The sequence below is a fragment of the Phialemonium atrogriseum genome (genome assembly GCF_030411735.1).
Source record: "Phialemonium atrogriseum strain 8032-3 unplaced genomic scaffold QBC33scaffold_4, whole genome shotgun sequence".
Taxonomy (NCBI): domain Eukaryota; kingdom Fungi; phylum Ascomycota; class Sordariomycetes; order Cephalothecales; family Cephalothecaceae; genus Phialemonium; species Phialemonium atrogriseum.
In genome coordinates, this window is record NW_026848141.1 from 1,222,017 (window position 1) to 1,348,510 (window position 126,494).

Consider the following 126,494-nt stretch of genomic DNA (forward strand, 5'->3'; position numbering starts at 1 on the left):
TGGTAATAAATAAGACGGTTTTTGGGTAAAAGGTCACCCTTGTTTTTATTTTTGAAATTGGGGACGTAAGCTTTTTACTCTTCCCCGGCCCTTTGCCCGCAATCTTTTTTCCTTCGCCCCCCCCCCCCCCCCCCCAACCAACAGAATGCTGACCTTTAATCCGGTTCGCAGACTAGGAAACTCGAGATCTCTCTCGAGGCCCTTCAGACCGGTAGCGATCCGTCATTACCACCGCTGATGAACCCGACCATGCTCGAGGCCAGCGATGATCTAACCAACCTGTCCCACCTCAACGAGCCAGCTGGTAATATTGGCCCTGTCCCATTGCAATCGACATTGCCTTGCTAACCATTCCTCCCCCCGCGGGCAGTCCTGCAAGCTATCCGTCTGAGATATGCCCAGAAGGAGATATACACATACAGCGGCATAGTGCTGATAGCCACGAACCCCTTCGCACGTGTCGATTCGCTCTACGTCCCGGGAATGGTGCAGGTGTACGCCGGGAAGCAGAGGGCAACCCAGGCTCCCCATCTGTTTGCCATCGCTGAAGAGGCTTTCATGTAACGATGCCCGTGGCGGACTTCACAAGCTACCGAGCTAGAGCTAATGGACATCTAGGGACATGCTACGGGACGAAAAGAACCAGACCATCGTCGTGTCGGGCGAATCAGGAGCGGGCAAGACGGTCAGTGCAAAGTACATCATGCGCTACTTCGCGACAAGAGAGACGCCAGGAAACCCGGGGGCTAGGTCAAAGAAGGGGTCCGAGGCGATGAGCGCGACCGAGGAGGCAATCCTTGCCACGAACCCCATCATGGAAGCCTTTGGCAATGCGAAGACGACCAGAAACGACAATTCGTCGCGGTTCGGGAAGTACATCGAGATCATGTTCGACAAGGAGACCAGCATCATCGGCGCCAAGATCAGAACCTACCTGCTGGAGCGGTCGAGGCTGGTCTTCCAGCCGTTGAAGGAACGGAACTACCACATCTTTTACCAGATGGTCGCTGGCATATCGGACAAGGAGCGCCAGGAGCTAAACCTCCTCCCTGTCGACCAATTCGACTATCTCAACCAGGGCAACATGCCGACGATCGACGGAGTGGATGACAAGGCTGAATACCGGGCGACTAGGCAATCACTGAAGACGATCGGGGTGAGCGAGGCACAGCAAACCGACATCTTCAGGCTGCTTGCCGGCTTGTTGCACCTGGGAAACGTCAAGATTGGCGCTTCTCGAAACGACAGTGTGCTTGCCCCGACAGAGCCGTCTTTGCAACGTGCCTGCTCCATCATTGGTATTGACTCGACCGAGTTCGCCAAGTGGATCGTGAAGAAGCAACTTGTCACGCGTGGGGAGAAGATCACGTCCAACTTGACCCAGGCCCAGGCCATTGTCGTCCGGGATTCCGTTGCCAAGTTCATCTACTCGAGCCTGTTCGACTGGCTTGTGGAAATTATCAACCGCAGTCTGGCTACCGAGGATGTGCTGAGCAGGGTCAGCTCTTTCATCGGTGTCCTGGATATCTACGGATTTGAACACTTCGCCAAGAACTCGTTCGAGCAGTTCTGCATCAACTACGCCAACGAGAAGCTTCAGCAGGAGTTCAACCAGCACGTCTTCAAACTCGAGCAGGAGGAATACCTCAGGGAGCAGATCGACTGGACCTTCATCGACTTCTCCGACAACCAGCCGTGCATCGACCTTATCGAGGGGAAGATGGGCATCTTGTCCCTGCTAGACGAAGAGTCGAGGTTGCCCATGGGCGCCGACGAGCAGTTCGTCACCAAGCTACATCACAACTACGCCGCCGACAAGAACAAGTTCTACAAGAAGCCGAGGTTTGGCAAGTCGGCCTTCACCGTCTGCCACTACGCCATCGACGTCACCTACGAGTCCGACGGCTTCATCGAGAAGAACCGTGACACCGTCCCGGACGAGCACATGGCAGTCCTTCGAGCCTCCACGAACAGGTTCCTTGGCTCGGTGCTGCAGGCTGCCTCGGCTGTGCGCGAGAAAGACTTGGCCTCTGCCGCGTCGAATGCAGTGAGGCCCGCCGGTGGTAGGAAGATCGGCGTGGCTGTCAACCGCAAGCCGACCCTAGGTGGAATTTTCAAGTCATCCCTCATCGAGCTGATGAACACCATCAACAACACCGATGTCCACTACATTCGGTGCATCAAGCCAAACGAGGCGAAGGAGGCGTGGATGTTTGAGGGCCCCATGGTCTTGAGCCAGCTTCGAGCTTGTGGTGTCCTGGAAACCGTCCGCATTAGTTGTGCGGGCTATCCTACGAGGTGGACCTATGAAGAGTTCGCCCTGCGGTATTACATGCTCGTGCCGTCCCCGAAGTGGACGGCCGAGATCAGGCAGATGGCGAATGCCATCCTGACCAAGGCCTTCGGCGCGGGTACTGGCAGCGGCGTGGACAAGTATCAGCTGGGTCTCACCAAGATCTTCTTCCGCGCCGGCATGCTGGCCTTCCTTGAGAACCTGCGAACCAACAGGCTGAACGAGTGCGCCATCCTCATCCAGAAGAACCTGAGGGCCAAATATTACCGGAGGAGGTATCTGGCAGCGCGCGACTCCATCATCGCCTTCCAGGCCGCCACAAGGGCTTGGTTGTCGAGGTCAAAGGCCCAGGAGCTTCGGACCATCAAGGCCGCCGTCACCATCCAGCGAGTCTGGCGCGGGCAGAAGGAGCGGAAGCGCTTCCTCCGTATCAGGGGCGATGTCATCCTCGCGCAGTCCGCCATGAAGGGCTTCCTGCGGAGGAAGGAGATCATGGAGACGCGCGTCGGCAACGCCGCCCTCGTCATCCAGCGCTCGTGGCGCTCAAGACAGGCCCTGCGCAGCTGGAGACAATACCGGAAGAAGGTCGTCATCATCCAGAGCCTGTGGCGTGGCAGGAGTGCTCGCCAGGGGTACAAGGTTGTCCGTGCCGAGGCGCGCGATCTCAAGCAGATCTCGTACAAGCTCGAGAACAAGGTCGTCGAGCTGACGCAGTCCCTGGGTACCGTGAAGGCCCAAAACAAGGAGCTCAAGAGCCAGGTAGAGAACTACGAGGGCCAAGTGATGGCCTGGAGGAACCGGCACAATGCGCTCGAGGCTCGGACGAAGGAGCTCCAGACGGAGGCGAACCAGGCCGGCATTACTGCCGCCCGACTGGAGGCGATGGAGGCGGAGATGAAGAAGCTCCAGAGCAACTTCGAGGAGTCGGCGGCCAACGTCAAGAGGATGCAGGAGGAGGAGAGGCGGCTCCGAGACTCCCTCAGGGATACGAGCACGGAGCTCGAGATGGCCCGCCAAGATGGCCAGCGGCAGGAGGCCGAGAAGAACTCGCTTCGCCAGCAACTGGCCGAGCTACAAGACGCCCTCGAAGTGGCGAAGAGGAACATGCCCGTGAACGGAGAGCTCACGAATGGCGCCGGACCGGCTCCCACAATAGCGACTGGCCTCATCAATTTGGTATCGTCCAAGAAGCCCAAGCGACGAAGTGCGGGCGCCGAGCCTCGCGAGACAGACCGCTACAGCATGGCCTACAACCCCCGGCCCGTCTCCATGGCCGTCAGCGGACTCAACCGCCAGAACACCCTCTCCGGGGCGACTTTCATCCCCGGTGTGGACAACATCGAGCTCGAGCTCGAGTCCCTCCTCGCCGACGAGGAAGGCCTCAACGAGGAGGTTACAATGGGCCTCATCCGCAACCTCAAGATCCCATCCCCCAACACGAACCCGCCCCCGTCGGACAAGGAGGTGCTATTCCCCTCTTATCTCATCAACCTCGTTACCTCGGAGATGTGGAACAATGGCTTCGTGAAGGAGTCGGAGCGTTTCCTTGCGAACGTCATGCAGTCCATCCAGCAGGAAGTGATGCAGCACGACGGCGAGGAGGCCATCAACCCCGGCGCCTTCTGGCTCTCCAACGTGCACGAGATGCTCTCCTTCGTCTTCCTGGCCGAGGATTGGTACGAGGCTCAGAAGACGGACAACTACGAGTACGACCGCCTACTGGAGATCGTCAAGCACGACCTCGAGAGCTTGGAGTTCAACATCTACCACACCTGGATGAAGGTTCTCAAGAAGAAGCTGCACAAGATGATCATCCCCGCGATCATCGAATCGCAGTCGCTGCCGGGCTTTGTCACGAATGAGAACAACAGGTTCCTCGGTAAGCTCCTGCCGTCGAATTCGACGCCGGCCTACAGCATGGACAACCTTCTGTCCCTTCTCAACAGCGTCTTCCGCGCCATGAAGGCCTACTACCTCGAGGATTCCATCATCACCCAGACCGTCACCGAGCTGCTCCGTCTGGTTGGTGTCACGGCCTTCAACGATCTGCTGATGCGCCGGAACTTCCTGTCGTGGAAGCGTGGCCTCCAGATCAACTACAACATCACCCGCATTGAGGAGTGGTGCAAGAGTCACGATATGCCAGAGGGCACCCTGCAGCTAGAACATCTCATGGTCAGTTATCCCCTGGCCTCTTCTTCTTTTCTTAGGCGTCCTGAGAGGATTGTGCTAACAACCAAACAGCAAGCTACGAAGCTCCTGCAGCTGAAGAAGGCGACATTGAATGATATCGAGATCATTCAGGACATCTGCTGGATGTAGGTTACCCTGATGCCATAAAATACGCTGCTGGGGGGCAAGCTGACTCTGAAATCTAGGCTCTCGCCAAACCAAATCCAGAAGCTGCTGAACCAGTACCTGGTCGCCGACTACGAGCAGCCCATTAACGGCGAGATCATGAAGGCAGTCGCCTCTCGAGTCACGGAGAAGAGCGATGTCCTGCTCCTCCAGGCTGTCGATATGGACGACAGTGGCCCCTACGAGATTGCTGAGCCCAGGGTGATCACAGCTCTCGAGACCTACACCCCTTCTTGTAAGCAATCATCACTGCTTGGACCCACTCCGTGTTCCCCTTCCATCAAACTAACTCGTCTCCAGGGCTACAAACTCCCCGGCTTAAGAGGCTAGCAGAGATTGTGTCGGCACAGGCCATTGCGCAACAGGAGAAGATGGAGTTCGGTTCGCAAGTCAGCGACTATAACAGCGAGATGAACGACCTGGCCGAAGTCGACGAGACGCCCGAGCCCATCGAAGCCAGTGCCTAGTGGGCACGCCAACCTCGTATTCTGCCGGCCATGCCGAGGCAGAGCCCGACTTCATTTCTCCTCTCAGCGTGGAGGGAAACAGCAGCATTATAGGCGGGTCCGGTGCCTCGCCGTTCTGGCGTTATGGAAGAGATTTAGAAGCGAAAGTGGAGATAATGGAGCGCGGTGGATAGTGGAAGGCAGCGGCACATTTCTGGTTGTCAAAAGGATATCGTTGGTTGAGGGGATTAGAGAGAGAGAACACACACAGAGACACACACACACACACACACAGAGAGAGAGAGAGAGAGAGAGAGAGAGAGAGAGAGAGAGAGACATACCCACCATCACAGGCGCGACGTTCGATACAAAAGGATTTCATTGGACGATACGTTCGACAACCAGACGGCTCCGTATCTTGTGGAGGCCTATAACCCCCTCCCTGATCGAGACAATGATGGCCAAAAGAACCTTCAGACGCGCTGGGATGGGGAACGCTGAAGTTAGCTTCGCGCATTGTATGGATACACTGTACCGCATACCCCATGTAGCATTTTGGCTGTATCATTCTACAACTACACTTTTTGCCTCGAAGGAGGCGTTTCCCCGTCTCTTCCAGCCTGCTGGCCCTTTCTGTTCTTGGTGAGGGTAAAGAGTGAATTATGTAATACAGCTGGTTCAATGATATAACGTGTTTTAAGTAGCTTCACGTGATCGCGATCTGTGAACCCTTGAAAATCACTTTTTCAACTTGAGAACGGGATCTTGCGCCTCGGACCAAAACAACACTTGCAAGAAATCCACCCCCTTACCGCGGGGAAAAACAGAGAGAGGGAGACCTAAATTTACCATCACGCACCATTACCCCCAAAAAGAAGGAGGGCATGGCGCGCACGTCGCCGAATATCATCGTCACAGGGACCCCTGGCGTGGGCAAGACAACCCACTGCGAGGTCCTGGCCGAGCGCACAGGGCTCAGGCACCTGTCCGTCAACCAAATCGTCAAGGACCGGGAATGCCACGAGGGTTGGGACGAGGAGTACCAGTCCTGGATCGTCGATGAGGATAAGGTGACTTTTTCTTCCTCTTCCATTTCTTTTTTTTTTTTTTTTTGGCCTCGTCCCTAGGTCTCAGTTATATCTCACCCGCACCTGACTTACACGGGCCTCTTCAAACAAATAGTTATTAGACTCGATTGAGGAGGAAGTCAAGCAGGGAGGTTGTATAATCGACTGGCACGCCTGCGACCTGTTCCCCAGGAGTTGGATCGACCTCGTCGTCGTCCTCCGGACGGACTCGACCATGCTGTACGACCGGCTTACCGCAAGGTAAGGTGTTGACTTCCAAAACCCGGAACTATGCTTCCCTCATCCCCTACTCTCACCCCACCTTTGCCTCTTCGGGTTCTGGCGCTGAACCCACGAGTTGCTGACTTGTTAACCCCTCGCCAGGAAATACCCCGAGGCGAAGCTGCAGGAGAACCTAGACTCTGAGATCATGGAGGTGCTGCTCCAGGAGGCGCGTGACGCCTATGACGAGGAGATAGTCGTCGAGCTGATGAGCAACTCGTCCGACGAGGTAGATGGCAATGTAGACCGTATCGAGGCGTGGTTGAGGCAGTGGAGGCAGGATAATGCGCCCGCGACTTGAGGGCAGGGTTCTTCAAAAAAGAAGAAATAAATGAACAAATAAATGAATGAATAAAAGCCTGTGATACCCAGATATCTATGAAACACACCTTGGGTCTCACCGAGGTGAGCCTCGTGTACAAACTACGGGGTTGTGAGTCATGTTGGGAGCTGACCCAGGGTTTTGCTGGTTCGATTGAAAGTCTATGAGGAGCATTGTATGTAGATGTAAAATACAGCCATCCAGCCAATCAGGGCCACATCCCTTGAAAAACGTGGAGACTTACACCTCTAACATCCAGCATCACTGCAGCTGCCCGCCCCTCCATCAACCCCACTGTATACCGCCCAATTTCTACAGGCATATCATACGCTACAGTAGCAACAGGACCAAGAGAAACAGAGGGATAACCCCCCTAAAACCGAAACGTGCCCAACATGTCCGCCCCAAGCGCTGTCCGGCACAACGTGAACTTCATCACGGGCAACGCCAACAAGCTGAGGGAGGTGAAGGCCATCCTCGAGCCGGCCATCCAGGTCGGGAGCCAGGAGCTGGACCTCATCGAGATCCAGGGGACGGTGGAGGAGGTGACGCTGGACAAGTGCAGGAGGGCGGCCGACTTGGTAATTTTTCTTCTTCCTTTTGCCCCTCTCGCCAGCCAGGATTTTGTACTTTACTGACACTTCCCCGTCTGGCCTACACTAGATCGAAGGTCCCGTCCTGGTCGAGGACACGTGCCTCTGCTTCAATGCGCTCAATGGCCTGCCGGGCCCCTATATGTGAGCTATATCTCTCTTCTATATGTCTTGGAAAGTTTGACTAGGAAGATCATGTTCATTTACTTCCCCTCCCGCGCGCCCCCCCCCAACCTCTCTCAAGAATAGCTAGTTAACACCCCCCACCCCTAGCAAATGGTTCCTAACCTCACTCGGTCACGAGGGACTGAACAACCTCCTAGCCGCGTACGAGGACAAGTCGGCGCGGGCCGTCTGCACGTTCGCCTACTCTCCCGGCCCCGGCCACGAGCCCTTGCTCTTCCAGGGCGTCACCGAGGGCAGGATCGTGCCGGCCAGGGGGCCTGGCCACTTCGGCTGGGACCCTGTGTTCGAGTATGAGGGGAAAACGTAGGTTTCCTCTTGTCTCCCCCCCCCCCCACCTCCTTACTTCTCTTTTCCATATTTGTTTGATTCGTTGGGAAACAGGGGAAAGGCAAACAAAATACTGTGCACCCCCCGTTGGCTAACTCTGTGTTTCTCTACTCAGCTACGCCGAGATGGACAAGGTGGAGAAGAACAAGATCTCGCACCGCTTCAAGGCCTTGGAGAAGCTGCAGGCGTGGTTCAAAAAGGAGATGACTTCGTGAATGGCTAGGGTATAAGAGGGAAAACATAGATGCTGGTTTTTGCCCGGCTCCCTCATCCTAACCAGATGTCCTCACTCGAATAGACCCTCACACCCCTGAATTAACCCCATGCTCTTGACTCAGTAACCTTTAATGTCATGAGTGCCCGGCATCTTGCGTTGACCGAATTCTGTATCGAGTTGGGTCAGCTTTGCTTGCTTGCATTCAACCCTAGCCTGTCTGAAGTGCAGGCGGGAACAGGGGCTCTCTCACCTCAAGACCTCGAACTCGCGGAACTTCTTGAGGTACTTGCTCCCCCTCCGATACGGCTTGAGGGCCATGTCGGGGAACCTGTGCTCAAACTTCTTGCCGACCAGCTTCACGATGCCCGAGGCGTCGCAGAACATGGGGTCGAAGACGAGGAGGTTCTTGGACCCGTTCTTCTCCTTCTCGAATCCGACGATCGTCATCGAGTGACCTGGTACGGGCGCCGGCCGGTAGTTAGAGGGGACGTGGGCCGGGAACAGAAACAGGGGGAGGGGACGGGTGCATGACACGTACCGGCATGTTGGAAGTAGATCGGGGGCAGGTTTGTGGGTCGTACCCTCTGTCCCGGATCGATCACTCCGGACATGAAATAGTTCTCCACATGCTCGATCAACAGCGCCTCGGATTTGCCCGGTTCCCTGTCCTTGAATCCTTGGGCGTCACAGCTAGGTTAACGGCGGGTTAGTAGGTGGTCCTTGTTAAGAGTGGCTGTGGAGGCGGCGGCGGGGACTGACGGTATTTCCAGGAGCCTGAACATGGCTAGAGCCTGTAGCAGCAACTCGTCAGCCCATTTTCTACACCATTACGGAAACTCGGGGGAGTCACCTCGGGCGTGCCGATGTACTTGCGAGTCCCCCTGATGCCACCGGTCTCAACGCGTCCCTGCGCGTTGATGCCAGCATCCCATGCCGTCTCGATCAAGTCCTGAATCTGGAACACGGACGGCAGTTTCTTCTTGAATTGCTGGTGTCCCTGGAGCCGGACCCCATTGATGTACGAGGCCATCATCTGGATGTTCCGATAGCCGCAAAACCCACCTAGGTTCAGAGTCAGTTTCGGCGTTTGGGCGGCTATTATTCAGAGCAATACTCACCCTCCTTCTTGAGTTTGGAGACGTGGTGGACGCAGCCGTGGCACAAGTACGCGTACTTCGTCGTCGAAGACTGCGCGAGAAGTTGTTCGAGGACCGGGATCACACCTGGATATGTGAGCTGACTCGTTACCCTGTGGATGCCGGCACTGAATTTCCTAACCTGCTTGGTCTACTTGGCCGCCCTTCTGAAGATGGGAGACCAGCCAGTCAGGCATGCGGTCTTCGTGGGCATATTTCCCAAGCTGGGATCTCTATGCAGTGGCGTAGCCGATGTCAGCCGGGATTATATTTCTGGCGGTACCGCAGTCCCGCGGGAAGGGGGGGGGTTCGCCTTCTCACCCCAAGTCTCCTAGCTTGCGCGGCGCTGATAACAGAGTGCTTCTCGCCGTCGCTCGCCCCACGCTTCGAAGATGGCATCGCCAAGAGGTTCCTCCACGCATGGATGGCGGTCTGCTGCCGACTGGAGACCGCCGGCGGAGGAGACCGGCTCCGCGAGGGCCCCGGGGTGGGTCCTTCCGCCTTGAAACTGGCCGGTAGCTCCTGCGGTTCCGAGTACAGCTCGGCCTCTTGTGCGTGCAGTTCCACGTGGAAGTCCATCTCATCCAGCAGGAGGACCTCGCCGCAGCCCTCGATGGGACACTCGATGTATTCGCTTTCCTCGAACTTGCCCGGCGAGGCCTCCCCATTCAAATCCAAGGAAGACTGGCTCTCAGCATGAAAGGTTTCCATATGCTGCAGAGCTGTGTAAGCAAACGACCTGCTGGGGCGACGGGTCCGAGTCCAGCGGCAAGAGAGGGGAGGAGTGGTGACACACAAGTAACATGGCATATTCGCCCTCGGCGGCTTTATAGCCACAGAAAGGGCATTCCATAGTGCCCTCCTCCATGGCCATGATGAAAGAAAGGTCGATGTTATCCAACGTAACTAGCACCGAATAGATGCAGCCGCAAGGCTGTGAATCAGACAACCGCGGAACAAAGGATCAGAGAAGGTAAGTGTGGATAGATTGACCTGCAACCATCGCTGGGGAATGTAAGAAGCCAGACAGGGAACGATTCAGGTAATCATGTGCATCGTCTCATTCACATTCATGAGCAAGGAGTGAGTTGGCAACCGGCAAGAACCGATTCAGTTATGAATAGGTACCTAGGCAGTCGAAATGCCTTGTGACTGGCGCCACAAATGGGGAAGTCAGGTCGGATATTCTTCTAAGAGGGGATTGCAAGTAACTGTCTTAACAGTTCCAGAAACAAGCAGCACCTACACACCAGTAAAGCACCTCACTTGACGGTTTCTCAGCAATGAAACGGGGCGACCGCCGATGCCCGATTGTCTCCCGACTCTACCCTCCCAGCCCGTCAGGCTGCCGAGGCAATTGCTGCCTTCCTCCCAACGCTTGCCGTTCCGGTGATAATGCCTGTAAGCAGCTTGGCAATCTGCTCAGCCTAGAAGCCAACGTCACCTCCCCCCTGCGCTAGACCAAACGCATGCCGTTGGTAGTCTCTAGGTCAAAGTAAGTGGCATGTGCTTTCTGCAAACATGCTCTCATGTAGTACTGTACAGCTCAAGCCTTGTCATGCAAGGTCAACTTTTGCCGGCAACCTCAGTACGCTTTCCATTTGGAGCGTTGGTTGGAGGCGTCCTCATTTTCCGAGCCAGCGGAAATTGCACTTGCCGATACCAAACCCCCTAGGCAGTTCCCATACTTGCCTGGTATTTCTTCTCTTTTTACTCTTCGTGGATGACGGATACCTCATCAACGGAGCCTGAGGGATACACACGTTAAGTGAAAACCGTGGCCTGCCTCTTCTAACGTTATAATGTCGGTTGGATCGGCATGTTTGCAGGTGGTTAGCATGGTGGTGTTGGGAACCCGAGTGTCGCCCACGCCGAATGATCACCATTCGGCCGTGGTCCTCTTTCTCACATCATGCCCTCTATCGGCATCTTTCTGCTACCTGTCCCACAAGTGTCGGCTCGGAAGTGTTCATCCTCTTTCCTGACACTCATGTCGCAAACGGCGATGAGCCTCATGGCCCTGACCTTCTCTGCGCCAATATGGAAGACAAACAATCAGAAACTACGTTTACTGTAATCTTTTCGTCAGCCGGTGAGTTACCGAGATATGCAAATAGATTTTTGATGGTATGGCAACTTAAGTTATCGTGGGGGACACCACTTTTGCCCTGCCTGCTTTGGGGAAAGGAGCTACGGAACTGGAAGTTTTGTGAGGCAGGTCTCATCACGAGACTGAACGAGGTATGCCTCCTCCACACGTAGCTCTGGATATTATATACAAGGGGGGGGTGATCTGGTAAACATTAAAAATCGACTGTGTCGCATATCAATGCTCTCTATCATATGAGGGCTATTACAGGGAATTTCGAGATATTCCTACCGACCTCCCGCGATCATCCAGACTGAATAATAACCTCGAGGAATGACGTTCGTACGTTGCAGCGGTTTCCAATTGCGGAACAAGATGACCGAGGCATAAGGCCGTTATAGGTAGATAGGGGAAAGATGAGTAGTAGTACCTATGGGAAAGGGGTTCCAAGGTTGAGTTTGAGGATGGAGAGGCATCCTGCATCCAAGACTTATGCCGAGGTTGTTTGTTTACATCATTTGATAGGAGCAGTCACGGAGTTGTAAGGCCGGAATGTAGATGTAGGCTCTGATGAATCTATGCCAGTATGCGTGGTATGCGTGGGGAAAGCTCCGTTGTACTAGGTAGGTAGACTTGGAAGTAAGAGCGATCTAGGTTTTTACCCCTGGTGACCCCCTACTTGGTTGGACATGGCTCCGAGGCACGTGCACAGGATAGGGTTTCCGAGGTGTACATATAAGGGCCAGTAATGTCGATGGTTTTCGAGGGGATCACAGCAGGCGGCCGCATGGTCATGTTGGTTCAGGTCAAACTGTGCATCTGGCGGAGGAGTGGGTTCGGGCCGGGGGAGACATTAGGACAGAAGAGATCTTATCTCTTCTGTCCGAAGACTTTTGATATCTGCTCTCTATACTGCTGATTTTCTTTTTTTTCCCGTTCCTTTTTCATTTTATTTTATTACTTTTAATTCCTCTACCTCACCATCCACTCCGTAGCCTATCAGCAAAAAATTCCATCATGGGGAGGACTTCTTCTCTGCTCCGAGGCATGTCATCATCTGGCCGCTTCCATTTTACGTCCTTGACGTCTGCAAACTCCTCCTTGAGAGTCTCAACAGCATCCTCATCAACAGCCTCGCTCGCGCTGCCATGGCAGACGAGTACCGGAGTTCTTGCTTTCTCCCTAGCACTGATAGTAGGGATCATACTGGGTGGCAGCGGACCCCCAATCGAGACGACCCCCTTGAACGTCCTTCCCCTCCCCTGCTCCGCCTCGCTCGCCTCCTCCGTCACCTCCTCAACCCTCTTCCCCATCCTCGCCCTCGACGCAAGGCCCAACGCGAACGACCCGCCCTGCCCAAAGCCGAAGAGCAAAACATCACCCAACTCCCAACCACACCTCTCCACCAGGACCTCCCCCACGAGCCTCTCCATGACCAGCCTCTCCGCACCCTTAAACCCCGGGTCGGGATCCAGCTCGCCCGTCCCGTGTGCCAGGGTCAGGTCGTCGCCCCAGTGGAAGTGCCGCGCGGGGCCGTCGGTGTCGTCGCCGAGCAGAGACGGCGGCAGCGGGGCGGGGCCCCGGACGGAGACGGCCAGGACGCCGGGCAGGGCGATGCTGCGGGCGAAGGAGGCGAAGGAGGCCTCCGAGTCGCCGAGGCCGTGGAAGAGGAGCAGGATGGCGGTGGTGGATTCCGGGGGCGAGGGGAAGACCAGGGAGACGGTGAGGGAGGGCGAGAGGGGGGCGAAGTCTTCGGCTGTGGGGATGCGGGTGGGCGGCATGGTTGCGGTTCACGGGTGGGATGATTGTTTGATATGATATACTGATATATCCCGTGAACGTGAACGTTGAAAACTTGTTTGATGAAGGTGGTAGTAGAGATGTGTTGTGTCTTCGATGAGATGAGGTCTGGCATCGGCGGCAGAACCCCGGAATCGGTCCACCAGCGGTTGTCTATTGGCCACTTCAACCACCACAGCAGTTCTTTCTATTTAAGGATGTTCATGAATCACTCTAACTTCTGATATCCTCTGCTTGTCTACGGTGTCTAGGTTGGCACCTAGCTTGGGTATCCTAACGGCGGCAAGACATTCTACGGTAGATAGCAACCTACTATGCGGATCTATCAGATGCCTGCTCAACGTCTTACACTAGGCAGGTCTCCAGATGAAAGAGGAAATTAGGTATGAAGGAGTGTCTTTTCGTACTATGGCATTCATCTGTTTGAAGGGGTGTTGTACGGCGCAATAAATAAATCAATAAATCATTTTCCTCAAATGTCAGTTCATAAATAGCCTCCCGTCGCCACCCAAGGACCGACGCTTGATCTTGGACGGGCCGCTCTCCATCACCTCCCACTCACCTTCCTCGTTCCACACCCCCGCCTTGGTGTAGTCGTCGCTCCGGCTCCCTTCCATATAGGCAAAGCGAAAGTACTCGTTGATATCCTGGTCGCCTTTCCTTGTCCAGGTGAAGTTGTCGACCGGCCCGGAATCGTCATCAAAGTACCCTCGGAACCGTTCCACGTCGTTAACCAGAACGCTGATGCCGTCGTACCGGGGCCCCGGTGGCGGCCGCCATTTGAATATGATTGTAGACAGATTCGCCCCGATGGTGATTGCAGGTGCAAGGATGCTCGGTAGAGGCGAACCGAGCTGGGCATCGCCTCTCAAGGCGAATGCCGTCTGTAGAACCGGGTCGAAGCCCCAGCGCGCGATGCCGTTGATGAAGAAGCCCATCAGCAGGCCCTGATAAAGCAGCGACGGGCGAGTTTGCATGCTCGTACCCGGCAAGAGGAGGAGCGCAAGGATATAATGGTGTATCCGTAGGCTCAAGTCTGGGAGCACGAGGCAGACTATTAGCCCGCCACCAAACAAGACGTAGAGCTTGAGGTAGCGAACGAGCCGGCCCTCGTGGCGGAAGAACCAAATCTGCGACGCTACGATTCCCAGCAGGAGCAGGATTATGATGGCCAAGGCGGCTCGAGCCCCTGGCTGCTGCTTTAGATCATGCGGGGTGAGGCGTTGGATGGGGATGAAGTCGAAGGTGTAGTTCGTGAGTGCGCCCACCCAGCACGCGCCAAGCCAGAGGACCGTCTTCTCGACCTGGGCAGTTAGACCTCGAAGGGTACGTCTTACCCCCATCTTGTCGTACATGACCCAGGCGATGAACATGGCGGGCAGGAACTTCCCGGCAAGATTCGATATCAGACCGGGGATGGAGGTATGCGACGGTTGATCGGACGCCAGGCCAGTATTCCAAAAGATGCCGACAAATGATCCAAAAAAGAAGAGCGCCGGGGAGGTGGTAAAGAGGGACAAGCCCGTGGTGAAAACCACCGAGACGGCAAGCAAGGCCCATCTCATATCCCGCGAGCTGCAATTGATCCCGCTCTCAAACGTGAAGGATAGCGGGAAGTACGAATCGAAGGCAAGGCTTCGAATGCCGTGTCTCGCAGAGGCGACAAAGTTACTCTGTGTCCCAATGACGCTGACCACACCGCATCCACCTTTGCTGTCTGTGATGACGCCCGCATGGATGGCTGCCCCGCAGATAAGAGAGTCGCCCCGGTAGACCGGGTCTGCATCGCTGCCTTCGGTCCCCGGGCCCCCGACGACCAGCGGCCGGTATATGACCTCCTGCTTTCCAACAGCGCGCGGGTTAAGCACCGAGTAACTCGCACAGTTCGCGGGGCACCTGAACGCGAAGCCGGTGTCATTAAAAGGACGGCAATCAATGCCGTCAATCCCGCACGAATTCCCCGGTACCCAATAGGTGCTGCCGCATCCAATGTCCCCCGCCTTGCCGAAATTCTCAATCTCTGTGTCCACGAGCCCTTGGCGCATCACCAACGCGTAGGTGACTATCCAGACGGCAAAGTAGGCCATGACGAGCCATATCCTGTGCTGCCGGCGCGGCAAGAATCGATCGAGAAGCCAGATCGGGGCATGTTGGACGGCGGGTAGGATGGGTTCGATGGTGTAGTCGCGGGGGCTCGGAGGGCCTTTGGACCATTTTATCATGGCCTTGGTGAAGCGCCGGACGGGGTACGGCACCCATTTCCACCTCTTCCATGGACCTTCCTCCTGTATGAAGCGCGGGGTTGGGGGAGACGAGTCCTCCTCCACCTCCTGCACTGTAACTTCTTCGATAGAAGCCTCCGCCACAGAGCTCGTACTGGCCTCCCACTGGCCATCGGCAGCTTGTTCGCGCCCGGTCGCTCCGGTCCTGCCTTCGCCCATGGTTCGTGACGTTAGATAGCGGTCCGAGGCAGGTCGTCAATGGCGCCTGTCAGACCTGCAGAGGGTGTTCTCCGAAGAGAATTGAGGCTAAGGAAAAGACAGAGATGGGATACAATAATGGGCGGGACCTTATCCGAAAACTGAAGAGAAAGAGAAAGAGAAAGAGGAAGGGAAAAGAGTCCGATGGTTGCCCGAGTCAGGCTCTCGCCGAGATGCCGTGTAAGCCGGACATGGGTTTGAGACCAAGCCTCGTGGATGGGGAGATGCGCATCATTGGTCGGGATAATAAGACAATGCCCCTTGGCTGCTTAGTCGGTGGCCACAAGGCTCGCATCTCCACAGACCTGCTTGGGATGGTCACGCTAAACGAACTAGGGCTGGTGAGTAACCCCAATAACTGTGGCTAGTGTCCTGTGGCTGATCGAAAAATGGATTATACCCGACCGTGAGAAAAGCTTCTGAGAGAGTACAATAGCTGGTTCCCGACAAGATCAAATCTGACCATGATGAGAAGCAGTATTACGGTTGCTCAGAAGAGGATTGCGTAGGCCGACCTGTCAGCTAGTTCTCTCAGCCCTGCCTACCCATGCGCAGCAGCTGTTAAGCATACAGAAACAGAACAGCTCATCTCACCAGGTCCAGGATGCATAAGTCCGAAGAAGGAGCAGACGCGATGAGATTCGAGGTGCTCAAGAGCGTTCTTGGAGATGGAGCATCCGCAAGACTGGGACGTCTCACGATCCCGCACCGTAAAGTGCTGGAGACCCCGGGTTTCTTTCCCATAAGTTCGAGGGGTGCCGTGCCTCACGTCACCCCGGATATCTTTGCAAAACACGTCGAGAGTGCAGGCGTATACATGGGGCTTGAGGACTGTGAGTAGTTCAAATGCCAATATGGATCGCGCCGTTATTTCTTAGCCCTGAGCCTAACTCCAGCAAAGTCATTGAGAAGTCTCAGAAGAACCCCAAGAGGGAACCCCCTATCTATAATGTGCCCTCGTCGCATGCCACGCCCCTCCATGCGTACACGGCGATGCCGCCCTCGACCATCACCGTGTTAGGGGCTCGGCGATTCCCGGCCATTGCAGCCCCGATGGGCAATAGCCAGAATGGCATCTCCATCTTCGCCTCCACTGGCTTCCAGGGCTTATCGACCGAGGAGTACGAGACGGCAACAGAGACGCTCAAGCCGGACATTGTGATACCACTGGCGGATCTTACCCCGTCATCTGCCACTCCAAAGCCCAAGCGAGCGCTACGAATGGCCGAGAGGACAGAGGACTGGCTTAACCATTGGTTCAGACGACTAGACCCGGACTCGGTGCTCAAACCATCCAACATTTCTGTCTTTGCACCGGTGCTCCCCATACCCTACCCCATGCAATGGGAGTACCTCAACCGGCTCTCGGAAGACCACCAGCAGGCCCTATCCGGTCTCGCCATCTACAACACGGACATCCTCCCGGACCTCAAGAACTACAGCTCCCTGCTTCCCCTGCCCCGCCTCTCCCTCGACGAAGCCGCGACACCCCACGACATCCTCAAGCAGATCTCCCTGGGCGTCGACATCTTCCTCCTCCCGTTCATCAACACCGCCTCGGACAACGGCATCGCACTGACATTCACCTTCCCCGCCCCCCAACCAGCAGCGACGCCCCCCACAGACCCAAACCCAGACACGGCCCCCCTCCCCCTAGGCATCGACATGTCCTCCCCGACCCACCAAACTTCCCTCCTCCCCCTCCGCCCGGGCTGCGCCTGCCACGCCTGCACGCACCACCACCGCGCCTACGTGCACCACCTCCTGCGCGCCCGCGAGATGCTGGGCTGGACCCTGCTGCAGATCCACAACCACCGCGTAGCGTCCGACTTCTTCGCCGGCGTCCGCGCCTCCTACGGAGCGGGGCTGGGCGCAACAGACGGCGCCCGCTTCGCCGCCGCCTACGAGCCCGACCTGCCGCCCGCCGGCGCGGACGCGAGGCCCCGCGCGAGGGGGTACCACTTCAGGAGCGAGGGCGGGGACGAGAGGCGGAACAGGCCGGCGTGGGGGAGGTTGGGCGGGGATGGGGAGGCGGGGGCGGGGGAGGTGGTGGTGGTCGGAGGGGTCGATGGGTTGACGGTCGCCGAGGATGGCGTGGCGGTGAGGGACTCGGTGCAGACCCCGCTGGTGCCGGATGGGGATTCGGCAGAGCTGGATAAAAGGGGATTCGCGGAGGTGGAGGGAAAGGAGAGGTGATGGGATGTATCTACTATAGGGAGCAGATGATGGGCTCGCTTGGTCATGACTGTCGCAATGCGCGATGCTGGATCATAGATAGAGACGTTGCCATTCATGGGCTCTCTGCGAGTTGTTGCTATATCTCATCTCATTCACACGAGTTATAGAGACTATATGCTTCATGTGAAATCATTACTGAGGACCTGATCCTGCCTGGTCATCATCCAGTGCGACAAGTTTCTTCGCCGCCTTCTTCTTCCTGGCCGGCTTTACTACCACCTCGGCGGCATCGGCCCCCGCTGTCCCACCATCTCCGCCCTCCTCGGCCACAGCAGCGGGCTTCTTCTTCTTCTTCCTGACCTTCGAGGTACCACCTTCCTCGTCGTCGGCCTTGGGCTTCCTCGGCTTCTTCTTCTTGAGCACGGTGCCCTCGGCCGGGACCCCCTGGGCAATCTGTATGCGCTCGTTGGCGCGTTGCATCTCGAGACGCAGCCTCTCGACCTCCTTCACGGCTCGAGTCATCTCGGCTTCTTCCCGTTGCTGTTGCTCGGGGTCGTATCCGATACTGGTTTGGTTGGAGTCGAGACTGAGACTGCCGATGTGGCTCGAGTCGACCTGCAGAAGAGATTGTGCGAGTTTTCTGTTCCTTGACTTGGGGACGCTGTCCGTGCTGTTCTCCGACTCGTACTGCCGCGGCGTTGAGCGCCCGCTGCCGCTGAGGGTTTCGTCGGCTGCGATCAGTACTCTCTGGCGTGGTTTGGGTCGCAATGCCGGCCTCTCGGTTAACGTTGTATTGCCCAGTCCAGCGTCCAGCTTCTCAAGATCGAGTTGCATGATGGGGATTGAGTCGATATCAAGGTCGGGGCCGTTTTCATGACGTAGAATGTTGTGGATTGGGGTGGAACTCCCGGGCGATCTTCCAGACTCTTGGATATAGAATGGGTCGTCTTTATTCCTTTCCATGCGTTCTGCTTTCCTTCTCGCGACAATGTCGGGATCCAGATAGCTTTCCTCGCCAGCTCGTTGGTACGAGCCAACTATCTCCTCCGGGGCAGCGGCTAGCTTGTCAATCGCAGGCTCGTTTGCGATGGCCGTGGGCGGAGGCCTCTTATAGTAGTAGTCTTCGAACTCATTCTCTTCCTCGGCGGGCAGCATCAAGAAGTCGGCTTGTGCGAGCAGCCCATTCAGATTAGGGTGGATCGGCTGGTCTAGGTCGAGTCCCTCTGGTATGGGAACATGGTCTTGTGCGCCGAGAGCAACTGAATTCAGTTCCCATCCGCCGAACAGGGAGGGCAATGCTTGTGTGAGGAGAAGAGGAGGATCCTGGTGCACTTCGTCGGTGGCCGCCGCTTGCCCGGAGGCAGCTTCGACGGCGAGTTTCAGCAGTTCCGTGAATTCTACAGCCCGCTCTTGGACCTCCAGATAGGGGTGTGAAGCCAAGGGCTCAAGAGTGTGGACAACACGGGCCATGAGAAGCGAGAGTCTAGACTTGCGCTCGGCGGTCCAGATTGCTCGATCATCCCCTACAATAAGGGCCAGAATCTTGATGGCGGACTGTAGTGTTGTTGTTAATAACTCGGGGTTCTTCGTCCTGGGAACTAGTTGAAGCAAACACCCCAAGGTGTCCTCGGGATTCGGTAGCTGTGAGGAATACTCCCCAACCAACCAAGCAGCGGGCTTTAATGCGCCAGAGACGACATGGTGGGTGGATGAGGATTCCGAGTTGAGCTGGGAGATGACGGAATCTGCAGCTCTGACCGCTGCATATCGTACAGCTTTGACTTTCACAGCCACATTCCTGATCTCGTCCCCGATCTTTTCGGAAACATCGGTTGCTGTTGCTTGAGAGACCGGGGATGAGAAGCCCAGCTGCAACTGCCTCTGTCGGGGAACAGGGGCGATTCGAACAAGTTGAGTGAGTACGTCGATATACCAGTCGAAATCCACAAGGCTTCCATAGTTGTTTTGCGAGCACATTTTTAGTATCCTCCCGATCACGTCCACGGTATAATCTTCTGGGAGGGGGGGCGTTTGTTCTTCCGTTCTGGGCGACTGAGGTTTCCTCGTCTCGTCATCGTCATCGGAATAAGCTTCCGGGTCGGGCTGTGATGCGCTGTTTCGCTTACTCGACGACGTCGAGGAAGAAGCCTTGAGCTGCCTCATCAAGCGACTAACAATGGATACCAAGTTGTCGGTGCTAACCATGCCCTGTACCAGGTCGAGTGCTTTGATGCGGATTGTGATATCCTCGCTGTCTATGCACTCCAGAATCACATCCTCCTGCTGTGCGACCAGGAAAGGGTGTGTGGCCACTATCTTGTTGAAGGCAAGAAGGGCCACGTACTTGACTTCAGGGGCTGTTAGTAGGTTGCTTGTGGGAATTGGGGCTTGATAAATGGACAACTTACGATTGGGATCGCTGTTCATCATAATCATGCCACGAAGTTTGGTGACACAGAGAGACGCAATCTCGTCCCCGCCAGAGACGTCATCCGAATCTCCAAGAATACCGCCCTGGATTATACCATTGATGCACTCATACAGCAAGGACATGGCAGGTGTCGTCTGGATGATGCTAGTCAGGGGTGGCAGGAGCTTTCGGACGAGACGTGGCTCCAACGGCGTCAAGGTAGCAAACTGTCGACATGTCAGAATACCGTTCTTTGCGGGGGTGCAGAACCTCGTACCAGCTTAATCAACTTAATTGCCATCCAGTTGTTGCCACTATCTACCAGAAGCTCAAACAGCCTTGGTGCTAGTGGGAGGAAGTCGTTTGGTCTCCGCCATCCAAGTTCACATATAACATTAACAATGGCGGCTGTGACGCTGGGATCTTCATCCTTATCCATGAGGCGGTCCTTTATCTTCGGCCACGCTGCGCGCAGTGTTTCTGGGTACACCAGCGCCAGTCTATACAGAGTTACGATAGTCTTCTTTCTGATGGTTGGATGCGAGTGACTCAGGCGAGGTAGTAAGTCTGCCAGTACGGAGAGGGCCAGCGACGGTGTTATTATGTGAGGGAGGGCGGCGATCGGGAGAGAAATAGTGGTTGGCATGGTGGCATTCAAGTCCTGAGGCAACAACATCAGCACCCCGTTTGATCAGGTTGGGTTAAGGAGCGCTCACTTTTTTCAAGAGATTCGTTGCTAGCATCAGAACTTCTGTATCTGGCCGGAAGCTCTGGACTGCCCCCAGATATCCAACCCTTTTTTGATGGTACTTTGGCGACGACATGACCTCGAGGACATGGAACGAAGCCCACGACATATCGTGCCCGACCATTTCGAGGTATATGAGCTTGAGCAAGGCGGTGGCCTTGACGTCTGAGCACGAGTGTCTTAGCATGTAATAGCATATCACTTCGGAGCCGCGAGTTGAAGACTAACCCATGTCCTGGCTGCGAACCTCGGACCGACATTCTCGCAGACAATCTTGTATATACTCCCTCTCGTTTCCTCTGTGGTTGCGCAAACCTCGGATGAGGTCGTATAACGACTTCTCGAACCTTGGACATCATCAGCGTAGCTCTCGCCGTCTGCCCTAGATATTGACGCACATGCTTGCAACTGTTCGCGATTTCCGTGTCAGGTGTGTATGTTCAGGTACAGGTTCTCAAGGTCGGAGTGGCCTCGGGTGGGAGTGGAGGAGCAAGGGGAAGGAGCACAAGTGCATCTTGCGGGCTTTCACGAGGTTGGGACCCTCGGAGCAGTACAGGTCGAAAGATGCTTTCGCATCGCCGCACTTCTAAATTGGATGATGGACAGGAGTGGTGGAAGTGGGATGTACAGTACCTCACTAGCTCACTACCTAGGATCTCGTAATACAGTGCGTCACATGGGTGAACTGACGCTATATATATACTGTGCAGCAACGTTGATCCGGGTTCGAGTGGGCTACTCTGATTGGCTCATGGAACCTGGGCAAGCTCCCGCTCCTGTCTGGTTGGTAATTGCGACGACGCATTAAGGTGGTATCCCCAAGCCGAAGCTCAAGCTTGGCCGTACTTTCGATTCTTTCAACGTCAACAGCTTCAACGTGTCTGTCGTGTCTCTTACTTGACGAATTCGCCTTCTCAATCGTATACACACCTATTTACTAAGGATCTGGAAGTTGTATCGCAATGGCACCTTCCTTACGTCACCCTCCCAGCTGCCTCTCCCCGGCCGAAGCTCTACAGTTGTCACAACAAGCCCCGGCTGTACTCCGAAGCTCCCCAAGCTCAGGCTCCTTCTCACCGTTCAACCTTCTCTTTGCGACTTCGGAATCAGCGGACGCATGGATGCGATATGAGAACCTCCTTTTATCGTGTCTACGGACGGGAGATGAGCAGGCGGCGCGCAAATGTCTTGAGAGGCTGATGGCGCGGTTTGGCGAGGATAATGAGCGGGTGATGGCGCTGAACGGCCTGGCGAAGGAAGCTGCTGCGGAAAATGATGGAGCTCTGGAGAGGGTACTGAAGGAGTACGATGCCATCCTGGCAGAGAACAACACCAACATAGTATGTGATCCGTCCCACGATAACTTGGTATACAACTGATCATCGGGCAGCCTATCAGCAAACGCCGTATCGCTCTGTTGCGTTCTATGGGTCGGGATTCCGAGGCGGTGTCGTCACTGATCCAGCTTCTCGACTTCTCGCCAACAGATACAGAGGCTTGGGCCGAGTTGGCGGATATCTACGTCTCGCAAGGACTGTACCCACAGGCGATATACGCGCTCGAGGAAGTTCTGGTGAAGGCGCCCAACGCGTGGAATGTCGGTAGTCTCCTCCAGGTCGAAACTGGCTTAGCTTAGTGCTGACGAACCACTCCAGATTCATGCGCAACTAGGCGAGCTGCTGTACATGGCAGCCACAGCCTCGACTGCCGTCGAAGGATCTGTGCAGAAATACCTTGCCGAGTCCGTCAAACGGTTCGCCCGGAGCACTGAGCTGTGCGATGACTACCTGCGTGGGTACTATGGGCTGAAGCTGGTAAGACGCCGCAGCTTGGTTCGGTTGGGTTCGTGGGATATTAACAGAAACGTCAGGTCACATCGAGGCTGCTCAAGGAACCACCCAAACCAACCAAGCAGACCGAGTCAGACGGCTTCGCCCTGCCAGATGCAGCCACGGTCGAACGGCTCAACGAGCTGGCCACTGGGAAGCTCTCTGAAATCGTGCGGCGTTATGGTGCGCAGGAACGCGGATGGGGTGGGTATGATGAAGCCGAGATCGCCGCCGCTCGTGAGCTTCTTTCCAAAGACTCGTCTGAAATTGAGAGATGATATTCGCCAGCAGCGGGTTCCAAGAGTTGGGGTGCGAGGTCCAGTGACTCCTTCGTCATGCTCCCATCAGTGTGAGTCATGAATAGGGAGCGGGAAATTGGCATCCTGCGTCGTGGTCTTGGTGGTCTTGTTGACATTCACGACTGGCAGTGAGGGAAGATGCAGCGCCACTAAACGGACCCATTGGTGCCTGACGCGGATACTGAAGCAGCTGTGGTGGGACGCGGTCCACTCGGTCAGAAAAGGGGTTGGTGGCCATGTCAGCACGTGGCTCCAGTAGCTTCTATAGGAGACGGTCGGCTGCACCACTTCGAAAATGCGGTACGGGCCCTTGAGCCCAACCCAACCGGCTGCTTTTCGTCACGTCACAGCCCGTGTTTGCTGGCAAATCCCGACGGTTCCTGTCCTTGAATCTGGTTTAAAATTTTTGTCAATACCCGGTTAGGCTCGCAGCTGCCCGTGTCAATTGGGTGACGGTGGGCCCGGGATCCAGAGTCAGAGGAAGGTCAGCCCGCTTAATTCCCGGTTCCTGGTTCGTCCCTGATTCGATCCTTTTCCACCACATCTGCATAATACTAGGGGTTTCTACTCTGCAATACACTACATACCACCACCTACCTGACGTCGTTTCCCCCTGTGTCACACCGCAACACCATCTGGCATCTGATGCTGCTGCTGGGCTCTGCGGTCAGGTAACGATGATGGTGAAACTGTCTTGGCGTGCTTTCGGGGGTTCACCTCCTGGGATGTTTGGAGAGTTGACGTGGCCAAGGAGATTTGCAGGTGTCGGGTAGCGAGTCGCTCAAGTAGTATTGGATCTAGAACCTTGAGGCTCATGAGATGTTGGCCGTGGTATATATCTATCCGCAGGCTCGCTGCCCGAGGAGCACCGCCCTGCCCTGTCTCTCAAACACGATTGCTTGCTTGGTTACGAATCAATCCATCCGTCAGTCCATAATTCGCCGTAAGGTGAGCTCAGCCTTATAATCTTATCTGTCTTCTGACCCGATCTCGACCTCGACTGCCTGCCTACAAAAGGTGCCTTTCACCCAATCCTGGTTTCGAGAGAAACCACACTGCAGTCTGCACGTAAAATCATGTGGGAGCTCCGAAAATATCGCAAACTACAGGATCACAAGAAACCATTGGAGAGACAAAGAGCCAGTCAGTTGTCTTACTTGCCGGCCAAGTGAGAGAGCCTTGTGGATTTAGTTCAACCACTGCCCATTGCCATTCGGAAGCTTCCCCAGGTTCCTATCGGACGCACGAGAGCTCTTTGTCCGGATCATCAGGACAAGGCCACAGCTGTGCAATTTGTTTGCCTGTTGTTTTTGTTGGGTGTTGCTTATTAGGCTGTGGGCAGGGCAACGAGCTGCCTGGAGCATTACCCGCCGCCTTGTTCTACCAAGCAGAACCCGACGAACCCACAAGGAAATCGATACTCGCCGATTCCACTTGCAGACCTGTGCATAGTCAAGTTGGAAATCCACAACGCAGGCAGCAAACCCATCGTCCAATACCTGCTCACCTGCTCTGCATACCCATTCAAGGTTCGGATTTGTCGGTATGTAACTTCTCACCCTTGCTTTTTACTAATCTTCGGGCTGTTTCCCCTTACCTTGCGCGGGTACCTGAGTTTCCGTTTTCTGTTCCCCATGTTTTCTTTTGTTTTCTTTCGCCTACCTAGCCTTTAGTTAGGGCTTGATGTCTCGGGGAGATGCGATGGGTACCGATGGACAAGGTGATGAGGGGTTGCCCAGGGTCGGGCCATGGGAGTGGGCTGCCTGCCCTGCCGCCCAGACCTTGTCCGTAACCACATCCGATCCTCTCCAATCACCGTCGTTGTGCCCTTTTCTGTCCTCTCATTGCTGTTGGTCTGGACCACCATGTCAAATCTTCCCGCACATAAAACTGCGAGATGCCCCGCCAAATGATGCCCGCAACCCGTAACTCCCCTCACTAACCGTACTTTTATGTCGCAGGTACCTACCAACCTAGCAAAGAGGCTTTGATAGCTGCTGTTATATTAATTGTTTGACCACTCATTGTCATTGCCGCAACCCGGCATCCCTCGAAACATTCTGGCCACGAGTCTCTCGCCCGGCTTTGATCGTCCGCATTTGCTGCACCTTCCTCTCACTTCTTGGAAAGGTTGCATCGTTCTCTGCTCTGTTGAGCTGCCTTGTTTATTACTTTACTGCTCTTTACCTTTCTGTCTCTTTGTTTTGAGGTCGGAGGTGAGAAACCAGGAGTCTGAGATCTGCTCCTACATTACCATCTACCTACCTACTTGATCTCATACAGACGACGCCTTCAACAAGCGGGTCCCTGGGGACGCCCAATCATTCGAGTATCGCGCCTAACTTTTCGTCCAGAGCCCTGTTCCGCTTTCCCAGAAGCGACCAGCCAGAGAGGCGATCTTCGGATTTTCACAGTCCAAATAGGGTATCCCCAGTGATTGTCCAATTGCCAGCCGTTCCTCGCACCTTTTTTGGCCTGCAACCTCGAAGGCTGGCTGTGATCACCAGACCGCTTTATTCCCTCCGCCCGCATTCAGCTCACGCAGTCCCTCGTGCCGCCAGTCATACACAAAAAGCCACCATCCAACCCCTGTCCACCACCTACCTGCGCCCACACAACCTGCCTGCGCGGTCTTCCGTTTCTGTTGCGCCTCCCACGAGCAACACAGCCGGGTTTCATCCATCCACCAAACAGAGTACTGGCTGAATCAAACCTTTCCATCCTGCTTTTTACGGCACCTTTGCTCCGACTCTCTCGCTGCAGATTGTCGTGAGCAGTAGGTGGTTTGGGCAACTTTTTCCAATGTCGTAAGTATTGCCGCCTCTCTGGATACCAATGCGCATTCTGCTGTGCCGCTCCTCTTTTTTCTCAGCACACTTGATTTGAGACATTCCAGAGCAGACTAACGAAAACTCTACAAAAAGGAGACGACGAACCTCTGTCACCATTAACGACGGCGTTATAAGCTCATCCAGCTCCTTCGAAGAGGGAGAATCCTCCAGACACGGAAGCCACGAGTACAGTTCCTCACAGGCAGACGGTGAAGATCATTGGGACGAACCTTACGACGAAATCGATCCGTCCGACTCCGCCTCGGCCAGTGCTGACTACAAGCCACCACTGCGACCACACAGCGCCCGTCCTCAGCGCTCCGGTTCGCGCCGACACAAGATCCCACACGCCAGACAGTCCTTCACCTACCGCGCTCCTCCTGCACCAATGAGTGAACCCCCCGACGAATATGGTCTTTCGTACGGCCGCGGCTACGGGCCGCCACCGGGACCACCACAGCTGCCCCAAAATCCCAACTACTATGGTGGCAGAGGGCATCAGCCCAGCTACCCGCAGAGTCACGTTGGTGGATTCATGCCGCCGAATCATTACGCGCAGCAGGTCGTGCCTTACAGCAACTACCAACATAATAATCCCTTCGCCCCTATGAACGGCGCGAACGGCTCCAACTACTTTGGGGAGCATCGCGCTCCGTATGATATGATACCATACCAGCAGCAGGGTTACTATGGCGGCGGAGGCCCCGGAGGCCCCGGAGGATATGGTATGCCCCCACCACATCTTCAGCAGTACATGTATGCCAACCCTCCACCCCCGGCACCTACGGAACATCCCGGTGCTCCCCCGACCCCGGCTCCCCCTCCAGAAAAGAAACCGGACCCCGAGGTTGAAGCGATGAAGGCCCAACTCGAGCTTTTCAAGAAAGAGCAGGCCAGGAAGGAAGACGCTGAGAGGCAAAGGGAGCTGGAGGAAAAGATCAGGAGAGACGCAGAAGAGACCTTGCGCAGACGGATGGAGGAGATTCGAAGGGCGCAAGAAGAGGCCAAGAAGGAGATTGAGAAGGCAAAAATCGAGGCGGAGAGGGCGGCGCGGGACAAGATAGAGTCGGAACGCAAGGCCGACGAGGAGAGGAGGCGGCTCCACGAAGAGGCCCTGAAACGGGCCGAACGCGACGCGAGGGAGAAACTCCAGGCCGAGATGAAGGCCCTCGAGGAGCAAAAGATCAAGGACGCACGGGCCGAGGAGGAAAGGAGAAGGCGCCACGAGGAGGCCATGAAGCGTGCCGAGCAGGAGGCGAGAGATAGGCTCGAGGCTGAGATGAGAGCTCTCGACGAGCGGAGACTCAGGGAGGCAGAAGCCGCCGCTGCGGCAGAAGCTGCGGCAAAAAAGAAGATCGAGGCCGCCATGAAGGCCGAAGCCGAAGCCAAAGCAGCTGCCGAGAAAAAGGCCGCGGAAGAGGCGGAATGGCGGAAGAAGCTGGAAGAGGAGGCCAAGCTGAAGGCCGAAATCGACGCGCGCGCCAAACTCGAGGCGGAAAGGAAGGCCGCTGAGGACGCAAAGGCGGCCGAGGAGGCAAAGAAGAAGGACGAGGAGGCCTTCAAGAAGAAGGTGCTAGAAGAGGCCAAGACGAAGGCGGAGGAGGCCGCGAAAAAGAAGGAGAAGCCACCGATCAAGTTCAAGGACGCCGTGGGACGGAAATTCAGCTTCCCGTTCCACCTGTGCCAGACCTGGCCGGTATGTTATGTCACTGAGACCCCCAGCCATTGGTTGGATATGTGATCTTTACTGGATAATTTCTGACTGGATTTCGACAGGGCATGGAAGAGCTCATCAAGCAAGCATTCCTTCATGTCGACGTGATTGGGCCACATGTCCAGGAAGGTCATTATGACCTGGTTGGACCCAACGGCGAGATCATTCTCCCTTCGGTATGGGAGAGGGTCGTTGAACCTGACTGGAGTATCACGATGCATATGTGGCCCATGGACAAGGTCCCCTTGCGCGGACACATGGCGGGCCGGCCCGGAATGCCCTTCCCCCCGGGGGACCCTCGGAACGATCCCCGCCATCCGCACCACAGGGCCGCCGCCGCCGCCGGAATGGCACACATGGCTGGCATGCGGCCCGGCACAGTGAGGCCGGGGGGCATGGGAGGTGCAGTACCGCCGCCGCCGCCTCCTAATTGGGCTGGCATGCGGGGGATGGGTCCTCCCGGTCCTGATCCGCGGAGAGGGAGCCCCGCCGCTGTCGTTGTGGATGCAGCTCCGCCACGCGTCAAGAAGGCCGGAAAGTCCGGCAGCACCGTTCTCGGGTGGATGGCCGGCAGCAAGAAGCCGGTGAAGAACGGCAAGAAGTATGTTGCGCCCACTTTCCCTATTTTCCCCTGAATTCTTGTCCCAAACCATATTCCACACTGTCAAGTCCGCACTCCACGAAATATCTCGTGGTCGATGGCTAACGTTACTGTCAGGAAAAAATGAGTCCTCCTCCGATCGATCTGGTGTCTATATCCCAAGCTTGCTTAGAGCTGGGTGCGACGTAATACATATGCCATTCCAGATGGGATGGTTTAATTGAGTGGATCTCGGGGCGGTGATGATTCGAGATTCTGGTCTGCTCCAACCCCATCCCCCCTTATCTGTCTTACGTCAAAGCATGTTGGCCAATGATACCAGTCTTATTTATTCACGTCTTTGATACCTTGTCGCCTAGTTGTGTGCTACTCTTCTCTCCCCGTTTTTTTGGCTCTTTCTGACTTTATTTGTTTATTTGTGGCTTTTCTGGCTTTCCACTGCGCTCATGCGTGTATGTTACGAAGGACGAGCATGTGCTCCAATGCATCGATGACGGAGTATCAGGATACAAGAGGCTCTTCGTGATCGGTGTGGACTGGCCATAGCCAGTTACTTGGACGGAGGCTCTGGGATTTATATTTTGGTGCGGCGTAACCAGAGACGAATTTGCCCGCTGAGCATGGGTTGTTATTTATCGGTCTAGATGGGTATTTATTCTACGTAACATAACAAGATTTTGGATCTATCCGGGTTGTCTATATGCATATGCATTCCTCGTTCCCATATGATCGATCCTGTTACACGCGAGGGGCTGTCCTATCTCGAACTTGATTCAGACTCCGAGTTGGTTGGAGTACGGGATCCCATCTCGATAGGACTAGCTCGCAAACAGTCGAGCCGCCGATGGACCGCCGTCCAGCCACTCGGCGCCGGCCTATGACGCCCTGCCCGCCTCTTGCCCATCGTACATCTGCTTCGCCCTCTTTTCAAAAGCCTCGATCATCATGCCCACCATATCATCCGCGACTCTCCCAACTGCCAGCCCGTACGCAGGGTTCGCAAACCGGTATCGTATACTGAGAGTCACCTCTGTGGCCTCGCCCGCCCTCCCCACCCCGCCGCCCCGGGCCGCAACAGGGTGCACAGCCCACCTCGTCAGCAGGCTGTCGAACACCCCGGCTGTGGCCTGCTGCCGGCCCCCCGCGGCCCCGACGGCCGCGGCGTGGGCGCCCCACGGCCCCAGCCCGTGCCTGCGCAGCGTCGCCTCGGGGATGGTCGTGTCGGCGGCGCCGCTGACGGCCTCGACGACCTCGCCCGGCACGCAGTAGAGGCGGCTGGTGTAGGACTCGGACACGGGGCCCCAGCCGACGGTCAGGTCGGCCTGGGTGGGCCAGCGGCGGCCCGAGGATGGGTCCGGCGGGGAGAGGCGGGTGACGCGGCTGGAGGTGCAGAAGGGGAGGAAGGTTGCGTAGGAGTCGACATCGGCGATCAGGGCGTAGACTTGAGGGGGCGGGTAGGGGAGCGTCCGCCGGGCTTGGATGGTTTGGGTGGTTGCCGCGGGGAGGCCTGGGATGCTGAAGGTCGGGAGGGAGAAGGCGCGGTGGAGGGGCCCGAGGGGGGGCGAGGGCCGGCGCAGGAGGTGTGGGGGGAGAGGGCCTCGGGGAGGCATCGTGGGTGTTATTGCGGGAGGGGTGATGTTGGGAAGAGGCGGGTGGGGGTAGACTGGTTTCGTGATGTGTAGAGCATCTTAGGTGGCCCGAACAGTCTCCCGAGAATGGGACATTTTGCGCGTGCTCGAAGTCGAAAGTCGAAAGGCATCGACAAAACAAGTCATCGATCCGCTTGAACCCGAAATTCTGGATCCACCTTTAACCTAGCCCTGCAAGGCACCGACCGATGGGACCCACCCATGGCACTAGCGAACTGGTAGAAAAAGAGAAAAATTCTCGGCGTCTTCAAAGTTTCGTTCCTAATAATTCTCATCCTCCAAGATCTACAACTACCTCTGGGCGTTGTGATCCAGCAGCATTCCAAGCCATGCTGCCTTGGAGTCTCATGTCCTCAACTTCAATTCAATAAGCACCTGGTGGAGGTGCTGATCCCATCCATACACTCGTTGACTGCAATGGCATCTTCCAGGGCTGAAGCCGCTCTAATCGCGGCTCCGGCTCCCGTCGAGTCGGAGAAGCTGGCCGCGGAAATCTCGTCCCTTGACATACAGGAAGAAAAGGACCAGAAGATGGCACCGCATCGATCCCATGACCCTCATCACAATCAGAAGAGGAGCGACCCGTTTCAATTCGGTTCCCGCTTCCTGAACCAGGAGGACGACGTCTTCGAGTTCAACGCCTGGGATCATGTGGAGACTGACGATGCCTACAAGGAGTACGCTGAGCAGCAGTTTGCCATGCAACGTCAGTCTCCCGTGTCCGACTTTGACAAGCGTAAGTTGCGACATTTCCTCACATCTTCTTTCGGGTTTCGTTGCGACACCCCGGCGTCTGTGATGATTTACATAAGCATAGTTCATCTGAATTTACTTTGAAGACAACTTGTATACCATCATCGTCTTTCGCTCCCATCTGATGCGCCACTTTCTCCTGTTCTTCATCTTCCAACTCGCAATATCCATTTGCAGCAGGCTAACGCGCTGATAGAAAGATTCAATTCGGATCCTGCAAAATCGTGGGACGCGTTCTACAAAAACAACACAGCAAACTTCTTCAAGAATCGCAAGTGGCTTCAGCAAGAGTTTCCAGTCTTGCACAAAATCACAAGAGAGGACGCCGGTGCTATCACCCTTCTAGAAATCGGAGCGGGTGCTGGCAATACGGCGTTCCCGATCCTGGCCAACAACGAGAATCCGGCGCTGAAGCTCCACGCTTTGGATTACTCCAAGCAGGCAGTGGAGGTCATGCGGTCTCATGCTGACTATGACACCAACTTCATGCAAGCCGACGTGTGGGATGTCGCTGGCGACTCCTTACCGCCGGGCCTCGAAGAGGGCTCTGTGGATGTTGCGATCATGGTGTTTATCTTCTCCGCGCTGTCACCTGCTGAGTGGAAGAAGGCGGTGAATAATGTCCACCGGCTCCTCAAGCCCGGAGGCGAGGTCTGCTTCCGCGACTATGGGAGAGGAGACCTAGCCCAAGTCCGGTTCAGGAAACAGCGGTATCTCGACGAAAATTTCTACCTTCGAGGAGATGGCACTCGTGTGTACTTCTTCGACAAGGACGAGTTGGCGGCCATCTGGAGCGGAAACAACATTGAAGGCTCTAAAGAGAGCAATGAAGAAGATACCCCCAGCTTCGTTGTAGAAGACCTTGGCGTTGATCGTAGACTCTTGATCAACCGAGCACGGCGCCTCAAGATGTACCGTTGCTGGCTGCAAGGTCGATTTAGAAAGAAATGAATAAATAGTACAATATAACGCCTGTGATTTGTAAATTCTCGCCTCTGTTGTGTGTATTGTGCTCTCTCCTCACGTGCATCTCAAATGTGTGTCAACTCCCGGGTTCGCTTTTCTTTGTCGTCGAAAAACGTATATATTTACCGTGACTTCAACTTTTCGATGAGTCTTTAACACAGCTCGCACTGAAATATCAGCACGAAGAGAGCTTCCATCGTAACCGAGCGGACCCCCGCATTTAAATCCCGTCTTCGCAGGGTTCGGTCTGACCGCCTAGCACAAGAGCGGCGAGCGCCGGCAGAAATTCCGCCTGCGATCATCTCCAAAATAGTGGAACGCCGTCTCGCAACACCAATTGACTAGCCAAGCCACGAGACAACGCGAGACCAAGAGCTTCATACCACGTTTCTGAAGCTTTGACGAATTTAATTACGTGCCCACGATCCAAGATCCAGCTTTGCTCCTGGAGTTGGGAGTGGTGCGCGCACTTCGTCCAATCCGCTTCGCCTCAAACTCAACTCAACTTCATCTTCGTCTTCGTCTCCGTCTCCGTCTTTCGCGTCAACTCACGAGCCCAACCCCCGATGCTTGAACTCGATGATCGTGATGGCGCCTGCTAATAACCCCTTTGGGGCGCCGTCAGTGCAGCCCGCAACTAATCCTTTTGCTCCGTCAGTCTTCGGTCAACCTTCTGCGCAGCCTTCTGCCTTCGGAGCACCATCTCTTTCTGCGCCGACCTCTCAAACATCAACCCGTCAGTCATCACCGCTCGCTGTCAACCCCTTCGGCCCGACTCAAGGGCCGTCTCCAGCCTTTGGACAACCTTCGCAGCCTTCCAAACCTCCGAATGGAACGCACCGCCAACCTTCACCCTTTGGCGCGAAACCTTCCGGCCCAGCAACTACCTTCGGCGCTCCCTCACAACCACCGCAAAAGATAAATGCTCCCAACCCAGTCGCGAATCCCTTCGGGCCCCGAGGCGCGCCATCTGCAAATTCAACCACGATGATACCGTCGAGCGTATTTGGCCGGAAGTCACCTGATCCAGCAAACCCATTTACTGGGCCTCCGAAGCAAGCGGAGGTACAAGCGCAAGCCTCACCTTTTGGGGGAGGCCAGAAGCCAACAGCTCCAGTCAATGGCCGCGCAGTTCATCCCACGACCATGCCTAGCGCAGACCGAAAGAGGAACGATGAGCGGTCAGATTTGTCGCAGCCGAAGCCGGGGAAGCTCAGGGAGGGCCTCACTCCTCAGCCGACAGAGGTGACCAAGAAGCTGAGCCCCTTCGCGGCTGGGTTCGTCGGAAAGCTGCACAACCAGCTGCGAAAAGACGGCCTTACCTCTCCGCAATGGCCATCGGAACCCGGCAACCCAAACAAACGGGGGGCTATGGATAAGATGAAAGAAACATTCAAGAAATACCGTACCAAGGTCTACGCGTCGCTGAGGAAAGCCGAGCTGATCGACGATCCGGACAAACGGAGGAGGCTCGAAGATGCCCTTCCGTTCAAGGGCGTATGCGAGGACATGTGTCCCGAGTATGAACAGGTCACCCGCATATGCGAATATGACGTCAAGCATGAAGAGAAGGAGCCAGCGCCGGACGGACTGACCATGTGGCCCGCACCGGCCCGGATGGTGAAGAAGTTTGGGAGATCAGCCGCCGGACAAGATGCCCCCTTACCTATGGATGTTCGTTCGGTCGATGCCTTGAGGCGAACAACAGACTACCTGCTCAGCGACCTGCTCAAGAGCGACGCGGATCTTCCGGCTTTGCACAACTATCTCTGGGACCGCACTCGGGCGGTCCGCAAGGACTTCACCTTCCATTCCACCAAATCGCCCGAGGAGATGAAAGTCTTGGTCTACTGCTTCGAGACCATAACGAGATTCCACGCCACCGCCCTTCACCTGCTCTCCCGAAAGGGATTCGCGGCGGAGGACTTCGAGCAGAAGCAAGAAATCGAACAGCTAGGCCGCTCGCTTCTGTCACTCATCGAGGCCTATGACGACTGCCGTGACAGGGGGGTCAAGTGCGAGAACGAACCCGAGTTCAGAGCTTACCATCTCCTACTTAATACCCACGACCCCTTTATAGTGCAAAGGAGTCTTGAATGGGGAACGGAGCACTGGGACAACTCGGATGATATCCAGCTCGTCTTCTCACTCATCCATGCCATGCAGAGCGTCGAAGAACAGCGAGGCCCTCTTCGACCAATGCTAGGCTCGACTCTCTCCGACAGTTCCTTCACCAACTTCTTCTCCATTGTGGAGAGCCCCCAGGTGTCGTATACCATGGCCTGCTTCGCCGAGATCCACTTCACCCACGTCCGGCAATGCATCCTGAAGAGTCTGGTCAAGGCATATTCTCGGCGGAGAGATTCGCCGAGGGACATTACAGCCTCTGTGCTGAATCGCATGCTCCGATTCGATACCGACGAAGAAGCCGTTCACTTCGCCGAACGGCACGGCTTCCAGTTCTCGTCCGATAATGCTGACCAGCCATATCTGGAGCTGACGTCGAAGCGCAAGCATGTCCCATCCCCCCGAGTCCCACAGTCATACTCGGGGCAACTTGTTGAACGGAAACGCAACAAGCAATCCTTATCCTACATCATTCACAACACTATCCACGAAGAAGGGAAGCCCGAACCTGCGAAAGAGGATCCGGAAAGCCCCGACAGTCTCTTTGTCTCTCAGACTACTGATCTACCCGGCAAGAATATCGAAGTTCAAAAGCAGGGTTCAGCGATATCTGCCCCGCAATCCGCCGCTGCACCTTCGTCTGCTGCCACCAGTATCACGACAAACGGCTTCCCCTCTTCTAACGGTGCTTTTTCCGGTGCCTTCTCTGGGCCCCCGAAACCTTCTTCCGGTCCTCAGCAGGCTGCCTCGGCCTTTTTCCCTGTACCCACCTCGACCTCGGGACCGGCACCAAGCCAGGCGACTACCACAACATCTGCAGGCCCGCCCTCATCTTTCCAACAGCCTAGCCCCTTCGCGCCTCAAAACCAACCTATGCAGGCACCAGCGGCTGCGACCTCATCTCCCCCAAATTCAACCCAGTCTGCCTTTCCGCCGAAGCAGGCTACGCCAGGCGGGTTCTCGTTTCTCAACAAACCGTCTGAGAACTCGCAATCTCAGGCGGCTTCATCGGTCTTGCCGGTCCCAGCCAAGACTGGCCCAGCTTCATCCTTCTTCCCAGGCCTTCCTTCCACCAGTACGAAAGATAAAGTGCCGAGTCTTACATTCTCGCCGCCACCCCCAACAGGACAGCATGACCAGACGAGCCAGGCTCCAGGTGCTCTTCAAGGCGTCAAATTCCCGACTCCACAGGCGTCTGTACTTCCATCTGTTTCCAATAAATCAGATGCACCTGCGACCAGCTTCTTTCCACCCACCGCGACTTCCAAGGAAGCAACAGCTGCTCAAGGCACCCAGGCAGGATTAACCGGCCCAAGTTCCAGCAGTACAACCGGCATTAATGATAGCGCAACCAACGAGATACAACCACCCCTCCCACTTGGTGGCTCTGTCTTAAGCCAGCCTCCTATCAGCCAAACAACCGCAGCTGCAGGGGCGAAGAGCTCACAGCCGCCTAACTTCCCTCCTCAAACACAACAACCTAGTCCTGTCGTGCCCGCGGGCGTTGCCAAGCCCTCGCAGGCCTCACTGTCCTCCACTGCATTGGCGCCAGCACGGCCACAGACCACGCCGAGTGATCCAATGGCTGGCCTGACCAAGTGGTATGTTTCGGGCGATGGTGGCCTCATGGAACAATTCACCGAGACCACCGTCATGGATCTACTCCAGGAAACATTTGTGAAATGGCAGGAAGAAGAAGCGGAGCGCAAGCGGAAGGAGGAAGACGACAAGTCCTGGGAAGCCGCCAGGAAACATCAGATCTACAACCTCCGCGTCAAATATTTCTATCGGTGGCAGAAGAACGCGAGAACACTGGCGCACCGCCGCATCCTAAGAGAGGGCAGGGCCAAGATGAAGGCCTACCGGGAGAAAGAACGGGCTGCCGAGAAGGCCCGAAAAGATCTCGATCTCAAAGCTCAAGAGGATGCGCGAAGGAAGGCCAGAGCCGAAGAAGATATTGCGAGGTTGCTCAACTGGGACGTGGGCAAGGCGTCTCGGCTGAGCACCGAGGAGCAACTGCTTGCCAGCGGCATCTTCGCGGGGCTGAAGGACGAACGAGAGACGGTCCGTCGTGTCATCAAGGAGGTGTCTCTCGCCGATGCCAAGAAGCAGCAGCAGCCTTCGAGGCGATCATCGATCGCTTCAAGCCAGGAGACCGCATCGGCCCCCGTCAAGCGGGAAGGATGGAAGACAAGGTCTCTGCGCGAAAAGTACGGCGCCGAGTCCCGCATGCGGAGATCCGAGAGACGGAGCAATTCGGTCAGCAGCTCCACCAATGCAGCCTCCGATTTCAGCCGGTCCCTCCCAGCAGCCAAGATCACCAATTTCTCGAGGAAGCGCTACGCCGACGAATCCTCGGAAGACGAGCCATCGTCCAAGCGGAAAGCCAATGGCTTCAAATCGAAACACTGGGAGCTCCGCGCCCGCGGTCTCGTCCAGATGCCGGATGGACAGTGGCTTCCGGAGTCGATCGCCCTGCCGATGCAGGAAGGCAAGCGTTTCAAGGGTATTGGCGACTGCGGGCTCGGCCCGGGCAAGGAGGTCATGGATGAGGCCGTGTCTGATGAGGAACGCAACAACAGCCCGGAAGCTGATGCCACGCGGTTGAGACTCGAGCGTCTAGCCGCCCGGTTTGGGTTATCGAAGCCGCGTGCACATACTACAAGTGGCGCCATCGTGAATGGCACAGTCACTCCTGCGGCCAAGCGGAAGCGGCCCGTCGATGACGATTACAATCCTCCGATCAATGGTAGTCTGGCAGATGGGTCATCACCCCCGAGCGCGAAGAAACTGGCTATGGACGAGGGGGGAGACGATACCCAGAGGATGGTGCAGAGCACGCAGCAGATGCTGCAGGAACTGAAGGATACCATGGATAAGATGGACGAGGATCGGCCGTGGTTCCGCCAGCAGATTGAACTCATGGAGAAGCGACAGTCGATGTGGGACTGAGCACGCGCTCTCAGGAGGATAGCCACGGGTATCAATACATGAGAGCAATTGGAGAACAGGAATGCATTCAAGGGGAGCCCCCATGGCAATCGCGGGCAAGGCGAGCAATGTGCCGAGAATGGGGAGGGAGTATGCATGGATTCACTTTGTCGTCGACGGATTGTCGCGAGCATAAACTGCTGGGACGGCCCGTACCCACAACGAAACCGAATGTAGCATCAGGCGTGGCGTTCCGGAAACTTTTAGGGGTTGTAAATAGGTGCGCGAGGAGATGATGCACAGGTTAAGGGGACGGTCTTGTCAGGCGTTGGGTCTTTGATCGCATAATACCCTTCCACATAAATTGTGCCTTATTTCTGGAAAGCGATTTGGCTTCCGACTGGCTTGGGGGGTATAAGAAAGGGGGAGAAGTAGTGGTCCAAGGCTGTATTTCAATTATCCATTGAGAACGCTATTCTGTAGGAGGGAACAAGCTAGTGGACCGAGAATACCCAAGATTCTGTTGTTGGGCAATACTGTCTTATAGTTAATCTCCCTGTCACTCGCCTGAAAACGGTGAGAATGTTGAGGCCGTTCCTAGTAGTGACGAGGGAATTGACGCCCGCCGAAGGTGGGATGCAAGTGCAAGTGAAGGCATCCTGGCTCGTATAATCTCGAAGCTCGTAGAATGAGTATGTTCGTACAGGGTCGTACTCGGAACACTTTCTTCAGGCCATTCTTGGGGCCGATGAAACATACAGGGTTGGAGGAATAACCGAATGTCGACATCGAAATGTTTCGGGTTGCAAGTTGTTGATAGGCGGATCGCCGTCGATCTTAGCGCCAGTCACCCGATAAGATGGTTCGTTTAAGCTTTCCACCCCTGGATGAGGCCCCACTACAGGCCTACCTGACAGCCCAGCATGGATCTCGTCACCCTCTACGCGCCCGCCCTATCCTTGATCACACTTCCAACAATCTTCACTCGAACCGCCGTGACCAAACTCGCATGACTGCTGCTGCGCAAGGCGTCAGGTACGCCTCGATTTGGCTTTTGCGTACACTACATATGCTCCGCTCTGGTCTTGTGCGGATAGGCTGACTCCTCACTGTGATTCGCCCTTGGAATAGGCTCTTGTGGTGATGGGAACGATTGGCCTTTGCACCGATCAGTCGATCATGATCATTGTGTTCGGACCTGGCATGCAAGCCTGACAGGGGATTCCCACGGTGCCAAGCTCGTTAACCCGTCACACTCCAGATGCGGCCGCACAGCGCCCCAGCTCTTTTCCTGACTGGCTGTTGGTCAGATCCACTTGCCTGTTCTGCTATGACCCCCTGGCTTTCACCCGAGAATAATGTTCTGTTCTATTGAGCGGCACCTGAGCAGCACCTGCATCGGGGAATATCCTGCAGGTTAATATGCTCTGGGCGGCAAGATGTTGTTGGTCCCTCGTCCCCTGCAGCGAACATATATATGGTTGAAACATTGTTCTGTTTGCCCCTCTCCCCGAGGTTCATATTCAGCTTCTCCTGCGTTTCTATATCTTCGGTTCATATTGATTCTGCATTCTTTTTTGTGTTATACAGACATTCCTTTCTATAATAACCATTTCGCACCCGAGGCATTGTGGCTCCTCGACTTTACAAGGAAGCGTTGAGAGCTTCTTCCATTCTTCACAAGTTCAAGGCTGGGCCTGGACTCTTAATTGCTTTATATTGAATATCCTATCCATTGGGACGGTCACGATGGCATTACACTCGCTCCTCCTCTCTTTCCTCTTAGCCCCGCTCTATATCCAGGCATTACAAGTGACCCCGAACTCACCTTGTGCCGCTGTCTGCCAGGACTCGGATACTCTGGATGCCTCGGATCCCCGTTCATCAAACACGAAGAATTCCGATATCACTTGCGATGATTCCATCTTTGGAAGCTCAAAGGCAGGAATCAAGTGGATGAACTGCATGAGCTGTCTGCAAAACAGCACGTTTGTCCAAGGGAACGAGAATGACCAGATGTGGTTTTTGTGTAGGTCACGCCGAATGTGGCCAGTGTCCTCCCGGTCCTTTTGCTCATGGCTCTCACAGATAACTCGAGGTACGCGGTGTCATACTGCGTGTTTGGATTTCCAAATGCCACGGATGTTGGCTCATCACCATGCACCACATCTCCTGCTTGCGGGTTGCTGGAGAACTCCCTTGAAACAGGCGTTCTGGATCCGCACTCGTCGTCGCAGTACGGATATTGCTCCGTCGACCGTGATGCAATGACGGGTTCAGGTTATGCTAGCTGCCTAGCATGTATCAGCGCCAGCGGTACTACCCAATACATCGCCAATCGTAAGTTCACGCTCTCTGTCTATATGTTCTGGTGCCCATACTTATCCGTGCATTCCAGATCTTGTCGCCCTAGAGGCCGGGTGTCTTCAGCAGCCAGCGCCAGGCATGATTGTTGGCCTGAATAGCACTCTTTTCTCACCGAAAGTGGTCGGCATCGTTGATCCTTCGGTGCTGGCTAACCCGCCAAAGAGTGAAACCCGAGGTCCAACATCCACCATGGTCGCAGTCATAGTGATCGGCACCCTTGTGTTCCTTGCCGTGGTGGCGGCCTGCGTCTACATCTGTCGCCGTAAGCGGAAGAACAGGCTCACAAGAGCCACTGCGGAGAAGTTCGGCTCCTGGATGCCTCAATCTCCTTTGTCTTTCCAGTGCCAGGCGCACACGGGCCTAAAGTCTCCAGAGTTATTCCAAAACGGGGGCGAACGTTCAGTCGACGAGATGTCATACTCGCCCGAACCTAAAGGCTCCCTCTGGCACGAGCACAGCCCCATCTCACCCTTCCAGAACCCCTTCGGTGTCTCCGAGCAAGGCACGGGGGAGAAGGGCCGGCCCGTGTCCCACCAGGCAAAAGCCGGCATAACCTCCTCCCCCCACCGCCGCCAAAACCAGCACCCCCACGTGGTAGTTCCCCTGCACAGCCTCAACACCAGCGTCCTCCCCTCGCCCCCGTCCGTCACCTACCACTCGCCCTCGAGCGCCGTCGTCCTCCGCGGCTCGCCCTCCGACTCCTACACCACCCCGACCTCGACAACCTCCACCCGCTCCACCACCCAGCTGCTGCCCAGGCACCACGCACCCTACTCTCCCGCCGACTTCGCCGGGGCCGGGCCCGGTCAGGCCTGGCCGTCCCCCTCGGCCGCTCCGCCCGCCCCTCCGCCGAAGAGCCCGCGGATGGCGACCATGTTCTCGGCGGGGAGGCGCGGTGGTGGCCGGAGGGAGTCGGGGAGTCCCGTCGAGACGATGAGGGTTGGGGTTACGTTCCCGCCGCCGCCGACGGGGCGGTGAGCTGGGGGTAGGTGGGTGGGTAGGAAGGTGTGTAGGAAGGTGTGCAACTGATGGTTCTTTTCGTATTTATGTATTTTTTCCAAGCTCTTATTCTCACTTTTCACATTGGCTTTCCATTTCCGAGCTTTGGAAAATTGTTGTGGTTGGAAGGGGTTGGTTTATCTCGTAGGGATCTGGAGTTTTGTGCGTTCACCTGATATCCATCTGCTTTGTCCTTGCATTTTGAGGGAGGGAGTTATGGTCGATGAGGAGGATATCTATTCCTCAGGCATCTCCACAAGTGCCAGCTACTATTCTTGTGGTTGGGCCAGACCGTCACCAACTACACTGTACTAGCTTGCGGCACTCCGGAAGGATTAATCTATATCTCTTTATAATCCTGCCTATTTTTGTTGTTCCTAAGAACACACGTCCTGCTACGTCCCCTCCTGCTAGCAAAAGACAAGCCTCCGACAGGGTAACGAAGTTTCCTTCTCTGGGGCCGGCCTAAGCTGCAAGGAATCAACCGCTGGGGAAACTCCAGTTCAGGATTTGCTCTGGCTCTCAGAGGGCCAAATCGTTATTCTACCTAGGACCAGCTCCCTAAGTGGTGTGACGACGGGGTAAACGGGCACCCCTTGAATCCCCCGAACCAGGGGAGAGAGCTGGGTTCACTGTCAGTAGAAGTGAGTAAGATGGAAACAGTCCAGTTGAGTGCTCAGGCATCCTAGTTTATTTGTACCCCAGCCCAACCATATTCACCAGGTAGGCACACTAGGTCAATGATTACACCCGTCAAGAAGCATTCTCAGGTTTGTGTGTTTGCATGGTGTGTTTGCCTTGGATCAACATGCCCATGCAAGCTGACCATTGCCGCTGAGTGGGAAAAAGGGTGTTGTTGTTATGCACCTGGGCATGCTTGTGCAGTAGGGTAATTCAAGTGGTGGTAATTGATCTTATGAAGCCCAGGAGAGCCGTTGCGGATACTTCAGGAGGGCAATGGGGTCTCACTTTTCCCGTGGCCGAAGATACACAAAAGCAACAGATTCAAATACTAAATAGGAATAAAGAAGGTATCATGCAAAAGCCTCGGAATGATGCGAAGCTTTGAACGGTATTCCCATCCTTGGACCTCTGCACTACTCCAACGAGATAGCAATGAACATGATCTTAAGAGTCCCTGAACGCCACCCTTTCCCGACAATGTATGACATAGGTACAGCAAAACGCCACCGTGGTTTTGAAGTATACGAAGGGAAGAGAATTTCGGCCATTAGTCGCTGTCCTCGTCCTCTCCCTTTCCTGACTTATCGCCCGAGGCCTTCTTGGCCTTCTTCTCCTTCTTCCTCCGTTTCCTCTCGGCCTTCTCCTCCGGAGTCTCTCCCTCATGCTTCTTCCGCTTCTTCTTGTCGTCGTCCTCGGCATCATCAACGGCCATCTCATCCGGGGCGTTCTGGGGTGTTGACTCGGCAGCCGGAGCAGGCGCCGACTCTGCCGCCGCGGTCGCTGTCTGCGGGTTGTAGTCGGTATACCCTTCTGTCCACTTCGCGGGTGTTGCCTCGTTCACTCGGCCAAACTTGTCCAGCTTCCCGCCCGCCTTGAGCTTCTTCTTCTCAAGCGCAACAGGACCAAGGCCCCATCTTCTAGGGTAGAGGTCTCTCTCCATGATGCACCGCTTCACCTTGGCGACGACTCCATGATCACAAGAGGACATCTCCACAGTCGACATTTGGGCAATTCCAAGAGCAATGGCCTCTCCTTTGGTGGTCATGAGAATGACCTCTTCATGATGTTCAATGCCAGACTCTGAGCCCGGGCTGTTAGTATACGATCGAGCTAAGGGAAAAGGGGGTTATGGAAGGGTCCATTAACATACCATATCGTAGCAGGCCTGGAAGCATGAGCTTCGCGCCATAGCAGACAGCGTTGACTGCACTGTCCTTAACCACAAGACGCTTGTATGTAGTCAACAGAGACTCCAGCGGCGCGATGACCTTTCTCAGGTAAGTCTCGTCGTTCTGGTTGTCGTACAACCACTGGGCATCCAGAACGTCGTGCAACGTGACCATGTCCTTAGTTTCGTCCATAGCGCCACTTCGGACACGGCGAAGCTCCTGCATGTGAGCTCCAACCCCCAGGAGGAGACCCAGATGGACACAGAGGGTACGGATATATGTACCCGCCTCACAGCTGACCCAGAAAACGCCGAGGTGGCGGTCGTTGTCAAAGGAGATCAACTTGCTCTCGTGGATGGTTCTGATACGGAGTTGCCTCTTGACGGCCGAGATCAAAGGCGGCCTCTGGAACAACGCGCCCGTCAATGTCTCCAAGGCCTGCGCAAAGGCAGGCTCGCCACCGGGTATGGTATCATGGAACCGAATGACGGCAACGTATTCCTTGCCGGCTCCCTGCTGCGACTTGACAAGACGAGTCGCCCGGTCAATGCAGACGATGAGACAGCCCGTGACCTTGGGATCGAGGGTACCGCTGTGGCCCGTCTTTTCCACACTGCAAGAAAAAGGTATCAGCACATGATTCCGCGTCCGCCAAAGAGCAGTGATGTTCATACCGGAGCATACGCTTAACCCAAGCGACAACTTCATGACTGGATGGGTTGGACGGCTTGTCCAAGTTGATGACGCCGCTTGAGACGTAGGACTTGATGTCTCGCTTCAACGGAGAGGAGCCGTTCGGGATGGGAGTGAAGTGGCCCGTTCGGACAAGGACTAGAAACGAGGTCAGCGGAGACGGTCCTGCTTGATCATGGAACAGTAATCAGAGGAAGCCATCGTACGCTTGTCATAGTTCTTGAGCAGCAAGGGCCAATTGCTGGTGTCGAGGGCTGGAGTAACAGCTTGCGGCTTGATGGAAAACTCATCCGCCTGCTTGGAGGTCCCCTTGACTTCCGTCATCTTCGAAGACGCGTATTTGGAACTGTAGGGAGAAGGGCAATATGAGAGTGCACAATTGTGGAAAGGGCCAAAGCTTGCAACCGAATATTGCAAGAGACGCGTTCCACTTGGACAATCAATCCCAAGCTTGAAGAAGGCGCCAAAAATTTTCCTGCCCGAGAAGCTGGTGATTAAGTTAGTGTTTGGAGGCGAGCACTTGTGGGGGGTATGCAAGAAAAAAAAAGGTTTCTCCAGCCACATGCTGACTGATCTAACGCACGGACGATACAGTACCTTCGTTTGGACTGAAAAGAACATGGCTTCCGAATTGTGGCCATATAAAAGACTTACTGAATGGAACTGGCACCAATGTCTGCCCAATTCGGTTTAATGGTTACATTTGCCCTTTGGCGAGGACGGTGTAGAGTCACCAAACAATTGATGGTGATATATGCGGTCTCATTCTACTATATAGAGCAACGGGTTGAGAGGTAGGGCAATGGCAGGCTGCTAGGAGTCTTTGCGACGACGAAGGGGTGTACTGTCAGTCTCAGGCAGGCAAAGGACAGAGGCAGCTGAACATAGCAAACTCGCCAGACCTGGCAAGATTTGGACACTGTGGCTGGCAATCACACAAGCCGAGTTATCTTGCAGAGATCATTGTCTTTTATCGAGGCCCTCATCGGGAACTGAGCACCACGACAGCCGCGACAAAGACAGCTTGAGCCGGGCACGCTCGTTTCTCAATGCTCTATTGAGTGAATGCATGCATGACCCGATTCCTTTTTCTCGAAATCGCAAGCCAAAACCCTGAAATGCCATGCTCACGTACACCGTTTCCGTAAGAAAGCCAAGCCGTCAACGAATCCTCCCGGTCCCAGCCATCATCAATTTACGAGGAAGTAATAGCCCGTCGCACGCGCACACCGCGCTGTCTGGAGCTGAGGTGAGCCTCGCGCCCGGCAACAGCCTCCGCCTTCTGAACGACCTCCTCGCCCTCGGTCAGGATAAGCTCGATGTGGCACGGGTTGGACATGTAGGGGTTGATCTGTGTGCAGCACGTTAGCTCCGTGTCCCCTTTCCCGAACCATGACGCTAAATGCGCCATATCGGGTCGAGGGGTTGGTTCAAACTTACCCGACCGTGAGCACGGTACGTCCGGCGGCGCTGCTTGGGAGCCTGGTTGACCTGGATGTGCTTGACGACCAGGTTGCCAGTGTCGAGACCCTTGGCATCAGCGTTGGACTCGGCGTTCTTGAGGAGGCCAAGGAGGAACTCGGCCGACTTGACGGGCCACCGGGCACGGGAAACGCCCCACTGCTTGCCTGTTATCCGAATATCCAGGTCAGCACACTGATGATTTCAAGAAGCGACCCTTTTCCCCCCTCAATGATTCATGGTGCCCAGCTCTTGTGTGTGTCCCGTTGCCAAAATCCCGACTGCCACTACCAATGACTGGCGAAACCTCCTCCCCAGTTTTTCAAATCGTAGAAATCGTACCTTGGGCGGCCCGTCCAATGCTGCCATTGTATCGCCGCATGGGGACAGCCTCCTTCTTCTCGGTCACGTTCTCGAGGAACTTCTGGGCACGCTGGAGCTTCCAGCCGTTGATCGCCTGAGCAGTCTCCCGGGTGTTCTTGAAGGAAACGCGGAGGTAGGCACCGCGGGCGCGGGCCGACTTTGAGGGTGCAATCTCAGTCGCAGCGTATCGGACCTGGACGGAGGGCAGAAGTGTCAGTTCCTAGTCCAGCCTTGAATGCGTCTTTGGTGCAGCAACGCCTCGACTTCGACCTCCCCTCACCAGAGGTTTTAGGAGGCAAAATGTCGTGCATTCTGAGGGACAGAAATCAATCCATTTGACTCAAGAGCACTTACCATCTTGACTGATTGTTGTGAAGACGGACTCGATGATTTTGGTGGTTCGGAGCAATGGCAGTGGATTGGAAGTGTTCAACTTTTTTGGCCCCGTCCAAGCACAACCACTAGGTTCGCTTAATTTTCGGAACCTGGATTAGGGCTGACCAACCCTAGCGATTTTGAACCCCCTGTAAACTCAGCAGAACCACGTCTAAATACCGTGAAACTTGGAATTTAGCTTTTTTAAACCGATATGAAAACGAATTTCTAAACTTCTACATCCGTCACTCAACTTTGCCTGCGAAATTGTAGTTCTTTTGTGCTTCACGCTGTGATTGGCTGGATATGGAGGGGATGCCGGATATCGGTAAAACATAAGACCCGGAGGAGAGGGCCCCACTCATGTACTAGGTACCCAGCCTAGTCTAGAAAATTTAGAAGCTTCAAATTTTTTGCCAAACTTGAGCCACTTCAACGACGGCAGATAAACGCTTTGCCCAACCATTGACGCAGGACAACAGCCCTTCTTGCAAAGTGTACACTGCCCTGCCATTTGGTTACCCCGAGCTCATATAAGATGGCATTTGATCGTGGCGGAGGTCGTGGTGGAGGCCGTGGAGCTCCCCGAGGAAGCTTCCGTGGCGGCGATGGTGGCCGTGGAGGAGGCCGTGGAGGAGGCATGCGCGGCGGTGGTGGTTTCGGCGGCGGTGGTTTTGGCGCCGCACGTGGAGGGGGTAAGTCGAATCGGTTCCATCTCACGGTCAATGGCAAATCATGCGCAGTCAAGTGGCTGCTTCCTCCTTGCGCAGGCATTCTGCTTCACCTTCCACGCCTTACCTTCCACCCCACCTTCGCCTTTCCTACACTCTAGTCTACCCATGCTAATCGCTGTAAGCTCGTGGAGGCTTTGGCGGTAGAGGACGTGGCGGCCCTCGAGGTGGTGACCGTGGTGGACGTGGCGGCCGCGGAGGCGGTCGCGGTGGCCGTGGCGGCGCTGGAGGAGCAGGAGCTAAGGGAGGAAGGAAGATGATTGTGGTATGTAATCCTGAGCCATCCCGTCCAAATTTCCCAGGAGGGGGTTACTGATGAGCACCCACTAGGAGCCCCATCGTCATGCCGGTGTCTTCGTTGCCCGGGGTGGTAAGGAAGATCTCCTTGCGACTGCAAACCTTGTTCCCGGCGAATCTGTCTACGGCGAGAAGCGGGTTTCCATCGAGAACAGCGAAGGCAGGAATGAGGATGGCACGGCGGTCACGACAAAGACCGAGTACAGGATCTGGAATCCGTTCCGTAGCAAGCTTGCGGCCGGTATCCTGGGCGGTCTGGACACGATCTACATGAAGCCGGGCTCCAAGGTCCTCTACCTCGGTGCCGCCTCCGGTACCTCCGTCTCCCACGTTGCTGATATCGTTGGACCCACCGGCGCTGTCTACGCCGTTGAGTTCTCTCACCGGTCAGGCCGGGATCTCATCAACATGGCCACCCGGCGGACCAACGTCATCCCCATCGTCGAGGATGCCCGGCACCCGATGAAGTACCGCATGCTCATGCCCATGGTCGATGTCATCTTCGCCGATGTTGCTCAGCCAGATCAAGCCCGTATCGTCGCCCTAAACGCCAAGATGTACCTGAAGCAGGGAGGCGGCCTGCTCATCTCCATCAAGGCCAACTGTATCGACAGCACAGCCCCGGCCGAGGTCGTCTTCGCCAGCGAGATCAAGAAGCTCAAGGAGGAGGACTTCTACCCGAAGGAACAGCTTACGCTAGGTAAGAGATCTTGTCCTTTTCATGTTACAGACCACAAGAACCGTATTCTAACAGCAATCACAGAGCCGTACGAGCGAGACCACGCCATCGTCTCAGCAGTCTACCAGCAAAAAGAGTTTCTGGGTTGACCGGTGACGCTAACGAGGCTCTCCCCCCTCGATCTAGCCGTTCATTGAAAGGCCCGCGGTTCTGCTTGTTTCTTCGCGGCTCTGGTGTTTAGTGGTCGGATGGTCTAGTCTTTTATTCCCTGTCGTGCTTTCCGGGCTGGCGAACTACGGCGTTTTTGAGTCGGGCTTGTTTGGTACTCGCATCCAACGTGTGTTCCATGGTGCATCATCCATCCACCCAAAACGACCGGGCTATCCATACTGGATGGTAGTTAAAATGATTTCCTGGTGGGAAAGCACGGCACGGCCGCACAAGGCATTGCTTGGCCCCTTGCTGATGATCTATTTCTACGGTTTCGTGAGCTGGATGCGCATGTGTATTAGACTCTTAATGGACAAACATGATCACATACATCACTTGAAGCTTGTATCCACTGTTCGATGTGAACTTCATAATGAGAGAAAAAAGGACCGCGTGCTGGATGTACCCAACGAAGAAGCTATCATCACAGGTGTAGCTCCCAGCCACCGCCCAACGCCTTTTATGATGCAAAACATGTCAAGACCCTGGCCCCGTCCTGGACTCTCCATGGAGGGAGTGCACCGGGCTATGGTATCTCATCTCAATCTCACCCATCCACTTTGTCCTTTCCTCTCGTCTCCTTTTCTCTTGCCCTTCCCTCGACCAATCACTCATGGCCCTCATTATCACTCCCCTCCTCCACAGTCACAGCTCTAGCCTTCCCCTTCCCGACCGCCGCCCCATCCGCCTCCGCCAGGCCATTACTGCCCTCTCCCCCACCGTCCTGGACGGCGGACGATGGCTGCGCGATCTGCTTCCCATCCCCACCGCCGCCGCTCTCGCTCGTCTCCTCCACGTTCGACGGCGTGAGCGGCGCGGACCTGGGCTGTTGGTTGCGCTGGTAGCCGAACGGCGGGCCACCGGGGCCGGGGCCACTCCCGAAGAGCTGCGCCGAGCCGCCCCAGCTGGGCATCACCGGGGTCGGTGCTGTCACGGGGGGCGGATCCGACTGGGCGTCGGACGCCGATGGCCCCGCCGCCGAGGTCTGCTGTTGTGGCGCCGACGGCGCCTCCGGGTCTCTGGCGTTGCTGCTCGGGCCCGGCGCTCCGTGCGTTTCTTGGGCGCGCGTCTCCTGTGCGACGGGAGAGGTCATGCCATTGGCACCTGCGCGTGGGTTCTGGATTTGTTGCGCGAGGTTCTGCAAGATCTCGGGGAGGGGATTCGTGGTTTGAGTTGGAGCTTGAGGTTGGCTTGGAGTCGCGGGGCCGGTCGGCATGGGTGCTGTCCCATCCAACCGCTGGAGGGGTAGGAGAGACCAGCCAGGAGGGAGGACCATCCCTTCTGGAAGCTCTGGACTTCCCGCCGGGATGTCCGCCGCCTGCCCTGCACTGCTGTACCGAGTGACGGTTGGCGGGACAAACCGGAACGGTTGCATTTGCGGGAATGGACCAGGCTGTCCGGGTATCTGAGGGAATGGAGGCGCGAACGGAGGCAATTGTTGCTGGAAATGGGGTTGAGGCTGAGGATGGGGCAACGCGGGAGGCACTTGCCCCGCGGCACCTGCAGTTGCTGGTCCCGGTGATGTTGCGCTTTGCTGCGGCGGTTGCAGTTGATGCGATCGCTGCATCTGGCTCAGACGCAATACCTCCTGGAACAGCAGATTCAACGTCTGCAACTGGGCTTCCGCGCTGTGTAGGTTTTGTAAATCCTGTTGCACTCGCTGGCCGGCATCCACCACTCGTTGGCCGACTTCCATGAGCTGGGCGTTGAGGCTCTCGAGAGTGGTGCCCGCGTTGGCGTCGCCCGTTCTCGGTTGTGGAGGCTGCGCTTGGTTGGCCGCCTGCGGATTTGCGACGTCGCCCGGCACGCCGAGGTGCTGAGCCATATCTTGCATGTCCCGGACGCCACCCTGAGCGAAGCCTAGTCTCAGTGGCCCCAGGTTGAACATCCTCACACCAGCATTGCCGCCACCATTCTGCTGGGGGTCCTGGGCGTTCTGGACGCCTTGGGCTGCTTGACCGCCACCTGGTGCGGCGCCGTTTGCTGGCGGCTGCTGATTCTGGCCGTTCGGAAAGTTGAGGCCGAGCCTGAAAACCAAAGCATCCCCGTTTGGAGCCCGTGCCGGAGTGTCCATTACGACTGAACTCCGGCACGTGGGACATACCTGCTGCCTCTCCAGCCAGCTCTTCAGGCAGCCGAAATGCAGGATATGGCCGCAGGGGAGCTTCTTCGGACGAGATCGTTCTACTTGGCCAGGATTGGCAGGATCCCACGGGCGCATTTCTTCTCTGCAAATGATACAGGTGTCCTCTCGGGCCAGTTCTTCGGCCGTGGCGTCGGGGTACTTGTTCATGTCTCGGACCGCTTGGCGATAGCGAAGGAGAGCGCCCAGTCTCTTCACAAAAGACCTTGTCGTCAGGAACAAGTCTCGCATGATGTGGATAGGGAGGCCGTAGAATGTGAACAAGACGCAGAAAAAGGTCGAATAAATGGCGAGCTTAAGGAAGTCTTTGCCCAAGTTAGTGCAAGTGTCCCAACACTGGAAACGAAGGAGGAATCAATCAAGCTTACCGGCAACAAGGTCGAGGGTGAGTACCCACTGGCCCTTCGCCTCCCATCCAGGAACCTCAATATCCATCTCATCGACATCGTCTTCGTTGGGCAGGGGTTCGCGGGCTTCCCCCTCGCCTTCAACAACGCCCTCCCTCTCCCGCCGCATCAAGATCTCCTCCCTTTGCTGCCTGACTTGTCTGCGGCGCTCCTCCAGCCGCTGGGCAGTCTGCACCTTGACCACCCTCGCCTCGACCAACGAGATCATGTAACGAACGGCCGTCTGGGACGACGAGATGGCCAAGACGGCGAACTCGAAGAGGAACATGACCATCATCGTCGGCCGGGCCTGCTGGACGACCGTGTTGACCGCGTACCGGAGCAGCCAGCAGTCGTACAGGACGCTGAAGAGCAGAGAGGCGCTGAGGCGGGTATGGAATAGGCGGGGGTTCGCCGGCGGCTGCTGCTCGAGGACCTCGACGCGGCCCTCGCCGATCCAGCCCCACACCTTACCCGTGACCAGGGTCGTGAACATGACGAGGAAGAAGGCGCCGATCTCCTCGCGGAAGATGGTCATGGCCAGGCATGTCTCGGTGACGGCAAACCAGGCCTTCTCGTAGAGCTGCTCGATCTCGACGGGGCGGAGCTGGCCGAAGCACAGGCGTTGGAGGCCGTACACGAAGGAGGCATAGATGAGGAAGATGAAATTAACGAGGATCTAGATGGTGAGTGTGTGCAAATCGAGTTAGCTGGACAGTCTCGACAAGCGCCGTGCCGATGCGGGCAGATCCCGGGGCTGGAAGGTGGGTGGGGGGGCTACCGACCATGAGAGACAGGCTACTCTGGGCCAAATGAACCATGGCGGAGTAGAAGTTGGGGCGCTGGTGAAGGGCAGATGCAATCACCGCGGCGGCAAGCGCCGCAGAGGTCTGGAGAGGAACATGTCAGCAATCGCGAGCTCAGCCGGTGCGGTTCGTGGAGCTGTTTCGGCGCCCGTTGAACAGCTAAGAATATCGTGGGGGACAAGCTTACACAGGCGTACCAAACCGACCGCATCTTCATCTGCCGGTCGACGGCGAAAATAGATAGGGAGGGTAACGAATTCCAGGCGCAGCTTTAGGTGCCCATTATTCCTGCGAGAATTGGATGTTCGTCGTGGAGGAAACCAACAAAGGATGGCTCTCCCGCGGTTGTTGGCTTGTTGCCACGTTAGCTTTGAGCCTCTGTTAAGTTCAGATGACGCAGGGGACCGTCGCACGGACGCTCGCACTTTCAAGCCACAACCGTTCGTCGTATGTGTATGCGTACATCTGCCGATGTGGCGGTGCAGGGCCCCCTGCTTGTCGGCGAGCGTCGCGGTTGAGTGATTCAGTCATGACTGACACGCGGTTGAGACTCGAGTAGAAATTTCTCTTATTATCTAGACTTGGACTTGATCTCCTCGCATATTTCCGCTTTGGCGTAGATAACAGTTATGTGCAGTTCCGAGTTTCCAAGTTCTTAGGTATAAGATCTATCATGATCGCATTACCGGCAGCCATCATCACCCCGTCTCTCTTGTCGTCTATCAGGAGGCACCCAAATCTGCCGAAAAATACGTGGTACTTCATTGCGGCTACTACTCTGTCTATACTAAACCGGCCTGATGAGATACACAAGGTATATAAGCATGCCATAGACAATGGACCCGGCCATATCGATATCGCCGCCAGCCCGGACGAGCAGCTCGGCATCACCCGCCGGATGCGCGAGGCGCTGGTCAAGGCTGCCGCAATAGGCGGTTTACCAAAGGTGAATATCCGTTCATTCAAGGTCAAGGCCTCGAAGGCAATAATAGCCTTTTACGGTTTGGCCCAACCGATGCCCTTAGGGCTGTACCGCTGATGCGGATCAATAGACTATCAACTCTCTTCTGGAACTGAAGAAAGCCACCCCGGAGCATCTGATTGATGAGCCGCTCGGCTGCTCTCCGACGATGCGATCAGTGGATGTCTACGACGTGCCGTCATCGCAGATACTCCACCGTGGGCAGACCTACTTCGACAAGGTCTACGGCAAGGTGTCCAAGAGGGTCATGGGCCAGATGGACAGGTCCGGGACGGAGGACTTGGGCCTCACAGCGCGATTGATGTACGGCTATATCCTCAGCAACACGCAGGTGTTGACGCCGGTCGAGACGTCTTTTGTCCTGATAGCCGCGTTGATACCGCAGGATGTCAGCATTTCCCCAACTCCTTCTCGGCCGTGCATGACTGACTGACTCTCCTAATAGGTGAATCCGCAGCTGAAGGGTCACTTGAAAGGTTCTCTCAACGCGGGTGCGACGGTGGAGGAGGTGAAGGCAGTGCGCAACGTGGTTATGGAGATATGTGAGGTATCGGGGATGGTGATGCTCGACAAGAGTCATCCTGGTGGTTGGGGATGGAGAACCGAGGTGGCCAACGTCTGATCCTCAGCCGCTGGGCTCTGGTCTCTCAAGCGATGCTGATGGAATTCTACCGCGAATGAATATGGCCCATGAGCAGCAGTGCTGCCTTCACAAGTCCTCGGCTAGTTTGAAGCAAGATTCTCAGGCTATCCTTGCGGCAGTCAGAGCCACTTAGAAATAGATGCTCGACTTTGAGCGGACTAGACCTACCTCCTTGTTTTATACTCTAGATTTTACTATGCATAGTATACTCGTCTAAAAGACTGATGGTGTTTTACTCGAGTTGAGAAGCCAAAGAGGCAGGCCTAGGCCCAGTTCAGAGAACTGTGGTGGGACATGGCGGCCCCCCGAATCTCTGGCATGATGCGGCTCAACAGCAGACCATCCCAGCGATCCCATCTTTCTGGCGCCATTCGCCCGGTCCCGAGAAGGAATCTTGGGTGGCATCTCGCGGACCAATTCCCCATTCCGGGCGTGACTCTGTGGTTGCAGTGGTGTGCGCTGTCCAGATGCGGCCCTGTACGCTGAATGGACGGTTTACGATTGGTAAGTTATGATGATCGGCCTGAAGCCCTGGGGTAAGCGGCACTAGTTTGGAGACCGCAATTGTGGAACCTCGGGGACCAGCCAGAAGAAGAGACTGGGGTGGGAACAGGCTGGCTGGGGAAACAGCAGCAACCACAACGAATTCAGGCACCCATGATGGGGGCTGGTCACTAGTGAGACTGCCCGTTTCCCACACGGCAAAAGGGCGGCAGGCTGGAAGGCAGAAAAAATTGACGAGACTTCGAGTTTGGGGTTTGCTCATGGCGTGGGTGGTGGCGCACAATCACTGCAGGGCGAGAATAGAAGCTTGGGGTTAGGGGGAGAGGTCACACATGGGTGGTGTGCTGTTGCTGCGAATGCCTGCCCTGTGACTGGTGCTGCGGCAGGGTGGAAATGCGGAAATGCACAAAAAAGTGGTCGGCGACCTTTTTTTCTGCAGAATCTCATCTCGGATGCAGAGGTCCCCGAGCCCAAGAGTCACTGAACGCAGGTATCTTCTTGTACCAGTCGAAGCGAGATTCTAGGCCCAGTTCCAGGGGTGTGTGTTCCTCTTATTTTCTACACTTCGATGCACTGGAAAAGAAAAGAATGACGCAAAGATAAGAAGGAGCAGAAGGGGAAAAGCGGGAAAACGAAGGAAGAGAAATGGGGTAAAACAAGCCGCTGGCCCACTCACAAGAATTGGTAGCGCGGGAGTTGGGTGGCCGGTCTCCTTAGGCGGCTGTTGGGAAGCTCCTTCCGTTCACTAGGACAGAATGGGAAGAGTTAACCGTCATGAGTAGCATTGGAATGGTGGCCCTCAGCTCTTAGCAAGGCTGAGTGAGTTGCACCAGTCAGCGCGGCGCGAACCGAAGGCAGGCTTGTGTGTGTCAGGGCTAGAACATCCATCCCCACACTGGATCATCACGAAGAGCAGTGCCGCTGCGGCGGGTTTCGAGATCGACGCGGGCGGAAAGTTAAACGAGCATCCAGTCTCTTCAATCTGGCTGAGACTACCGCAGTAGACCTGTACGGATATGAATTATCCAATGCCAGCGAGCGGTTGGCGAGTGGCAAAAAGTATGACTTAGATTTCCATATCTGCTCATACATTCGAGGAACAACTACTGCATCACGACCTCAAAAGAGGTTTAAGGTACGTATGTATGTACAATACCTTACGTACGGCGTTGGTGGTGTTGGGTGTTGGCGCGAGGGAGTGGAGGTGGAGGTCAAGGTTAAAGGTTAATCATCCCTTCCAACACCCCCCCCCCCCCCCCAAGTTGCAATGGAAGACCCGAACCACTGCGCTGGGAACGCCAATTCCCACGGCTTGGCATGCGGTGGCAAGGGGATCGCAACGTGTGTACATTATAGTGTATGTATGTACAATACCTGCGGATACCTGCACTAAATGTACATATCGATATTACAGCCACATATTAAGATGTATTTCCTCCTCATGGTGGGCACCTACTATATGAGAGATGCCTCCCGCCCGCATTACTCGCTACCTTACCCAGCACTCGTATAGTGTCGATGCATTATATGCAAATATTTGCAGTGAGCCGCTCAACCTCCCCCGAGTGAAAAGGGGAATGGATAGCGAGAGACGAAAATTGGAATGTCCCAGAGCCCAGGGGGCACGTCGCAGCGTGTATTTTGACGAGATTGGTAACGACCGTAATCTTCACTCCCATGTAACCACCTGCAGGCGAATCACAGCACATATACCAATACCACCCTTGCACCCCGTATCTGTACCTACCTATGGAACTTGCCGTTGTCTCTCAAAGCCTTCACCGGATTTGGATGCGTTATGCGTACGCCACAGCTATTCTAGTCCCTGCGCATATGCCATACCGAGACAACTACCGCGATCTGGTACTATGTAGCCTGGGTTCTGGGCCTCCTGGCGTTGTTCGCGCCCGATATCACATGGCGCAAAACCGTGGGGTGTCAGCAGAGCGGCGGTCTGGACCGCCATTGACCAGATCCATGGGAGAAACGAGGCCAATTGAGGCCCAGCCGGGCGGGCGGCATGCGTGTACACCTGCTGCGTAGTATTACATCCATCTTATGAATCCAAGAGAACTGACACAATCCCCGCTAGATGCTGCCTTTCTGGTCCTGTACGGACGTATGCGTGCGCGCTGTTTCTTGAGTGAAAGGGGTGTCATTGGGCGAGCCCCTTATCCATCGTTCTGCGTCCCCGACGGCAGCCACCACTAGCACCGTCCGTCGCCGGCGCCGGCGCCACCACCCATCTAGAACACGGCTGTGCTGTTGGAATCTCCCCAGCAGTGGGCGAGCCCCTTGCCCCTGGTCCGGCAGTGATGGGCCACTGCCAACTGGGCTTGATCATGGCGTCCGGGGTGTGTCTTTGTCGCTTCTGCACTAGCCTTATTACTCCTGTGTTGTGTTGGAACTTGGGAAGGGAACTTGGGGAATGACAGTTGGGCCCCCTGTCAAGGCCAGAGTGGGGGCCAGTTCAGGGTGAAACAGTGTTGGCGAACTTTGGCACTAATTTCCCGCAGACCGCCTGCATGTCTCGTCGCCTCCTTCGTGAATCGTCGATTTTCACCTCAATCTCGCGCCGGATTGCCTCGCCTCGTGTTTGAGCGACTCATCTCCCAAATTTAGAGCCAAGCGCCCGCAGTTACATCGCTGCCAATCTCCATCACTCTGTGCGTGTGCGCCAAGCCGATCCTGGAGACATTGGACCCATGCATGGTGTCTTCATACGAAATCCCAGAGATGCGGGTAAGCGATTTGGGGGGGGGGGGGGGTGGTCTGCACTCTGCATCGCCCGATTCACTGGGGACGGGCAAGCGGGAGCATGTCGCCGTGTAACACTGAGGGCATTGAACGGGTTCATTCCTATATGTGTCACTTCATATTCTTCAAGTGATATCTCCCCATGTCTGGTTGTAATCTCGGTAGTTCGTTTCGTTTCCAAAAACTTCTGGACTTTGTGTGTCAAAGCGCCGCTTCCGTGCGCAACATTTGAGAGGTAATAAGATCAGTTCATTATAGGTAGCGTAGCATGGGAGGTGGAAAGTCCCGTTGCAAAAAAAAAAGCCAGGGCGTAGAGACGCGGAACCTCCCAGTGTTGGCCCAGAGTCCACAATTTGCTGATGGCAACCCCCGTGTGCTTCAGTTCAGCACGGCGACGCCGCCCGTCATAGGGGCATGCAGAGAACAATCAACTCCGCATCAACTAGTCTGTAGAGCGTCGAAGAGGGTTGTTAAAGACGTTTTTAACAGGCAGGTTTTCGAGGTGCTGAGCTGCCAAGCTGGGACCTCAGCGGCCTTCATGCGTCGTACCATCGCGCTTTGGGACGGCTGCATGCCCAATATCGTCTAGACTGGCCCCGGGCTACGGGATGGGGAACGCCTCGTGCTCTTCGGGTTAACGCTCACGATGTGTCAACTGTCTCCTGTCTGTCAAGGTTCAAAACAGCCAAGCGTGTCCACGTGCAGGGCCTGGTCTGGACTCTGGAGGCTCGCCCTTCTTCTCCACATGGGCAATAGCGTCGTCGTCCATGAGGCTCTGAGTTTCTCGTTTACTCCTTCTCCTTTGGATCAAGACCACTGGCATTCTGCGACCGCCTGATATGCGCCCGACTGTATGTCTCGAAGCACTTCGAATATCTTAGGTAGGGACCTAGGTACCCACACTGCCCTGCTTGAAGTCGAGCCTCCCATCCAACACTCAAGGTACCGAGGTAACCCGGCTATTGAAGGGAACAGCGCGCGATTATCCAGAGATAGGTAGAGAATAGGTACGTCGTACGTGCGTACCAAGAAACTGGGTCAATGGTGCGTATTCGGACTATCACAACGCCTTGCCCCACTGTCAAGCTCACTAGGTACCCTATAACGTTAGCGTCCTGAAGTTGTCGGCCGTGCCGACGCCCGATGGACCGCTAGGTAGGAATGTAGGTTCTAAGGTTAGGTAGGAAGGTAGGTACCTAGGTAAGGCGCGGATCGGATGGAATTGATCCGCTGAATTTTCACAATTTGATTGGCGGGCTCTGTTGAAACTTACTATTAGCGTGGCAAGTTGGATCCCCCGCCCGAGGCTTGAGGCACAAGGGCATAATGGGAGAACAACCGCCAAATACAGGTCACGAACTTCAAAGGCGTAGGTTACAATTGCTCCGGAGCTATAACCTTGCGTTTGACGCGTTCGTGGTGTGTGCTAGCCTGGTTTCCAAGCAAGCACTGCGATGGAGCTCGCTAAGCAATTTCTGCCTTGCCCAGCGCGCTAGAAGAACGAAATATGCCTTGCACATGTTCAGGGGCTCGAAATAACTTCTTTCAGGGGCTCTCACCAAAATGTCTACATTGTACCACTGTAGGTAGTGTGCAGTGTTCACACGGGGCATCAATTTGTCCGATCTGCTGGTCGCACTCATTACCCAAATCGGAAAGGCATGATGGGGGCCACACGATGGCACCCTGCGAAAATCATGATCTACCACATGGAGGTTCCATGGCACAGACCTTCCATGGTGGGTACAGGCGGTACGTTTCAACGAGGGTTGGGTACTTTCGAGCCCTGGGGCGTCCGAAAACCCCCCCATAGGTTCGTTCCCAAGCCAAGCTCTAGCTTTCCAGGAATACACTACAAACAGTTAACCGTTGAACCTGGGGTGCTTTTGGTAAATGATTGGCAAGGATAGCTTACATGTGCTTTGCAATTTTGTGGCTCGGGTAAGAGAAGCAAAGGCAGCATCATTTCGGATTGCGATCTGTACCTCTCCGTGCCAATCATGACTGATAGCTCAGCCCTATGAGGAAAAAAACCACCCCCCTTCAGGAACCCAATGTTGTATCGCAAGCCACTCAACACACGAGGGTATCAATAGGTAGGTAGATACCCTATGTCTGAACTGGGATCTTCCGATATTTTTGTCGCCGGCTGGCATGCGAGGCCTTTCATGCAATCTCCAGAACTCAGTGACTGCCGGCCGTATGACCAACCAACCGTGGCGATATCCTATTTTACATTGACATTACTGACAAAAGAAAAAGGAGGCAGGGATTTTCGTTCCGGCTGCCGCCTTGCCTCGACAAAGGAACCCGCATGAGTGGTGGCTGCAAGGTGGGTGGAGCATGAGAACGATCATTGGAGGCATTACGGAGCATCGCTAAAGATCATAATTTGCACACTATTTCGTCTCCTCCACGGCATATGTTGTCACTTATTTCCTCGCGGCTGTCACGGCTCGCTGGCATTGCCCTCTCTGGACCAACGGGTCAAGGGGGCAGGGGGAGGGGGCGGTCGTGGCAGTGGGCCTTGTGCCGTGCTAGTCTGCAGGCCTTGCGGCTCTGCGTCAAAGCCCAATTAGTCGTAGCAAGCCATCGCACGGCAGGAGGAAGAAAGTGAGGTGACGAATTTTCCGTCCCCCTGGAACCCCCTATCTTGTACAGGTTGTACTACGTAGTAAAACCAATTGAACCTCAGGCCAACCACTTCGAGCCAATCATGGCGCGCGAAGCAAGTTGAGCATGGAGCGATCCATGACATGGATCAGGGAAGTCAGGCCAAATACAACGGCCCCCAAGAAATTGCCTCAGGGCGAGCGCGTCCAGCCAGTACGAACGAACCTGTATGCCGCCATGGGAACCCAGGGTTACCCGGCCGTGGCGGCAACCTCCGATGTACCCTGTGTCCTTGGTCGTCCGGTCTCCGCGGCTTGGAATCCGGGACCTCCAGTAATATTGAAGAGTTGCACCCAAGTTACAACAAGGTGACAATACAAGCGCATTTCAACCTGTAAATATAGAAACCCGCGCGATCAAATATTGGGCCGGTCTTAAGGGGTTTGGTTCGCGCGGGGGGAAAGGGTGGCACTGCTTAGGTGGTGGCCGCACACCCAAGACATCAAAGGTCCAATTACGGATCCGTACTTGCGCAGTAAGTGTAGTGCGGAGTTGACTTTCGGCGGAGTGTTGACAAGCGGGAACATCTCATGTGGCGGTGGCTCATAGGGCAGGAAAACTCTTGACCTGTGATGATCGATTCAGGGGCTAACTAGAACGGGTTGGTCTGGCAGATGTAGGTGCCTTCACGTCCTCCAAGATGGGAGGTATGCATTCGAGTTCACCCCCTCGTAGGGCTGAGTGTTTCGTCCTTGGCGCTTTCCACAACATGCCGCATAAAGAGCCACGGCGGGCGAGCAGGATGCAGAAATGTGAGCCAAGGACGCGTTTTGCCGACGTTATTGGGCGCATAAGCTACCTTACTCTCCGGTGCATGTGGGAGAGACGACGCGTTGACAGTTGCGTTTTCCGTAAAGGACGCGAAGCATGCGGTTGGTGGCGCCAAACAGTCGGACAAGACCCGAAACTAGGTAGATAGCGGAATGGACAGGTTGGGAGAAATAATGGACCCATCTCGAGTCAAGATGCACTACGTAGAGACTCTAGATAACTTGAGGTTGGCGCCAGTGTATTAGAAGAGACTGTTGGCTTTCGAGGCTAAAACACCCCACATGCACCACAAGACAAGACACGTCCGGGTCGCTCACCGACGGATTACGGGGCTCTCGATGTCGAGAGGGCCGCATGGCATGATGAAGCACCGGGCTGGCCGCAGCGACTGTGCTTCGCGTCGGTAAGAGAATTGCTTCGCGTCGGTAGGAGAATGAGCAGAGGAGAGTTGCAGTTACATCTACTGACCGCTGATCCAGGGATGCATACCCGTATAGTGTAGATCGGCAGCAATGTAATGAAGAGAGTGACCTTGGCATGTGCTGCAGCCCATGAAAGTGTGTCGCACCTAATGACGGCTTGTGGCAGGTCCCAGGACCATGGAAGGTTGCACCGCCTCCTGTCTCTTCCTTTTTTTAAATTTTGGCTTTTCCCCGCAGACAGGTACCCTCCCAGCGGGCCAGCATCGCCTGGATACGCTAGTGCCGCACGGGAAAGGTGGGGGTCCACTTTAGCGTAAAAAAGCCAATCACATCCTGAAGCTGGAGCCACTACGACCCTTTCGGTACACGTGTACTAATAGGGCCACGACTTGTCACACAAAGTCACTGCTGAGCCACGGCTACCTGCCTGGGGTATTCTTGGTTTCTGCCTCAAGCCTCGAGTCCAAGGCCTGATAAGGTGATGATGCCGATGACTTGTCTCTCCACCCGTCCAACGGAGCCACACGTGCAAGTCGTGTCCATTGCCGGTCCCAATTCCAGTCGCGGGAAGTTGGGAATTATTGACAGGGAGAGAATGAGGACGAGTGACGATGGAGATAACGCGAATTATGTTCCTCGTCCTGCTATTGGCTACATGTTCGCTTATCTTTGCAGTTTAAGTCGACCCAGGATCGATAGAATTTATTCATCAGCAGGGGGCCTGAGAATCTCGCGACATCGAACTCCCTGTGGAGAGTAATTTGCTTCCAGCGTCGTTTTCTCTTTCTTTTCCCGTCGTTGTTGTTGACTCTTACACAGTAATCCGTACAGCTCATGTCATACATCCTTCTGTGATTACGACCTACGCTAGGAATTGTGCAGTTATCGCCAGCCTAGCGGGGAGTTTTGTGGATCGCTCGACGTCAGGTACCCGCCAAATCACATTACTAGCAGGAAAAAGGCGCCATTTTGGCTGGTCAATTGTATGCTGTAGCTATTTGCAGGAGTTAGGTGACGAACTAGGTAGCCAACCAACAATACCTAAGCTGCTCCAGTCCAAGTGGTCTTTACTTCTGGAGTTCTTGGCGAAACAAGCTTGGCTGTTATGTATTATGTCATCAGATTGACGATCCCGGCGAGCAGTGCATGGGTCAGATGTGTTGTGAGATCGAGCGGCGGTGGAGTTGGTAACATTGATCTAATACAAACGCCCCACTTTGTCGAAATCGATCTTCGTGGGGGACAAGACATCGCGGAGCCGGAGAACAGGGCACATGGCACAGAAGGTAATTAGGACGACGACTAGGCGAGGTTTGACGGGCCCAGAATCGACTGGCTAGAATACGTTCCTTGTCCTCCATGGCGCTAATCGACGGCATCACAGGCCGGCCTGGGCCATCCAGTGCGGCAAGATGAGGTGGCATTTCTCTCGTATGAAAAAATGAATGATGCGAAATAAGGAATGACACTGACTTGACTTTGAGACGGGTTAGGTCGAGGTTGGTGGCCGACACACTGGGATGTGGAATTTCGTGGCTGACCGCCTTCTTGGCTGACGAGATTTGATGTTGCCTCGGGCAGGATACTGCCGTACTTTGTATTTACGGTTGAACGACTGCCTATCATCTAGTGTCGTGCACTCCGTATGTGCGAACACATACAGCAGACTTAGATGATCTGCATGATAGATAAAGGTCGGCCTCGGGCACTCTGGGGATCACTGGATACCTACGCAAATAATGCCCAAGAGGAGCAACCTGTAAAATTCTCATTTCCAAGCGACGAGTTTCTGAGACAGGCGACGGTACAGATGGGCGAAGCCACCATTCAATGGCACGGTACCCAAAGCGGATATTGGTAAGGCTGTGCACCTTTGCTATTTTTTGCTTTTCGGGGCAGGCACATCTCGACTCCACGGCGGGGGCAGAGGGCTCATTGGTCGAAGCTCCCAACTAACCCCTAGTGTCTGCCGTAGTGCCCTTCCAGCGAGTTGGGTTGGATGGATTGGATGGGTTGGATGGGTTGGATGGGTTGGATTGCTGCACAGCACTGGTCCTTGTGTTTGTGCCCTCGCGAGTAAAAATACATACCACGGCCACAAGGGCCAGAGCCTCCACGATATCCGTTTACGGCTGGCTTCGCGAAGCATATCGATCTTGTCGAATCGAAACACGAGGAGGCCGTCCGATGTTGGTTGTTCTGCCTTAGATCTCCCATAGTATCTCGCTGCCGCGGCACATCACTGCCGCGGTGGTGCTTTGACTGTTCCGACTAGCGTCTTGTTCCAAGACAACGGATGAATCCCCCGACGATATCGTAAAAGACAAAATGGCCCCTGCAAATTCCAGGGTAGGCAGTGACATAACAATGCAGTCCGCTGGCCTGGTCGGTGTGGCCGCATGACACCCACCGTGCGGATCCCGCTGCCTACCCTGCCTCTTGAGCTTTTGAGTGGGAGTCTAGCGTATGAGAACCAGGGAACAACAGCAAAAGCAAAGTGTGTTGAGCAAACTCGCGACCCAGACCGGATGAAGAAACGCAGTGTAGCAGACGGGAGCCTTGGAGAGGTGTCATTGGAAATATCGGAAACCTGACAGGGGTCGGCCACATAAAATGTCCAGCCCTTTCAATAGAGATGAGTCCAGACTCTCCTCGCTGTAGCCGGTGGGAGAGTCCTCGAGGTCCGCGCAGACAAATGGGGTTCTGATAGACTGATAGCGACCGTGGGTCAATTACACACAAAAACATCGCAGTGCAAGTCACGAATTTTTTTTTTCCTGGGCGCGCCCGAAGCAGGTCTCGGTCACTGTGTCCCATCGACAGGGTCCCAGTCCCTGTCCCCTGCTCGCTAGGTCTTTCTGAGGACCTCATTTTCGTGACAGGAGATGGAAGGAACCAAGGACGACCTTGTTGGGACTAACAGGGAAAGAGGGCGCCAACCAGGTACCTAGGTATCTTTTGCCTCCGCCCAGGACCAGGTCAGTGCAGCGCAGCCCAAAGTACCAAAGTCGCCAAAGTAGCGAAAGTACCCCAAGTAGCGATGTACCCTCCCGTCCCAACCCTCCCCTGCCTCCCCCTGGCCCATGCCCCCTCCACCATACCCCTGCAAATGGCCCTGCAAAGGGATGCTACGCCTCGCTCGTCCTTCTGCCCTACAAGAGATCGGCTGTGGGTGGAGCTTCATGTGTATATAGAATCCGAGGCGCCCATTCCCAAACATGTTCTTGTCTCCCGTTCTTGGAGACATCTGTTTTACATCTCGCACAACATTCAAGTCCCTTCGCCAATACTGGTAAGGGTAACAACATTCCAGGGTCCTGTCTCTCGTTCCCCCTGCCATACCCCACGATATAAGTTGAAAGGACCCTCCGAGACACACCATCGCGTTGGGAGGAAGGAAAGAAACCACCAAGCAAGGAGTCTAGAAAGCAGCAACCGAAATCCAGCAGCTCGCACATACAATATTGACGCGCTCTTTCACACCCCCAAGAGCTTCCATTTGCTACCCCAAGCTCACTCAGTTCACCATCGACGTAGAGGCTCGACAGGCAACCACGCACATTGCCAGCCACGGGAAGACCTCGCAATGAACTATCCCGACCCACCGCAGGGAGTCTACCCCTCAACCTCCATGGATATGGGAATCTCGCCAGAATCATATGGCACATACCCGCGTCCTGTACATGACACATACCCGACCTCGATGGCATACGAGGCGAACGCTCTCTACGCAGACGGCCCGTACATGTACCCCGACGACGAGATGCGCGTCCCCTCCTCAAACCTCTCCAGCGCCTCTGCATCCTCATCCAACATGGGCTCGCCGCTCTCCAACCATGGCCAGTTGGCGCCTATGCCTGACTGGGCAGCACCACAGGGCCTCAGCAGCAGCCCGGGCATCGTCGACCAGAACGACTACTTCGCCGGGACCGAGTACTCGTTCGCTCCCTGTATAGATGGGTTCAACGCTCACTTCGATTTCGCACAAGCCAAGGGGCCTGGATTTGTTGGTGAGTTGTCACAGATCCCTAGATCCAGTCTCTCTTCTCCCGCATCTTCTTCATGCACCGTCGTGCCTGAGCTTGGTCTGCCTCGGAAATCCAGCCTCGTGATGGCCTCTCCAACAACTCCGGCTTCTTCTCCACCGCTTCCAGCATGGAGTAGCCCCTGTCAAGATGGCATGAGCCCTATTGTGCGGAACCAGTCTGCCCCTCTCTTTTCTCCTTTCTTCTCTCAGTCCAGCGGGCATTTCGTCCCTCCTCTAGAATCTTCTTGTTGGTTTCCTCTTGTGTGATCTTCGGCCTTGGCTTTTGTGCATATATGACTAACCAGAATCGTCGCTTCAGATCCTTCGTTGATCCACCCCGAGATCAATCAGCCGATGACCATGCCTGGTTACGAAAACAGCTTCCACCCTCGGAATCAACCGTATCCCGCGTCACCAGCTCTCTCTCCGTCACCGCAACTCCGGACGGGCAGCACATCGCCCTTCATGAATAATGGTAATTACCCGCAGTTCGGACACAGCCCCTTCGCAGCCCCAGTCGACCCTCAAAGACGGCAAAGCCACGTTTCGTACCAGTCCAACTTCTCGGGCGAGCAGACGTACAGTGGAGACGAGTCCAAGGAGAAGCAAAGGTGTCCACATCCCGACTGTGGGAAGACCTTCAAGGACCTGAAAGCCCACATGTTGACACACCAAACGGAACGGCCCGAGAAATGCCCCATCCAGACTTGCGATTACCACATCAAGGGTTTCGCACGGAAGTATGACAAGAACCGCCATACTCTGACGCACTACAAGGGCACAATGGTGTGTGGCTTCTGCCCCGGCTCCGGCTCGGCGGCCGAGAAGTCGTTCAACAGGGCGGACGTGTTCAAGAGGCACCTGACTGCAGTGCATGGGGTCGAGCAGACCCCGCCCAACAGCCGGAAGAAGACGCCGGGCGCCAACAACGGCAAGAAGCTGACCGGTTACGCCCCCGACGCTACCGGCAAGTGCAGCACCTGCGCGGCAACCTTCTCCAATGCTCAGGACTTCTACGAGCACTTGGATGACTGTGTCCTGCGCATCGTGCAGCAGGAGGATCCCGCCGAGGCCATCAACGCCAAGCGCCTGGCCGAGGTCGAGAACGATCGGGAGGTCCATGACACACTGGAGAAGAACCAGCTCCCGGCCACGACTTTGGCCCCGAATGTCGAAGAGGACGACGATGATATGGCCGAGGAGGACGATGCTGGCGACGAGGACTTCAAACCCGAGCGGGGTGGTATCAAGACCTCGGCCACCTCGCCCACCAAGAAAGCCAAGGGCAATCCGCCCAACGGCGTGCAGAAGTCGCGGGGTCTCACTCATTCGCGTGGCGGCGTCCCGCTTTCTGGGAAGGCTCGCGGCCGCAAGAACAGGCGTGACTATCCGTCATCATGGGGCTTCGACAAGGGCCAGATGACGATGAAGAAGCGTGTCATGGCTGTCTTTGACGGCGCGCGCCGCCTTGCCAAGGATGATATGATGTTGTCGACCGACCACGAGGTCCGCGTTCCCCTCTCGGATGGCAAGTCGTACGTGACCGACCTCGATGTGCAGACCCTCAAGCGCGCCGAGGGCTTCCTCGGAGCTACCGATGAGGAGAAAGGACCGTGGATCTCGGATGACCCCTCGGAGGAAGAGTTGAAGAAGATGCTCGAGTGCAGCACCGGCGAGATTGCTATTGCCCAGCAATAGATGACGCGTCGTTCTTCGCCACTCACTCTCTCACTCTCTCACTCTCTCTCTCTCTCACTTCCACCTCCACTCTCGCATCCCCTCCACATCGACTAGCTCGGAGGCGGACGCAAACATCGATTGCAAACATCAATGCAAACAACGATGATTAAAGCAACTTAATGATCATACTGGGAAAGGTCTAAAGCAAAAGTCTGGTGTTGGGGGCATGACTCGGCGCGCGGTTTTATCCCATCTTTCGGGAAGAAGGATTTTAATGATTTATGATTTGTCAAGAGCTGGCAAGCATGGAACGGAATTTGTCTCGTACCTTTCCAATTTTTCCACCGTCTTTTCTTGCTTGGATACCTTTTACCACCCACCTGTCGCGGTGTTACGATACCCCGTTTTCTCTTCTCTTGTCACTCTTAGCCTGAATGGATATGTATACACAGACAGAAGCTTTCTTCATCGTGTCTTGAATCGCGTCAAAACTGAAAGACCATAAATACATAAATACCAATGGACTTGAATAGCGAGCCACCTTAATCTCGTTTATCGTTCGTCCCTATTGTCTCAAGACCCGCCATAGTCGTATATAATGCGTATATATATAGTCCACCGACAATTTTCATGGCTGAATTACACCCTGCGGAAGTATGGGAGGAATGGAAACCTAATGCAAATTGGGAGTATGGATGTTGTCTGTACATAGCTGGGTATAGAATAGCACCGTTATAGGAAAATGGAGTATTCATTGATGAAAAACCCAAAGCCTGGAAAGACCCTACATGCGTATCTACACCTAGGTAGGTACATACAGTAGGTACCTACCTAGGTGTGTGTAGTGGGGCCCGGTCGGCAGGGGCCGGGAACCGACTAACCCGTTTCGGAGGCGGCAGATCTTGGCAGTAAAGCTTAACCCACCAAATCCCTGTGTATAAGTACCTACCATAGTACGTAGTAACTTGGCGATCGCAAACCGGTTCTGTGACGAGACAGACGTTCTTTGAAAAATAGAACTCCTAACTTTCAGTCTTGGGAGTCCCGGTGTTGTGCCCGGTGTCAGGCTTCGTCGCCGTGGGGATCTGGAGGCTGTGGACGAGCAGCAATCTTTCTTTCTCCCTCTTCCACAGCTTGCGCCATTTTGTCCGGGATCATGGCTCTCACATCCCGAATCACCCTGACGGGCTCCCGGCCGGAGGATCCCGAGGACTACTTCTCGTCGTCCCTCGCGGTCATATTCCCGGGCGACGTCACCAACCAGCACGGCGACGCGGACCACGGCCTGCTCTACACCTCTCCGCACCTGCCCAGACCCCTGCACATCAGCCTGGTCGATCCCGTAGGTGAAGACGACCGCCAGCTCTTCAGCCACTACCTCTGGAACTCGTCCCTGCTCCTCGCCGAGATGATCGAAGCAGCCACCCTGGACCTCCTCCCCCCCTCCTCCTCCTCCTCACAGGCCGAACCCGCCCACCCCTTGTCGGCCCCCCGGTCGTCCTTCTCGGTCGCGGGCCTTTCGGTCCTGGAGCTCGGCGCGGGCACGGCGCTCCCCTCGCAGCTCTGCGCCCTCCTCGGCGCGTCCCGCGTCGTCGTCACGGATTACCCGTCCCCGCCGGTGCTGGCCAACCTGCGCGCCAACGTCGAGCGCAACGTCCGGCCCGAGAACTCGCCGCTCGGCCGCGCCGCCACGCCGCCGCCGGTGGCGGTCGTCGGGCACGGGTGGGGCGACCTGTCGGACCTGGTGGTCGGGGTAGGCGACGGCGACGGCGGGGGCGGGGGCGTCGGCGGGGGGTTCGATCGCGTCCTGGTCGCTGACTGCCTGTGGATGCCGTGGCAGCACGACGGGCTACGGCGGTCGGTTGCCGGGTTCCTGGGCCGGGGGCCGAGGGCGCGGGCGTGGGTCGTGGCGGGGCTGCATACGGGGAGGGAGGCGATGCGCGGGTTCTTTGGGGAGGAGGAGCTGCGGCTGGTGGGGCTCGAGGTGGAGTGGATCTGGGAGAGGGACTGCGACGGGCTGGAGAGGGAGTGGGCCTGGGATCGGGGGGTCGAGGACGTGATCGAGCGGAAGAGGTGGCTTGTCGTGGCTGTCTTGCGGAGGATTCCGGGAGGGGATGGGTGAAGAGAACCTGTCTCTTGTTGGGGAGGGGGGACGCGGGAAGGGGGTTGAGGGATATACATATAGACGGCTGTTCGCTGTCTGACGCATCCCGAGAGCCGGTGGCGTATTGAATCGGGGTCGGGCGGCGGCCCAGCTCGCATCCACCCTACACAGAATCTTGCTCACGCTTGCATTAACACTGGTTGGGGTGGATTCCTGTTCCAGCTTTCTCTCTCGGGGTGGCGCAAATGACACACTCTGAGTAGTGGACTCCCCAATGCCGGGACGACCTCGGCACCTCGACGCGCTGTGCAGACGCAGCTAATGAGACTATTGACGAATTTCGACGTTGGTCCAACGGCTGAAGCCTTTCAGCTTGAGCAGGGTGATGCGCGGTGATTGGATACGGGGCTGGTCCGTGGCATTAAACCCTGTCTGGGGGCATGGGTGGCCTTGGGGTTCGGAGGAACAAGGGAGCCGGCTGATACTGCGCAGTGGAGTGGGAGTCAAGGGTTGGAGTCGTTGGAGATACATATATGTATGTGTTTGGCCTTGTCGGAGACACTTGTGGGCCGGATGGGACGATGAGGGAAACTTTCCTGAAGGGCCATCTCAGGGCTGTTGCTCAGTGCGACACCCTGCATCAAACCGGCGTCAGCTTAGTTCCCGCTTTACGGATTTACATGTAGTACCTCTTCCCTAAAATTGGAAAGGCAGGAGAGCAATCTACTTGGTTATTATTGAGATTCATTATCTCGACCGACTTGTCTGTGGGTGGGCGAGACGCAGGCACTGAGCACACTCGAGGTATTGGGGGATACTCAGGAGGTTTGGAACTTCCGTTCTCAAAGGTCTCAGAGCGATAGCAAGGAAACTCATGGCCAGCTTGGCAACCTGTATACATCTTCCAACACCGAAGAGAGTAGAAGTCCATGCCTCCTTAATCGGCAGCTTCTTCCCTTGGGAGAATTTTCAGTATCTACTGTAGCAAAAATGTATTTTGCTGGGAAGTCTTGGCCATTTCAAGTCGCCTGATTAAGACTAATAACCTCTTTGATGACACGACAAGTCCAGACCCTCACAACGACTGGATAGTTATTCAGCCAGTTATAGCAGCCAAGAGTACTTGCAATAATCATTGCTTGTTGCTAACCCGGTGGCAGCACCAGCACATATGTAGTGAGACACGGATACATAGCCAGGTAGCTACAACCCCCTGGCGGTGGATCTCCCCTTAGATGAAAGCTCAGTGCTACTCTTGGTGCCGCTCTGCTGCGTCTGTCGTGGAGACGCTGCACATTTGTCATTTGGAATATGTTGAGCGCCAGATGCGTATGACTTCCTTGGGCTGCCGCTGCCTTGGTGAATTCCATGTCTCGTCTCCCCCCCTGTGCGTTCTACCCAACAAAAAGGGGTCGGTCCTCTTCGGATTACTATTCTCCTTGTCAGCAATAGCAACGTCGCCTTACATCTGGTAGTGATTGGCCGTCACTGCCTCAATATGTGGGCGACAACAGTAATAGGAGCACATCCATGCATCCTTGCTACTGATTACGACGCGTTGGACCATTTTTGACCCTGATTTGGAAAAGTCGAATGTGCTCCATCAACTCACCCGTTGACCGAGCAGTCTCTCCAGGCCGAGGTGTGCGGATGGTCAGGATATCAAATATGGAAATTACGGAGACACAGGAGGTAGGAGCAGAGGTTGAAGCCAGGAACCGAGCCAGTGTCGCCCGAAGCCAAGGCAACCCATCCGGAACGTTCTCCGCTTTCCCCTGACTGTCGAGCCAAATGGTATGCGGACTAATGGGTCAAATGCCGGGCCACTGTGTGATTCCAGCCTCCGGAAAACACAATACCGAGACATCTCGGCAGGGGTGCCTTCGACCTCTCTCCATCCCATATGTGGTACGATAATCTGTGGGCCTTGGAGAAGTCAGGTGAATGCTGACGACTGCGGGTGGCCCCCGCCCCAAGGAGCGCTACAGCAGCTAAGACTCCGAGCTAGTCTTTACTCCGGCTACCTAAGCAAGTGGCTGATCTCGATGAGAAGGGCAAGAATAACGCCATCCGTCAACGAGCCACTGTCTGCGGCTTGCTGCTACGGGGGGCCGAACTGATGCTGCGGATGGTGCTAGTGCATGCCCCGGTCATGGACTTCAAGTTTCCATGCCTATCTGAAGGCGCCTCTAGTCGTATACAGTCATATTTGACGCGTTAGGGCCCCAAGACTGCCAAGGAGCGCGGTCAGGAGGGATAATATTGGCGCCAGGCCGGGGAACACGGTGAACACAAGGAAAAATAAGAGCAAGGAATGTTCAGCTACCTAGCTGAGGTATTAGATCTGAGAGAAGGAGGAAAGACTCGCAAGCGTGAGCAGGGCACCACGCACCGGGTGGCCTTCTTCCCGTTCTTGTGTTGTTGGGAACTTGAAAGCGTTGGTTGTTGGGAACGTTCGTCCCGGCCCTATTGCCCTATCATCTGCCAAACCGAGACTCGGTAAGATATACGGGTTGTAATTTCAAATTTCCGCCCGGAACCCCTGGACAAGTCCATTCCCAAGGAACTGTCTCAGTTCGACTTTGTTATCTGATGGATCTAATCTCAGTTATCTGATCTTCAGCCCAAGGGAGCTGACTTTCGATTGGCTGCGACATCCGTTAAAGTGGAGCCAATTTGATTGATCGATTAGATAATAAGGCCCAAGACATACACAGTGCAAAGGCTATTTCTTGGCATGAGCCCGAGATCGGAGAAGTTAGGCCAACTGGCCTTGAATCCGCGGCTCACAGGCCAGAAACCCCATAGAGAGAATAGGAGCTTAAATGGCGTGACGTCCACTGACATACATTTCTGCCCGAATAATAACGCAGGGATGCACAATGGCTGCGGAGGCTGGAGATGCTGCAGAAGCCAGCTATGATCCATTGGGTTGCATTGATTGCGTTGGGTTTGGATGCGGATGGCGATGGCTGAATAACTGTGGCATTCGGTTCTCGGGCTGCCGCAATGTGGGACCCGACCTGGAGAAGGTACCCATTTGGAGGGGAAAATACACTAAAAGTTGTGACTAAGGTACGCTAACTAGCATCTCCTGATCCCGGCAAATAATTTTCTTCTGGAAGTCGGAGTGGCACGTGAATCACGCCACAAGAAATTGGCCTGGTGTGAGGTTTACGGGAGAACTCTCAGGGGGAAGGATAGGGTGCAGGACTTCCGCGGAACGTATTCAAGATGGTAAGCCATCATAAGGCACGGCTGCTAGATGAGGTAATTAATTGATGATAGTGCTACTGATTTGTTGCCACGCGCTGTTTTCGGGAAAAAGTGTTGAACTAGGTTCCAAGGCGGCCTGTTTCGGCTACGGTCCAGGGAATTGATTGACCCGCACTGTGCAACATTTACCGTGCATATCCATATTGAAGGTACCTACTTGCACGGGGGCAAGTTGCCCCAAAAAGGCAGCCTCTCCCTCCCTCCTCGAAAGCAGCTGGTTTTCACTCAACCTACTAGAAGCATTACCAACATATTCTCTCTCTCTCTGAGGAATAAGCTGTCTAGGGACAGTCACATTGCACGCGCAGGTCCTCAACTCAGCAGCCAGTGCCTATACCCTGGCCTTCAGTACTTTTTATTCCCGCCTCTTCAGACATACAAAAACCCGGTCATGCATCTTTTGCGCTGACATTCGCCCCCATCTACTCATACCGTCGCGTCGCCACTTTACCCGCCCCTTTCACCGCACCTACACTCCAGTGAGCGACAAAACCCACCAGAATTCGAAGGCGATGGCAACTCAGGTTGAAAGGCTGCTGGCCGACCGCACGGCGAACAGCATACCGGAGGAACCCCACGCGTCCCCGTCGGCTGCCCCGTCGCTCACTTATTCGGAGTCTGCCGACGAGCAAGAAATTGAGGAACCCCGCCAAGCCGAACTTACACGTCGCCGACGCGCCTCGACAGTCCTAATTGCCCGGAGCCCTGCTGATATCCAACGCATTACCGGCGAGACAACAAGCCAATTGATTAGGCGGTGCTGCGGAGGAGGCTGCTGTCTTGACGGCGGGGCCCGAAGAGAAGGCGTCGAGTACGAAGGCATTGATCTTCCCGACAATGACGCATTCCGATCCCTGTTCCTCAAGATTGACGCAATCCCTGTTGCGCTTACCAACGTCACCGACCTGCCCGAGCAAACCGTTTTTCTACAACCCCTTCGACGGCCCTCGACCATACCATCCCCCACTGACTCGGCAATTTCTCTTGGCGATGATTCCGGCAATGATACCAAAAGCCCCACCCAAACTGCGGAGCTAGAGAAGAAGGGTCTCCCAACCCTGGGTTTGGAAGACCTCGACACCAAGATCCAGCCTCCATCTTTCGTGCAACCGCATCCTCCCCACCACGTCTTCCCGGCGCGCATCCATAACACACGGGAATTAACGCGACCTGGCGCGGAGAAGCGAACCTTCCACTTCGATCTCGACGTCACGGACTATCCAGAAGGCGAGGGCATAGATTTCAAGGTCGGCGGTGCCATTGGCGTGTCTGCTCCTAACGATGCTGCGGCCGTTGATGAGATCCTCGATCTCCTCATGGTTCCTCGCTTCATCCGGAACAAGCCCGTCCTTCTTGAGACCACCAAGGGGCGCTGGCCAACCGTATGGGGCGAGGACCAGGCTCGCGAGCTAGTGACTACGCGCCGGGACTTGCTTACTTGGTGTTCCGATATCCAGTCGTACCCGCCTACAAAGCAGCTCCTTCGCGTCCTTGCAGAGCACGCAACGAATGAAATTGAACAGAGGGTACTCCTCTTCCTCTGCGCAGGCGAGGGCCAGGGTATCTTCTGCGATTTCCGAACCGGCCCACATATCTCGCTCGCGCAACTTCTACACGCATTCCCTAGCGCCAAACCTCCTCTGGATCTCGTCCTCTCGGTTCTGCAGCCTATCATGCCACGCTTTTACTCGCTCTCCAATGACCCTCATGAGTCTTTCGAGACGCGGGACGGCAAGCAGCACCGCCTGATTGAGCTAGCCGTCACCGTCCATGACACGAATGATTGGCGATCAGGCACCCGTATGGGCCTTGGCTCTGGTTTCTTCCAGCGACAAGCCTTGAGGTTCCTCGAAGCTCGAGAGAAGGGCGAGAAGAATCCCGACTTTTATATTCCTATGTTCAAGGGCCTGATGTCCAATCCGCTTGCCAAGGAGTTCGTCTCCGACGGCCCTATGCTCCTGATCGGTGCCGGCGTCGGCATTGCTCCGTTCCGAGGGTTTGTCCAGAGGCGACTCAAGACGGCCAACTGCGCCAACAAGGTCTGGGTCCTCCAGGGAGTTCGCGACTCGCTCGTCGACGAGCTGTACAGCGGCGAATGGGGTGTTCACGAGGACGAGGTCAAGAGGGTCGTGGAGAGCCGCCGCGGCGAGGGCCGCTACGTGCAGGAGGAGGTCAAGAACCAGACCGACCTTGTCTGGTACATCATCAACTCGGTCGACGGCCGAGTGTTCGTCTGCGGTAGCACCAAGGGCATGGGCGAGGGTGTCGAAAAGGCCCTCATCGAAGTCGCCATGGAGAAGGGCAACCTTGGGCGCGAGGAGGCCGCGAGGTTCTGGGAGTTGAAGAAGGAAGCCGGCCAGTACATCGCAGAGACCTGGTGATTGATCCCACAGGTCCTGGAGCTGTTCGACCGGAGGAAGGGACAGTTAATTTCATTGAGGTTGCTTCTACTTCTGTTGCATATGCCATGGTGGCAACGCTCTGGCAGGCTTTGATAAAAAGCGTTTTTCTCTTATTGGGCTCATGGGCATTTGAAGATAGGAACAAAACTAGATATGGCGTCGGCGTCAGCATGGGGTCGAATTTGGGATCTAGCAATCGCGGGATCGCGAGCGTGGTATCATCTGGACAGGGATAGAGCAAGAAGACATCACGAAGACTGGCAGACTCGGGAAGGTTATTTCTCTCGCGATGTAGTTTTATTCTCACTGTAGTTTACACACTGCCATGATCAGTTCATGTCGCACTTTTCCCTCATATTCCCGCGATGTTTCCCCTGATGTTTCCCCTGCAAGGGTTCCAGATAAGAGAGTCTCTATAAGGATCCCAAGAGAGCCAAAGTGATAGCCTCTCCTGGGTCCAGTCTGTCGTAGACCGAGCGGCGGTCGGGCCTTGGAAAGGTTGTGCCGGGTCCATTGTACCTTATTGTGGCTACGGAATTAAGAACCTTCTACCGAATTCCATGGGACTCTTGGTGTGCATGTCATCATGGGCAGGCCCGTGCAGTCTCCTATTATGGCTTGCTGCCACTTGTCTGATTGGCCTGCGGAGGATTGCTTCATCGCTGCACAATCAATTAGTGTTCTGACAGGAACGTGGCAGCCACCCGGGATTTACACTACTGTGGTAGACAACCACTCTGGTTGCCACATGCTTCACTTTCGATTTCTGATACTAAGATACTATAGAACTATGGCCACCGCTGTATCAACGTGTATCAAATGGCAGGAACCCAACCTTCTTGTCCTGACTAGGTCCTGACTCCTGACTCCTGACTCCTGACTCCTGACTCCTGACTCGGAAGACTACCTAGACCAGCTGGTGGACATGATATTCCATCTACCAAACGAGCCAACTTACCTAATGTCCCATACCGACTGTGTCTCCCTAAGTGTACACCAGGATCAAGGCACGCCATAGCTCCACTCACAACCGGGATCACTCGGCTTTACCAAGCTAATTCCACGCGCGATCTTTCCAAGATCTTATACAACGTAAGCATTTGTCACCCTAACCGTCGCATTGGATCCAAAAAGGTACAGGGTCCATTTCGGCTTCAAAGTCGGAGATATAAACCACTCACCGTTCCCACTGCGCTTTTGATATAATCCTTCCTCCATCCACAGCATTGAATGTACTTGTTAAGCAGGAGCATCACCCGAGCAATCCCATCTTTGCGAACTATCTCGAGACAGAAAATACCCATCTCTGCCCTGAGTACCTCGCGCCAAGTTCCTACACGATCTTTCTCAAGAACAGCCAAAATGTCGAACCAGGCCGCCCCCCTCTTGGAGCTCGTCAAGGCTCGGCGAACCTACTATGCCCTCAACAAGGAGCTTACCATCAGCACCGACCGCATTCAGGAGATCATCAAAGAGGGTCTCCTCCACGTCCCAAGCAGCTTCAACTCCCAGAGCAACCGAGTCGTTGTCCTGTTTGGTGCTGAGCATGAGAAGTTCTGGGACATCACCACCGACGTCTTGAAGACCGTCGTCCCTCCTGAGAACTGGGAACCCACTGGGGCTAAGATGGCCATGTTCAGGGCTGCCGCTGGAAGTGTAAGTTGCATTACCACATCCATTTCCTGCATACACCCCGGCACGTCTCTGCCAACGAACAATTTGCTGACATGTCGAACCAACAGGTACTCTTCTTCGAAGACCAAGAGGTTGTCGAGGGCATGCAGGCCAAGTTCGCCCTCTATGCCGACAAGTTCCCCATCTTCGCCACGCAGTCCGACGCGATGCTCCAGTACACTCTCTGGACGGCGTTCGAGGCTGAGGGTCTCGGCGCCAACCTGCAGCACTACAACCCCCTCGTCGACGGCAAGGTCGCCCAGGAGTGGAAGTTGCCTTCCAGCTGGAGACTGAATGCCCAGCTCGTGTTTGGCGGGCGGGCGGCCGAGCCCGGCGAGAAGACCTTCATGCCGATCGAGGACAGGTTCAAGGCCTTCGGCGCCTAGAAGATTGGGTCTGAGTCGTCTAGCAAGAACTGTTCATTTCTTCTATTGAGCGAGAGCGATAGATAGATAGATAGATAGACACGCTGGTCCTTGTTTCTGTAGATATCTGCATTGCTTGGAGTTTCGAGGCTGTTTCGAAGACTAACGCACGTGAAAGATACACTCTATCTGGAGCGAATGAAGCGTTTGAAAGCATTTGATTTGTCCCTCGTGCATGGATGTCCGACCCCCTCGTGGAGTTGTTGCTGACCCCTCTCTTCCCCCCCTGCGCCGGCGGAAAAAAAATTGAAACAAGGGTCTTTCTTTCAGCCACATCTAGCGATCTAGCCACGTCTCTCTGATGTGTGACTCGACTACCCCGCCAAATGGTGGTTCGCAAAACACAACAACTTCAAAACTGGGCTCTGATCCAACCCCACTTCGTCACTCAAAAGATCATGGCTGCTGAGAACGAAGCAGGTCAGAACGCAGTGGCCCAGCCCGCCGCGGCCGAATCGGCCAATCCTCAGCGGGAGCAAGACATCAATCCCTGGTCCGTCGAGGGCGCACAGGGCGAGAATGGCGAAATCATTCCCATTGACTACGATGCCATTTGCCGGTATGTGTTGGCTTTCTGGCTCTCCTTGAGGCCGACCTTCTCGCCCATGCTGACAACCCAGATAGGAAATGGAATACCCAAACTGTCGACCAGAAGCTCCTCGAGCGCTTCGAGCAGGTGACGGGACACAAGCCTCATCGCTGGCTCCGGCGCGGCCTATTCTTCAGCCACCGCGACTTCGACAAGATCCTAGATAAATACGAGCAAGGCAAGCCCTTCTTTCTCTACACCGGTAGAGGTCCGAGTACGGGAAGCTTGCATCTAGGCCATACCATACCGTTGCAGTTCACAAAGTGGCTGCAAGATGTCTTTGACGTCCCGCTGGTTTTCATGCTTACGGACGACGAGAAGGCGCTTTTCAAGGATAGCGCTACCTTCGAAGAGACGCTGGAATATGCTATGGAAAATGCGCGAGATATCATCGCCCTGGGCTTCGACGTTAAGAAGACGTTCGTCTATAGCGATCTGAAGTACCTTGGGAACCACTTCCTGATGAATGCCTGGGAGTTCTCAAAATTGGTGACCTTCAACCAGGTTCGTGGCGCATTCGGATTCAACGAAAGGTATGCGCTCAGCTTCCCATGTCTCCAGAGACCTCCCTCGTTCTTGGGCTATGGCTAATGATGTGGAAGCTCCAACATCGGGCGCATCTTCTTCCCGTCTGTCCAGTGCGTGGCCGCGTTTGCGACTTCATACCCGGAGCTCTGGACAGATGAGCCGCTCACTGCTCGGACCAAAGAGATCGCAAGCATTCCTTGCTTGATCCCCATGGGGATTGACCAAGACCCTTACTTTCGCCTTCTCCGGGACAATGCCCACAGGATGCGCTATCCATCGCCAAAGCCGGCCTTGATCCACTCGAAATTCCTTACTGCCCTACAGGGAGCCGGCGGCAAGATGTCATCGTCGAACCCGAACTCGGCCATCTTCATGTCTGATACGCCAAAGCAGATCAAGGTACAGTCACTCAAACTTTCTTGTTGAGCGATAGGTACTTACGTGCCTCATAGAACAAAATCAACAAGCATGCGTTTAGCGGCGGCGGGGCTACGCTCGAGGAACACCGTAGTCGCGGAGGAAACCCCGACGTTGACGTCGCGTACACCTACCTGACGTATTTCGAGGACGACGACGCAAAGCTCGCAGAGGTCTATAAGAACTACAAGAGCGGCGAGCTTATGACAGGGGAGCTCAAAAAGATGGCCATTGAGCTCCTGCAAGAGTACGTGCTGCAGTTCCAGGAGCAGCGGAAGCTCGTCACGGACGAGGTTCTGGACCAGTACATGAAGCCGCGGAAGCTGCAGTGGGCAGGAAACAAAAACCCAAAGCCCAAGGCCGCGGCGGAGAGCAAGGAGTGTAGTGTGCAGCTCGGATGACGATGACGGGGGAGCGGATCCATCGGCTCATTACTTTCCCGAGTCTTCCTAGTTGCGAGTAACTCTCCAGCTCTGACCGGACACTTCCAATTGAACGAAGTCAGAGCTGGCTTACTATCGGATCTCTCTTGGCCGACAAGTGACTGCTGCTCCGCTGCGTTGCATACTTCTTAGAGAATAGACCTTTAGGACTTCAGTATGTGAGGGAGCTTATTCGGCGTCCAGCGTTTTAAGATGAGCAGGGTGCCATTAACTCGTCATATCCGCCTCATATCGGATTATTGTTACGGTTGACAAGGATTGCTTTTACTTCCAAGAGAAATGTGAAAGTGATGCATTCTACCCAGTTATTCAGGGATGACCAGGTTGTTCGCCGTGGTGTAGGTGCCCGGTCAGTTGTCATCCTCATGGATCTACAACGGGGGCGAGGAATAAGACAGAGGAGAAGAAAGTCAAATAGGGGCGGCCGCTTGATTGGGGCCCTCTAATAAACTCGTTTGTGATACATGTTCCCCCTCCCCCGCGTTGTAATTGAAAGAGGCAGGTGAGTGACAGGTGGATAAACCCCGCGGATATTAATATGTAGGTCCTCGAGACTCTGCGAGAAATGGGGATCTCAATTTAACTATAGATACAACTCATACGCCGCCCCCGCATCCAATAAAGTGGAAATGCACCTCTTCTTACCTTCGAGCTGTCGTCGGGCAAGATGATGCTCCCATTGAGCCTCTGGTTGCTGGCAGTCTCTGGAGTCAAGGGCCAGCAAACGGGCAATCATCCTGAATGGAACCGATGGTGTGGAAAAGTGTACGAAGCCGGGTAAGTGCCGTCATCCCCATGGCCGGGAGCCGGTAGATCACGAGGGTTCCGCGACTAATGCCCTCCCAGATACCCGGCGTTCGACCCCGGCGGCCAGACTCTGCCACCTACTCCCGTCCCGGGGCCGCCTCTGCTGGACGTGCAGTTCAAGCCGCGGTACAGCCTCTACTTGGACAGCGAGGAGACAGGCGAGTTCGTCGTGAACGCGCCCCTGACCCAGTTCTTTGGGAAGCCGTGGCCGAACTCGACGGCAGAGCAGTTCGTCTTCTCCATTAATCTCGTCTCGAACAACGAACCTCTTGTCGAGAACCGAATTGCGGTAAACTCGACGGGCAATGTCTTTGGCTTTGACTTGTCGCGCCTGACGGCCAGTCTCAATCCTATCGAGGTGGTCCTGTACGGCGCCCCTGAGGGGGGCGACCCGACGTGGACGGCGACGAGCGAGCTGTTCTACCTCCCCGAAAAGGCCGGCGGCAGCGTCACCAAGCTGGACAACCTGAATGGGGGCATACTCTTCCGGAACGGGGCGTCCAACAACACGTTCGAGCCCCTGCTCGCCTACGGCTTCTACTCGTCATACGACGGCTTCCTGCGCAACGTCTCGCAGAACGACACGTCGGCGCTGCGGCATTACGCCGACCTGGGCCTCAACGCTATAACGCCGCTGACCAACTATGCCGACTCGCCCGTCGTGTTCGACGTCCTGGATCAGATGGACCTGAAGTTCATGTTCGATATGCGCGAGTTCTACAAGAACCTGACCATGGTCCAGGAGCAAGTCATCCGAGCGAGGGACGCAGATGCGATATTCGCATACTGGACAGCGGACGAGTGAGCCATCCCAGCAGACCAATTCTCTCTCTCTATAAAAGGAAATAAAAGTTCGGGGAGTGAAGACTAACATGCATGACCTCCCTCCCCCCTTTCCCAGACCCGACGGCTGGCAAGACCCCTTCTCCGCCCCCATCCTCGCCTACGACCTCGTCCGGCGCCTCGACCCGTACCACCCCGTAGCCGTCGTCCTCAACTGCCAGGACTACTACTTCGGCAACTACTCCTCGGGCGCCGACATGCTCATGTCCGACGTCTACCCGATCGGCATCAACGCGACCTTCTCCAAGTGGGGCACGGCCTGCAACGCCACCCTCGGCGACTGCGGCTGCGACGGCTGCGCCGGCAACCCGCAGGACGTGTCCCGCCGCCTCGACGGCATGGCCGCCCGCGAGCGCGCCCTGAACCTCTGGGCCAAGACGAAAGTCCACAGCCCCCAGAGCTTCCACGGCGAGGACTATTGGCTCCGCGACCCCAGCCCCGCAGAGGAGCGCGCCATGGCCGTGCTGGCTCTCAACCACGGCGCCCAGGCCGTCGTCTCGTGGGTCTACCCGGCCAGCGACGTCCTCGCCGCCGCCCACGGCGCCCTGGCGGCCGTCCTCGCCGCCCAGCCGGTCGTCGGGTTCCTGGTCGGCGGGGCGAGGCCTGTCCCCGTGGCGGTGGACGCCGACGTGGACGTCGTGGACGCGGCGTACTGGGTTGTCGGTCGGCGGGCGCTGGTCTCCGTCGTCAACGGCGGGTACGTTGACGTCGACGGCCCCGTCGTCGTGCCCGTGCCCGGCGCGGTCCGCGTCGCGAGCATCCCCTGGTCGGCTGACGGGGAGGTGGCCTGGGAGGTGGTCGGCGAGAGGCTCTCGGCGCCGCGGCTGCCCGCGCTGTCTACGAGCTTGCTGATTCTGGATTTGGATGGGGAGTGAAGGGGCTGGTCTGGCTGGGTAGCATCGTGTTCGGCGGAGCATGCTGTTTGGACTGCTATTCGGCGTGTGTGTAGATAGTTGGCGAAGCCCATGCGTTTTAATATCTGGAAGCAGAAAAGGAGGTGTGTTGAGAGGCTCTCGGAGGTAGTCGGGGTCGAGCTGCTCAGGGGAAGTTGCCGAAGCACCTCGAAGCGAAGTTCTGCGTGCTAGAGAATCAGTAACACCAGATCTGCCTTATACGGCTCTTCCTGCCAACTCTGCCTCACTATCGGCCTCCTTTAAGCAGCGAGTATTTGGAGAGACAAGGCTCTGCATCTTTGGAGGTGCATGTATGTCCCCGGGACTCGATTGGCTCGTAGATGGAGCAAGGTCTGTGCGGTAGTGAGGTCATTGTAGAGAATAAGTAAGTAGGGGAAGCATAGGGAAGTGAAATTCGGTACAGTCCCTATGGTTTACAGGCGAGGTCTATCCGGGGATGGCGTGGAACATGACGAGAGCGGGAAACCAGCCCAAGTGAACCAAGAAGTGATCTCCAGGTGACCAGGATTCGAATGGGGATACCTAGAAACGAAAGTGGGATTATTGACAGGATAATGGACTCATATGTGACAGGTAGTTCACGGCCAACTATACATATAGTATATGAAAATAGAAGCCCTTAGGTAGTCGCAGCTTGTCCAAACTGCGCAGCCAAAAAAAAACAAAAAAAAACGATTTACTGTTGCCAAACAACGTAACTATCAAGGTGCATATACATCCGTAAAGCGCGGTTCAACAAAACCCGCAAGTTCACTAGAGATGGAGGGTGGGGACCAAATATCATTTAGTGGTACAGACCGCCTCTGCCACTTTATGGCTTCCGATCGTCTAGATCATGAACCTCTTCTTCCCCTCAACTAGACCTTCAGCGTACTTGGTGATACCGGCCCACGCCGGAGAATACTGTAGCGCCTCGTCGAGAGCCGGGATGACGCCCTGGACATTGGCATCGCTCCATTGGCAACTGACGAAGCCCTCCAGGCCGGACGTCCTGGCCCTCAGCTCGCCGTCGGACCAAACAGAGTCTTCCTGTGCGCCGTCTTCGACAAGGTCCGATCCGGACGCGGCAGCGCTATCGTCCTCGTCGGGCCAGCTCACATCCACCTCCCACCTCCTCTTCGGGTCTCTCCGCCACAGCTTTAGCTGGCCCACCCCCTGGTTGGGGAAGGGACCAAACCGGTCATCCCAGCCGGAACCGCCGACGACGTTGAACGCGCTGACGGGCCTCTTGAAGTGGAGGAAGCACGCCTTGGTGTCCACGGCGTCGATCTGGAAATGGGCCTTGTTGCCGTCTCCTCGGGTGACGTTGATGGAGACCAGGTCGGCGTACCTCTTCTGGGGCGGGATGCCGTCTGGTAGGCTCTTGTCAAGATTTGGTGGGACCGCAGACCCGTCGTAGGAGCATTGCGCGATGCCCTGTTTTGTTGACGGACCGCACGAGACTTCCCTGCCGGCGGACGATGGTAGTTCCGGGATGATGAGGCGGACATATTCCTCAACGCCATTGAAGTGGTTGGTAGTTTCGCCCGTGTCAAGGTCAATGGTCTGTTGGAAGGAGATCTTGACCCTGTTGTTGGCAGAGAAGGGGAAGGCAGCAAGATTATATATCAATGTGCCGGTGAAGACAGCAAGCAGGAAGACCGGGAGATGGTGTGGAACGCGGTGTATGAAGGGAGTTATCGGAAGGAGAAGTAGGATTGTGGACAGGGCAATGACGAGATAAGGCAGGAGGGTGTTGGAGCCGTCCGTCCCGGTTTGGTTGACAGCGTCGGTGAAAGTAAGACCGATCTGCGCAGCAAGGATGATGATGAACGGCCCCACGATAAGAAATTGCAACATCCAAGTCCACGATGGTAGACTGCCAGACCATGACTGCTCGCCTTCATACGGCTTTTGGTCACTGTCATCCGTCGGGTGGGCCACGTCCGCAATTGCGGATATCGAGCGTCGGTAAGTGGTAGCGAAGGTCGTCCGTAAGTTCTCCCCCCGGCCCCCGCCGACGAGTGGCGTTGTCTCATTGGCAGCTTCTGGCTCCTCATCGTCTTCCCCGTCTCGGTCTACCGGCGACGGAATCTCTCCCGGTGTAGGCGCCATGAGATCGTCCGGGCGGTGACCGGATAAGAGACTTTCCCTGGCATCGCGATCGTCCCGGACCTGCTGGGCCCAAGTAGTTCTCTTCGGCAGAGCAAACAGCTCGGCCAACGTGATTGTTGTCGAGAGAAAGACGGCGGATTGCAAGAAGACGAAAAAGTATCCAGAGCTGATTTTGAACCTGTCCTCAAAAACGGTAACTGCGACAAGTATAGCCCAGCCAATGAGGAAAAGCCAGATATGTGCATAGCCCCTATGGAGAGCGCTGGGCCGGACAAAGCTGGCGCCTCTCATGATGAGCCAGAAGGCAAAGTAGAACAGGGAGATCATCATCGCCCACCTTGGGAAAAGTTAGCCGCGCAGTAGAAATTGACTTGGGATAAAAAGGGGGGGCTTACACAGAATATTGGCTGCTGTAAATAATCAACGGGTTGATCTTGCGCAACAGGAAAGCAGCACCCAAAGTCAAGGCCACGGCGAATATCAGGGCAAGTGGGAAGCGGAAGAAACCCCTCAGTCCCCCGGCCGACACTGGCTCAGAGTCGGGATTGTCGTCGGTCTTAACTTTGGTTGTGAAGAAGTAATACTTGTCAGCCTTGACGAGGAAATACGTCAAGAGGACAAGAGCCAACGGAGTGACAATCAGGATCGTAAGAGACCAGGCGAACATTCCTCGCAAGTTGAACAAGACGAAGCCTTTGCCGAAGAGGTCGAACCAAACCCCATCGCTGGGGCGGCCATTCTGGACCTTACCGCGATCGCCATCACGTCTCGGGCCCACGAACGTGTTGCCGGTGTCGCCGGAGAGGTTAACCATAGTATGGATGGCAGCAGACAGCATGTGCCACAGACTGGCCTGGGAAGTGTGCCTAGCATCATCTTGGTTGGTGTGATACCGGGCTCGGGGCTTGAAGAAGGCCAGGTCCAGGCCTCGCTGGCCAAAAATGCCGTTCAAGACGACATAATCCGTCTGGCTTCGAATGAATCCGAGGCTGAAGGAGTCGGAGCCAATGACGTTTCCAAATGGGTTGTTGGTCTTGGCGTATGCCGCGGTGACTTCTTGGTCGCTTGTCCGGAAGAGGATGGCTCTTCCCCCGGCACCAGCGCCCTCAAGGTTCAAAAACGTGTGGACGAAGGGCAGGAGCGGGCTCTGCCCAAACGCTCGAGCTCCGTAAAGGAAATCCTCCTCGCCGTTATTAAGGAGGGCCACAATGCCTTTTTTGGGTTGGTGTCCGGGAGTCGTGAAGTATTTGATTATTTGCAAGACCGAAACGACACCCACTCCATTGTCCGTGGCGCCGTATCCGGTCGAGACACTGGAGCCGTATTAATATAAATGCAAGGGGTGACAAGACATGCGATTGCGACCTACGAGTCATAGTGGGCATTGACCAACGTCACCCCTTTGCTGTGTGCCCCCTCTCCTGCGCCGTTTCCGGATTCCCACCATCTCCCCTCGTCGTCGTCGGTCCCCCGAATGTATACCAGAATGTTCGTCCCTTCGAAGTAGGCTGCCGGCTCTCCAGAACTCCCATTTGGGGCTTTGCTACCAAGTTGACCTGAAGACATTGCACCGCTGTAGTTCGAGGCCATATCGTTGAAAACGGTAACGCCGTAACTGGATTCGAGATTCTCTAGGGTGCTGGGTTCCTGCCGAGAACTGTGAGAGTTAGACGGGTTCGTTCAGGATGTCTCGCAGACCTACCTGAGAGGTTCTCCAGAGAGGTCCGATGCCCACGATACGCCATTCTGATCCAGGATCTCTTGTATTCTCAATAAAAGCCAGTCGCGAACTTCCTCGTTCTTCCGGCTATTGTAGGGGTGGTAACCTTGGGTCAGAGTAGTGAGGTCAAGCCAAGCTTCGGTGAGGTTGAGTCCAGCTGCTGGAATCTCGCCTGGTGGTGAAGGTACGGATTCATTGATTATTACTAGGGGTATCAACAGAGCAAGGTAAACAAGAGTTGTCCAGAACACAACCGGACCCGGTCGGAACGAGATGGGATTCAGCATGCTGGGCGGCGATGTGGGCTGGTAAATAGAGGGAATGCGGCCGAGGAAGGATGAAGTTCAAGGGCCCTTCCTTACAGGAGAGAGCCTGCACACGCGCCAGGACTGCTAAAAGCAGACAATATTACGCGGGACGGTATTACACGGGCATTGAAGGATAGCAGAAGCGACGCTCTAGAAAAGCTATGCTTGCCAACCAGAGAGAGGCTGCTGTCTGATGTCGTCAGTTCGGATTGCGCGGGGCAGAATCGGCGACAATTAGTGGTCCAAGCTCCTGCACGGACACTAGAGGGTGGAGTAAGCCGGTACCTGGTGCCGTGGCCTCGATAGCGTCGTCTGTGGAATAATCCCTGCAACATGAGCTGCAACGTACTTGGTGGTTTCCGATCCTCGGATTGCGAGTGGGAACCCCAGGTCTGCCTCCTCACACAATGCCCGGCCTTTCCTCCTCACGATGGGCACCCAAGCTCGGGACAAGTACCTACTATAGCTCCATCTCCGACCGCCCGCCGCGTCTCAGCACCACCAGCTCAACAGCAGCTCCAGCTTCAACGACGAACCCCCAATCCGCCAGCAACAGCAACAATGCGACACAGGCGGGCACCCCCAACTCGCGGTCCTCGCTTGACGAGCTCGCCCGCTACACCAAGATCGTCCGCCGGCTGAAGTGGAAGCTGCCCCACCTGGCATCGGGCTACCAAAAGTCCGTCAACAGGGTGGGCTGCGACCCCGCCGAGGTGGCCGAGGCCGAGCTGATGTTCAAACTCGACTTCTTCGAGTACTACATGCTCCTGGAGCGGGCGCTGGTCCACCTGCTCGGCGTCTTCGCCATCAACGTCTCCCCGTCCCCGCGGCTGGCAAACTCGAGGTGGAACGACGGGAACGGACCGGCCAACAACAATCCAGACCAACAACAACAACAACAACAACAACCGGGCGGAAACATTGGCCCCGCCACCAGGCCGCAGAGGTACCAGCACCGCTACCACGCCAAGGTCCTCGAGGCCCTCGAAGACCCGGCCAACCCGCTGCGCTCGGCCCTGGGCACCGGCGAGGCGCGGCGGCAGCTCGGGCGAGCCAAGGACCTGAGGAACAGGTGGAAGGACGCCGACGGGGGCGACGGCAATGGTGCCGCCGGGGGAAACGGCAAGATGCCCGCCCCGCTGGAGAGCTACGACATTGAGCGGATCCTGACGGCCATCTTCGACGGCTTCGACCAGGCGTTCGTCATTGCCGAGCGGTTCGTGCGGGGAGGCGGTGGCGGCGGCGGCGTCGTCGTCGATGGGGATATGGACATGTATGATGGCGACTGGACCGTCACGGAAGAGGAGCAGTGGGAGTTCATGGTCGAGGCTATGGACTGGGAGGCGGTCTGATGGCGCCTGCTCGAGTCCCTGGAAACACCAGATCATATCGATCCTCGCGTTTGTGCGAGTTGTGTGTGTGTGTGTGTGAGGATTATTTTCAATGCCGTTCATCGCGTTGCGAAAGTCGGCATTGGATACTGTTTTAAACTACCGTGTTGGGCAGGCAAAGTAAGGCAGGCCTGCGGCGGATTGCCAATGGTGGCCGTGAGCAAAGGTGTGCTCTCACCGCGATGAGGGTGAGATATACCGAGTTGGTTGACTACCCCCTCGGCAACTGTATCGATTAGACCGTCAACATCGCCTACGTTATACCCTAGAATTGACTTATGCTTGCAACTAGCAAACTGTAGAGTAAACAGTAGATTAAATATGCACTGCCCTACCCCCCCCCCTTAACCCCACTTTCTTCAAGATACAGATGATAAGGCATAGGCAACCTACTCTTCCAAATTCGTGCTAATCATACATGTCAATTGAGGTCATCCTAAAGGCGAAGCCAAAAAGGTAGGCCAAAAGGTGCGCCAAAAAGTAAATACCAATCGCTATCCGCTCTCATGAAGCCCATTCCAAGGCTAGGGCTATTCAATGGCCATATATATATTAGCATATTGAACGTTCAGCTCCTGTGGCCCGCACCCGAAACCTAGATTGCTGCCCGCCGTACTTCTTCTGCCCCCTTCTAGCGGACTTGGGCGAAAATTATGCGGGCTGTTTTCGAAGCTGATATTTGAGTCGTACAGGCGAGGCTGGTTTGTGTGCTGCGTGTCGGTCCCGGTCTACTGTGGGGGTGCTTGTGATTGGGTTGCCTTTAGGATCTGCCAGTGTGTAGTCGAACATGGCGGTGAAGGTGGCCACGATGATGCTCATCTCGAGCTTCGCGAACTGGAAAGGGGGTCAGTATCTAGCTTGATATTTATTGGGGTGCAAAATACTTACTCTCATTCCTACTGTTGTAGGCGGAGGAGTTGGGTTAGTGATTGATGCCCACAGACGCAAAGGTAGCCCCGACAGGGTGGAGGAGCACTTACAGCATGGATGGCGACCAACACCCCACCCTATATACGAGAGTGGCTCCTTCTTGTCCTCGGCTCGGTCGGGGAGGTAACGGCCCGGGTCCCACTTGTTGGGCTCTGTGTAAATCTCGGGGTTGAAATGGATGTCATCGAGGAGGTAGATCTGGGCATTATCAGCAACTGGAACCCTCGCATGGCTCGGCGGATGAGCTTACAGCAAAGGCATCCTTGGGAACGACTTCTCCATCGTTGCCGATAGGAATGTCCTTGCCGCTGACATTCTTGCGGAACGCCGTGCCGACGAGCTGGAACCGGATGCACTCGCGCAGGCACAGGTCGATCAACGGGAAGTCACTTTCCCAGCTCTCGATGGGCAGCGACGAGAGGACATCGAGGGCATGCTGATCAGGGCTCTTGCGGTGCTTCTCGACCGCGGCGTCGACTTCGGCCTGCACTTGTTTATACCAGTAGGGGGTGGTGGCGAGGTACGAGAACATCCACCCGGCGTTGATGCCGCTGTTGAGCTGACCGGCGAAGAGCGCGCCGAGGACGAACTGCCACCGAGGTTAGCAGAGGCGTACAACCATATTGCAGCCAGCCGTTGGTGACTGGCTGTGCACGCTGTGATTTCGTGGTTACGTAGTGACGTGGTTACACATTGGCAGGGTATCCCGAGGTCGACAATGGTAAAAGGAATCACTCACGGAGAGAATACGGATCATATCAGCCCCGCTGTCGATGAGGAACTGCAGCGCATCGTCCTCCCTCCGACCCTCCTGCTTGCGGGCCTCGACCAGCTTCGAGAATATCATGTACAGCTTGCCGCCGGCATACATCTTGCGCAAGTGCGCCGGCGTCATCAGCCAGGGGAAGATGATGCGGGTGGGCGAGCTGCACCGCTCGATTGTCTCGAACAGGCCCAGCGTCTTCTCCAGGAGCTCGGGGGACCGGGCGATCTCGTTTGCGCCGACGGTACGCATCGTCAGCAGGTACACGATCTTGTAGAGGTCGTCGAAGGGGTCGATGAGGCCCGATGTCGAGCCCTCGCCCCCGCGGGCAACTGCCCGCTCCAACGCCGACCTCGTGTCGCCGACCAAGATGGGGAGGTTCTTGACGAAGTTCTCCTTCTTCAGCATCGCCATGATGGTCCTGCTGAACCACTTGTCGAAGCTCAGCTGGCCAGCAGTTTTGGCATCTTCGGGTATGCTCGGCGTCGTGGTGAAGAGGACGGCATAGCTGGTTCGGCGCATGTCAGCCCGCCATTGGGGGACGCAGTGTAGTGTAGGGGTTGCCTCGCACCCACACCCGCACCCGCACGCGTCTTACCCTTCTGCCATGCTCATGTCCTTGTTGTCAAAGAAGGTCTTGCGCCCGTTCAGGCCCGAGAGGCCAACGATCTGGTACTTGCCAAAGTAGAAGCTAAAGTTACCCGTCTTGGTCGCGGATGTTCCATGGCGGGCAAAGTTGCGGCGATCGGAGAAGAAGCGTAGGGCGCCGACGATGGGATACCCTTCCTTCAGCAGCTTCGGCGCATTCTTGGGGAAAGACGGTCGCCATGCAAGCCGGGCGACGACATAGGTGATGCTGGTGAGCAGCAGGATCCAAACAGTGGCCCGCCAGTTCTGGTATTGGGTGATGCTCTCCAGGTTCGCGTTCAGGGCGTCCATGGTGCCGAGAGTCTGGATCCTCGCGGAGGAGTAAAGAGCTGCTGAGACACGCAGTATCGACAGCGAAGGAAGAATGGAAGGGAGGTGGAGGTAGAGGTGGAGGTGGCGGTGGGGATGATGATGATGGCGATCAAAACGATCGATGGGGGCCCCAACCCTTGCCCACCCCCTACCCCGGTCCCGTCCTCCACCCACTCTTCCTCAACGGCTGCCACTCACCAGCTCGCGATTAGTGTGTACTTTGCGGAGTACTTTGCAGCAGTCCCGCAGTAGTTCCTGATGTTGCACTAGGTCGTTCGGGAGGATTCAATCCCGCTCCCACACTAGAGTCTTTTGGGTAAATCTTACTCAGCCCTGCTGTTTCAATTGACACTCGGCAACATTCCCTTCCGTACATTTGTGCCGTCATTCTGTATAAAATGGGGGTTGCAGACAGCTCAGAATGGCTACAATTGACGCCGACAAATTCAGGATTGGCAGTTGAAGAACAGCCCACCATTCAACCTGCGTCCTCTAGTTCTTGGCTAACGACCCGATGATGGGAAGGATGGCCACTACAGCACATCACCAACTGGGGTGCGTGATTGGTTGAGGTGGTTATCATGAATTTGTCAAGAGAATGAAGATGAAATGTCATCCACTAATTAACCACATCCTGCCTATCATCGTCCCATCTTGATGTTGGTGTAACCCTCCCAGCAGTCTGGCTGCAGGAAACGGTCCGTTCCGGCCAGCTTCTGCATTTCATGCCGGCGCTGCGCATATTGTCTGCACTTAAAACTTTGATTTTGTCGACTTGATAGTGAGCATATTTATTCCAGTTCGCGATAGTTTCAGAAGCTCAAGCCCCCTGAAGAGCCAGTCGCACTCTGTCTCTTGAGATGCTGAGTACAAATAATAGCCAAGTTAGTCTTCTCTCCCATCCCACCCTCTCCTACACCCTAGGAAGGCTAAATCTGCTGCATCCTTCAGCAGACACCTGACTAGAGTATGACAACAGAATAAAACATCGGTTCCACGAAAGGTTTGCTATACCAATAAATATAGGATGAGAGTGCCATAGAAAGAGATTGACTGGAAAGCGAAGTAAGTAAGTCAAATGGGGAGATAATACGGCAAGTCTAAATAAGAACTGAAGAGCCCCAGTTCTTTTCAGGTCATAATTACTTGCTGTACCGTCTCTCGCATCTCTCAAATCCTATCAGATTTTCAGTTCCAAACAATACCTTTCGCTTTGTTGCATATTCTAGGATACAACTGATATCCAAGTTGATCCATCCACAATAAGAGAATATATATTGAGACCACTGAAGAACCATAGGACAAACCGATATGAGGAGAGAGTAAAAGGAATGCGTCGGTACTTACATAGGGAGATATTTGTAGAAAGGGGCCATTATCTTAGTTGATCTGTTTAGAACCACTATTTTCCCATCAGTATTGTCTGGGCTTTGGTCTCTAGGAACAGAAGATGGGTTTTCTTTTACTTACCCAGTTTTATAGCAGTGATAGAGACACTCAAACTCAAACTCGTCTAGGGTAGTCTAAGCCAGAAGTGTGAGTAAAGCATAGATACCTCTAGGCCGAAGTGAGACAGTTTTCAGTTTTACAAAATTTATTAACCACTCAGTAAAGTCCCTAGATGCCTTTCAACTCCTAGACGTCCCTCCTTCCTTTCCCAATTCATTCATGTGATCCGTTAGCTCTGTGAGCGCAGTCACGAAACAATCTTATTCAATGGTGTAATTATGCTTAAAAGCAACCCAGGGCTATCATAGATGCAATTAAAGCAAAATACTAGACGGCGTCTGTGAAGACGGAGGAATCCCAGCCAGTAGATTATTTCTCGATTATCTTTCAATCACCATCAACAAAACGCGCATTCTTTTGGAGGAAACGTAAACCCGACCATACTCAACTTTACAGGCTAATTAAAAAACCTCTTTCCACGAGTAAGACATAGTCGCAGGCCCTGACGGGCCCGATAACGCTCGTCTTGGCGCCAACACAACCCGCAGAATCACGACCCAGCTGGCAGGACCTAAGCCGAAATTCGGGGGACGGGTCCGATTTAATCAACGCCGCATGCGGCATCTAGAACTACCGACGCCGCGACCATGTTTGATACCAATCCGAACCTCATCCAAGACCCTCAGCGGTCGTCGGAACGATCGTCGCCCACCCCGCTCGTCCTCATCCACGACGGCGGCGGCACGATATTCAGCTACTACTGCCTAGGCAGCCTGGGCAGGCCACTCTACGGTATCTTCAACCCCAACTACCACTCCGGGCGGTCGTGGGCCGGGGGCCTCCCGGAAATGGCCCGGCACTACGTCAGGCTGGTCCGGACCGTCGTGCCCCGGGGCCCCGTCATCCTCGGCGGCTGGTCCCTCGGGGGCCTGCTCTCGCTCGAGATGGCGCGGGAGCTGGCCGGCGACCCGTCCCTCCGGGTGCTCGGGATCGTCATGATCGACAGCGTCTACCCCAGGGCCCCGCCGGCCTGGCTGCCGTCGCTGCCGGTGGTGCAGCACGCCGCCAAGTGGGGGGAGAACACGCGGCCCGAGACACGTGCCGCCGTCACGAGGTGCTTTGAGGAGGCGGTGGCGATGGTTGGCCGGTGGACGCCGCCGGCGTGGGGGCCGGAGAGTGCCGACGCGTCGCAGATGGCAAGCATGGATGGCCGGAATAGCCATTCTACATCCTCGCCCGCACACGGTCCGCCGCCAGTGTTCCTGCTGCGGGCGAAGGAAGCTGTTCCGGTCCTGGTTGAGGGCGTGAGCAGGGTCGACCTGCACCGGCAAGACCGTTTACTGGGATGGGGTAACTACCGGAGAGACATGATCGTCCGAGTCACGGATATCCCAGGGCACCACTTCAGTATATTTGCATTGGAGAACCTAGACGCTGTCACAGAGGGGTTGATAAAGGTGTGTTCTGAGGTTGAGGACTGGACTCCTAGATAAAGAAGATGGACGAGATAGACATCCACTGGCAGGAGAAAGGGGGCTGATGGCCTGGGGCAGCTCAGAGAGGAGAGAGTCGTCTGCACTACCACCCTTCGACGGCATGGGCTGCGGTCACACATATCAGCCGCTTCATTTATACCCTCCTGGAATTAAAGTCCCGGGCATCAAACCCAGCCCTGAGATGTATATTAGATATATTGGAGAGCCCTTCTTGGCCCCCAACCACAATATCTGGGATCCGAAACCTTCCGACCAATGGGAGTCCCGTAACTTTAGGTTACAAGTCTTGAGAGTCTTGGGATTCCCCTCCTCATCCTATCTTCAGCCAGACGAGGAGCAACGCCAACGGAATCGGGCCAAGACGTGCGATACAACATGCTGTCAGCTGGGGATTTAGCCTCTTGCAACAATTCGATATCTGGACCGTTCCTGAGCGCTGAGCTACACTTGGTTTGGTTGATGAGGAGGTCACTCACGTACCGATTTACAAGTGCATATGTGGTCTGCCCCAAACCGCCGAATCATAGATCGCCATACCACAACCATCCTGCTTTTTACCCGGCACCACACTACAGAGGATCAAGATGGGCAGGGGTTTTCCACAGCGGCACTTTACAAGCTGCTGATTCTCGCCCACCTTGGGAATAAGTCCTGGGGAGTCATTGCAACAGCTTGGAACGCCAGTTTCTGGCATTCTAACTATTCGAGATCATTTGCAACTCGCCGTCGCTGTCTGTGTAAGTGAGGGGGAGTATAAAACATGCACCATCCTCTTCCACACTATGGACTGATGTCCACTAGATGTGCAGCTCTTGGCTGTTAACATGATCGACAATTTAGAGAAGCTTCGTAGAGCAGCTTTCATCAAGAGCAGCAGCCTCACAACTCCTCCCGGAGCCCTTTGAGACCCCGTTTCTACACAGTCACTCGGCTGACGGTCACCCCCCATCGCGCCAAGATGGGCACCAGCATTGAGCGCAACAACCACCTAGTGCAGAACTGGAAATGCATCCTGATCTGCTGCATGGCCCTGGATAACTGCCAGTACGACTTCGACACGGCGGCCATCGGCGGCTTCCAGGCCATGGTGGGCTTCCTCCGGGTGTTCGGCTACGCGGACCTGGACTGGCCCAGGGGATGGAACATCGTCACGCGGTCGCATCGGCTCCCTGCCGTCGCCGACCAGCAGTCGCAGCGCCACGACAGCAAGCTAGCCTACCAGATCCCCCTCGCCGCCCTGTACGCCATCCCCGCCACCCTCATCGTCCTCATCTTCTTCATCCCCGAGTAGCCCCGCTGGCTGCTAGTCCAGAACCGGCCCGAGGACGCCAGGAGAGCGCTGATGCGCCTAAGGGGCAAGTCGCTGGGCCCGGAGTTCTTCGAGGGGGAGTTCACCGGTCTACTCGACGGTGGCGAACCTGGGCGGCAGCATGGTGGGCATGTACCGGATGTACAAGCACCTGGACCGGCTGTCCATGATGATGCTCGGCACCGCCTGCGCGGGACTGTCCAAGTTCGCCTCGGTGCTGGCCTACACCATTCAGCCCGGCGCACCGCCACTGCCGGCACCGTCACCGCCGCCTTCTCCATCGTCTACGGGTGCCTGTACAACAGCTTCTCGGGAACTCTCAGCTAGGCCCTCGCCAGCGAGCTGCGAGGCTGAGTGTCCTCACTGTGTCGTTGGCCACTGGTGTCAACTACTTTTTCTCATGTGAGTCTGCTACGGGCCTGGAGCTGTCCCTATTTTTTTAGACGGAAGGGGGAAATGGGACGGAGGGATGTGGGAGGGCTTCTGGTGAGAAAAACTTTGCACTACGCTGGGACACGCCACCAAGGCTTGCCTCTTGCTGCACACCCTACTTCATCAATCAAAGGCCATAAACTAGGGCGGCAAGTACTGCTGGGTCTGGGTGGATTCAGCGTGCTCACCCTTGGTAACCACTGGGATTAAATACGAGAGAGAGAAAAACAGGACTGGACCCAAAGCTGACAGAATGTGTTTGTCGCACCTCACCAGTATTCTTATACTTTTTGCTCCCGGAGATCAAGGGCCGCTCGCTGGAGGAGATCGACGAGCTGTTCCAGAACCGCGTGTCCGCCAAGGGCTTCCCAGGGTACGAATACATCACGTCCACCCGGGCGCGCGAGATCGCGATCCAGGACCTGAAGCTGGACGGGACCATCCGGGAGGAAAGGGCAGAGAAGGTTGCGGATGTTTAGGTGTGGAGTGCCGGGCATTGGATGGCTCTGCCACCCCCCTGATGAGGTTTCGGCGGGGATGTGCATTGAGAGATATTGGCCTTGGGCCCCTGCCGGAAGTAGCGGTGAATCGGTTTCCCAGTTGGAGATGCGTCCCAGTAAGACCGACCCTCGGAAGGCTACGAGTCGGGAAGCTGCAGTGCCTAGGCCCCTTGAGTCAGCTGCGTCACGGTGCCCCGACCGTAGGCCCGGCCGAGTTTGGCCAAGAGACTGTCGCGCGGCTGAGTGCATGGAGGTGGGCTGGATCTGGAAGCACTTGGCAGAGCCAAAGCGAGCACCCGTAGCAAGGATGGGCAGACAGTTAAGCGTATCACTACGTCCGTCCTGTTGTGAGCTGGCGGAGAACCGAAGGGACTCTTCTAGGCCTAGGGAGATTTTGATTCTTTGCGGCTGTGGTGGGAGGGGGTGCAGGGCAAGTTGTGCATTGATCGGACCCTCATTGTGTTCCCTCGAAGCTCTATTATAGAACAGATTTCGACGGGGATACTGCCATGGAACTCATGGGGTGCTAGGTTGTTATGCACAAACAGTGCCCCAAACGGTCAGGCCGAAACGGTTTCGTTAACTGTGAAATGTGACTTGAAACGACCAGGCCGGTACGTATATGGGCGAAAGGATTCCATCCTCGTCAGCGTGCCTGCCTGACAGCACACATTTGAAAGATCACGGACGAAGGGGCATGCTTCTCGGCGGAGTGCTAGTGGTACTCCCGCAAAGATGAGGAATGCTATAATCAAAGATGGAGCCGACAAGGAGCGTCAGCGCCTCATCGATTCGATTGACACTGAGGCCATTTGCCGACTCGCCTCATCATACCACGGCGGCGATCCTTGCAATACGTTCAAGCCCCATAAGCATGGCTCCTTCAATGTTTGTTACTTTGTCTAATTTGATACATCCCCTCGCGAGAGATGGTTGTCCGGATTCCCCTCCCAGCCCGCATTGCCTGGATTGACGAAAAGGTCGAGGCAGCATTGGCTACGATGAGGTGAGCCTGTCCCCATGCATCTCAAAACGCTCCGCCCACCTGACAAGGTCGCGCGGGCAGATATGTTGCAGCCAAGACCACTATTCCTGTTCCCCGAGTGCATGCCTACTCCTTCACCGAGGGCAGCCCGATTAACACAGCCTACATAATCATGGACTATGTGGAAGGCCAGACTCTGAGGGAACTTGGCTTCCGGAAGTCCAAGAAGTGGGGCTTGAGCTATGAGAACCCGACGGAAGCAACCAAGAAAGTGTACGAGCAGCTAGCAGACGTCTACATCTAGCTCCGCCGGCTCGAGTTCCCCAAAATTGGGGCCCTAGGCCTTCCGGCCGAGAATGGCTGGCCGTCATACACGTGCAATCCAGACGATATCCGGATGTGCCACCGCCCGCTCTCCATCGAGACGGCCCTGCAAGAGGTCGAGGGGATGGATCCGGGCGCCAAGATCAAGCCGGGAACAACCTTCCAGACTGCGAGGAGCTACGTAGACGCTCTATTCTGGCTAGCCGACAATGAACTGGACAAATCCCCCGACTTGTTCATGGACTCCCGTGGGGGGCGGCGGATCCTCTACGCCAGACACCACTTCCGCCGCTTCGTCCTCGATACGTGGCTCGATTCCGAAGCCGACAGGGGGCCCTTTGTGTTAATGCATGGAGATATCACCTTGCTCACAAACAACATTCTCTTCAACGAGGACCTTGAACTTGTCGGCGTTCTCGATTGGGAATGGAGCTATGTTGTGCCGGCACAGCTGCTCGTCCCTCCCGTCTGGCTGACTGGCTCCAGCTTGGACTTCATGCTGATGACTCGACAGTGGTACAACAGCGGGGTTGGCCATCTTGTCGCCGCCATTAAGGACCGCGAGAGGGTCTTCCAGGTCCCACCTCTACTGTCGCAGGAATGGGCCAAGATGGAGACCTGGTGCCATACGGCCGTTGCCGTGGCGCTCCTGAACCCGGACATGATCCACGGCGTGTATTGGAACTTTCTTATCTACGAGCTCGTAGAGCTGGCGCCACCTGCTGAAAAGTTCCGCGAGTTCTATGAGGAATTCATCTCCCCGCGCCCAGCAGCTTTTATGGAGGAGTCGTCGGCACGTAAGGTCCTTCTCGCCCGCAAGCAGCAGGAGCAGATGCGATTTTTCGAGGAAGAAAAGGAATACTTCCATTTTGAATGCACACGATAGATAGTAAAAGACGAGTAAATAGACGTATGGGAGTCACGGCCCTTGTGTGCCATAGTGACGTGAATCCCCACCTTCATGGCTCGAGTAATGCCTCGTGTGCCGAGATACGCATCGAAGGCAATAATCCCATCAATGCTTGAAGGGCAATGCCCGACTGACCCCCATGTGCATAGCCTGCTTGGTGTACATTTGTAACAGCCTGCAACAACTGTCTCGCCATTTTGAGGATAACTTCTGGGTCTAGTCGATCTCCGCCCGAATGGTATTCAGCAACGACTGTGTCAACTGAGGGTCCAAGAAGTTCCGTGACGAGACAAATGGGTAGCCCTGAAGATCGGGACTACCAGTAGCAGAATACCATCTCTAGAGCTCTCAACCCTGCAAACCTTCCAGCAAAGTGGCGCCTCACCCTACGCTATCCCATTACTCGACTCTTTGGTTCATACAGGATCAAACAGATCTCACCACTGTCAAGTCTTGGCGTAATCAGTAGGTGAATGCAAGATGCAACATCTTGCTTGGCCTACAAGTTATCCTTGGCAAGCGGGACAGATGAGAACCCTCCCCATCCCAGCTTATGAGCGACTTTGTAGCGCTTCTCCTTGAACGTACCGCCCAAGCAGACGGGATGATAGCTGCCTGCGTGTAAAGTGATACCTTCTCTTGGTTATAAAGGAGATTCGACAGAGGATAGGTAGCTAGGTCGTCTATTGAGAACTGGCAATGAGAGACCTGGGGAGCACAGATAGCAAGAGAAGCTGTCACAGGAAGGAAGGACTGGATGTTGGGAATCCGAGCTTGTATAAATTTATGATGAGATTTATGCAACCCCGAGTTCGCCCTGGTTGGCTCAGGCTAAAAGCGACGTGGCTCAGGTACTGTAGCGTGCGTATCCAGGATTCTGGTACCAGTCAGGCAGACCTGGTTTGCTGGTTATGGAGAATACGAGATTGTTCGCGGATATAGTGCTGATCTTTGTCTCTCCATCGCAATACGAAGTCTGGGATTGCATCCCAAAACCAGGAATGCAACCAGTTAGTGCGGGAAACGGCGCGGGAGACAGGGGTAGCCAGTGCCGCTTCTCGACCCCAACCCGGCATTTACTGGTCCCCGGACCCACTGCAACGCCTTGCCAACGAACGGTTCAACATCGCACACAGTCTTGCGCGGATTCACAAGGCCAATTGGTCCTTACCCCTTGCCCATGCTGTGCCATCTCCCGGCTCGCTGTGTATCTGCCAGCTGAGTGACGTTGGATGTGCCGAGAGCACCCCCGAGTTGCACTTGGCGATGTCGATATAAGAGACCTCAAGCACTCAACTCCCTCTCAAGTTCCTCTAGTGTTCTTCTCTCTTCATCACCCGATCCACCACGCCCACCAGTCTCGGAAACTTCCGAGAGAGCCAGCCCTTGACCAGAAAAGTTCCAGTACCAACGACCAAGACACAGTCAGCACCATGCACTTTTCCAACCTCCTCGGTATCTTCTCCCTAGCAGCCGCGGCGGCCGCCACAACTGGTAAGTCTCAGAAACGCCGTGCCCGCTCACTACTCCGACGTAAGAGCTAATCCCCCTGCCAAAATAAAGTCTCCTACGACACCGGCTATGACGATCCTAATCGGTCCCTGGAAGTCGTGAGCTGCTCCGACGGGGCAAACGGCCTGATGACCAAGTACGGTTGGCAAAAGCAGAGCAACATCACCCGCTTCCCATTCATCGGCGGGGTTGAGGCCGTGGCCTCGTGGAACTCTCCAAGCGTGAGCTCACCTGACCCCACCACCCTCGCTGTGCTATAGTTATTGTCTCCATGGGCTGACCCCTTGCCAAAGTGCGGAACTTGCTGGTCGGCCACTTACAATGGCAGGACCATCTACGTTCTCGCCATCGACCATGCTGCGGCCGGCTTGAACATTGCCTTGGACGCTATGAACAACTTGACAAATGGTCAGGCTGTGAGCCTCGGCAGGGTTGATGCTGTGGTTTCCCAGGTTGACCTGAAAGACTGTGGATTGTAATGAAAAAAAACCCACAAAGCACCACCTTAACGAACCCTGGTCATGAGATATGATATCACATTGATTGGCGCACCTTGGCTTGTCATCAGAGGAGTAGACATTTAAAGCAGATAATTTTATTCCGTCCCCCAACCAGTGTGCTTCTGCAGGAAATCAACGAGGTCCATCAGCATGGCCTCGGAGTACCAGTGCCCGAGTCCCTCGTATTCGTGCCAGGAAGCATGGACGCCGATGGACGCGAGACAGTCTGCGCTCTCTCGTCCGAGATGAACGGGAACCTTGTCATCTTCGACGCCGTGCCCGAAGAACACAGGGGTAGCCGTGATAGATGGCTGGCCGCGCAACGGTGACACCCGAGGTAACTCTAGCTCCTCCCGCAGACCAATAGTAGCCCTAGAGCAGGAATCGTCACTGGTCTCCGTCCCGCCATCGGCATCGCCGTCTAGGGGCGTCGCGTCCGAATGGCCAAAAGGATCGAGTCCACTCTCGACCGGCGAACGCTCGAACGGGTCGAAGCCGTCATCATCATCGTCATCATCATCGCACTGACCAGCATCTCGCCCAACACCCGCCGCCACCTCAACCGCCGCCTTGAACGGCAACCACCCACACATGCCCACAACGGCACCCAGCCTCTCCCCCTCCCACAGCATGGCCGCGACCAGGCTCGCCGCGCACCCCTGACTCAGGCCCCCGAGCACGACGTTCCCGGCCCCGCCGACCAGTCCCGCCTCCCGCCTCAGCAGGTCGTGCAGGAACGCCGTCGTCCGCGGCAGGCCCTCGGCCATCAGCCAGGGCTTGCGGTCCGGGTCGTCGTCGGCGTGCCAGCAGTCGAACCACTGGTTGATGACGCTGCGCGCGTAGACGCTGGCGCGGCTGCGCACCGCCGTGGGGAACACGAACTTGGCGTGCGGGAAGAGCGCGGCGAGTGTTGACGCCGGTCCCGGCGCCGGTGGCGTCGCCGGCGGCGTTGCGGGAGTCCGGCCCGCGGAGACGGCGGGGATCGGGGTTGAGAGGAGGGCCGGGCCGAATTTGGTGGCGCTGGAACCGCGGCCGTGGAGAAGGATGAAGGTTTGTTTATGGGTGGAGAGGGGGGGGACCACCAAGGGGGTTGGAAAGTGTGTTTCAGGAGCCATGACGTTTGGTATCTTCTAGACCTCTAGAGCCCGTGTTGAAGCAAGAGAATCCCTAACACAAGTCTCGGACTTTTCCGGAAGATGCATGCCTGGGGATTGCATTCCGCGTTTGTCGGGACGCAGCGGGAAGCAAGCGGCTGTGGAATTTGTCGCTCGTTATGCTCATCTTAAAGAGAAATGGCGCAAGCTAGAAGCATCTGACGCGGATCACTAGATCTTCGCTCTCCAATTTGGTGGTGTTGTTCCAGTCATTGAAACTGACCTCACCCTGGACCCTGGACCCTTGTAGATGGACCGTGCCCACATGCCTCTAGTGGGAATGCTAGCGCCACAAGGGTCTGTGGCCAATCGCACCTTAGCCTCAACTCAGCCTTGCATAACCTCCTGGCTCCCCTTCCCCAGACAAGCGAGGGATGGCATGTAGTTTGATGTACCTACCGAAGCCATCAACCTCATCCATTATCCCTACAAACTCCCCGTGATGGCGTCTCCTTCTTTTCGCTCCATTTTCGCCTACGCAGGAAACATTATCTCACAATTCCCTCTCTTCTCCAACGGCCTCCACCGCCCTAGCCCTGCCACACATTACGACCCCCTCAGCGGCGCTCCATCATGTCCATTAGACGGGGATATGAGTTGCCACAACAGCACGCCAGTGGCCGGCGACAACTGCTGTTTCGTTTATCCCGGGGGGAAATTGCTGCTGACGCAGTTCTGGGATGAGGAGGTACATGTTGGCGGGACAGAGGAGGACTGGACCCTCCATGGGCTATGGTAGGGGTTTTCTCGATATCTGGGCCCAGCGATTGAGGACATTTTCTCTAACTACACGACTGGGTACAATAGGCCCGATCTTTGCGACGGCACCTATGACACCTTCTGCGGCATGACGCCGCGCTTCGACAACGTCACTGATATCCTGAAACAATACGGCCAGCAGGAGCTACTGGAGTTCATGGATAGGTACTGGATAGCAGCATCGTAAGCCGCCCAGGGACCTTCACTTAAACTACCTAGCCAATATTCGGCCCGCAACATGTCAGCTAACCAGCACCTTCCCCCTTTTGTCCAAACAGCGGCCCGAACTCCAATCTCTGGGGCCACGAATACAACAAGCATGCCACCTGCATCAACACACTCTCCCCAACCTGCTACGGTCCCTCCTACAGCACAGGGATCGAGGCAGTCGACTACTTCACCCGCGCGGTCGCGCTCTTCCGCACCCTCGACACGTACACCGCCCTCGCGCGCGCCGGCATCGTGCCCCACGCGACGCGTGCCTACCCGCTGGCCGACGTGCGCGACGCCCTGGAGCGCTTCGGCGGCGGGCGCGTCGTCCTCAGGTGCGGCCGCGGCAGCAAGAGGGACGCCCTGCACGAGGCGTGGTACGTCTACTTCGTCAAGGGGAGCCTGCAGACGGGCGAGTTCGTCCCCGCCGCCGAGCTGGGGAGGGAGGGCAACGCGGGGAATTGCCCGTCCAGGGTGAGGTATTTGCCCAAGAGGGCGGGGGTTGCGGGTGAGCTTCGATAGAACTGGATAGGCCCCTGGGGAAAAGGGGGGTTTCCCGGCTTTATGTCACGGGCTCACGGGCCTTCGGCGTCGGCGTGGTTTCTTGAACTTGTGATACCTACCCTCTTTGTGAGGATAATATGATGAGCTGTGGGAGCTCTTGGCATATGCTTGTGAGAAATATCTGTAACAGGAAGCCAGCATAAATTTAATGAATCCAATCCGTGGACGGACACCGACTGTTGTCATTGGGAGAGAAGGCCCGGATGGCGGTGGATCTCGCCCGATCCCGATCAGGGTAGCGCAAGTGCTCGTTCAACCATTCTAGAAGGTGGTTTTCAACCTCCATAGAATTGTCCCAGTCGTTCCGTCCCACCAACCTTGCTTCGCATGGAAGTCTGAGGCTCGCCCACCCCTAAACCTGCCGTGGCTGGTTCAGCAATGACACAAGTTCTGACAACGGAAGAAGACACCTGTTTCTGCCCCTCCTGCAGTAACGACTCTCAACACCATACACCGCCGGTTACGGGGACTGCTCCAGGGTATTGTAGTTGCCAGGAAGAGGTCGTGCGGTTGCGTAATATGCAACCCGCGACTAGCTTAGGAGGCTGTGGTAGAACCGATGGAAAGAGCCCGACGCCAGTTCTTTTTGGCGCAAGGAAAAGAGGGGGAGGAGTGATGAAGCACTAGATAATACTGCCGCTGATGTAAAATCGGCCGAGGACAACGAGTAAGAGGACGGAGATGAGGATAGTTGGGGAAACAGGGCCTGCTCAAGCGGCAGCTAAGCTCACTGGGAGCTTCTGGATCTCTCTTGGCAAGCGATGACGCATACATCAGGAAACATGAGGCAGGCGCTCATGTTCTTTTGATGAAGACTAATAATGAGGGTATGGGCGGGGAACGATTACTAGAGGAGAAGCATCGGGCCGATCCATAGCTACGTGGCGGCATATACCAAATTCAGACAGTTATGCGGAGAAGCAGGAGCTCTCTTGCAAAGGTTGTCGAGAACCGAACACTGGATGAGTTTGCGGGGAAGACACTAGTCGATAGTGAAGTGGTGGTGACCCTGTGGCCCGGCGGCAAGAGATTTCAATTTAGGGCATTTATCGGCTCCTCAGAGGTAGTAAAGGTGCCTCCTGTTGAAGACAGCCGCCTGCTGCAGTATACGTCGGAGATTCCTGACTGCTGCTCACAACCCAGCCTAGCTGAACTGAGCCGGGGCATATGGTTGTGACACCACTGGCGATGCATGGCTGAGCTAAGCTGAGCTGTTGGTGACTTGTGCCTTGGTGGCATGTCCCGTGTAAGGCTGATGATCGTCCAAGTGATTGCATTTTCAGCACTCGAGATGGACAGACAAATGCTGATGAACATAAATAGCGCAATAAAAGTGTGATTGTCCTGCCTGAATACACAGCCTCCGGCTGGCAGAGTACTACGCAGTAAAATATTCTAACCGACGGGTCTGTAGCCTTTTCGGTCCGATGGCGTGGGGCGTATGAGCTGAGTGGCTTAAGTCTGTGAGACTTTTCCGCATTCCTGCCTCAGTGCATCCCGTCTGCCAACCTTCTTGCAGCAAAAAAAGAGAGAAACAAGGCAGCAGTGCAGCAGCACAACCCCAATCGTAAAAGAAAACAATCTTTCATAGGTTTAAGTAGATCGGCGTCGTTGAGCCTTCAGTAAAAGTGAAGTCAAATACGTTTCCCCTGGACTGACAACGGTTGTCTTGGTGAACGGGAATAAAACTGGGGAGGTTGCTGAAAAACAAATTGGACTAGGGACAAAGGCAGTTAAGGGAGAGTTTCAACATCCAGTGCGGTGGGTTGTTGTTCTCCACATGCATGGGCAAATGTCTCTGTGAGGAGGGGTCTGTGCAGTTATGGCAGCTGTAATCTGGACTCAGCCAGGTGCCAATGTACACTTATTTTGTCAGGCCTGCCAGAGCCCTTTGCCGTTGCTAAGTCGTATAGAACCCTGCGCTTACTGCGTAGAGACCTTGTGCTAGCTGCCTGCCAGTGCCGGATCCAAAGCCGAGTCCGTCCACACGGCCAAGCCAGTCGAAATCGCAGTCATACTGACGCGATAAAATGGCGTTGGTAATTTCTGGAAAGCCTCGCACTGATGCAGTGATGCCTGTGATGAAGGGCTAGGCTGCATAAACAAGTAGGTAGTCGTACCTACCTACGGAAGTACTCCGTAACCGAACCCGTATAGGCGTTCTGATTGGACAACCCAGCACTCTGTGGCCACTTCCCCAGAGAGATCCCCGTGAATCCCTGTCGCAAGAAGTGGTACGTACCAAATTACTGTGTAGAGCCACCGAGCCACTGATTGCCTTGCCTCGGCTTGCCATGCAGCTTCCATTTCCGTCGCGTCTGGATCTTTGTATCTCCCTACCAGGTGAGGCTCGTGCCGATGGAATTAGACCAGACGGTGTCATAATTTCTTGCCCAAGACATGTCTCTCAAGACTGTCTGTCTCTCTTGATCGGTATCTGGGTCTGAGCGGCAGGTCAAGTTCCAGCAGCGGAATTTGGACGCACTTTGTCTCGAGTTTCTCAGCCGTCAAGCAGCAATCCTGGACTCCTAAGATACCTTGGAGTGGGGAGTGATTAAAAGTCACCTGCGTTGAGCATCCAACTAGGTGAGATACCCAGGTACAAAGAAAAGTACAGCGAACCGCCAGTATCAGGCTCCTAGAACTGCGGGCGGGAGTTCTGGTTCCCCTCCTGCTACCAGAAATCGAATGCCCCAAAAGAAGCCGTCAAGGATCCTAAGGCAAGGGCAAGGGCAAAGGCAAGGGAAGTGCTGTATCGAGGGTAACTTGTTTCAGATCGCAGAGACCTGCGAAGGCCATTTATTGAGTGGTTGATGAGAACTGCCTGATGAGAGGCTGAGACAGTAGGATCGTGGCCCAGGCATGGGCAGACGCCAGACGATTGTGGGCAGGTACGGGTACTGTTTGCACTCATCATCGCCTTGAGCCGACTGGCCTCAGAGGGCCCCGTACCACAACGCAATTATACTTTTACTACCTGATGTATAGACCAGGAAGTACCTAGGCGGGGAAATGCACAAGATTATCCCTCATGCACGGGCAGGTTTGAGGTAAAAGCAAATATAAGTAGGCACCTATCCTGTAGTCGATATCATGCGGGGAGGTACTTTGAGGCAGGAAGCCAACCGAGCCACCTCAGATTTATTAACCTGTAACTGCGGATATTCGTAGTACGTACCTGTTGCGGTGGGCGAGGCTAAAAGAGGTTAGACCTCTAGGTGATCATCAAAGATGGAAGTCACTTCCATATCACCTGCAAGTCCGTATTTTGGCGCTGTTCAGTCTGGCCCCATTCACCTTCCTCACTGCCGCGCCCCTAGCCAAGTGCCTTCAGTGGTCCTCCGCTAACTTGGTAGCGTATTTGCCTCAGGTTCACATAATTTCTCATCTCCTCCCTAACACTGGTGAGCCACGCTAGCACATACCTCTCGCCCAATAACTGTGCACATTGTCCCTCCGCCCTCCAAGTCAGGTTCCACTCCCCCCCTGTCATGCCTGTTCCCATTCATCCGCCCCCATCTCCTCACTTTTCATTTCCCCTTCTCTTCCTCGTCGCCTCCACAAGACGCTTCCACTCCTCCGTGGACTCACTACTAGTATCTCTAGACAAGGTCAGCTTGACATTCCGACGCATTCACATTGAACATTCTAAACTCTTTTTTCTTTCTCATTATTCTATTAGCGTGACAACAACTAAACTTCTCCAGTCCCCAGGTTTCGAAACACTCCCCGCGATTGATTGCCCCATTCGCGATTCGCGAAAATCCTGACGGGCCGATTAACACCCCATACTGCATGCAATACTTGTCTGGAGTCTCCACGATTTCCATTTCCAGCACATCTCCAGACATTCATCGAAGTCCCAGCCTTACCGCCGTGGAGCACACCCAACCGATGGGAGCCTATTGAATAGGTATCGAGTGCGCCCCGATTGCCGTCCGCTGAATAGCAACGAAACGTTCACCTTCTCAATCCGCGGACTCGAGCACGACGTCAATCATGTCGACGGCCGTGAAGAGGGCTTGCGATGCCTGCCATCGTCGCAAAGTCAAGTGCGACGGAATCAATCCTTGCCGCAATTGCTCTGCCTCCCAGCTGTCCTGCACGTACAATGCAATCCCGCAGAAGAAGGGCCCGAAAGGCTCGAGGGCCAAGGTCATCAGCGAGCTCCGGGAGACCCAACGCCAGACGAGTCTTTCTGCAAAGGTGCAGAACAGATTGAACGGCGTCAACAGCCCGCCCTCGAGCCCAAGCCTGGCACCGACTCCGGGACTTCTCACCCCTGACATCGTGAAGGAATCCATCGAGTTTTTCTTCGCCAACATGTACCCGACAATGCCGATCCTCCACCGCCAGCGGCTTGAACAGCAGTCGCTCTTTATGGACCAGAGCCTAGACACGTACTGTCTGCTGACTTCGCTCTCTGCGTTTATGATGCTGCAGCCTGGCATGACGATGCCTGGGAGCGACCCCTACAGCCTCGATAGCATGCCCGGCGCAAACATTGTCTCTGGAACTTTGCTGATGGAGGAGACTGTGCGTGTTCGCAAGGGCTACGACTACCTTGACACGCCAACCCTCAATACACTCTGTACGAGCTACTTCCTTTTCGGCTGCTATTATGCCTTGGACATGCATGACAAGGCCTGGTTCCACTTGCGAGAGGCTACTACGTTACTGCATATGATCGGGATGAACCACGAGGACACTTACAGACAGTACGACGATATTGAGGCATCGAGGCGGAGACGTCTATTTTGGCTGTTCTTTGTGACTGAAAGGTATTTAGACCCATCCATTCCCAGTTGGCGTCGCCCTGTTGCCGCAGGCTAGGTATGATACTGATCTTGCTTCTAGGGCCTACGCCTTGCAGCGCCGCCGACCCTTGACGCTTCAGGCCACCATCAACCTCCCGACGCCGGGCGATGATCCCACCGATCCACTTGCGCACCAGCTAAGCGGCTTCATCCTCCTCGTCAATTTGTTCCGCCCGTTCGATGACGCCTTCGTCGCACTCTTTACCAGGGTTAGGGGAGACTGTTCGGCGCCATATGTCTCGGCCCTGCAGAAGCAACTGCAGGAAGCCCTGCCGTCGTACCTGAACTCGCAGGAATCTCAGCTCGCCGAATTGCAAGTGGACCAACAGTGGCTCAAGAATGTGCAATGGCAGCTGAGCATGGCCAATGGAAACGCCCCCGAATTGTATTCCATTGACATCGGACGTGACCTGCTTCCTATGGTGTCGCATTTCCCAGGAAGCCTGGGCCTGCTCGGCCTTGGTTTGGTACGTCTCTAGCCTCCCTAACATCTCACCGGTTCTCGGTTTTCTCTCCTGCTAACAAACAAATCTAGATTGACAAGCTCTGCGAAATATCCTGCGCCTTGACCGAGTATCTGTCGATGCAGCCCACCTCCCGCGATCCTTTCAGTGTCGGACCCCGGGAACATCTTCATCAAATGCTGAACGTGATCTCGGTGCTCCGTAATGGCGACCAACGGTTCCTGCCCTTGCTTCTCAGCAAGGTTCACGACATCCTCCCGCGTCTCGCAAATCCGATGCTTCAAAATGCTCCCGAGAATGCTTGCAACATTGACATCTTTGACGGTTTCGGCAATGCTGGTATGGCCCAGCCGCCCATGTTCCCGCATGAGGAGTACGAGAACAAATTCGCCGTCCCTCGTATGGACGAACTCAGTAATGACTCGGGTAGTTCTGCCTGTGGCGCTCCCTCGAAGAACGACATCAACTCGCCCTTTGCTAGTTCTCCGGGGATCATGTCTCCCGGGATTGAGATTGGGCATGGTTTGCCTCACGACTTCGGTTCCATGCCTGACCTTGTCATGAGTTCGATGAATGGGAACAACGGACCGTTAAATACGCCTGGGCCAATTGGTAACCATCAACCACACCACCACCACCAGCATCAGCAGCAGCAACCGCAGCACCAGCAAAACCAGCAGCACCAGCAGCAGCACCAGCAGCACACGCAACACCAGCAGCATCAGCAGCAGCAACATCATTCGATGTCCGGATTTCAGAACATGAATCCGCACATGGGCATGAGCCAGGCACCACCAATGACGCTGGGTACACAGTCTCTGAATCAAGGCCTAGGCCTCGGTCAAGGGCTCAACCCTGGCATGGGCAATGCTTTGAGCAATAGGCTAAGCAACTCTATGGCTCCGGCCATGAGCGGAAGCAACATGATGGCCCGACAGCAACCACAGCGAGCTAGTAGTTTCGCCATGGTGCCGCCTCACATCCGCACCGTTGGAGACTTCCATGCACTACAGCGAGCCAATACCTCCGACTTGAGCCCAATGACACCGCTGGGAATAAGTAGCATGGGGCCCGATATGGACTTCAACACGCTGCCGAGGTAGTGATGCCGGTCCTGGATTGGGAGTATCAGGCCCCGGACTAGTCTGCGCCGGGCCTGACTGCCCCCATGCCAGCGACCCCTCAGGCGCAATACCTAGGTTGCCTCCCAGCTCCCACCCTACGTGTTGCTATGGGACATGCTTCCCCGCCACGTATTCCCCCATATATCCTTACCCCATGTTCTCTTTTGTCTTGGATATGCACCGGCTGGCAGTGTGTCTTGCATTTATACTGGAGTATTAAGTGTCAAAGCACCCCCTTTTATTTGTCCCCTTGGTTTGCTGTGGCAACATCATACGAGAGACGACACGGAAAGTAAGAGCCTGAAAGAGGTGGATGAGGAAGCCATTCCCCCGAGAATGCAGAACACTGTCATACCTTTTTCTGGGCGTTTCCTTTGTGTGTACGGCTTTATCTACTTTGGGCTGGGTTGTTATTTGGGTCAGGGAACAGCTTGTTTGGATAAGCGAGTCTGGATCTCGAATCGGAGTTCATTTTGAATTTCGAATCTAATCTGTGAAGGGGGAAGGAAATTATTTGTGTCAGGGCAGGAACGGGTGAAGAGGAGAAGCAGTCCGAAAGTTGGAATTGTTTGAAGTCTGAAGCTGAGGAGGGGATCTTTTCCCCCTTCATGTGTGGGATATGTTTGTTTGCTAACTAAGCTAGAGAAGACTTTTTTGAATTGAGTCGTTATTTATATATATATATATCTCGCCCTCTATCGGCCACTTCGGCTTTTCGATGTGCCTGGTGAGCAGGGCACTTGGAACATATGCAGCTGATCTGGGCGGAACAGATCACAGGTGCGATGGCGACCAAGTCTAGATCATCCTTCTGGCCTGGAGGGACTATGGCCAGAGGTACCATCATCGATTAACGATTTAGTTACTTCGCAGAAAGACTTGACCCAGAGCCCCCACTCCATCCATCCCACAGCATCTCCAAGCCCTTAGCCCCTGCCGCCGAAGCTGTATGACGGTAGCTGGACCATGGCCGGGCATGGGTTATGTCCTCCGAGGCCGAGCTGTGTGCCAAGCGAGAACGTTGAAGGGCACAGCGCCGGGGTCCTTGTATGCACATGCATTCACGAGGCCGAGGACGAATTGAGCTGGACGGGAATGGTGTGATGTGTGCAGGATTGAGAGCAACTCCCAATGACGTTTGGGAGGGCCAGCAGGAGGGCGATGTATGTGTTCTAATGCGTGCGGGAGCCCCGCGCTCTTGCTCCTCCGAAGGGCCCGAATGCATCGTGGACTCGCATTATCCCCTTTCTTCGGACGTCTGTGTTCAAAGCTCGTCCGAAATGGTCGCGATTCACCGCATTCAAGATATAAGCCGTCCGTGCAGGCGGCTAATGTCATGTCCGAGAACCGAGTCCACGGGTCTCCGCCATGGTGGGTTGCCATAGGCTATACAGCTCTCTCTCAGTCTTTGCATTGACGCCGGAATTAAGATGGTGCGCCGGTCCACCATCACCACTGCGTCCGCTGTCGAGCTCGTGGTGGGTTTCTGACTATTGGAGTGGTCACCATCGGGATTCCCCAAAGATAATCACCGGCTGTTCCTGCCAACCTTGCTGGTTCCGGCGATGGTTCCTAGCAACTGGCGGCGAGATGCTATGCCTGGTTTCAGGCCTATGGCTTCTTGTTCCATTCTTAGCTCTTACACCGCTGTCTGCATTGTGCTAGTGATTAGGAAGACACAATCGTGGAGTTGACTTGTCCGTCATGCGGTTATAACGGCAGAGCCTGTTCGTCGACCACCCAAGTATAAGTAGCACCTTGCAGGCTCACCAGAGCAGAAAGGGAGGGAGTCAGTCAAATCAAGCAGCTCAACTCACCAGTCAGATCAGTCAAACTCATTGTTTGAACCAGACATAGCAAAACTCTCGAGGTCTACTCCCTTTCTCTTTCCCGCACCGTTCCCACAGCATGGCCACCCCAACCCCAATCGCAACTCTCGGCCGCGATGCTAAGACTGCCGAAGCTGTCCGAGAGCTACTCCTCCCGGACTTCGATGGTAAGCAACAGAGACTGACCAAGTCCATACCCAGTGGCCCTACAGCATGACTAACGCCGGCGGGCCAACCTAAACAGTTGTGCACACATGCCTCGATACCGCCACGGCCGAGACAGAGCTCCCCCTCGTCTGCTCCGGACAACTCGAAGCCGCGGCCCAGTCCGGGCTGGGCAGCAACGCCAAGCTTCCCGCCGGCGAACGACGGGTCCCCTCGGTCATCTATCTCGGAGGGGGGGTCTCTGACGAAGACACCGCGAAGCTCACTGCCGTGGTTGGAGAGAAGGCACCGGGCGTTCGCTTCATTCGTGTCACGCGCGACGAGGTCCTTGCGACCGGAGCCACGGGACCAGTTCCAGAAGTCATTGCGAAGATCTTTCGCGAAAAGTTTGCGAGCCTGTAAAGAGGTGCTCAAGGTCAGGGCCCGGCAGTGTGGCATCTTCATGCTGGAATCCTGGCAGTACGTGGGATAGTGTAGCAGCAGCGCCAACATAGCTTCTCCATGGGCTCGCCTGTGAAGTATACAAATCTGTTCGGCGCGCCCAGGCTCTTCGTTGTCTTTGCTCAAACGAGTTGTTCAGGCTCTCCGTATTCGCAGCGACTACCGCCATGCATGGTTGCTTCCCTGAGACATGCCTACTCTGCCTTGGCACTGACTTGCACTGACTTCAACTGACTGAGAAACACAAACATAACCCACAGAAAGACGGATGTGGCTGTAACGCTCCGCTTAGATTGGATAAACTGACGTCAGTAGGTCTCTGCATGTTAGGATCACAGCATAGCCTGTAACCTCACATCACAAGCCAAAGACTTCATTAGCTATAGCAGTTGAAAGAGGTGTGCGTTGCTGGGAAGAAACCGAGGCTGGCTCTTGGAAGGGCAGATCTCTCTCACAACCCGGATACGAAACTGCAAGATACCACTTCTCAAGTCACGTGCATAGAGTGCGTCAACTGGTGACGTCTTTTCCATTTATATCTTATCTCCTTTGATTAGCATTTGGACGGGAGCACCCGCTGCGTGGGAAATACCTGTAGGTAAAAGGCTGATTTGGGTCTCCGGGTTTGGCTATAGCAGGCGAAACAATGTCTACTTCTGCAGACCCTTTTTTCGTCGGAACCAACGACAATGTCATCCGCCCTCGGCCGAGGCGGCTTGTCCAGTCGCAGCTCTCCGATATTAGCAACGCCTCCAACGTCAGCAAAGACCATCTCACAACCCCCGAGAATGGCAATTCCGTGGGGATGACGAGGTATGCACCCGTTTGGGGATTTCATATTAAGGAAGGAAGCCGACAGCTAATCACAAGTCTCTCTGTTCGGGCAGTGGCCGGTCGACGCCCATCCCCGCCGATGCACCGCCCTCGGTTAAAAGCCTCTCCTCGGCGCGCCGGCAGGTCCGGGCGGAGCAGCGCCGGCGCATCTTCCCGACGATCGAGTTCGCGAGCCGAGTGTCCCACTTCGACCCCAACAGCGACTACCGCGACTTCCACGGCTTCTTCAACCTCTTCTGGATCGGCCTGGCCATCATGGCCATCACAACCATGCTGCGCAACATCAGGGACACGGGCTACCCGCTGCGCGTGGAGATCTGGACCCTCTTCACTATCAAGCTGTGGCACCTCGCCGTCGGGGATCTCATCATGGCCGCCAGCACCGCCGTCTCGCTGTCCCTGCAGCGCGCCATCCGCGCCGCGCCTGCCGGGAGCCTCCTGACCTGGCGGAGGGGCGGCGCCGTCATCATGAGCGTCTACGAGATCGTGTGGCTGGCCGTGTGGATCTCGGTCCCCTTTGTGTTCGACTGGGCGTGGACGGCGCAGGTGACGCTCCTGCTGCACACCATGGTGTTGCTGATGAAGATGCACTCGTACGCCTTCTACAACGGCCACCTGAGCGAGACCGAGAAGCGGCTCCGCGCCCTCGACGACCCCTCCACCGCGTCCCGCGCCCCGGCATACCTCTACCCCACACCCGACAACCCGATGGGCACCGTCGCGAACCCTAAGCGGGCCGAGGCGGAGGGCAAGGGTGCGGGCGCCGATTCCAGCGGGCCGGAAGACGACGAGGTGGCGCAGCTCCGCGAGGACCTGGCCCGCGAGCTGACCAGCCCGATGGGTAACACGACGTACCCGCGCAACCTGACGTGGGCCAACTACGTGGACTTCCTCTGCTTGCCGACGCTGTGCTACGAGATCGAGTACCCCCGCACGGCGTCGATCGACTGGACGAACCTGCTCTCCAAGATCGTTGCCATCTTCGGGTGCATCTTCCTGCTGACGGTGACGTCGGAGGAGTTCATCCTCCCGGTGCTGATGGAGGCGCAGGCGCGGCTGGACCCGTCGGCGCGCGGGGCCGGCAACCCGCTGACGGCGTCGGAGACGCTCCTCACGCTGGCCGAGACCATCTCGTGGCTGCTCTTCCCCTTCATGCTGACCTTCCTCCTCGTCTTCCTCGTCATCTTCGAGTACGTGCTCGGGGCCGCCGCCGAGGCCACCCGCTTCGCCGACCGGCACTTCTACAGCGACTGGTGGAACAGCACCGACTGGATGGAGTTCAGCCGCGAGTGGAACGTGCCCGTCTACAGCTTCCTGCGCCGCCACGTCTACTCGGCCACGCGGCCGCGCATCGGCAGGGCCAACGCAACTGCCATCACCTTCCTCATCTCCGCCGTCGGCCACGAGGTCGTCATGGCGTGCATCACCAAGAAGCTGAGGGGCTACGGCTTCGTCTGCCAGATGCTGCAGCTGCCCATCGTCGTGCTGCAGCGCACCAGGTGGGTCCGCGGCAGGAAGACGCTCAACAATGTGTGCTTCTGGTGCAGCATGATACTCGGTTTGAGTCTGGTGAGTTCTCTTCCCACATCCATTCCGTCTCGTTCCCTCTTCGTGTTCTCTTGGAGAGACACGACAACATCTCGAAACTCGTTCACATTTTGCTTGCTGCTTAGTTTTCTGCTTTCCATCTAAATCTATCTGCTGCTGAGGATGGAAATGTCTGACTAACAATTTCGTGTGTGTTTCACCTCATTGCCCAGATGTGCTCTCTATATGTCCTTGTCTGAAGACGAGAGATATGAGAATCAGCACCCCGTATATGACAGAAGGCCTCACCTAGACCACTTGTCAGGAGAACCGTGACCCTGGCAACAGGGCACTCTCTACATGCTATATGTGTATACATATACCTAAAAATCCCAGCGCTGTCGGCATCGATGAGTCGACCAGATCAGGATTCTGGAACCTTGCCTGCACTCTCATTCAGGACAGCCACGGTTCAGCTACACTTGTATATGCCTGTCGTATGCAGCATCTATCAGCGTTGGCTTCTGGTTTTTTTAGTTCGGCAGTGGGAAAGAAAGGCCTCCCCTGCCTAGGCACTTGCTGGGTCTTGTCTATATTCCCCACCTAGGCATTGAGTGTTATTTTACAGTACGATTGCCTGTATACACGCCCTATACCCTACATATAGATGGATAATTAGAAGAAATAACCAAGCATTCTCTACCCTATCCCATCTCCCCGACTTCCACCCTTATTTTCTTCAGTTTGCGTTGCATTACAGGCGCCTGGCCCGATATACTTCGCGAGAACAGATGTGATGTAAGTAAGAGAGTCCCCAGACACCCACCCTCCCGATCACGTAGAGTTCTAGATCAGGCATCGTAGCAAACAGAAAGCTAAAAGAGTCTTTCTATTCGACAATCCCGACGCCAGCTACCTGGCGGGATCTGGCTAGGACGTATAGAGTCCGGTGCTGACCCAAAAGGAAAGGTGCCTTTGGACATTGGTCCCATGACGAGCATTCCGTTGCCCCTTGCCAAAGTTGGACCGTTGCTTGATCTTGTGCCATGACTTAGACATCTTCGCCACGGAAGCCAACAACTACCTCCCTTTCTCCCTCCCCTGAAACCATCAACATCATAGAACGAAATCGTTGGATATGGTATGCACCTGCCTGGAACCCCCCCCTCTTGGAAACAAGGATTGCCCGAAACCGCGCCTCCTATAAATATGCGTTATCTGTATGTATGTATGTAGGTATGGATGGTATGTAAGTTTATAGATATATCCATGTGCACCACGCCCGGCTGCCACAAAAGTACACCACGAAAATGCAAGAACCCGGAAATTCGAGTAGGAATCAAGAGGATGACAGCATGCCACACAAACCAAAGTTGAGGGGCGGGGAATACTGCGTAGCCTACCTAGGTAGGCAACGAACGGGGGAGAGGCAACTTTCTCGGTGAGCAGTCGGCAGGCAGTCACGGTCTGACAAAGGCCACGAAGCCCTTGGATTAAAACAGCTCTTTGACAGGAACCAGCCAAGCAGGAAGGTTTCGTGGAACGAAGAGTGAAGAAAGTTAATTTTTCGACCAATGGCACGCCGATAAATTAACTGTTCCCAGAGCCTTGCTGTTGCCACCCAGGGACCCATTGGACTGCGCGGGACAGCTTGATGACGTCCGAACTGACATAGGGAGATTCTCCCTTCCATCAACTTCCTGGCCTCCCGCCTCTTTCCCGCGCTCGCAGCAAGACACCTTCTCCTGCTCACTGGCACTACCACCGCCCACCCGGCTGCCACGCCCGCCAGATCTCTGCGAAGACCCCAACCCACCTCGGTGAGGACTCTGATCCAAGATGAGGAAAAGCAATCATAATCGTTAAAACAGGACGGTTCGTTACTGTATTTCATGACGTCTGTCGTTCATGTGGGATAAAGTAAAGGACCAGGAAACGGACGGATCAAACTCCCCCAAAAAACGCCTTATAGTTGACATCACAGGTCGTGAGGGAAAACGAGTTGAAGGCCCACAGCCGACGACATTTGACACCATGAGGGAAGCAGAGATATGACCCAAGATTAAACAAACAAAATGGAAACGCCCCCCCAAAAAATACACCCGAGAAAAAAGAATTTCTTATATGATTTACCAAAAACACAGGCTGATCCTCAGCGCCGAAGCAGGTACCCGGAGGGACCTGGATATCGACGAATTGCCGTGCAGCGAGAATGGAAGCCGTGGATGCGGAGTGAGTCGAAGCGGCTAAGTAACGACTCTAGGATATATACAACCAGCCCTCGGTCGGCAATTGCTCAGGAGGTGGCCCAGACGGGGTCTGGGGGATGCACCGCCGGCGCGTACTGGAAGTTGCTGAACGCAACGTCCGCCTCGGTGTATGTCTTGGTCTGCTTCACCTTGGGGAAGTATTGCGAGTGCGAGGGGTAGTAGTCCCGAGACGAAGAAGACGATTCCCGCTTTGGTTCGACAACCTTCGAGCTATACTCGCTATATCTTCTTGCGGGGGGCTGCTCGTCATACTCATACGCGGGATCCATCTTCGTCGTCTTGTGACCCTCAACCCGATATCGGTACGAAACCGGTTCCACGGGCTCTGGGGACTGAGTCCGCCTGCTCCGGCGAGTGAGTGGCTCGTCATCAGAGTCGCGGTCATAGTACGCCACGGGACGTCGGGTTCTGTCGCCATCTTCACCCGCCGCCCACGTGTTCGTCCTGCCAAAGCTCGGAGGCCCTGGCGATGGCCGGGCATACATCTCTTTCGGAAGAGTGTTCACCCGGTTCGGGCGAGGCGGGGACTCCGGGACCACCGGAGGCGTGGAATGCGATTTCTGGAGCGACGGGATTGCCCGCGCCCTCGGCGAACCTGAGTCTATGATGTCGATGCCCTCCCTGGAAGATTTCTTCCGCGAGGCGTAGACCTTCTCCTTGGAGCGGATGGGCATGGGCACGTCATTCGAGGCGCGACGGCCAGATGCCCTTGCGGAGGACCGCCGAACATCGTCGTCAATAAACTCGACCGGCGGCGGTGGTGGAGTCGGCACAGAGATTGGTGGGTTGAAATACGTCGCCGGCTCTGCGAAGGTTTGGGCCCTAGGCAGCGATGGCTTTGACCTCGACCTTTCAATGTAGCTGGCCGCTGCTTCGAGGTACGTCTCGGTTTTCAGCTTCCTCGGCGCGTGAGGCGAAGCTTGTCGCTCCTTTTCGCGCAGCTCTCTTTCGTCCCGCTCTCTTTCACGTACTCTTTCGCGTTCTCTTTCGCGCTCTCGGTCTCGACGAGAAGACGACTTTTCCCTCGGCTCGTCGTGCTTCTTGCTGCTCGACGACTTCTTCTTCTCCACCTTGAAGGCAAACACCTCATCCTCCTCGTAGGGTTCGACATACGGAGACTTCTGACGGCGCTTATCTTCCTGATCCCGCTTCCGCTCCTTGTCTCGGTCCTTCTCTTGCCGTTTCTTCTCCGCCCTGCGGAGATCACGGGCTTCCTTCTCACGACGCTCTCGGTCTCTGTCTCTGTCCTCATCCCTCTCCTTTCGCCTCCGTTCTTCCCGTCTTTCATCATCCCGCCTCGAGGGTTCTTCGTAGCTTGCCGCACGGCGAGCACGACGTTCTTCCTCGTAGATTGCCTGAGTTCGAGGGCTCATGTCATCATCCCACGAGCGAGCGGAATGGTACTGGGGGTACACTTTTGCGCTGGCTGGTGGGATGTCGTGGGGCGACGAAGACTTGAACCTTGGCTCGGCCGTTCTAATCTCGTAGGTGAAATGCTGTTTCGTGGGTGTCCGGGCAGCGGGAGAATTGGCCATGTTCTTAGACATCATGGCGGCCTGTTTGCGGAGCTCGGCGAGCTTGACCTGCTCTTCGTACTTTATCCTTTCGGCATCGTCGATGAGGAGCTCATAGGCTTGCTGCACCTTCTGAAACTCGTCTTGCTTCTGGGCCTTCAATGTCGGATCCTGGACCTTGTCGGGATGGCATTTGAGAACCAGCTTCTTGTATGTGGAGCGAATCTCTGTCTTGTCTGCCGTCTTCTCGAGGCCGAGAATCCTCCACGGGTCTGGCGGGAGTTTATTCATCATCTTTGACGAGTCTAAAAATGGCCGGGCACCGGGCAAGACCGAGGTTGAAGGGGGAAAATAGGAGGGAGTGTCGAGTTGCTGGGCAACGAGTCGGTTGTTCAAGGCCAGCAAGGGTGCTGTCCAGGGGAGAGACTACTGCATGCGAGGCATAGAATTAACCCAGATCAAGAATCTTGGGCTACTTGTAGGGATTCGCAAAGCAGTCGGTCGGGGAAGAGCGACAGGCGGTGGTGATCAGAGGCAAGGGGCTGCTGAGCTTGTTGTGGTGAGCGGTCGGCTTGGTGTTTGGCGAAGAGAAGGGCAGAGCTGGCCGTTTTTGGTTCCCGAGGCTGGGTATGTCGTGACTGTGTGGGGGACGCTGAGGGAGGGAGAGCGGGCAAAGACGTGATGCGCGTGGCCCGGGATTATGGCCTTGGGGTCGGCTTGTTTTGTTATTGAATGGTGATGAAGTCACCTGTCGGTCGGGCAGCGGCCAGGGCGGATGAGGGGGAGGAGGGATCCTGGAGAATGGCTGACACTTGGACCGTTTAAAGGAAGGGGTTGATGCGTGGTGCTGGGGCTGGCATCTTGATTCGGCCTGGCGCAGAGATGCGAAGAGCCGATGGTGGTCCGTCTTGGTCTCAATGACCAGTCAGCCAGTATTGTACACAGTATCACTACTAGTGGCTTCTCAGCACCTTAGCCTGTGGGGTACGGTGCGTTTCTGGTGCTTGCTGCGCTTTAACCAGGGTTGTAATTGCTGAGGTACCTCGCCCTCCTTCGATGTTGCCCGCCCGGCTTACGGCAAAGGAACCTGCTCAAGTAGTGTTACGTGCGAAAACCCTTCCTGTAGATGCCATGGAAGGTGGTCTCTCTTCTTCTTTCCGTTTCTGGCGCCCGAGTATGGGCTGAGGAAGCACGAGGCAGGCTGAATAGGTAACCTAGAGAATCGGGCAAAACCTGCGCCTTCCTCAGGAACCTCGAGGGATTCCAGAATAGAACAGTTAGCCCCGTCTTGGCTCAGGTCTCTGCCTGTGGCTTGTTCTTGTCACTTTCTCGTGCCCCCTTTCAAGTCGTTTACTCCGTATTCCTCGTTGCAAGACAAGAGACGCGTACGCGGACTCGTAGAAGCGTCGGGATATGCGTAGAAGCCGACTTGCGAGCTATTCACTGCTGCGTACATTCATTACCAACCAGGGACTACTAACATGCACCTAGTGTAAGTCGAGTGAGTGAACAAGTGGCGGTCTACGAATTTCGCCCCCGTGGCTGGTGTCGGAGTGGCGGGGAGTTGCCGAGGTCAGGGGGGCGAAATGATGCCATCAGCAAGAAAAACGTTTACGTGAGATACGGAGCAGCTATTTACGGATTACATCCACATCAGTGCCCCTAGGCCGTAATATCGAAAGGGGGGGCAGGTGGGTATGAGTCCCGGTTTGAGTCGTCTTGTTTGGCTCTGTTTCGTTTGCGTGCAATGGGGGTAATGGTAATGGCGGTGTGTTGGCAAGTCGGCGATAACAACTCAAGGTCGAAACACCTAGGATGATCAGTCAAATGATCGTCAACCTCAGTAATTAGACAATGCCACGGTTGACGACGCAGAATTTGAGCCAAAACAAAACAACCAGAGGGTTCCTCCAGAGGTGAGGATTGCGAGGGATCACCCGCGTCAAGAGCGGCCATTTTCCGGGCCACAACGCACTGCACCTTAGTGATGGATCCGAGATGGCCTGCCAAGCAGGCCGACGAGGTCAGAATACTAGGTATGCAGCTCACTCAATCCAATGATCTAGCACAATGGCGGAGCAACGATCCCCTCAGCCCCGCCTTCCCCCTTCCTGCGGAGGAGAAAGGGACCCCAATCCTGCGAATGAGGCACCAACCTTGTTGCCCAGCACATTGAGCATTACCTCCAACTGACTTGGTCCACGAGGGGAAGCACGGAATTGAACCCAGTGCCCCGTCATCAAAGTCCAACAATTCCAACAATCGCAAGTCTCGTGAAGAGGGAGTACTATATTAAAGACACCATAGCTGCATGCATGCGTCACCCAGCTGCCATTCGTTTTTTGCCAGCCCTGGCGCAGGCCGCAAGGGAGTGTCGGCCGCTGCCAGTATGGCAGCCAAGGAACGGATCAGACAACTTGGCTTCGTTTGTGTGGATGGCATGGGATCCTCATGACTGGCTCCCTCCCCCATATTCCTAGCATGGGCAATATTAGTTCCTCAGCTATGCTGGCAATACCGAAGTAGGTCTGGCCTATATCGTAGACGCGCACTACTGTGGCAGGTACTTCGTGCTTCAGAACATATCCTCGCGCCGTTATCGATTGCACTGCATGGCGCCCCATCATTTGGATGGGGCGTTGCCACTGCAACCACTGTCACAACGATATTGAGCGGAGGAGCGAGCACACGACGCAGGGGACTATCTGCGACCAGATATCGAGGGCTGGAGAAGCAGGTACAGGCACCGGAAACCATACCTACTTTGATGCCTGGGAGGTCGGCAATCTAGTGCCAATGACTGGATGCACTTGAGCTTGGATTAATTAACGAGCCCCCCAACCAGCAACATCCCTAGAGAGCCCGCATCCCACGGGGTCGGGCAAGAGAGGGCCATCGGGCAACGACTCGTGGCGCCGAAGTCTGGTCTTGTGTCTTGTGCGGAATTTATGCGAATGGAGTGCAGCTGGAGGAGGGTCGTCGTCCAATCCAGCGGGGGGACGAAGCCGCAGGTCCGGCCAGGGGTCCTTGAGTGGATTGAGCGGGTTGAGTGGAGGGGGTGGGTTGTCTCAGACGAATCACAACGGAAGGCGGCCAGTGGGAATGCAGGGCCACGCTCCATCCACCGAGTGGTGAGGGAGGCAGCACAAGCCATTCCTTGCCTGATCGCACTCGCATCTCTTCGCTGGTTTGCTGGCTGCCGGCAGTCCACTGCACGAGGTTTCCAAGCGGTCTGCACCTTCTTCCAACGTAAGCCAGTTGCATGCCAGCCCACCCGAGCAAGACTCCGCAAATCATCCATCTGAGCCATACATTGGATCGCCATCAGCTGCTAGTGCAGCACCCTCCGACAGTTCCTCTCATTCGTCTGGTGTCAGTGGTCACCCTTTTAACGAATACGGCCTGTGATCTAGCTGTCTCTCGAGCCATCCTTCGTCGTCATTTACTGCAGGACAAAGGGCAGATTCCATGTTTTGGAAAGTGTAAGTTTGAAGGTAAACTGCTGGTGAGGAAGGAACCACCTTCCCGGCTTGAGTGACCCGGGCAGTTAGCTCAGGTCCAACTCTGGGCTATCTTGACCAAGATCAACCCCGCCAATACCAACCACAGACGATGGGCCTACCTCTACTCCGTGCCATGTACAGGCATCATTCACATCGATATCGGACGCACAGCAAGTCCCAACCCCGCAAACCGGCCTCACTCGGGGCGAGTCGACTCGTGGGGGGCATGCTCCATTTACCCCGCCATCGATGAGATCGTAACATCCAGAACATGGACCAGACACGGACAGTGAGCGAGCAAGCGGTGGTCGAGAAGTTCCACACCATGGATGGGGTTTCTTGTGGCCTTACGCGCCTCAGCGCTTGTTCAACCATGACCGTTGATCTTTGGGAAGCGGTGTGGCATGATCTCATCTGTCCGCCGACTATCACCTATCACAGTAACAGAGTGGTGAGACTCTTCAACTATAGTTCTACAACGGGTAATCCGTATTCCATCCAGGACATACCAAGTACAGATACTTTGGCCCCCCACAGGGACGTAGGGGCTTATCGACACACCACACAGTACTAGAACTAGTAGTTACATGTTGAAATTCTGCCCCTGAGACACATCTATCCCGTCCATGACACACGCCTGGCTGACCCCTCATTGGCAGGTCTGCAAGTGTGGTACGAACTAAATGGCGCAACAACATGTGCAGCTCTCCAATCCAGCCTGCATGTGAGCTATTGGCCTGTCTATTGGCCAGGACTGAGTCTAGAAGCGCTAACCATCGTCCACCTAGACCAGCACGATCCTCCCCGGCCAGGGTGTCCCCTGACAAACGCTGCGGCTCTTGGCTTTCTCTTCCCCAGATCCCCTCAGTCCCGAGGCCGATCAATCAATTGCCACGGAGCGGCTTGTGAAAGGAACAGCTAACTGTGGTCCCGTCGTCCCCGGTAGCCACTTTCCTGCAATGCCTTCAGCACTTTCCGAGTCAGCTGACTCTCGAGCTGGCAGACGCTAAACTGGTAAAGCAGGTCACTCGTCAACTGGCGCTGGAGCGGCATGGGTAGTCTAAGGGCGGCCCGCTGCCACTCCATCTGTGGTAGCGTAGATTCACGCTTAGGAGGTAGTGTCCCGGGCCCTTGTGGGGGCCCTCCTTACCTGGGGTTTCCTTGAATGGGGGGAATTGTATGGGGGAGATGCAGTGTAAGCTTCCATCTGACCAGCGATCTCGGGTAAATCCCACCACTTGGTCCCCTATCCTCCACCGTTTTCTATTGAGGAGGAGGAGCATCGCTCCCCGCGCCTCCCGCGCCCATCGAACACACTGGGGAAGCAAGGCAAACGACTATGCATCAGCAAGGGTTGTTTATTTCGCATTGCTGCGCTGGTCTTGGCGGTAGCAGCGACTGTAATCGTGACAGGTATCCATCCAAACGACGAAGTCTTCCACATCCGCCACATCTCTGGCCTCTCTCAGTGTGGATATATGTCGCCAAGTCAGAGAGGGGATAGGCCCCTTTTTTATAGGACCGGCCCGGTCGAAGGACTCGAGGCCCGCTTCATGTAGAGTGCGCGAATGAATGACCCCCATCGTAAACAGTCGACAATCGCCTCTCACGTCGTAAACAATCGCCGCTTACCACACGAGAGGCAAAAGCCCCGAGAGAGAGGCAAAAGGGCCCAAGGGTGACGCATTTGGCCACATGTCCCAGAACGTCCTCCTCGCTGCCTGGCGCGAGATGCCCATCTCTGACAAAAGGTGCAAATCCCGAGAGACAAGTGTCTCACTCGGCAGTTGGACGGACGCTACGCTCAGGCGTAGTCGGCACTCACGCGCGCAACGTTGAGGCAATCGTGAGGAACGGGACGGCGGCGGCAAGTCGCTCTTCACCAAGTGTCCCCTGAACATGCCGACAAGCGTGCGTCCCGATAGGGCAGATGTCTCTGCCGCGAGGCACTGGCCTGGCCTACTGCCACGACAGTTGACACTGGCGCTGCCGAACCCCCGTGATAGGTCAGCCCGGTCCTCACATGAGGGGGACGCCATCGTCTCCACAGGCCTGATATCGAGGGCCACAGAAGCACCATCTTCAACGGGGAAGCGCGAGGGGCAGGCCAGCGGGATGCAGGGGGAGGCGAGGCTGGGCAGGCAAGGTGGGCCATCGGGCCATCTGATATACGGCCAGTGGATCCGGCTAGATATCAGGGTAGACAGACACACTCTCTGGCATGTGAAACCTCCCCAAAAGGCAACCACGTAGCTTTACCTACCTAGCTCCCCGGCTCGGTCGAGCACGCGCACAACCAAAGACACCTGGCGGGCGATGGGACCAGGCACCCAAGTCAGGTGCCGCGCTCAATCCTGGCCCTCGCAGACAGGCAGGTCCAGATCGACGACAACGGGCTTGTGAAAGCGCCTGCCGCCCGCGTGCGGCCAGCTGGTCGCCGCGATGGCGCAGTTGACCACGCACGTCTCCCGGCGCCCCGTCCGGCCAAGCAGCGACGCCCGGTCGCACCGAGCCATGCTCTCGGGGTCCCCGGCTTGCCCGGTGAGAAGCGCCCCGCCTTCGGGGTCCGCGTCGCCGCAGTTGGCGGGCCTGCCGCTGGCGCTGCTCTCCCCGAAGCTGCCGAGGCCTCGCTGGGTGGGATCTCCTGTTTGGGAACCGGGTCCGAGTTGTGGAGCCGTCGCGGGGTGCGAGCCGTCGTTGTCCAGCGGCGCCCTCCCGCCTCTTCCCGTGAGGTCGACCAGGCTGATCTTCCCGCCATCGGGGCAGGGGTCCACCCATGGCTCCGCCCCAACCTCGGTATATGGCTCCCGCCCCTCGCCCCGGATGTCCCACCGCACCCGCTCGGCTCCCCGCGCCTCGTGGACATGACCGCACACGTGGAGGCGTGGCCGGATGTGCCAGAGGGCACGGCGCAGATCTTCGCATCCAAGATTCAGATCATGGGTGGTGGACCGGTCACAGTGCAGGTGTGGAGGGGTGTGGGTAACGAGGATGTCGGTGGCTAGAGGGATGGAAGACCATAGCTCTGCGGCCGTAGGTCCGGGAAGGGGCTGTGACTGGATGCCAACTGCGGGGTGCTCGGTATCAGGGGCCAGGGGATGAGGTCCGGGGGACGAAGATCCAGAAGCTAGGTCTGATCGGGCATAATCGAAGGCCCAGCGACCAACCCGGGGGCTGTACGGGGAGCCAAATACCGTAAAGGTTGTCCGTGGTCCGTCCGGTTTTGTCAGGCGAATGGTCGCCTGGCTGTGGCAAAGGTAGGTTACCGTCGGACTAGAGGTGAGAAGAGAGATGCACTCCTCAGGGTCCTGGATGCTCTGGCTGTGAAGCGATGACCCCCGCCTGGCGTAGAAGTCACGGTCAAGGGTAATATCATGATTACCTGGTTGGTATCAGCTGCAGCCCATCCGCGGAACGTTGTTGGGGGGCCCTGGTGATACCTGCAATGACAATCTTGGCCTCAAAGTCGGTATTCTCAAGCCAGTACACGGCTTTGGCCAGCTGTTCAGCGGATGCCGGATGATCAGCCAGGGAAATACTGACCCGTTTGCTTGACTGCGCCCAGGGAAAAACAAGTCGAGGCTGCGGCCTGCGGCTGGGAATATCTGGCGGGTTTCGTACCTCTGAATAGCTGCCCTGGTTCGTCAAGTCACCTGCATGGATGAGGACATCACCCTTTGGCAACTTGACGGGACGGTTATGTGTGTCCGCTATGCAAACGAACCTGGTACGCCGGGACCGCATCGATCTCGCCGTGGATGGCGACAGGGACTCCATGTGTAACTGTTCGTTGCTACGCGAAAATTATTTATTATTATGGAGGTCCCGATCATGCGGTTCGGCTTGGGCGATCAGACACTCGATCGGGAAAACCCCCTGACTCTAAGCGGCGGTGGCTGGATTTACCTTGCATGGGAACTTGTTTCGTTTCTGCTCCACCTTTCCCGCACGCCGTCCACTCTGGTGTGGTTGTGCTGTGCTCAGACAGGATGGATATTGGGTCCCCGCGGATGGTAGATGTTCCCCGCCGACGGGAGATGCAGTCGGAGGGGAACTGATTGCCCGGTCGTGGGGAAGACGAGTTTGACCATGATTAGAGACACAATCAAACCGAACCTCCAGATGCTACAAAACTTGGACCTTCAAGGAATATTGTCGGACAGAATATAGGACGGGAGCAGCCATCGATTGGAGGGCAGACAGTGCGAACAAGCTTCCGAATTCCGTATAAGATTGGTTTGGCGGAAATCCGTATGGAAGAATGGTATCCACACGGAGCTCTAACAATCGAGGGATTGGTCAATGGATACGTGCAGCCGGGGCGGCCCCTATTTATCGCAAAGGCATGTTCACGGTCAGTGCTCTGTAAGTTGCGGGCCATTCATGAGCCGCAGCGGCCTTTGCAGGCCAGGGTCCTCCGGCTCTCATACTTTCTAGCTGCATGATGGTAGGCTCTTGGAGTGGCATTAGCCGTCCATGTTGCGTGCTGAGCTGCAGCTCCATCTGATCTGACTGATCTGACAATTTGAGTTGGTTATAGCCCTGGAGTTTGTATATGTAGGCAGGGTTAGACATGCATTATCCAGTAGGACCTACAAGACCTACATAAAGTAGGATTTCCACATTGGCTCGAGGACGCTTTTCGTTGGTTTCCAAATTCCGAACAAGGGTCTTCTTTCTTTCCTTTTTTTCTCTGTTCTTCACAGTGTGTCAGGGGTGGGAGCGCAGCACAGCAGAAAAGGAACAAATGCAACGCCAACGCCAGCGCCCAGACCAACCCCGGCCGTTTGGATAGTCCCCAAATTCCATCCCCTTTGTACCCCCAATCATCCCAGAACTCCCACATTGACGCCGTCCAGCGCCGCCCAGGACAGCTCGCGACTGCGTCTGCGACGAATTTCCTCGATCCTGGCAATTACACAGCTGCAACTGGCGGATGAATGGGGCAACAGACGCACGGCATTCGCAGAAAGGGCAGTGGTTGTTGATAATTTTATCACCATCCGAAGCGGCCCCAAGGGGCAGAAAGCAAATGAGGCACTAGACCACGAAACCCGTCAATCTCCCCAGCAGCTGGTGACTGCATTCTCAAGCTCGGCGACAGGCGAACGACGAGGCGAATATCGGAGAATCCGACATCTCGGTCGTCGATTCTGCACTCCCACAGAGCACGCAGTGGTCCGCTGCAGTTGTCTCGTGCCGGCCAAACCATGGCGTCCATGTCTGCGATCCCCAATGCGACGACTCTAACTCCACCAAGCAGTTCCCATGGCACAGGATATTCATGGGACATCTCTTCTTCTGCACACATAGAGGTGAGGACAGCTCTCCTCCCAATCACCCCGACTCGCTGGTGTTTCGCTTCGCGGTCAACCACTGACCCCTCTTCTTGCCCATCTTGCAGGACCCTTCTAAAAACACGAAATTGGCTCGAAACAATGGCGGTGAAAGCGGGCAGGCTTCTCTGCCCTTGCAAAACGGTATCTCTCCTCCGATCGGATATCTCATGAACGGGGTAGATGGCACGACGAAAAAACTCAAAGGGGGAGGTGATGCTGCCCCAGATTCGAAAGCACGGAACCCCGAGGCGAGCTACCGATCGCCACCCTACACCAAAGACGCAAAGTCTCGAAGCATAAAGGAGGCCAGCAGTCTTGCAGATGGCTTAGTGGACGTCTACAGTACCAACCAGAGCGAATTAGTGGGAGATTCTCACAAGAGAACCGTCAATGAGGTCTACGGGAACGAGCCCATCGACGAGAACTCGAAATGGATCCATCGAGATAAGCTAGCAAGGATAGAGAATGAGGAGCTCCAGGCCGCGGGCATCATTCTGCCCAGAGCCCCTCGGGCGCAGTCGAAGAGCCAAAACCGGCCCAGGAGAGACCCAAGCCAGGACAAGGTCAATGGCCGTACCAAGATAGCCACTGGAAGCATAGACCAGACAACGCCGAGGTCGAGGAAGAACTCGGAGACGCCCACAGATCCCCACACCCCGCTAGCAGTCTCAGTTCCCAGCTGGGACTTCAGGCTACCCGAAGAGATTGCCGCCGAAGCGAACGGATACTTCGCCTCCAACGGCAGCGCAAAAGGGGTGTCGAGAATCCCTGTTGCAAAGCTCAGCCCTGTTCCCATCCCCCCCGAGCATCTTGAGCGAGGAACCCCGATGATTCGCAAAAAGGACGGCAGCCCTGGCGAGGAAGATAGCATCAACTATCCCAAACCAAGGTCAAGAAGCGGGAGCTTGGGCAATGCCCTTGCAAGCGGCACCAACTTGCCGGCCGCTCAGCCAGCCAAGCGATCTGCCACCGACGGATCCCCCAAGAAAGGTGCATCAACTGCCGTAGGTAGAAAGGCGTCGGGCCCGGGGAAGGCAGTGAACGGGGCTGCTGGCCGGCCAAAGACGCGGGGCGGACCAAGCAAGGATTCGACGAGTAGCGGAACAGCAACGACGCGACCATCTACGCGCTCCGGCGAGCTCAACAAGCAGCCAGAGGGTGACCCTCCATGGCTGGTCTCGGCATACCGCCCGGATCCGCGGTTACCTCCGGATCAGCAACTCTTGCCCACTGTCGCCAAGAGGTTACAGCAAGAAAAGTGGGAGCGAGAGGGCAAATTTGGGAACATTTACGACCGGGAATTCCGGCCTTTGAATGACGAGGGCTTCGTGGACCCACCCGTTCTGGCCGACGAGGACCCAGCTTCCAAGGAAGCGGAGGCGGAAGCCGAAGAGAAGCAGACGGGAGAAAACTGGCCGCTCAGGCCCGAGCCACCAAGTCCCCCCCAACCACTTGGACGGACTGGCTCGTATACCACCATCCCGAAGATCACTGATAAGCCCAGTCTCAGCCCTCTCCCCAGCCCCGGCCCCATGAACCCCATCTCGCAGCGTCCGCGATCGTCCATCAGTAGAGCTCCGGAGATGCCCGAGGACCCCTCGGAGAAGAAGGGCGGCGGCTGTGGGTGTTGTATAGTGATGTGAGGCACCGCCTTGCATTTTCCACCCTCCGAGAACAACACCCAACGAGTACATACTATTGTTCTGGTGTATAATCCCCGAGTCGCTTAAGCAGCGACATTGTATACGATCAATCAACTTGGGAGGAGTGTGCCCGATGGCCACAGACGTCTATATCTCCTTACCTCTTACAAACCCCTTGATAGCTCCGAGCTCCGAGCCACCTACCATACTCGGATCACATCAGTTCCATTTCCTTCCCAGCAGGCCGAGCAAATCTCTCACCCTTACGACGACACGATCTTTTCCTTTCGTCCTGTTTTCATTCTCGCATCGTGTATTTACTTGCCTCCCCATTTTTCAGCGATCCTGTTAACGCTCCGGCTTTGGCGAAACGAGGCTTGCCTTTTTTTCCCCCCTTTTTTCTTACTTTTTCCCTTTGTCCTACATTTCACATCAGGAACGCCACCTCCAGTTTGTTTTGCTAGCGTCCACCATATATTTTGGTTCGCGGTCAGCAGAGAATGATAACCGCGCAGAGCGACCTACCACCAGGAATCTTTGATTTTGTTTGGCGGATTCGTCCGACCACAGGAGTTCAGAGGATTGTTTTTAGTTTGACCGCCCACGTCCTCCAATCCTTGCCACGGAGAGCGTTCATCATGTCGGTTCGACGTGGGCTCGTTGCAGAACGGGCGGAGCACCCATGTCGGGTTCAGAATGGGAGGTTTCTTCTGTTTCGTCGCCTGTCGTGGGAGGTGGAGCTTCATTTCCCCCTTCATCTAACAACGGGGTACAACTGGAAACAGTTGAGTGAAGAAAGCCGATGAGAAAATGGGCCGGGGAGAGGAGAGAGCGATTTTGAGAGGATGATGTTTGGGAGAAGGGGAGTTGGCGGACTTTCAACCCCCTTTTGATGAGCCCCACTCCGTGTACCTTCTGATACCCCCCGATCCTGGCTTCCGCGGAGCGGCTTGGTGATTGTTATTTTTACAATTCGAAACGGCGGAGGTGTCGAGAGGGAGAGAGGGGGAGGAGAGAGAGATTACAGCTGAGGGAAGGGGACGATGCCGAGACCACGGTGGGCGACAGCCTTCGATAGATTCGAAATGGGAACCACTTTTCCAACGATAGACATTACCCTCTGCTTGTTTTCGGCCTTATCCCGTTATATCATACGACGTGTAGCTCATCACAAGGGCTTAACAAGTGGGAACCGAAGGAATCAGTCTGCTCCATGGGCTGCCGGATTCTCCTTCCAAGCAAGTGCTTCAAATGATCATCAACCCCGCCTTCTGCATGTTACTAACATGGAGTAGTCACAAACGGCTCGAACAACGGGGATTGTTTTCCGCTCACTGTTTCACAGGCCTGGGGGTCGGGGGAAGAATAGCTGGCCATGTTGTCTACAGTAGGGGGTCATCAGTCCACTCCATCGTCAGCTGACTCAGGCAGCTTGACCATGGTTGAGAAGCTTACTAGACGACTGCGTCATTGCTCGGTCGCGAGAAAAACTGGGTATATTGTTTGTCAACACTGCTTATGGCACGGCCAAGGGGTATGACCATGAAGGCGGAACAGAAGATGCGCAGCCAGTCCATACAGTCCCGTCTTTCACTGAGGAATATGCGACTGATCAACTTGAATCCGAAGCAGCCCGAGCATCGACGAAGAAGTAAAGACGTCAGGCTCCCCTCCGTCAGTCTTCCCTAGTGTAAACAGGTAAATAAACCGACGGGCCAGCCGGCTATCACCCCTCCACATCAACCCATTCCCATCCCGGACGGACCTTCCCATCCCAACCAGATCCTCCCCAGCACACCACCAGGGAATCGCCGGGCCCGTCTCGAACCCTCCCGCGGCCCAATCTCGCCATCCTACTCCCCCACACGGACGGGCCCA

At 55.6% G+C, this 126,494-nt stretch overlaps 41 protein-coding genes across 41 annotated transcripts in view; 26 read left to right on the top strand and 15 right to left on the bottom strand.

Annotated features, from left to right (window-relative positions):
* The window catches only part of QBC33DRAFT_277536 (putative myosin MYO2), a 5,746-nt gene extending 567 nt beyond the window's left edge, over window positions 1–5,179 (top strand). Inside the window, exons 2-7 of the mRNA XM_060423222.1 lie at window positions 172–304; window positions 371–560; window positions 619–4,468; window positions 4,538–4,611; window positions 4,672–4,886; window positions 4,952–5,179. Of these exons, the coding sequence (XP_060286873.1) occupies window positions 172–304; window positions 371–560; window positions 619–4,468; window positions 4,538–4,611; window positions 4,672–4,886; window positions 4,952–5,118 (4,629 nt within the window). The 3' untranslated portion in view covers window positions 5,119–5,179. The remainder of the gene's footprint in view (window positions 1–171; window positions 305–370; window positions 561–618; window positions 4,469–4,537; window positions 4,612–4,671; window positions 4,887–4,951) is intronic.
* Window positions 5,180–5,847: 668 nt separating this feature from the next.
* On the top strand, window positions 5,848–6,976 carry QBC33DRAFT_528845 (putative pos9-activating factor fap7 protein). The gene is made up of 3 exons (XM_060427094.1): window positions 5,848–6,167; window positions 6,280–6,425; window positions 6,549–6,976. Exons 1-3 carry the CDS (start codon window positions 5,982–5,984, stop codon window positions 6,745–6,747), a joined length of 531 nt encoding a protein of 176 aa, XP_060286874.1. The 5' UTR covers window positions 5,848–5,981; the 3' UTR covers window positions 6,748–6,976.
* A 187-nt stretch (window positions 6,977–7,163) lies between these two features.
* QBC33DRAFT_576304 (inosine triphosphate pyrophosphatase) lies at window positions 7,164–8,089 on the top strand (the record flags this gene model as incomplete). The annotated part of the gene is made up of 4 exons (XM_060430903.1): window positions 7,164–7,349; window positions 7,432–7,505; window positions 7,635–7,850; window positions 7,990–8,089. 4 exons carry the CDS (start codon window positions 7,164–7,166, stop codon window positions 8,087–8,089), a joined length of 576 nt encoding a protein of 191 aa, XP_060286875.1.
* A 248-nt stretch (window positions 8,090–8,337) lies between these two features.
* QBC33DRAFT_556139 (DUF1671-domain-containing protein) lies at window positions 8,338–10,101 on the bottom strand (the record flags this gene model as incomplete). Its single annotated transcript, XM_060429697.1, has 8 exons — window positions 8,338–8,546; window positions 8,630–8,781; window positions 8,851–8,882; window positions 8,942–9,153; window positions 9,210–9,314; window positions 9,370–9,460; window positions 9,549–9,941; window positions 10,024–10,101. The coding sequence occupies 8 exons, from the start codon at window positions 10,099–10,101 to the stop codon at window positions 8,338–8,340; spliced, it is 1,272 nt and encodes a 423-aa protein (XP_060286876.1).
* Window positions 10,102–12,089: 1,988 nt separating this feature from the next.
* Window positions 12,090–13,289, bottom strand: QBC33DRAFT_466729 (Alpha/Beta hydrolase protein). Its single transcript, XM_060425150.1, has one exon. The coding sequence runs from the start codon at window positions 13,095–13,097 to the stop codon at window positions 12,294–12,296; it is 804 nt and encodes a 267-aa protein (XP_060286877.1). The 5' UTR covers window positions 13,098–13,289; the 3' UTR covers window positions 12,090–12,293.
* A 210-nt stretch (window positions 13,290–13,499) lies between these two features.
* On the bottom strand, window positions 13,500–15,847 carry QBC33DRAFT_466731 (uncharacterized protein). Its single transcript, XM_060425151.1, has one exon. The coding sequence runs from the start codon at window positions 15,555–15,557 to the stop codon at window positions 13,596–13,598; it is 1,962 nt and encodes a 653-aa protein (XP_060286878.1). The 5' UTR covers window positions 15,558–15,847; the 3' UTR covers window positions 13,500–13,595.
* Window positions 15,848–16,028: 181 nt separating this feature from the next.
* Window positions 16,029–17,968, top strand: QBC33DRAFT_528859 (tRNA-guanine transglycosylase). The gene is made up of 2 exons (XM_060427095.1): window positions 16,029–16,429; window positions 16,498–17,968. Exons 1-2 carry the CDS (start codon window positions 16,201–16,203, stop codon window positions 17,790–17,792), a joined length of 1,524 nt encoding a protein of 507 aa, XP_060286879.1. The 5' UTR covers window positions 16,029–16,200; the 3' UTR covers window positions 17,793–17,968.
* On the bottom strand, window positions 17,967–23,143 carry QBC33DRAFT_576309 (putative ap-3 complex subunit delta protein; the record flags this gene model as incomplete). The annotated part of the gene is made up of 6 exons (XM_060430904.1): window positions 17,967–20,122; window positions 20,183–20,411; window positions 20,462–20,845; window positions 20,901–21,097; window positions 21,161–21,279; window positions 23,088–23,143. The coding sequence occupies 6 exons, from the start codon at window positions 23,141–23,143 to the stop codon at window positions 17,967–17,969; spliced, it is 3,141 nt and encodes a 1,046-aa protein (XP_060286880.1).
* Window positions 23,144–25,862: 2,719 nt separating this feature from the next.
* QBC33DRAFT_556145 (uncharacterized protein) lies at window positions 25,863–28,240 on the top strand (the record flags this gene model as incomplete). The annotated part of the gene is made up of 3 exons (XM_060429698.1): window positions 25,863–25,867; window positions 25,985–27,587; window positions 27,668–28,240. 3 exons carry the CDS (start codon window positions 25,863–25,865, stop codon window positions 28,238–28,240), a joined length of 2,181 nt encoding a protein of 726 aa, XP_060286881.1.
* A 547-nt stretch (window positions 28,241–28,787) lies between these two features.
* On the bottom strand, window positions 28,788–30,099 carry QBC33DRAFT_466743 (dehydrase and lipid transport-domain-containing protein). Its single transcript, XM_060425152.1, has one exon. It carries the CDS (start codon window positions 29,814–29,816, stop codon window positions 29,082–29,084), a length of 735 nt encoding a protein of 244 aa, XP_060286882.1. The 5' UTR covers window positions 29,817–30,099; the 3' UTR covers window positions 28,788–29,081.
* Window positions 30,100–31,594, top strand: QBC33DRAFT_528883 (putative actin binding protein). The gene is made up of 2 exons (XM_060427096.1): window positions 30,100–30,591; window positions 30,805–31,594. The coding sequence occupies exons 1-2, from the start codon at window positions 30,273–30,275 to the stop codon at window positions 31,557–31,559; spliced, it is 1,074 nt and encodes a 357-aa protein (XP_060286883.1). The 5' UTR covers window positions 30,100–30,272; the 3' UTR covers window positions 31,560–31,594.
* A 262-nt stretch (window positions 31,595–31,856) lies between these two features.
* On the top strand, window positions 31,857–36,922 carry QBC33DRAFT_277853 (SAC3/GANP/Nin1/mts3/eIF-3 p25 family-domain-containing protein). The gene has a single exon (XM_060423224.1). It carries the CDS (start codon window positions 32,154–32,156, stop codon window positions 36,651–36,653), a length of 4,500 nt encoding a protein of 1,499 aa, XP_060286884.1. The 5' UTR covers window positions 31,857–32,153; the 3' UTR covers window positions 36,654–36,922.
* Window positions 36,923–38,252: 1,330 nt separating this feature from the next.
* Window positions 38,253–40,099, top strand: QBC33DRAFT_277891 (uncharacterized protein). The gene is made up of 3 exons (XM_060423225.1): window positions 38,253–38,661; window positions 38,721–38,972; window positions 39,031–40,099. The coding sequence occupies exons 1-3, from the start codon at window positions 38,382–38,384 to the stop codon at window positions 39,975–39,977; spliced, it is 1,479 nt and encodes a 492-aa protein (XP_060286885.1). The 5' UTR covers window positions 38,253–38,381; the 3' UTR covers window positions 39,978–40,099.
* A 789-nt stretch (window positions 40,100–40,888) lies between these two features.
* Window positions 40,889–43,035, bottom strand: QBC33DRAFT_528893 (centromere/microtubule-binding protein cbf5). Its single transcript, XM_060427097.1, has 4 exons — window positions 42,751–43,035; window positions 42,526–42,682; window positions 41,833–42,464; window positions 40,889–41,762 (listed from the first exon to the last, which is right to left on the bottom strand). The coding sequence occupies exons 1-4, from the start codon at window positions 42,866–42,868 to the stop codon at window positions 41,230–41,232; spliced, it is 1,440 nt and encodes a 479-aa protein (XP_060286886.1). The 5' UTR covers window positions 42,869–43,035; the 3' UTR covers window positions 40,889–41,229.
* A 260-nt stretch (window positions 43,036–43,295) lies between these two features.
* QBC33DRAFT_528898 (ribosomal protein L22/L17) lies at window positions 43,296–44,869 on the bottom strand. The gene is made up of 4 exons (XM_060427098.1): window positions 44,723–44,869; window positions 44,348–44,561; window positions 43,985–44,172; window positions 43,296–43,895 (listed from the first exon to the last, which is right to left on the bottom strand). The coding sequence occupies exons 1-4, from the start codon at window positions 44,723–44,725 to the stop codon at window positions 43,740–43,742; spliced, it is 561 nt and encodes a 186-aa protein (XP_060286887.1). The 5' UTR covers window positions 44,726–44,869; the 3' UTR covers window positions 43,296–43,739.
* A 294-nt stretch (window positions 44,870–45,163) lies between these two features.
* QBC33DRAFT_528900 (Fibrillarin-domain-containing protein) lies at window positions 45,164–47,005 on the top strand. The gene is made up of 4 exons (XM_060427099.1): window positions 45,164–45,438; window positions 45,600–45,739; window positions 45,805–46,471; window positions 46,535–47,005. Exons 1-4 carry the CDS (start codon window positions 45,282–45,284, stop codon window positions 46,597–46,599), a joined length of 1,029 nt encoding a protein of 342 aa, XP_060286888.1. The 5' UTR covers window positions 45,164–45,281; the 3' UTR covers window positions 46,600–47,005.
* On the bottom strand, window positions 46,942–50,349 carry QBC33DRAFT_486520 (uncharacterized protein). The gene is made up of 4 exons (XM_060425414.1): window positions 50,183–50,349; window positions 49,975–50,079; window positions 49,172–49,868; window positions 46,942–49,108 (listed from the first exon to the last, which is right to left on the bottom strand). The coding sequence occupies exons 1-4, from the start codon at window positions 50,210–50,212 to the stop codon at window positions 47,268–47,270; spliced, it is 2,673 nt and encodes an 890-aa protein (XP_060286889.1). The 5' UTR covers window positions 50,213–50,349; the 3' UTR covers window positions 46,942–47,267.
* A 163-nt stretch (window positions 50,350–50,512) lies between these two features.
* Window positions 50,513–51,909, top strand: QBC33DRAFT_528903 (AhpD-like protein). Its single transcript, XM_060427100.1, has 3 exons — window positions 50,513–50,941; window positions 51,048–51,365; window positions 51,423–51,909. Exons 1-3 carry the CDS (start codon window positions 50,669–50,671, stop codon window positions 51,597–51,599), a joined length of 768 nt encoding a protein of 255 aa, XP_060286890.1. The 5' UTR covers window positions 50,513–50,668; the 3' UTR covers window positions 51,600–51,909.
* A 10,424-nt stretch (window positions 51,910–62,333) lies between these two features.
* QBC33DRAFT_556155 (uncharacterized protein) lies at window positions 62,334–64,472 on the top strand (the record flags this gene model as incomplete). The annotated part of the gene is made up of 2 exons (XM_060429699.1): window positions 62,334–62,757; window positions 63,094–64,472. 2 exons carry the CDS (start codon window positions 62,334–62,336, stop codon window positions 64,470–64,472), a joined length of 1,803 nt encoding a protein of 600 aa, XP_060286891.1.
* A 937-nt stretch (window positions 64,473–65,409) lies between these two features.
* Window positions 65,410–66,613, top strand: QBC33DRAFT_278185 (nicotinamide N-methyltransferase). Its single transcript, XM_060423226.1, has one exon. It carries the CDS (start codon window positions 65,611–65,613, stop codon window positions 66,574–66,576), a length of 966 nt encoding a protein of 321 aa, XP_060286892.1. The 5' UTR covers window positions 65,410–65,610; the 3' UTR covers window positions 66,577–66,613.
* A 3,424-nt stretch (window positions 66,614–70,037) lies between these two features.
* QBC33DRAFT_528934 (uncharacterized protein) lies at window positions 70,038–72,675 on the top strand. Its single transcript, XM_060427101.1, has one exon. It carries the CDS (start codon window positions 70,347–70,349, stop codon window positions 72,213–72,215), a length of 1,869 nt encoding a protein of 622 aa, XP_060286893.1. The 5' UTR covers window positions 70,038–70,346; the 3' UTR covers window positions 72,216–72,675.
* A 791-nt stretch (window positions 72,676–73,466) lies between these two features.
* QBC33DRAFT_445448 (Nitroreductase-like protein) lies at window positions 73,467–74,296 on the top strand (the record flags this gene model as incomplete). Its single annotated transcript, XM_060424329.1, has 2 exons — window positions 73,467–73,892; window positions 73,979–74,296. 2 exons carry the CDS (start codon window positions 73,467–73,469, stop codon window positions 74,294–74,296), a joined length of 744 nt encoding a protein of 247 aa, XP_060286894.1.
* A 437-nt stretch (window positions 74,297–74,733) lies between these two features.
* On the top strand, window positions 74,734–76,270 carry QBC33DRAFT_512420 (tryptophanyl-tRNA synthetase; the record flags this gene model as incomplete). The annotated part of the gene is made up of 4 exons (XM_060425904.1): window positions 74,734–74,894; window positions 74,960–75,457; window positions 75,527–75,851; window positions 75,905–76,270. 4 exons carry the CDS (start codon window positions 74,734–74,736, stop codon window positions 76,268–76,270), a joined length of 1,350 nt encoding a protein of 449 aa, XP_060286895.1.
* A 599-nt stretch (window positions 76,271–76,869) lies between these two features.
* Window positions 76,870–79,326, top strand: QBC33DRAFT_601158 (uncharacterized protein). Its single transcript, XM_060432096.1, has 3 exons — window positions 76,870–77,089; window positions 77,159–77,920; window positions 78,021–79,326. The coding sequence occupies exons 1-3, from the start codon at window positions 76,980–76,982 to the stop codon at window positions 78,835–78,837; spliced, it is 1,689 nt and encodes a 562-aa protein (XP_060286896.1). The 5' UTR covers window positions 76,870–76,979; the 3' UTR covers window positions 78,838–79,326.
* Window positions 79,327–79,704: 378 nt separating this feature from the next.
* On the bottom strand, window positions 79,705–82,977 carry QBC33DRAFT_445572 (uncharacterized protein; the record flags this gene model as incomplete). Its single annotated transcript, XM_060424336.1, has 4 exons — window positions 79,705–81,307; window positions 81,366–82,283; window positions 82,340–82,585; window positions 82,673–82,977. The coding sequence occupies 4 exons, from the start codon at window positions 82,975–82,977 to the stop codon at window positions 79,705–79,707; spliced, it is 3,072 nt and encodes a 1,023-aa protein (XP_060286897.1).
* Window positions 82,978–83,196: 219 nt separating this feature from the next.
* On the top strand, window positions 83,197–84,681 carry QBC33DRAFT_567112 (uncharacterized protein). The gene has a single exon (XM_060430476.1). It carries the CDS (start codon window positions 83,406–83,408, stop codon window positions 84,348–84,350), a length of 945 nt encoding a protein of 314 aa, XP_060286898.1. The 5' UTR covers window positions 83,197–83,405; the 3' UTR covers window positions 84,351–84,681.
* Window positions 84,682–84,686: 5 nt separating this feature from the next.
* Window positions 84,687–87,417, bottom strand: QBC33DRAFT_528950 (putative cytochrome p450 6a1). Its single transcript, XM_060427102.1, has 6 exons — window positions 86,681–87,417; window positions 86,059–86,590; window positions 85,570–85,908; window positions 85,370–85,517; window positions 85,278–85,288; window positions 84,687–85,223 (listed from the first exon to the last, which is right to left on the bottom strand). Exons 1-6 carry the CDS (start codon window positions 87,019–87,021, stop codon window positions 85,041–85,043), a joined length of 1,554 nt encoding a protein of 517 aa, XP_060286899.1. The 5' UTR covers window positions 87,022–87,417; the 3' UTR covers window positions 84,687–85,040.
* A 1,449-nt stretch (window positions 87,418–88,866) lies between these two features.
* QBC33DRAFT_466795 (Alpha/Beta hydrolase protein) lies at window positions 88,867–90,399 on the top strand. The gene has a single exon (XM_060425153.1). The coding sequence runs from the start codon at window positions 89,139–89,141 to the stop codon at window positions 89,982–89,984; it is 846 nt and encodes a 281-aa protein (XP_060286900.1). The 5' UTR covers window positions 88,867–89,138; the 3' UTR covers window positions 89,985–90,399.
* Window positions 90,400–90,945: 546 nt separating this feature from the next.
* On the top strand, window positions 90,946–92,207 carry QBC33DRAFT_512426 (uncharacterized protein; the record flags this gene model as incomplete). The annotated part of the gene is made up of 4 exons (XM_060425905.1): window positions 90,946–91,274; window positions 91,348–91,592; window positions 91,624–91,698; window positions 92,005–92,207. The coding sequence occupies 4 exons, from the start codon at window positions 90,946–90,948 to the stop codon at window positions 92,205–92,207; spliced, it is 852 nt and encodes a 283-aa protein (XP_060286901.1).
* A 650-nt stretch (window positions 92,208–92,857) lies between these two features.
* QBC33DRAFT_617091 (uncharacterized protein) lies at window positions 92,858–94,423 on the top strand (the record flags this gene model as incomplete). Its single annotated transcript, XM_060432674.1, has 4 exons — window positions 92,858–93,116; window positions 93,158–93,234; window positions 93,295–93,484; window positions 93,518–94,423. Exons 1-4 carry the CDS (start codon window positions 92,964–92,966, stop codon window positions 94,421–94,423), a joined length of 1,326 nt encoding a protein of 441 aa, XP_060286902.1. The 5' UTR covers window positions 92,858–92,963.
* Window positions 94,424–95,880: 1,457 nt separating this feature from the next.
* Window positions 95,881–96,438, top strand: QBC33DRAFT_445943 (eliciting plant response-like protein; the record flags this gene model as incomplete). Its single annotated transcript, XM_060424352.1, has 3 exons — window positions 95,881–95,941; window positions 96,011–96,180; window positions 96,253–96,438. The coding sequence occupies 3 exons, from the start codon at window positions 95,881–95,883 to the stop codon at window positions 96,436–96,438; spliced, it is 417 nt and encodes a 138-aa protein (XP_060286903.1).
* On the bottom strand, window positions 96,171–97,818 carry QBC33DRAFT_617093 (alpha/beta-hydrolase). The gene has a single exon (XM_060432675.1). It carries the CDS (start codon window positions 97,572–97,574, stop codon window positions 96,555–96,557), a length of 1,020 nt encoding a protein of 339 aa, XP_060286904.1. The 5' UTR covers window positions 97,575–97,818; the 3' UTR covers window positions 96,171–96,554.
* On the top strand, window positions 97,816–99,127 carry QBC33DRAFT_278459 (ribonuclease T2). Its single transcript, XM_060423227.1, has 3 exons — window positions 97,816–98,348; window positions 98,421–98,555; window positions 98,651–99,127. Exons 1-3 carry the CDS (start codon window positions 98,056–98,058, stop codon window positions 99,102–99,104), a joined length of 882 nt encoding a protein of 293 aa, XP_060286905.1. The 5' UTR covers window positions 97,816–98,055; the 3' UTR covers window positions 99,105–99,127.
* Window positions 99,128–103,020: 3,893 nt separating this feature from the next.
* QBC33DRAFT_278564 (uncharacterized protein) lies at window positions 103,021–105,735 on the top strand. Its single transcript, XM_060423228.1, has 3 exons — window positions 103,021–103,927; window positions 104,004–104,430; window positions 104,499–105,735. Exons 1-3 carry the CDS (start codon window positions 103,146–103,148, stop codon window positions 105,528–105,530), a joined length of 2,241 nt encoding a protein of 746 aa, XP_060286906.1. The 5' UTR covers window positions 103,021–103,145; the 3' UTR covers window positions 105,531–105,735.
* Window positions 105,736–107,459: 1,724 nt separating this feature from the next.
* QBC33DRAFT_556171 (uncharacterized protein) lies at window positions 107,460–107,947 on the top strand (the record flags this gene model as incomplete). Its single annotated transcript, XM_060429700.1, has 2 exons — window positions 107,460–107,547; window positions 107,625–107,947. The coding sequence occupies 2 exons, from the start codon at window positions 107,460–107,462 to the stop codon at window positions 107,945–107,947; spliced, it is 411 nt and encodes a 136-aa protein (XP_060286907.1).
* A 335-nt stretch (window positions 107,948–108,282) lies between these two features.
* Window positions 108,283–111,052, top strand: QBC33DRAFT_528982 (MBOAT, membrane-bound O-acyltransferase family-domain-containing protein). Its single transcript, XM_060427103.1, has 3 exons — window positions 108,283–108,799; window positions 108,874–110,389; window positions 110,581–111,052. The coding sequence occupies exons 1-3, from the start codon at window positions 108,633–108,635 to the stop codon at window positions 110,605–110,607; spliced, it is 1,710 nt and encodes a 569-aa protein (XP_060286908.1). The 5' UTR covers window positions 108,283–108,632; the 3' UTR covers window positions 110,608–111,052.
* A 36-nt stretch (window positions 111,053–111,088) lies between these two features.
* On the bottom strand, window positions 111,089–112,442 carry QBC33DRAFT_278590 (uncharacterized protein). The gene is made up of 3 exons (XM_060423229.1): window positions 111,751–112,442; window positions 111,501–111,548; window positions 111,089–111,448 (listed from the first exon to the last, which is right to left on the bottom strand). The coding sequence occupies exons 1-3, from the start codon at window positions 112,239–112,241 to the stop codon at window positions 111,223–111,225; spliced, it is 765 nt and encodes a 254-aa protein (XP_060286909.1). The 5' UTR covers window positions 112,242–112,442; the 3' UTR covers window positions 111,089–111,222.
* Window positions 112,443–112,643: 201 nt separating this feature from the next.
* QBC33DRAFT_512434 (DnaJ-domain-containing protein) lies at window positions 112,644–114,425 on the bottom strand (the record flags this gene model as incomplete). The annotated part of the gene is made up of 1 exon (XM_060425906.1): window positions 112,644–114,425. The coding sequence occupies one exon, from the start codon at window positions 114,423–114,425 to the stop codon at window positions 112,644–112,646; it is 1,782 nt and encodes a 593-aa protein (XP_060286910.1).
* A 5,402-nt stretch (window positions 114,426–119,827) lies between these two features.
* Window positions 119,828–121,575, bottom strand: QBC33DRAFT_278600 (Metallophosphoesterase domain-containing protein 1). The gene is made up of 3 exons (XM_060423230.1): window positions 121,256–121,575; window positions 121,075–121,135; window positions 119,828–121,016 (listed from the first exon to the last, which is right to left on the bottom strand). The coding sequence occupies exons 1-3, from the start codon at window positions 121,409–121,411 to the stop codon at window positions 119,983–119,985; spliced, it is 1,251 nt and encodes a 416-aa protein (XP_060286911.1). The 5' UTR covers window positions 121,412–121,575; the 3' UTR covers window positions 119,828–119,982.
* Window positions 121,576–122,844: 1,269 nt separating this feature from the next.
* Window positions 122,845–124,616, top strand: QBC33DRAFT_445317 (uncharacterized protein; the record flags this gene model as incomplete). The annotated part of the gene is made up of 2 exons (XM_060424323.1): window positions 122,845–122,949; window positions 123,261–124,616. The coding sequence occupies 2 exons, from the start codon at window positions 122,845–122,847 to the stop codon at window positions 124,614–124,616; spliced, it is 1,461 nt and encodes a 486-aa protein (XP_060286912.1).
* A 1,194-nt stretch (window positions 124,617–125,810) lies between these two features.
* The window catches only part of QBC33DRAFT_529002 (uncharacterized protein), a 1,013-nt gene continuing 329 nt past the window's right edge, over window positions 125,811–126,494 (bottom strand). The window contains exons 1-2 of the mRNA XM_060427104.1: window positions 125,912–126,494; window positions 125,811–125,854 (exon numbers count right to left, since the gene is read on the bottom strand). The exon at window positions 125,912–126,494 is cut by the window's right edge and continues 329 nt beyond it. Coding sequence (XP_060286913.1) covers window positions 126,207–126,494 — 288 coding nt within the window. The 3' untranslated portion in view covers window positions 125,811–125,854; window positions 125,912–126,206. The remainder of the gene's footprint in view (window positions 125,855–125,911) is intronic.

What these genes read in the sequence shown, in the direction of transcription:
- QBC33DRAFT_528845 (XM_060427094.1), top strand. Translation starts at nt 5,982, where the DNA reads ATGGCGCGCACGTCGCCGAATATCATCGTCACAGGGACCCCTGGCGTG. An exon ending in GGATCGTCGATGAGGATAAG is followed by an intron (nt 6,168 to 6,279) that starts GTGACTTTTTCT and finishes TCAAACAAATAG; the next exon opens with TTATTAGACTCGATTGAGGA. An exon ending in TACGACCGGCTTACCGCAAG is followed by an intron (nt 6,426 to 6,548) that starts GTAAGGTGTTGA and finishes ACCCCTCGCCAG; the next exon opens with GAAATACCCCGAGGCGAAGC.
- QBC33DRAFT_466729 (XM_060425150.1), bottom strand. Translation starts at nt 13,097, where the DNA reads ATGCCGCCCACCCGCATCCCCACAGCCGAAGACTTCGCCCCCCTCTCG.
- QBC33DRAFT_466731 (XM_060425151.1), bottom strand. Translation starts at nt 15,557, where the DNA reads ATGGGCGAAGGCAGGACCGGAGCGACCGGGCGCGAACAAGCTGCCGAT.
- QBC33DRAFT_528859 (XM_060427095.1), top strand. Translation starts at nt 16,201, where the DNA reads ATGCATAAGTCCGAAGAAGGAGCAGACGCGATGAGATTCGAGGTGCTC. An exon ending in ATACATGGGGCTTGAGGACT is followed by an intron (nt 16,430 to 16,497) that starts GTGAGTAGTTCA and finishes ACTCCAGCAAAG; the next exon opens with TCATTGAGAAGTCTCAGAAG.
- QBC33DRAFT_466743 (XM_060425152.1), bottom strand. Translation starts at nt 29,816, where the DNA reads ATGCCTCCCCGAGGCCCTCTCCCCCCACACCTCCTGCGCCGGCCCTCG.
- QBC33DRAFT_528883 (XM_060427096.1), top strand. Translation starts at nt 30,273, where the DNA reads ATGGCATCTTCCAGGGCTGAAGCCGCTCTAATCGCGGCTCCGGCTCCC. An exon ending in CGTGTCCGACTTTGACAAGC is followed by an intron (nt 30,592 to 30,804) that starts GTAAGTTGCGAC and finishes ACGCGCTGATAG; the next exon opens with AAAGATTCAATTCGGATCCT.
- QBC33DRAFT_277853 (XM_060423224.1), top strand. Translation starts at nt 32,154, where the DNA reads ATGATCGTGATGGCGCCTGCTAATAACCCCTTTGGGGCGCCGTCAGTG.
- QBC33DRAFT_277891 (XM_060423225.1), top strand. Translation starts at nt 38,382, where the DNA reads ATGGCATTACACTCGCTCCTCCTCTCTTTCCTCTTAGCCCCGCTCTAT. An exon ending in TGACCAGATGTGGTTTTTGT is followed by an intron (nt 38,662 to 38,720) that starts GTAGGTCACGCC and finishes TGGCTCTCACAG; the next exon opens with ATAACTCGAGGTACGCGGTG. An exon ending in TACCCAATACATCGCCAATC is followed by an intron (nt 38,973 to 39,030) that starts GTAAGTTCACGC and finishes CGTGCATTCCAG; the next exon opens with ATCTTGTCGCCCTAGAGGCC.
- QBC33DRAFT_528893 (XM_060427097.1), bottom strand. Translation starts at nt 42,868, where the DNA reads ATGACGGAAGTCAAGGGGACCTCCAAGCAGGCGGATGAGTTTTCCATC. An exon ending in GCTCAAGAACTATGACAAGC is followed by an intron (nt 42,683 to 42,750) that starts GTACGATGGCTT and finishes CCTCGTTTCTAG; the next exon opens with TCCTTGTCCGAACGGGCCAC. An exon ending in TCCAGGCCTGCTACGATATG is followed by an intron (nt 41,763 to 41,832) that starts GTATGTTAATGG and finishes GCCCGGGCTCAG; the next exon opens with AGTCTGGCATTGAACATCAT.
- QBC33DRAFT_528898 (XM_060427098.1), bottom strand. An exon ending in CATTGGACGGGCCGCCCAAG is followed by an intron (nt 44,173 to 44,347) that starts GTACGATTTCTA and finishes TTCGGATAACAG; the next exon opens with GCAAGCAGTGGGGCGTTTCC. An exon ending in CGTACCGTGCTCACGGTCGG is followed by an intron (nt 43,896 to 43,984) that starts GTAAGTTTGAAC and finishes TGCTGCACACAG; the next exon opens with ATCAACCCCTACATGTCCAA.
- QBC33DRAFT_528900 (XM_060427099.1), top strand. Translation starts at nt 45,282, where the DNA reads ATGGCATTTGATCGTGGCGGAGGTCGTGGTGGAGGCCGTGGAGCTCCC. An exon ending in TGGCGCCGCACGTGGAGGGG is followed by an intron (nt 45,439 to 45,599) that starts GTAAGTCGAATC and finishes AATCGCTGTAAG; the next exon opens with CTCGTGGAGGCTTTGGCGGT. An exon ending in GAGGAAGGAAGATGATTGTG is followed by an intron (nt 45,740 to 45,804) that starts GTATGTAATCCT and finishes AGCACCCACTAG; the next exon opens with GAGCCCCATCGTCATGCCGG.
- QBC33DRAFT_486520 (XM_060425414.1), bottom strand. Translation starts at nt 50,212, where the DNA reads ATGAAGATGCGGTCGGTTTGGTACGCCTGT. An exon ending in GGTCGGTTTGGTACGCCTGT is followed by an intron (nt 50,080 to 50,182) that starts GTAAGCTTGTCC and finishes GTTCCTCTCCAG; the next exon opens with ACCTCTGCGGCGCTTGCCGC. An exon ending in CACCCTCGACCTTGTTGCCG is followed by an intron (nt 49,109 to 49,171) that starts GTAAGCTTGATT and finishes ACTTGGGCAAAG; the next exon opens with ACTTCCTTAAGCTCGCCATT.
- QBC33DRAFT_528903 (XM_060427100.1), top strand. Translation starts at nt 50,669, where the DNA reads ATGATCGCATTACCGGCAGCCATCATCACCCCGTCTCTCTTGTCGTCT. An exon ending in CAATAGGCGGTTTACCAAAG is followed by an intron (nt 50,942 to 51,047) that starts GTGAATATCCGT and finishes GCGGATCAATAG; the next exon opens with ACTATCAACTCTCTTCTGGA. An exon ending in CCGCGTTGATACCGCAGGAT is followed by an intron (nt 51,366 to 51,422) that starts GTCAGCATTTCC and finishes CTCTCCTAATAG; the next exon opens with GTGAATCCGCAGCTGAAGGG.
- QBC33DRAFT_278185 (XM_060423226.1), top strand. Translation starts at nt 65,611, where the DNA reads ATGGCTCTCACATCCCGAATCACCCTGACGGGCTCCCGGCCGGAGGAT.
- QBC33DRAFT_528934 (XM_060427101.1), top strand. Translation starts at nt 70,347, where the DNA reads ATGGCAACTCAGGTTGAAAGGCTGCTGGCCGACCGCACGGCGAACAGC.
- QBC33DRAFT_601158 (XM_060432096.1), top strand. Translation starts at nt 76,980, where the DNA reads ATGATGCTCCCATTGAGCCTCTGGTTGCTGGCAGTCTCTGGAGTCAAG. An exon ending in GGAAAAGTGTACGAAGCCGG is followed by an intron (nt 77,090 to 77,158) that starts GTAAGTGCCGTC and finishes ATGCCCTCCCAG; the next exon opens with ATACCCGGCGTTCGACCCCG. An exon ending in GCATACTGGACAGCGGACGA is followed by an intron (nt 77,921 to 78,020) that starts GTGAGCCATCCC and finishes CCCCTTTCCCAG; the next exon opens with ACCCGACGGCTGGCAAGACC.
- QBC33DRAFT_567112 (XM_060430476.1), top strand. Translation starts at nt 83,406, where the DNA reads ATGCCCGGCCTTTCCTCCTCACGATGGGCACCCAAGCTCGGGACAAGT.
- QBC33DRAFT_528950 (XM_060427102.1), bottom strand. Translation starts at nt 87,021, where the DNA reads ATGGACGCCCTGAACGCGAACCTGGAGAGCATCACCCAATACCAGAAC. An exon ending in GACATGAGCATGGCAGAAGG is followed by an intron (nt 86,591 to 86,680) that starts GTAAGACGCGTG and finishes GCGCCGAACCAG; the next exon opens with CTATGCCGTCCTCTTCACCA. An exon ending in ATATGATCCGTATTCTCTCC is followed by an intron (nt 85,909 to 86,058) that starts GTGAGTGATTCC and finishes CCTCGGTGGCAG; the next exon opens with TTCGTCCTCGGCGCGCTCTT.
- QBC33DRAFT_466795 (XM_060425153.1), top strand. Translation starts at nt 89,139, where the DNA reads ATGTTTGATACCAATCCGAACCTCATCCAAGACCCTCAGCGGTCGTCG.
- QBC33DRAFT_617093 (XM_060432675.1), bottom strand. Translation starts at nt 97,574, where the DNA reads ATGGCTCCTGAAACACACTTTCCAACCCCCTTGGTGGTCCCCCCCCTC.
- QBC33DRAFT_278459 (XM_060423227.1), top strand. Translation starts at nt 98,056, where the DNA reads ATGGCGTCTCCTTCTTTTCGCTCCATTTTCGCCTACGCAGGAAACATT. An exon ending in TGGACCCTCCATGGGCTATG is followed by an intron (nt 98,349 to 98,420) that starts GTAGGGGTTTTC and finishes TGGGTACAATAG; the next exon opens with GCCCGATCTTTGCGACGGCA. An exon ending in AGGTACTGGATAGCAGCATC is followed by an intron (nt 98,556 to 98,650) that starts GTAAGCCGCCCA and finishes TTGTCCAAACAG; the next exon opens with CGGCCCGAACTCCAATCTCT.
- QBC33DRAFT_278564 (XM_060423228.1), top strand. Translation starts at nt 103,146, where the DNA reads ATGTCGACGGCCGTGAAGAGGGCTTGCGATGCCTGCCATCGTCGCAAA. An exon ending in CTGTTCTTTGTGACTGAAAG is followed by an intron (nt 103,928 to 104,003) that starts GTATTTAGACCC and finishes TCTTGCTTCTAG; the next exon opens with GGCCTACGCCTTGCAGCGCC. An exon ending in GCCTGCTCGGCCTTGGTTTG is followed by an intron (nt 104,431 to 104,498) that starts GTACGTCTCTAG and finishes AAACAAATCTAG; the next exon opens with ATTGACAAGCTCTGCGAAAT.
- QBC33DRAFT_528982 (XM_060427103.1), top strand. Translation starts at nt 108,633, where the DNA reads ATGTCTACTTCTGCAGACCCTTTTTTCGTCGGAACCAACGACAATGTC. An exon ending in AATTCCGTGGGGATGACGAG is followed by an intron (nt 108,800 to 108,873) that starts GTATGCACCCGT and finishes CTGTTCGGGCAG; the next exon opens with TGGCCGGTCGACGCCCATCC. An exon ending in TGATACTCGGTTTGAGTCTG is followed by an intron (nt 110,390 to 110,580) that starts GTGAGTTCTCTT and finishes CTCATTGCCCAG; the next exon opens with ATGTGCTCTCTATATGTCCT.
- QBC33DRAFT_278590 (XM_060423229.1), bottom strand. Translation starts at nt 112,241, where the DNA reads ATGAAATACAGTAACGAACCGTCCTGTTTTAACGATTATGATTGCTTT. An exon ending in CCCGTTCGTTGCCTACCTAG is followed by an intron (nt 111,549 to 111,750) that starts GTAGGCTACGCA and finishes GCATATTTATAG; the next exon opens with GAGGCGCGGTTTCGGGCAAT. An exon ending in CCAAGAGGGGGGGGTTCCAG is followed by an intron (nt 111,449 to 111,500) that starts GCAGGTGCATAC and finishes TGATGGTTTCAG; the next exon opens with GGGAGGGAGAAAGGGAGGTA.
- QBC33DRAFT_278600 (XM_060423230.1), bottom strand. Translation starts at nt 121,411, where the DNA reads ATGGAGTCCCTGTCGCCATCCACGGCGAGATCGATGCGGTCCCGGCGT. An exon ending in ACCAGGGCAGCTATTCAGAG is followed by an intron (nt 121,136 to 121,255) that starts GTACGAAACCCG and finishes TCCGCTGAACAG; the next exon opens with CTGGCCAAAGCCGTGTACTG. An exon ending in GGCCAAGATTGTCATTGCAG is followed by an intron (nt 121,017 to 121,074) that starts GTATCACCAGGG and finishes GATACCAACCAG; the next exon opens with GTAATCATGATATTACCCTT.